This window comes from Melanostigma gelatinosum (genome assembly GCF_949748355.1).
Source record: "Melanostigma gelatinosum genome assembly, chromosome: 16".
Lineage (NCBI taxonomy): Eukaryota > Metazoa > Chordata > Actinopteri > Perciformes > Zoarcidae > Melanostigma > Melanostigma gelatinosum.
Window position 1 is genome coordinate 5,266,288 of NC_136649.1, and position 144,179 is coordinate 5,410,466.

Here is a 144,179-nt window from a genome sequence, read left to right on the forward strand (position 1 = left end):
TCTGCTGACAAATGAGGAACACACTGTTGTCTGTGACCACACAGTCTCAGGGAGATGATTGGACGTCCACACGGCGTGTAGTCACCACACTCATTTGTCCTTTCTGCATATTTCTGCCTGAACGCAGGAATAAATCCTCTCCGATGGGTCACGACCAGCTCACAGGAAATAACATGACAGCTGATTCTATAATGATTCACTGAAAAGCAAAAGAATGCTCAATATATCACACACACACACACTATAGACCAATCACCAATCACATGGGCATACGTGGACCTTCATTAGGAACATTTAATTCACTTCACTGAATGTGTGCCAAGATCAAAACATGAGGAAATAAAGTAATTGAGAAAGGAAATGAGCGGGTGAAATATAACGGAAAATAGAGGAAAGAAGAGAAGAGGAAAATAAATTGGAGTTTGAATTTATTTTACCAACTGATTGGAGTTCAAAGGAGACGTGTGAAGATTCTAATTATTTAACAAACAGTATAATTACTGATGTATTTCTGACTAGTGTGTCTCTGAAGTGTTGTGAGGCTGACGTGGCACTGCAGGAGCACGTCAGGTCAACGGAACACAAGCTGTCATTTCATAATGGATTTAGTTTGACCCGGGGCAATGTAGGGAAACCATCAAATAAGCAAAAGACGGGCCGAGGCCAACCCCTAATCGTTACAGTGTGTTACAATAAGGAAGTCATCTATCAACTTTTGTCAGCTACGCATTCCTGAACCGGTCAACGAGGAGCTGTTTGGACCAAGCCGAGTGTTGGAACAGAGAACGCAAGAACCCGGATCTGACCCAGCGCTCCTTCCTGGTTTCTTTCAAACACGTCTTCCACTCGTCTCGTTCAACCCTCCCTCCTCTCGTTCTCCCACCATCACAGCACTGAGACAGGACGGCACAAGCTGCTTCACGTCCTCCACTGTTCTCCCATCTCTTCTGACCTTTTTCCGCCGCTCTCCTTGTCCGTCTTATCTGCCCCCCCCCCCCCCCCCCCTCCATCGGTCTCCGCTCGGCTGCAGTCAGTCTGCGGCGGGCTGCGCACTCCATTTCATCATCTCAGCTTTCACTTCCCCATTAAAGGACTGACATCACACAAAACTACTATTTAAGGAAGAAAAATGAATTACACACGGAGGGGGGGGGGGGGGGGGTTGCCGGGTGCACGTAGGCACGAGGATCTCCCCGCAGCAATACAGGAAACGATCCACCCCACCCCGGGGCTGGCAGATAAGTTCACTGTGTCATGAAGCCGGTCCCTGTGTGCAAGTCATTTCCTCCGAGGCAGAAGAAACGAAACAATTTCACACATGCACGGCAGCTACAGGTGTGAGCATGTATGAATGCATCAGATACAGGATATGATGCATGCGTTTGGATAAACTATTTGTTTGCCTAAAACATCTGGACAGTCGCTGATGAGTCAGCTGGAGGCCCGTGATGTCTTCATACTTCACTGCGGTCGGTGTTAAAGATGAAGCTGCTGCAGTAGTTACCCACAACACTGCAGTGGTGTCAAGCTACAGAGGGGGGGGGGGGGGGAGTGTACAGTACCCAAGGAGCAGGAGGGCAACCAGTCCCTGTGCATCCAGCAGCAACCGTATAGCTCAGGTATCATTCCCACAATGCCTCAGGCCTCCAATATATCGAGCATTTAGTTTAAGTTTACACAGTTCCATGTCAGCCTGTGCTTTTATGATAAATGAATGCTTGTGTATTTAACAGTAATTGTTTGTCAATTACTCGCCCAGTGTTACCTGGGACTCTTGCCGAAAACATTTGGGTTTTTTGGCAAAGACACGCGTTTAGTGAGCATACGACCGGATAATTGAGCCCTTATACACGAGTTGTGTGAGAGTTTCCGTATAGTTTTGCTGTCGTTGCGCCGTTATTTAGTTTTCTTAAAGAATTCAAGACAACACATGGTGAGTAATTGATACACAAATGGTCATTTTGTGACCATTTGTATTCCTTAAACTTATTGCTTTATTGGTGTAAAAATGTAAACACATGGTTTCAGAGTGACTTCTGATCCAAACCACAGCAGGCTAATCTTTCTGACCAGGGCCTTAGGTTGGAGGCTGATGTCTGTTAGATGCCGGTGAAAATAAAGTACCTTCAGTTTGACAAATAATAAATACTTTCACAATTGTTTGCAGGGCCGAGATAAGTGAACTATTTAAACCAGGACAGGGTTCAGGCCTCTGGCCTCTGGCTCTGCTCTCAGGAGTAACAACGTGATCATAGGCAAAACGTTTGGTCGTTGGCAGAGGCGCAGCAGCCGCACACAGCTGGGACGGGTCCCGCGTGGAGCTTATGTACGTGGACGGACAACAATGCTCTTTCAAAGCAAATAGAGATCAAGTGTCACTGCATAGTTCAGAGGTCTTAAGTTATTTGAGAGGAAAAGGTCACTTGCCCATCACAGGAGAACCATTAACAATCAACCACGTACTGCTCCACTGTAAAGTGGAAGACGCTCTCATCCCAAACAGAAAGAACAGAGCAGCGTGATCGGGAGAGGACGTCTGTGCTCTGGACCAAAGCGGTCAAAGTAGGAACGCTCTTCTCCGTTCCACACATTTCCAGCTTTGGACATGAAAAAGATGACGAGCGATGTTCCACGACAGCGTGCAAAGTAAACACCGTGTTGCAATGCTTGGACTCGCCAACATCGCCAATCTGCAAACTGGACCCCTCGTGACGCACCATCCCCTTCTCTGTCGTTTCTACATCTCCCCGTTAAACAAGCTGGATCAGGTGCGGAGGAAGGAGAGATCAATAAATACGTGTTGTGACGGCAAAGCAGTGAAACAATGGGGGTTTTTGCAAATGGAAGTGAGAGCGAGAGGTGTCAGCTAGGCCATGTTTGCAGCTTACGATGACATATATTGCTTCTGAAAATGGGTCGCATTCCCCTTTTAAAATACTTTACTCAACCGCATTAGCCCCGTCGGTGACGCATAACGAGCTGCTGGAGTTCCCACAAGAAGAATGGCTGCATGCCGCTCCTCCAATCGGCTTCCATTAGCGTTACTGTAAACAACAAATGCCAACTAAACTCTGGGGGACATTTCTGGGCTACTCAGCTGAAGCTGCTATTTATAAATATGACAAGTGTCCGGGGAAGTGTAAGGCAGACTTTAATGCATGGAACCTATCTGGACCTGCTCCAGACCATCACAGATCCGCCCCCCCCTCCCCCGTCACAGCGACTGTTGAACAATGGATCCAAATCATGACATCGTGTCAGGTGCTCGACATACAGCAATGTCTGTCAGAGCTGATAGGAAGCGCTATCAGCAGGAGCTGTTATGTATCTATTAGAGAGCACTTCAGCATCGTGTCTCTGCTACGCTGTCATCCAGCCAATGGGTTATGGCTGGTTGCTTAGCAACTCCTGCAAAATACAAAGAGTTGAAAACCAGTCGAGGCTTCAGAGAAGCAGCAGCAGTTTTATAAGCACATTCTATTCTTGTCACATTTTTTATTTACCCAACCTGCTGTTGACATTACGGAGCACTCCCCCCCCCCGCCTGCTTCCACTCTTTAATCACTGTATAAAAGAGGCCACGTGGATCCACTGCTCAGGAATGTGATGATGTTAACCTGAAAGGAGGAGCTCCTCCTCCTCCTCCTCCTCCTCCTCCTCCTCCTCAAGGAGAGAGAGTTAATGTTTTGATTGAATTGCAGCGGTTTTAAAAATAGTCGTCGGGGATAAACGGTGGGCCGGGTCGGAGCAGGGGGGACCGGGCCGGGCCGGGGCCCGAAAACTCTCAGAGGAAAAACACAGCGGCAGGAATCCCGCTGGGGCCTCGCAAATAGCACGGCTAATGTCTCCACGGGGAATCACAAGGGGGCGTCTTTCTCCTGCATTTGACAGATGCCTGTCCCATGCTCCTGTGCCCCGAGCACGTTTGGCACCCATGCTTTATCACAAAGTATACGGCGGAATGCGCCTGGAAAAAAAAGAAACACACAGCAAAGGGAGGACTGCATGTTCATAAGGTCCTGCTGTGTGTGTTATCCTAAAACTGGGCTTTCTGAATGCTTATAATGTTCCAGAAACAAAAACACGATAAAAGGGGGGGGGGGGGGGGGGTTCTAACTTCAAACCAACATTATGGTTGAACACCTGTACAACCTTAGATTGGTGTGATAACAAGAAAACATTGTATCATCATTTAACCCAGTAGTGCAGATCACTCTGAGAGGTCCCAAGATGTCTAAATGGATAAGAAATATATTTATTACAATACATATAATATAATACTACATCCTCTGAAGAATCCCTCAAAGGAAACAATCTCAAAAAGGGAAAATCTTTTTTTCTCCCTTTCCTCTTGAACTTGAACATAATTCATGTCAGTACTGAGGACATGGCCTGTGATGAAGGGTCACAGATAGAGACGGGATAGATCTCATCGTATCAACAACTAGCAAAAACTGCCCATCGAGAGTTCCCGGAGCCCATGATGACGTCTAAAAAAGAAATTATGTTCAGTCATATCAGAGCGAGAAGTGAAAAGATTAACATTTGTGAAGCTGGAACTTATAATACTCCCATCCTTGCTTTTTTCTTTTGAATATTCTGTTTTATCTTTGTCACACGACAAGTTTTCCTGCCATGAAATACATGTGTATTACACATAAAAACACATGTATAAACACAAAAAAAGGACAAGTGTGTCCACGAGAAGCAAAGCCGGCTGTGCATATGTGTGTGTTGTGTGTAGGCGGTTATGTTTCACCAGCAGCTTGTGATGGAATGATAACGCTGCGGCTGCAGATGGATGGCTTATGTGTTGTGCGTGGGGGACTCCTGTTCTCTGCAAACTCACACGCTCTCATTTAAAACTAAAGTACACTGAGATTCAGGTGTCAGGGGGGAGACTACAGAATCTCCCAACAAGATTTGTGCATTCAGCCGGTGGAGACGTCCCTGTGTCCCCGTGATCAGTGAGGGAAGTAAAAGTCCATCAAAAGTCAAATCTTCCATCAGAGCGGCAGGATCTAAAATGCTGTTTTTTTCAATTTATTTTTATTCTCAAGCTGCGCTGTTTCTGCCCCCCCCCCCATCATTATCATCCCAGCCACGGTCCTTATGTCTAGACGAGAAGATCCGCCAGATTAAGACAAATGTCAGGGTGTATACGTTCCCTTTCACATGAGAAGCATATACTGTGGTAAACACCTCGAGACGCCCCTCTGCAGTCCAAAACGTCAGATTATGAGACGGGATGAGATTCACAGCAGTGACTGTAAAGGTTCATTATACAACCAGATGGGCCGCGCAGTCGCAGCGGTAATAATAATTGGAGTTTAAGCCCTTTTGTTTTTCTGGACGTCCTGCATAACCAGTCAATTCTGGAGGTTAAGTTCTTCCTCATTTTTTGCATTCCTTCTCACATCCCTGTGAGGTGGATCTTGGCCCGGCTCATGTCTTCTTCCATTTCTCCAAGGTATTATATAATGTGCCTGCCGCCCGTCAAGTATGTGTATATTTATCCGTGTGCTTTAGACTTTGGATGTTTGCTCGTTTTCTAAGTAATGTTGGGGGGGGGGGGGGGGGGGGGGGATCCTTTTGCCTTTTAAAGCAAAACAACAAGACTTCATCACAACTACATCACTACATATTGTGCCTGCCAGTGAGACGATTTTAACAGTCAATAGCTGTCGGATGTATCACAGCAGCTGGGAGATCAGCAACAAACCGTTCACTACAAATGCAGCCGGTTTGTCTTTAAAACGAGATTCTCCACCAGAGAAAAGCAGCAATACAGTACAAGAACACAACTCAGGGTCTCAAATCCAAAACCAGGAACGTCTAAACAAATAGAAATGCACCAACACTAGGGGCGTCACGGATCACAAACCTCACGGTTCGGTTCGGATCACAGTTCAGGAGTCACGGTTCGGATCATTTTTCGGATCAACAAAGAAAAGGGGAGGAGACAAATATAACTTTGCTTTCCATTTATTAATTAAAGAACCTCAAGAACACTGAAAGCAAAGAACTTTGGGCTATAGTCTTACATGAAAACAAAAACATTGAAGATGTCCAATTTGAAACTAAATCAAATAAATAAATAAAAATAATACATTCAAGAATTCTGTTAAGTTTAAGTGCAACATGAGGTATGTTGATTCCCTCGTCCTTTGATCAATACTGAAAGAAAGAAACAGCCAGTGAGCTAGCTTCCACTGTTTACACTGAACTGAACTGCTCAGCAACAACTTGGGTCTGTTTACTTCCTGTCAGGTTATGCCATTCAAATACACAACAATGTTACATTACTGTGACATTATTTTCAAAAAGATGAGAATATCTCCATTGTCTGGGGAGAGGGTCGACCTTTCTGTGGTGACTGGAATATTATTGGGCCTGACTAGCTTCACTCTGATACTTCTGTCAGCACCTGAACCAGGTGTGTGTGTGTGTGTGTGACTCTCACAGAGGGGGCGTGTCTACAGCACCTGCCCCAGGTGTGTGTGTGTGTGACTCTCACAGAGGGGGCGTGTCTACAGCACCGGACTAAGAATCACTCCGCCGTGGTGAAAGCAGTCTCTACAGTCTTTTCCTTCTCATAGAGGCCTGGAACAGCTTCACACTGAGTGGGTGCGTGAGTGGATTTCGTAGCGTAGCTCAAGCATTTTAACCAGATTTAGAAATCCTTTGTTTTCTACACCGGAGTGTCCCCATCGCTGACATGCCGATGTTTTGCCGTTGTCGTGTGTCTTTCTCTTTAAATAACGCCGACATACCGTAACGGTTTCGTCCACCACCCTCATCCGTCATTATACGTTACAGGGAAGACAAAATGTTCCCAAACTTGCGACTTAAATGACGCCGCGGCTTCTGACGTTCCTCCGCTCGCCATGACTTCACCGTTAAATGCTTCTAAGCTGCTCCGGTCACGTGAACACACTACTGCTTTATATCTGCTCACTGACACTCTGCATTGATATTCGGGGACTTGTTACTTGAAAAGGAACAGCAGCAGTAGAACTTTACACACTATGATGATTACACTGTAAAAAACTAAATTTAAAAATATACTCTTGATCCGCGGTTCACGAGTGATCCGAACCGTGAGGGCTGATCCGAACGGATCACGGATCGATCCGTGACACCACTAACCAACACCCAAATGTAACATTCTACCCCTTGGGCGAATGTCTGTGCACAAAACTTGAGAACATTTTAGAAAGTTGCGATGCGACTTTGTACGATATTGCTGATAAATTGATAAACAATGTGCCACATAGAGACAGAAAGTGCCGAAAGAACTACGGCACCACAACTGATGCAACCGAGGGCTAACGAGAAGCCTGTGGCTAGCTAAAAACAGCACAGCTCAGCATGTCAAAGGGCTGTTTGAGCACCCTATGTCTGCCAGGGGTGCAGTTCATAACTAACCTGATGATGGGAGAGTTAGCTCGCTAATGTTAGCTCAGTGTTAGCAACTACTGTAGTTAGTTATGGCACTGGCAAACCCAATACTGCAGAGCTTTCTGAGCCATGTTCCACTACTAATACTGTCAAAATGCTTCGGCTTAATTTACACAAATATAGTTCGCCGAAGAAACGAAATGCCTGCTGCACACGCGTGTCAGGATACCACCGGTCTCTCCATTCTTCCAGCTGATAGCTCACGTTTGTCTCTACAGCACCGTGTAAAACCCCAACGAGTCAATTTCAGTTCACTAATTAACATGTTATATCTCAACTGGTTCATCTGTACACAAGCATTGTTTTAATACACATGTTGTCGTTTTTCCCGGGGGGTTGTGTGCCAGACTTCAAAGCAAACTTCCTGAAGTCCTGTCTTCACAGTGAGGTTGCCAGGCAACCAGAGGAGATCCCAGCAAGTCACATGGCCAAATGATATTCACACATATGCCTACAAAAAAAACACTGTCTTGTGTACGGATTAATCTAAAACATGTGGCTTTAGATGCGCTGGTAGGTGGATTGTGTTACCTTTGAGACAGAGCTAGGCCCCGTTGCTAGTCTTTATGCTAAGCTAAGCTAAGCGCCTGCTGGCTGTAGCTTTATATTTACCGATGTGACATCAAGCTTCATCACTAAACTCTCAGCAAGAAAGCAAATAAGTGTATTTCCCAAAATGTCCCACTACCCCTTTAAGAACTTAAATGTTAGAATGACTTTGTACAGAGACACAAGTTAGTGGAATCTGAGTATTTGTAGTTCAACCTAAACCCCGGACACAAAACGGATCAGAGATATTCAGAATAAATCTCGTGGGCCATCTAGGTCTTTAGCAAACCAGGGATCAGGGAAACCCCGGATGAAGCTTCATGTTGTGACCACTAAAGAAGAAGACTGGGCGATACATAGCTGAAGTGAAGTGTGACATTTTAAGAGCTCCGAGGGCAGACGACGCCAGGGTCTTCTCCACTGGAGTGGAGCACAAACCAAAAAAAGACTAAGGAGAGGCTCTCACAAGATGTGTGGAGCAGAGAGACTGGCTTGTTTTGCAGAGAGAAAAAAAGAAAAAGAAAAAAAAGACAGAAAAAATTGGCCGGGGCCACCGTCCCCAGTGCCTTATAAGGCAGTGTTTCTCTCCAGCGAGCACATTGAAGCAGGGGACTGCTGCTGCTTGCCTCAGAGCAACTCAACTGCACTCCGGAGATGGAGAGCAGGACACTCTGGATTGACTATGGGGGGTGAAGACCGTCTGTCATGACACACGGGTGTTATCCCCACCTCCTTACAAGAGCTACACAGAAAGGAAGAAGTTCCAGTGTGGAGAGGGGAGGGGGGGGGACAATAAGATAAGAGAAGGCTGAGGAAAGGGGAGACGGGAGATGCTGGATTAGAAGACTAGCGGTAAAACATTAGGTGGGAAAGGAGCGGACAACGTAGGGAGACGGGGAAAGGGGAGTGGAAGGAATAAGCAACGTTATAAGCCAAACCAAACAAGTGCGTTGTATGAAATGTCATGGTCACCTAATGCTGTGTAAGGATCACACTGAAATGAATGGGAAAGAGACACCCAGGGACTGCCCCCCCCCCTCCAAAAGACATCATCTGGAAGACATCATCAGGCTGAACACTTTGCTATAAGCATCCCATATCGGCTCACGGCTCGAGTGCCGAGCACGAAGTAATCTGGCAGTGCCAGGTCTGCAGCTGCATCAAAAGGCTCTGGAGCTGGAGTTAAAATACCTGCAGTGTGTTTAACAAGCCCGAGGGGGGGGGGGGGGGGGGGGGGGGGGGGGGGGGGGGCTGCAGGCTGAGAGGGAGCAGCAGAGCCAGAGGAAAATAGGAGATAAGGCTGGAAAAGTGAAAGGGGAAAAGCGCAGTCACTCGACAGGGGACTTTGAGCACAATATATAGCTGCCGGACTTATTTACCCAGTGAGGTCACTTCCTTCAGGACAGCAGAAAAGGCGACTCGTGTAGTAACCCGCGATCGAGCGCCCGCGGTTTGTCTTTATCTCCAGAAATGCCCTCTCGTTTGCTTGCCCTTGACGATCGCTCCCTGGGCTCGCGGCTGCCAGCACTTCAGTCAGCGGCGGCGTGCTGCCAAATAATGATCACAACGGTTTGCACAAGGGGGAAGGTTGACTTCAGGTTACATTTGATTGAAGGCTGATAGAGGCTGTAATAGCGATGGACAGTTGATATGACCACGGTGTATGGCTCCATTAAAGCATCACGTGCGCTCTTGGAAGCAGGTGAGATGTAAGGGTTCGTCACAGACGACAACATTACGAGTACGACACAGTTTGTCCCAGCTTATTAAGGTCAGATTTCTTTACAGGAAGGTCAGCGAGTTTACTTGACAGATGCTGCAGAGTCCTCGCTGTCAGCTTTCCGTATCCTCGGGGTAGTCCGCCCACTGCTCGCTGGCCAGCCCTGAACACATCAAGTCCACTGACAAGCACAGAGCCCATATTAATTGCTGAGTTTCTTTTACAAAGCAGATTCTTCTGCTCGTTGTTCTCCTTGTTGCTGTTGCTAAGCCACAATAGCAGGGGGATGTGTGATTCATTATTTACCGAATATGAGCCTGTGAGCAATTGTTAAAATCTGCAAAAATAAAAAGGACATTTTCTCTCTCTCTGCTAAATGTTTTCAAGGGAAAGGGGGGAACGGACCAGGGGGGGGGGGGGGGGGTGGCTAGATGGGGCCCATTGAAGGGGGCGAGGTGATGCTTTTTAAGCTAGACCCCGACAGGGTGTTCGCCCTCTGTCAGGTCCAGTTAGGGGGCGCTGGCTCCGAGGCACAGTTTAGAGGTGAGGGTTTGAAAATAATGTATCTGACGACACAAATGCCGGGATCAGATCATCTCAGTAGAGGAAATATCAAATACCGATACCCTATTTTGAAGTTGTATAAAATACTGGTACTTGTCTATCTACAGTCCATCGTCTGATGGTCAAAAACAAATGTTGAATTCTCAATCATGAGTTGGATAAAATACAGGTGAATCAATCCTACGAGTGTAAACACAGTGGAGGAAATGCACCGAGTCACTTCCCAGAAATGTATGTGGGAAGCGAGACAGAAATACATTTAAGTGGACTCAGTATGATTCACAACACGCTGTATGCCAACAGTGATTAGCAATACATGGACCGCCATGGAGCATTCAGAGGTGGACCATCAGGACAGTCTACGGGCATGCAGTGACAGTTTAGTTTCACATATCTGATCGATTGATCATGCCAAAGATAGCACGTCCTGTTGTTTTTGGGAGGTTCTCTTGATGATTGAACAGTTCATATTTAGATAGGGATAAAACTGTAGCTGTGTCACGCTGGTTTCCAGAAGACCCTTCGATCAGAAAAATACAAACATTTTAAGATCCAAGAGTTTTGTCTCAGTCCAAGGTCAAAGCAAAAATAAAAACTAGGTGGACAGCATCTTTTTTTTAAATCACCCATCAGTGCGGGAAGAGAAGAATAGGTGTCTGCTGGGCCCTACTGTAACTCAGAAACATTAGTCTCCATAAACACACCAAGTGGGACAGTCTCCATTGGTTAATCCTAATCTGCAGACACGCTTCACAGAGCCCCCAAACTGCCCCGTCTGCACTCAGTCTTAACTATTAATCAGATCTATTTACAACCAGCATCAGGCTTCTATTCGTGCAGGTTCTCCTTAAAACATAAAAGCGTATTATGGCAAGGTTTAAGGTCAGAATTGAAAATGTGCAATTACATAACTGGTGGAAAGGGAGGAGAAAAGAGAATGTGCAGCATCACAGTCTGCATAATGTATGCTAACAGTAGCCGGTTACAATCTGGGAATTAAAAGAAGAAAAGACGAGCGTAGACACGTCACGTGAGCAGCACAGCGTTACTCAGGTGTGTGCATACGCGTCTAACGTGTCGGGCTACCGTTAATAATGTACGAGGCGTGCATCCCACTTGACTCACCAGCAAACTTTCCAGGTTTATGGCAGACCGGGGTTCTCTGATCATGCCCTCCAGCTTCTTCAGCCGGGCTTCCATCCTCCTCTCCGCGCCGAGCGACATGGCTGCAGCGTCGGTCGTTAACAAAAAAAAAAAAAAAGTTGAGTGAAACGTGAAGAGCTTCTTTTTTTTATTCCAAAAAACTGTGTGTGAGTTTACATGTGAAACCGCTTTGTTCCTGGCTAATGGCCGTGGGCCTAGCTGGAGCAGCCTCGGGGCTCTCAGCCCACCCAACTCGCTTCCAACAGGAGTAGCAGTGTGCACAATGAAGAGGAAAAATATTCCCAAAGAAAGCAGAGGCTCCCCGAGTCCCAAAGAAAGTCGCTGCGGAGAGCGGGTCCCCTTCGGTTAGCTAGCCGTGTTGTCGTTCGGCTAACGGAGCAGAGTTACACGTGAATTCATCACCTCCCGTTCAGTGAAAGATGCATTTTTCCAACTCGCCGATAAAGTTTGCATGTGGAGATACCAGCAACAGGCAGCAGGGCGTTTTCTTTGGCCCCCCTCTCCTCCCCTTCCCTTTAGGGTTTTTTTTTTTTTTTGGGCCGCTTGGAAATGCTTTGGGACTCGCTCTTTTTGGAGTGAATTCCGCTTCGTTTTCACCCCATTCAGCAATGCTTGGAGCCTGTTAGCGTTGTAGTTTTCTCCTCAGCGCTGCCACAAGTCATCCGAACGGGCGATAATGTCTGTTCTCCCGCGCTGAATCTTCAATAAGCACACGCTCCCTTCCTGGATTTCTTCTCGCATTTTCGGATGTGTCCCTCTCCGTCTCTGTGCTCTTCTTCTCACGCACACAAATAAGTAGTTGAACTCGTAGAGGAAAGTCCTCCAGCGGCGGAATTCTTCGCCGTGCGCTCACATCTACACACCAACACACACTGGCTGAGTCTGAAGTCTCTCTCCTCCCCCTGACGCGGGCGCACTGAGGACTCGGCTACCCATAAGCCACCTGTCCCGCTGTCCTCCTGCACCTCTGTGACTGTCCCCTGCTTGTTTTTTACATTCAAGTTATTTGAAAACGAACAGCTAGCTGGTAAATATACAAGCACGTGCTATATCATCTTAAATATAACTTAATAGCAGACAGACACACACCTCTCTGATTGGCTGTTACTCCTACAAGTTTCCGACAGCTATATTTTTCAAAATGAAGTTCATTTCAGTGTGTGAAGTGCAGCCGTAGAAGCTTTTTAAAGTTTTAGATCATCTGTCCCTGGTTATTTGTTGTTGTTACTATTAAGGCTCATCTGACAAAATAATGATTTAATAATGATTAATTCGGCGAGAATCAAAATTAACCTCATGATCTCAGTTATCTCAGAATATGAGAAATACTAGAGAGAGAGACAGACAGACATTCTTCCTTGTCTTATAATTGTAATAAATGAATGAATCATAATAAAGTGTGGGCGTTTGGGGTGGTCAGAAATTGAAAATATTCTATTTCACACAAAAGAGGGAGCAGTCTGACCGCAGATGCAGCTTCATGGTCGTAGCTCTGTTATAATAAAGTGTTTGCATCTACAGCAACAACTGTTTTGCAGCTGTTTTCTTTGACGCAGCGCACCATGCCATTCGACTTTGGAGCCATTTCCATTTGCCGTTAAATACACAACTGGAATGGGTGCTCGCTCTTTTCCTGGGGGGACAAACAAAATAAATCCCAGATCACCAAACAGGAAGCGATGCATTTGACATTTTCTATATTTGGAACAGTAAGTTAGTTTGCACGAGGAGCAACTAAGACACAGCGGTGTTACCGACCCAACACACGAGCGCCACCTAGAGAGACTGTAATAAGAGAAAGAAATCCAAGGAAGCGGTTTGTTTGACAGATGATGTCTGGGAAATGTAGTGTGAAACAACACTATTCCATATTCAACTCATATTGCCTCTTGGTGAGCATTATTTGACATTGACTCGGTTTGGCCAGCAAAACATGCTACTGAACAATTCCAATACATATTTATTTTCTTTTATTTGATTATATTTAGAGGAGAATAAAAGTAGGATGTAGACAGGCTTTTGTAAAGAGTGACCCATGGCCTATATATATATATATATATATATATATATATATATATATATATATATATATATATATATATATATATATATATATATATATATATATATATATATATATATATATATATATATATATAAATATACGCAAAAAGCCATTTTGTTGGGTATTTAGCCATCCTTTTTGTGTTAAAGTGTGTAAATAATGTGCAACAGGGACACTACTGAGAAAGTGCTTGCCATTAATACAATACCAATCACTATACCTTACCTGACTAACTTTAATGACAAACACGTTGTAATGTATGGATTTGACTCAATCCCCAATTTCTGTGCACTAGTGATGTTGCTTATACACTTGTCTAGTACACACACAAACACCTTTCACATGTTTTCTAGGCTTTTTCCACAGCAGACATTTTGACTTGTGGTGGTAGCAAAAGCACAGGCGTTGCTAACAACACTAACGGTGGCTCCGTTCTCTTCAAGTGTCCCAGTAAACTTTGAGAGTCAGCATGAACAATATACCAGGACCCTGAAAGCCATCTTTGTTTTATTATTTACATGTGCTTTTACTACCGTGACGTGTCAAAATGTCTCCTGTGGAAAAAGGCCTGTTGATGTATTATTGTTGTGAATTATTTTTGAAATGTAGGGACATTTTACTACTGAATGACAAATATGACTTTTTATAAACTTAAATTGCATTGTTTGTTCAATGAGAACACCCGGGGCAATGATTTAACTTCAGGGCTTTATTTGTTTGACCTGGTGCTGTTATTTAAATTTTTTTTAAGAATAGGTTATATTGTGATGTTGTCAATAAATCAATAAAATATAGTGTAAGATGATGTACACCTAATATAACAACCTCATGGTTCAGTGGCGAGCAGTGATGCAGTCCAATAATCTTCAAAAATGCATTGGGGTTCCTTTGTCCCTTGTACACAATTGTGAAATATTAATAGTTGAATCAACTCAATAGAGTCTAATTTTAAAAGAAAACGATCATGTGGCCTTCACACGTTTGTTTTTGTCCCCCATAGAGGTGCTGCACAGGAAGCATTTCATTGTGAACCCATTCAATTGTGTTTCCCCACAGAGGAAATCAAGCCTCGTCCCATGACTGACTGAGGAGTGGGCCAATGCTTAACAGCAGCCATGAGATGGAGCTAGAGACCCTTGAAATCCACATTTCTCATCTGTAGAGCTAAGAGTCACACAGCGCTCCAGCACTTCATAACAAATGAGATTGTGTTGTTTCTGATACCTCAGAAATAATGTCCAAACTGTCACCGTATCATCCTGAGCTGGTGAGCAGACTTTGAACAATATATATATATGTATATACATATATATATATATACGTATATATATATATATATATATACGTATATATATATATATATATATATATATATATATATATATATATATATATATATATATACGTATATATATATATATATACGTATATATATATATATATATATATATACGTATATATATATATATATATATATATATATATATATATATATATATATACGTATATATATATATATATATATACATATATATATATATATACGTATATATATATATATATATATATATATATATATATACGTATATATATATATATATACGTATATATATATATATATATTATCTCTTTCATTATCAATAACATATTAGCGTGGGTGTATTTGACTGGTAGGTGCTATGGCCTTGTTTTGTAGGAGTTGGCTCTTGTTTGCATACCATACTTTACTCTAATTAATTGTTCTCGTATGCACTGAATGACTCATATTTTGTTTTCATTTAAATATGGATTACTGTAAACTATAGTATATCTGAAGTAAAACAAGTTTTTAATGTATTTTTTTACTTTTCCTTAAAAGTATCAACACCTCTGGCTGCCACGTGAAGGGAAGTTGTGAAGGGATGTATCGAGTCAAGAGCTCCCCCCCAAAAAAAGTTAGTTTTATCTCTTTTAGTGCAAAGAAGCTGACGCATGGATCCCTCGTGTACAAAGAATAAGCAGACATGATCCATCTGACACAGAGTTGTGTGTGCCTCTTATTTATTTGTCTTCATGAGCAATTCACTGGATAAAACAAATACTGTTACAACACAAACAAACAAAAAAGAAATTCCAAAGCAAATTTGGCCACATGTTATGTACATGTTACAACGTCATAATAAAAAGACAGGAGATCATCTCCTCATGTCGCTGTTTTCTCCATTTTTAATAATTAAAAAAAGCTTTTCACTGTTCACCGGGCATCTACATCGGAATCCAATGCTCAGGTCAAACCACCTTCACTTTTGTTTTGTCTTTTTTTTTTTTATTATTATTTGCAAATGCAAAAAACTTGTCAACAATAAATAATACTATAAAATGTACACAAAAATATTGACAGTCCACCACAAGTCAAAACGTTCAACAGATCGGATGTTTGGGAACGAGGAAGTTGGGAGGAGGGTTTCCTTCTTAGCAAAAATGTGACGGTCCATACGAGTTACAGAAAAAGCAGATCATCTATACATTGACACTAGCGAGATAACGAAGTTGTTGTTTTCTGGTATATTTCATTTTGTACAAAGAAGGGAGAGTCTTCTTCACAAGCGAGCGTCACTGTCTTAGCTGTAGAGATTATACAAGCAAGAGTTAAGGCAACTTCTCTGTTGTTTCTGAAAGGTATGACATGGAGTCACGTCATGTTTCATTTCGTCTACATTGGGGTTGGAGTTAGTTGTCATTGCATAATTCAGGCTGTTGACCAGGCCTGCAGTCCTTCATGCTGGGAGATTCTTCACTGGTGCGGTCGCACAAGGCTGATTCAGTGTGGTCCAGGATTTCCACGTGAGAGTTAGGCTCTCATGTCTCCGAAATCCGTCTCAGACCTTGACGGTGTAGCCGTTTTGCAGATTAGGGTGCACGTTGTTTTGTCTGGTGTGTGTCTGAATGTGTGTGTGTCACGGTGTCAAGCAGGAGGAAAAAGCAGAAGTAACAGCAGATTTTGGGTGAGTTCCTCAGCATAATTCAAGATCATGACTCGGGGAGATCGGCCTTTTGTCTGACTAAATTTGTAAGTTCAGCCTCATGGTGGTATAAGAAGAAGAGTCAAGAAAAGGGCACCAAAACAATTAATGAAGGAATATAATATAAAGGAAGAATCAGCATTTTGGGAAAGTCACTTATGAAGCTGCAGCCAGTTAGTTTAGCTTAGCTGAGCCTAAAGACTGGAAACATTTATACAGACATTTAATGTTTCCCCTTTTCTAACCTTTTCATTTTTAACCTTTGGACAGAGCCAGGCTAGCTTCCCCCCCCCCCCCCCCTGTGTCCAGTTTTTATGCTAAGCTAAGCTGGCAGAACTATTCCTTCTATTGAAATCTGGCCATTGACTCCAGATATTTTGAGTAGAAAGTGGATATTTTGTCCTGAGGGTGGCGCTAGAGGATAGCTCATGGATAGTCCAAATGGGAAAAGTGCTCATCCTCTGATTTACATCATTGTGCTCGATACATTTTAGTGCAATGTGTCCACAAAGCCATCATCCGTCTCCACTGCTAGCGGGACCAAACAAAAAAGAAACAGTCCACATGTCTTACAGCATCATCAGCTTTCTTTTCCCTTTACAGGGTCAGTCTTCCTGTTTATTTTAAATGCTAGCAGTGCAGTGCATGCTAAGGGTTAGCTTGGAGCAGCAAACAAAGGAGCATTTTGAAAACTTTGGCCTCCTCACCCAACATGATAGTCTTCCACCTCATCCACCTTCTTTTTAACTGCATGGTTCAGGCCCGCACACTGACAAATGGCCTGCCTCAGACAAAGGACAGGGCTGTGTCAGTGGCTGCCACTGAGGAGCTCATGGCCTCTGTATGTTTTTGCATCCTGGGGGGGGGGGGACTTTACATTCTCAAAACAGTGGGTGTTTTATAAGTTTGATAACACATATCATTTACGGAAAGTATAACTCAACAGGCAACTGAATAAATAAATAAATATAAAAGCATTAGAGATTTTGGCTTCTGGTTTAAACGGTCAGGGGTGTGTTGGTGGGGGGGGGGTCTCATGACCTCTAAAACCCTGGCTGTGGCCTTGGCTTTGTATGGCTCCCATATCACAGACATTAGAGACTGCAGTGTCCAGTTTCTTTGTGACATCAGCCCTGGTTTCTGGATAAGAAAGCTGCCGTCTCAAAAAGGGAAATCTCGGGAGTAGGGGTGCATTTGGCTCAGTATTCCAAAGATGCATGTGCTTACGGTTGTCTTGCAAAAGAATTACAGAAAGAATTATCACTACTTATGGACAAATGCGTTTCAGCAGATAGTAGACAAGACAGAAGCAGAAGCCGCTTTTCAAAGGAGCATTTTTTTCACTGCCATTGCTTGCGGAGAAATACAGCGCGAAGGGGTGCAAGGAAGTGCTTAAAGTGACACCAAAGCTGGGCCTTGGCAAGCGGCAAGCTAAGCCTAAATGCCTGACTAACAGGCAACAGATAGAGTTGCACACTGCTTACTTCTGAGTCAACACTCTGTAATCTCAGCTCTCTGCCTGCACCTGCCTCACACAAACACGTACACATGGTTCGATTTACTATATGCATTGTGTGCGTGTGTGTGCTTGTGATATGGGAATTTGTGTAAGCGTTCGGCCTCAGAATGAACCACACAGTGTCACACCGCGACAAAAAAATAAATCAACGGCTACGGCAAAAAACAGTGAGATGGGACCGCAAAATAGACACACGTAATGTAACTCACGATTAAGCATCACTCAAATCCTGCATTATCATTTTTAATCCAGATTTATGTTTTGCCTTACTCGCGGTGTGACGTATCATCGGCCTTTATGGATAGAATAAACCATAAAGAGAGACAACAGGGTAAGGCTGCTTTTGACGTCCACTTGTGTTCTCCAGTATCTTCCTTTATTTTAAGTGCTTGTTATTTTGGCAACTATAAATTATCTGATCAAATCTTCAATTTGAAAGAGGCCTTTGGCATGTGACGATACCTTGTCTCGCAGTGGTACAACGTACCCTTCTCCATAGGAGTGTAAACTAAATGCTGGCTTTGTTTGACCGTCGCAGCTGGCGGGCTTAAAGCCGCGGTGTAACTGGATCAGATCAAACAGGATGGGTTGCCCAAAACATTTGGCTCTAAATTTGGCTTAAAAAAACATAATAATTGGCACAAAAAAATGTAAGCAAATGTAAGCAACTTGGCAGGACGGGCACACAAGCAAGAGGCAATGTTTCAAAAATATTTCTCAAATTATTTCCAAAAATGAATTTGTCTTTCTTGTAGAAACTAAATTTCTTCAACGGTGTTCCTCCAGGTCCCAAAATAATTATTTATGACTTTCCCTCTGCCCCCTCTAAATTCAGTGCAGTCTGTCTCAAACTAGCCCATTTGAGGAACATCACCAGTAATGTATTATAGAAAAGATGAAGCACTAGCCTGCGGTTGCAAGGGCCCGCTGCAGTTTCGGCAGAGTTTCTACATTGCCGTGCCGTCCCGGTTGTTTCGGAGGCGCAGTTAAAGCGTTGAAATGTTCTCAAACAGCAGCTATTACTGTTACTGGTACGGCTCACCGTTAAAGCACACGGACTACACAGAGGGTGTGGAAATGTCAATAGTAGGAATGATTATCATGAGAACTCTGTCTCAACATTTCAATTCAGTGATGTTTAAGAGCAAACAAATAGAAGCTACAGGGAAGAAGAAATCAAATGGCAGAGACTGTATGATTCCACCCACACACCATTACTTCCTGGTGAAGGTTAATATTTGATCCCCCAGTTCGGTGGGAATAATTCTCAACACAACTGGTGATTTTATGTCCAAGGACAGTTTTCCAGCCTCTCTTTAAAAATTTCCCTTCAGTCATATTGCATTATCTGTATTCATGCTTGTAATGCTTCTTTTTAAGCTACCACCCATCCAGAACGCTTTGTGTCAGGTTGGCAAGTACATTTTTTTTTTTTTGCTGGTTAGATAGAGCAGAATTCTTGTATCTTATTGCCAGCTCTGCTGCTCTATACATTCGGTCTATACATTAAACGACAAGTTGTGTGAGAATAAAGAATAACTTACTGGCGCAGAGATTTGTGTACCTGCGGTGCGGCGCCAGGTTGGACCGAAACACGAGCATTTCGTTGAGGGATGGAAATCTCTCTTTGGGACTCCTTCTCTAATCGCTCTGGTGTTCGTTCCATAGTGGCAAAGAATATGGAGGGCACTTGCTTTGATAGCGGAGGGTGCGTGAGGTATAAGGGGCGGTGTGGGTTGAGAGTCCCTAAACGAGGAGAGAAGCAGCGGGGCGAGGTCCTCCCATCGCAGGAATATATATATATATATATATATATATATATATATATATATATATATTCCTGTCTGCAGTTCAAAGGTCGAGCGATCCTGCTGGCCACGACATCAAGTCCGTAGAGGTTCAGTCCGTCAGAGTCTCTGTCACACGGACAAAAGCCGCTCTGCTGTGATGCACATCACCATGTCCGGTTGGACTCTCATCAGTCGTCAGAAGGCGATTTGTGGTGCTGGTAGACTGGACGATGTGTGCAGGGGGGGGGGGGGGGTGGACAAGTGAGTGTCGTTGATGGCACTGTGGTCCTCAGAGCGTCCATCTGTGAAACAGTGGGAGGAGAATTAGACTGAGTCACCCCCACCCGAAGGCTGTTTTGTTTTTGTAAAGTCGATGCATGAAACCAAAGCAGGCAGCTCCAACTTTCATTCCAAGGTAAGTGGGAGAACGGAGGGTGTTCAGTTCAGAGCAACGGGGCTCATACAACAACGGTGTTGCTGTTCAAAACGCCGAGGATCAAACTGAAGGAAGTGCACATTTACAGCAGTCCCTCCTAATTTGGGGTTTATTCTCTTTGGTACACGCATTCGGTATCAGCTCGACGACACTTTTGGGCAAATAAAGAATGAAATATTCAGCGTCTGTTTCTCTGGTGGCATTCATTACGTACTGTTTTAGATCATTCATAATGAATGGCTTGCGATATTGCACACAAGTGGGAAAAGGCATGATAGAGCATGCTGATTTTTTATTCTCCCAAAAGTCATAAATTGTGTCTCTTTAGGTATCTGAAGGTTACACTATATTTCCCCCCTCAGCTGCGTGTTGGCATTTAGCAGCACTAACGGTGAACAGGCCTTGATTTCCATCTTTTGTCGTTATTAATTACTCTCATTCAGAGCACTCGCCTCATGTTACCGCAACTTGAATTGGTCTTCAATTGCTCTTGAATACAATTTCATTAAATTAGCAACTCGAGGAGTGCATCATTACATTTGGTATTAATGTGATGAATAAATCCTTTGACGTGATAGACATTTCCATTCTGAAGCTCGTCAAACTCATGCAACAGGTAATTTTCCTGTAAAATTAGAGAAATACATGCGGAACAAATTAGAAAACTGTTGGCTAAACACATGCTCTGGCAAGAAAGTGGGCTTCCCTCCTGGTCCACTATCCCTTTTAGAGGCTTTTCAGAGTCAGTGGCATTTAAATACGCTGTCTGTCACAGTGGGGTTAGGACACTTTATACATGCACTCTGACATTCTTTTTGGATAAAAATGAACCTGCTTGTTTGACTACTGTCTGTATGAGGGCACAGGGTGTTGAATCAAGCATCACATTGTGAAATTCCGCCGAAGTGATCAGCCTTATTGTTGGCTACGCTGGACTGGACAAAACATGAAACAACCCTTTTGCCAGAATTTCCCCAATTTTAGGCTGATAAGACTAAATATGAATAATAACTTAACTTGGTAAAGAACATTTTAGAATTAAAGGAGGTCATTTCAAATAGTTCTGAAATACATGCTGGGAAGTGAGAAACATCAAAAGAGAAACATCAAAAGGGACTGATGACTACAACAACAAAATATCAATGAATAAATCTGTGAAAATTCATACTGAAACACGGAGTCTGCACAACTACATAAGCATGTTTGTAGGAGCACACTGGGGTAAACCCACCTCATTTATTTTGATTGCGGATTCGCAGACACCTCCTCTTTAGCGGCGGCTCCAGCTCAGCAGTCCCGTCTGCTGACAAAGGGGCACTGATGGAGCAGGACAGGATGGCCGTCTTGTCAGCGCCGGGCTTTGGCACAGGCTGGATGACCACACAGCCTCCGGTAGACAGCAGCGGCAGGGCATATGCATGCTCACCCTCCTCCATGTTGGAGTCAGGATCTGTCTTACCATCCACTGTGTCCGCTATATCGTCTTGCACCGAGCCCCGCTTCCCCGGCTCCCAATCTCCAACTGAGCAATTGTTCTCTTTCAGTGCCTCGTGCTCCAGCTCACCGTTGGCTGGCTGCTGCTCGGCCTCTCCTTCTCCTGCAACACTGTCTCCTCTTCGGTCAGAGTAAGACTCAAAGGCAGGAGCGAGAAGCGAATGCCACCCCGTACCATTGACTATGACTTTACACGGGGCAGCAGGGCTAGCTTGGAGGTGGGGCAGGGTTTGGGGCTGGGTCGGTGCTGTGCTGGGCAAGGGTGATGGGGTACGGTTAGAGATACAGGGAGTTAGCTGGCTCACTGGAGGATCATCATGGAAAGAAGGGCTGCTGTTGCTGGAGGGAGGGCCTGATGATTCCAGTGTGTTTGGGTGTGTTGCCCCTTCGAGCTCTGTGGTACAGAGGAGGCCCTGAGAGAGGGCCCTTTCCACCGCATCACGAGTGCTCTTCCCTTCCCAACTCAGCCCAGCAGCTGGTGGAGATCTCGATTCCGCCTCTGCCTCTACTTTGACCTGGACTCCAGGTAGCATCCTCTGAATTACCTGCTGTTGGCATGGCCTCTGGCCCACAGTTAGATCAATAACCCCCTCCGTCGGTGCAGGGCCGCTGGTTAGACATGTGTTACCCGAATTGTCCTCTGCCTTGACAGTCAAGTCCACCAGCGCCATCCTGCTTCTTTCTGAGCGTACAGGAGAGAGACGCTCTGCAACAGCGGGCTCTACTTTCTGCTCCCCTCTGTCATCTCCAGAGGACCCTGGAGAGTGGGGCCAAAAAGCTGAAGCCTCGGAGGACTCTGGAGCACTGTGGAAGTTGCCCCTGCTGTCCGGCTGGTACCTGGAAGTGTTGGGGTTGAAGGGGATTGGGATTGGGATTGGAATTGGGATTGGGACTGGGAGTGGTACAATGACAGGGTAAGGGACCAAGAGAGTTGGTGGAGGTACCAATGACGACAAGGACGGCATGCCAAAGTTCATCATTGGGGGCAGAGGAATGCGTCCATTGGGCATCATGTTGACTGGGGGGAAAGGGGGCATGCCTGGCATTGAGAGACCAGGGTGGGGGGGCATCATGCCAGGGTTGGGATTGGACATGGGGTGGACATGGGGAGACAGCAGGGGCCTGTGCATGGGGCTTGATGCTGAGCCCATGGACCTAGGGGGAGGTGGTAGACCAATACCAGGGATCATAGGGTTTGACAGGGGGCTATGGGGACCCCCTGGGTGGACAGAGGGCCGAAGGTATGGTGGACGCATCTGCTGCATCATTTGATGCTCCATGAACAGCGGCAGGGGCATGGGTCCCCGGGGCGTCATCACCATGGGAGGGCTACCGGGAGGAACCCCGACAGGTGGGTGCAAAGTGTGAATAGGCGGGGGGTGAAGTGTGGGGCTCTCGTGGGGTCTGGGTGTGGGGATCCTGGCTGAGGAGGATAAAGACGGGGAGCAGTGGGTAGCAGTGTCTGAGGGTGAGGCGGCAGAGGATGTGGAAGGGGCCAATGCAGAGGTGGTGGAAGGCCCCCCTGGTGAGGGAGCCTGATGCCGCAGGTCCGTTAACGGAGTCCCCCAGGATTCAGGAGTGAGCAGCTGCACCCCTCCACCGCACTCCAACTTACCCTCCCCACCCATCCCGTGACCTGGGTTACACAATACTCCGGGCAATGCAGCCTGGGTCTCCTTGTAGAAAATGTCCATCTTATATTGGTTCAGGCATTTGGCACTGCAGAACTGCAGCCTCCGCTCACCAGCACCAAAGTCCAGGTACTCCTTAGTGTGGCGAATATGTTTGCACCAGTCACACACCTGTGGCAAAAAACACACACAGTACACACACCGCATCAGCACCTGTCACACTGCATACAAAAGACTTCTAATTAGTTTGTGATGAAATGCAACACAATCTCCCCTGAAGTGACCTGGTAAGCAGAAGCTCAGCCTCCAAACCAACTGGACAAAAAAGATTATTTTTACTGAAGCTGTCTCTAAATACTTTTACAAATCTGTCAAGAGCAAACACGTAACTTTGCAGTTCGTTGAAATGTATTTGACTTATGTAATGTAGGTGTGTGTATGGTTGTGCATGTGCTTGAACCGATGTGTTGTTACTGAGAGGTAAATGTGCACATGATGGCATTCTGCTCTGCTGCTAAGTGGTATTGAAGTGACTTTGTCTTTAACTTTCTGTCCTAACAAGGAATGCCCATTTACACCTTCTGTCGGCAATAAAAAACACTCTCAGTCTCATTTAACCACAGATCCCTCGGAGCCTGACGCCCCAAGCACAACGAGACAAAAAAAGATGATTTCCCTCAAATGGCATTCCGCACTTGGTATTGAAGTGTGTGCCAACTGGAAGGCAGCCATTAAAGTTAAGTCACTTTAAATGCTCGGGGGATTGACTGATTGATCGATACTGAATTACACAGAAAAGAGGCACCCAAGTAGCTTGATGCAGACCTTTCTTATTTTGTCATTTAAGCCCTGAAGTTCACCAAAAAAGCGAAGTATGGCTAAAAGCTGACAAGGTATCTATTATGTTGTTGTTTGTTGTTGTCTTAGTCCTGTGGATAAATGGCTGAACATACATGATGGGACTATATTAGTGACCACTGCAGTGACGATTATTACTGAAAATGTTTCACTGATTTAAAACCTTAATGATACGTGTGATGTTTTGTATAAGAGCCTCCTTCAGAACAAAATGAGTGCATGTGTACATGACAAGTGTTTCCATTTACGCATGTCACAATGTAAAGTAACACAAATGCATATTGTCTTAAAGAGGATACTCTGCAAACGGGCTGTATTGTGTTGAAAACAGCATTGTTTTCAAACAGAACTGTAATTTCAGACCAAACGTTCAACATTGTTACAAATCTGTTATATTCAGAAGCCTCAAAATACCACAATGCAATGCAGCCATCTTTTATACAAAATACTCGTGCCTTTCCGCATACATGTAAATAGACGTTTTGTCACAATGAAGGTCTCTCTTTTTAAACGAATCCAAATTGATTATTGTTCATCCTACGTTACTGTAACTTTAAGAGTTACAGGATCACTTTCAGATACACTTTTTAGAGTCATATTAGGGTTTGTGAAATGTGGTCAACGCCAATCAATACATTTTGCCAGTTCAGTTTTCAAACCACGTTTCTCGTCACATATTGCGCTTAAAGGCAGGACCACTTCTGTATGCTGCGAGTAAAACACGAAGGGGCTCAATTTAAAAGTTGTCTTTCTTGCTCACTGCAGTGGCAAAGATCCCGAAACACCCCGCTGCACTGTTTCATCACTGTTCTACACCTTTGCAGCACAAAGAAAATGCACATTTTCCTTTGGGAAGAAAATGAATGTGACCCTGGTAGAGCAGATAGCAGTGGGCGAGCCCCGAACACGACGTTACTCGTCAGGCCACACACAGCTCACTCTGTCAGCTCCGGGAGGAGTGACAGGTCCTCGCTGGAGATAATTAAGGCATTAATCAGGTGTCAGACCCCTCAACGACATCCATCCATCACACAGACCCTTAAGCCCCCCTGCTGAATGTTAATAAGTTGAGCGATGCAACCGGAAGGCGGACAAACTCATTTTTTGCAACTCTGCATAACAACCTTGGTTTATTTGGCAGGATCCCGTCTGGCAGCAGCTGAAAGACAGTGGACTGACATGGGCCGCTCTGCAGACGCACTGTAGCATGGGCCAGGATTTCAAAAGAATACATAGCATGCTGTCCTGCAGCTGCTACACGTGTAAAACATCAGGTTCTTTGCATCCACTGTGTGCTTTACATCGGTTTCTCTGAATAAAGCAGAAACAAAAGGACAAAAGTTTCAAAATATGTACCGAAGTTCTGCATTTGTCATAATTCATCATGCAGCGCCTCTGAGGAGGGACGACGTGCACAAACGCAATTTGGGATGAATTTCTTGCACCAACACTTGAATGGAAGTCGGGACGAGCAGCTGGAGAACACGAGGAACCGCAGCAGCAGAAACAGATCAGAGACTGGACTGCATGGCGAGCGCTGTGCGTAAACAGCTCGCTGGCGGCGCTCAGATGTCGGTGCCTCGAATTCGACACGTTTCAACTGCCCAGTTAGTCCTGGCTAATTCAATGAGCCGTGACTGAGTAAAAGGCAAAAAGGTGCTCTCGCAAGTTGAGTTTGATAATGGTAGGCCCAGGATATTTTAAATAATGAATGTGCTAAAATTGTTCTCCTCGACTCAGAAAGACAGATGGAGAGCACTTAACGACGTTCTGCACTTTGAGTGAAATTTCACTGCGCATTACGCTAATGGAGCTGTGCTTTCTATCTCTCTCGCTCGCTGTCTCTTTCCCCACCACCACACAGATGTTTGCAGCTGAATATAATTATGCTCATTTATTTCCGTCGTGGCCAACGAACCGGCGGCGGCGGTGCAGTTTAACCGTTTGCATTACAACAATTAGCGCACTTCCATATACTACACAGTGCAACCACCTCGACAGTCTGCGCTTTCTTCCGCCCTCTCACCCTCTCGCCCGGCTAGTGTCCAATCATCTTCGATGAGTGTGTCAGGTATGGCCGTTGTCAGGCTTTAAGGGGATTGGATGAAGAGCGTTGAAAAGCGGAGTTGACGGATCAGGTTGTGGACCAACAGGTTATCAGAGGAGGATGAGAGAGAGTTTCAGGTGGCGGAGAAGAGGAAGAGGTTGCAGATGTCGAAGAGATCGCAGAGGATGTGGAGGATTCCGATAATGAAGAGGAAGAAGAGGAGGCGGTTGCGGATGGTTAAGAGGCTGAGCAGAGATTGTGAGTTTCACAAGAGGCTGTAGTGCCTGAAGTGGTTTTATATGTAGAACGAAGAGGTTTAAGCAGCAGGAGCTTAAGGTCGATATGTGATTCTTTTGACACTTCTCAGATTGCTGCTATAGTCGCAAAGTGCAAAACACAAGGATTAAACCCAGGACAAAACGAACCAGGTGCTCCAAGCAAGACAGTCGCTTGGTTTTTACTTGGACTGTCTCACGCACATCAATGGCGGCAAACAGAAACACCGTGCTTGTTGCATTGCGGATCCGGTCCAAAAGGTACAATATGGAGCGAGACACTGCAAACTTAAAGCACCTGGTCCGCCGGGAAAAGAAAACAGAACAAAGCTCCCACTTACGTTTACAAAAGAAAATTAAACTTAGGCAATGCTTAACAGACCATCTGCAACATGTGGACTTGTTGCTATGATTAGCCAAAAAATATAATTTCACAGTGGCCTCATTTATCGGAATATCTATGCCGATGGTTCTAATTATCTGGCTTACAAAAAAAGGGGAACCATATCTGGTTTGTGTGCTTTCCCAGTCTTTTAAATTGGCTTCACCGTGTACCTGATGCCTTCGTTAAAAACCTGAATGGCACGTGACACGTTTAAACTGCAGATGAAAGCCAAAGAAGAGCAGAGCTACACTCCCCGTGAGGCTTCTCTTATCACAGCCAGCCATCGGCCATCGGTCATTATAGACGTGACACACAAATGCCGCTCTTACTTGGTAAATCCGCTCAATTGTTTAATCCGTAAAAAAAACAAATAATAAAAGTGACACACTGTGGTTTTAATAGGAATTACCCGTATGTGCTTTTTAGCTTTTTTATGGATTAAACAAACGAGGTTAGAGTCGGTGGATTTTGTTGTGTTCAGACGGAGTTACGATTTACTGTAGTTTATGACATTTATTTGTCATGAGGGCCATGTCCAAAAAACATGAACTTCATATGTGCAAGATATGTATTGTACCAGATTTAGCTACTCGATAATTTCAGTCTCTAAGATAAGATAACCAGCTGCACGATGCTACATTGGCTGTAGCATCGTATTCAGCTTTAGCTTAATTTAGATGTGCAAGAGGCATTGATCTTCTCATCTAACTCTCAGCAGAAAGGACAAAGAAAAACAATTCCCAAAATGAACTAACTATAGATTTAAAGGAGAATTTGGGTCAGTTACCACTTGGGTCTCTTTTTGTACGTTACTTCTGGCCATCATTTCTATCGGTTGTGATAACATTGTACCCACCGAAGTCATTTATGAGATCAGGAAACTCAGCAACAATGCTAGAAGGAAGTCCGATGGGGCAAGAGGTAAACGGTCAGACAATAAACGGTCAGTGTAACAAGATTATCTAAGCCACATTGTCTAGAAGTTAAACTGAATGTCAACGAATGTGCAATCTGGGGTATAATTTGACGGTTCGAAATAGTTTTTAATCCATAAATAATATTTGGCAAATCCATCGGTGTGTTTCAAGCCTCAGCGGTTGACTGCTTGTTTTTCTTGCACCATCTGACTTCTTGTTCGTGATGCTGCCACAATCCAAGATCCCAGCCATCAACTTGATGAGTACGATGTTATTATTAGACATATAGAATACCATAGGAATGAAAAACTATCAAAACATAAGTGCAATATTGTAATACACTTCCAAAAGCATGTTATGTGCCATGTATGTGGGACATATTCCATTGTCTTTTGTTGTGATGAATACCACCGACTGTTTTCTTTCACTAAATTATGAATGATCTATGTAAAACGTATGAAGTATAATACAATACTCAATAAATATTAAACATGAATCAGTAAATCCTTAGTTTCTTTGTCTGATAACTCCAAAAACCCCAACACAAGTCACTGAATATGAATGGTACAATGAAAATGAGCAAAGCAAATAAAAACACATTGAAAATAAATTGTGAAAAGCTCAAACTGAAACATGAGCAAACTTTATGTAAAACATAGTGTGCTGTGTCTTATTTCTTGGGCTGACCTGAGTCTGATGGTTGATGTCTGCTACTTACAGTAATGCCCAAAATATGAACTGGTCTATTGAAATGTCAGGAGGAAATGAGTTGAAAATTATACACTTTGAACAAAGAAACAACATCAAAACACATTTGTGCAGTAGCAATCAAGCTTAAACTCTATCTGGTGTTAGAGGGTTATGGTCCTTACAAGCACATCGCTGTTTGTCTTGAAGACAAGCCTGGGCGTGTCCTGAGTAAAGCTGTGCTGGGGTAATTTCCCACCGAGGCCACCGTCGTCTCTCGCCTGGGGGGGAGAAATAATGGCTTCTTTTTACGAATGGACAAAATAAACAGGTGAACAGAGGCAACAAGGAAACTCAGAAATGGAAAACAACACTAAGAAAGATGAACAGAAATGGTGATTGTAAAATGGGTGAACAATAATTGGTTTGTGTTCAAACCAATCAACAGGATTGTCAAACAAAACTGTGTGTGTGTGTGCGTGCATGCATGGTTGAGGAGTCTGCAAGGCATTTAGTTTAGACATTCAAAGTGCTGCCTGCTAACACAGCAGTGTGTTCATTCAAACACCCATTTATTTCAGACAAACATGGAAAATCAAAGACATTTAAGAAGTTAGCTACACTAACTATGAATAATTTGAAATATATGGGATGTTCTGAAATTAGCTGATACGTTGAATGTCGACGGCGAAAACATTGTGTGTGATAGTCTCTCTCAAACACCTACTCTGCATCAGTATTCGTCTCTGTAATTATCTCAGTCCTCAGTTCAAAAGCCAACATTTTTTGAAAAAAAGATAGATGATCGATAGATGATTGCCAGAATTCACAACATGATTTTATCAAACAAAATAAAAAAAGAAGTCTGATTCTATAGATGTCAATGAGATAAAGACTCTACTTCTCTCTTGATCTATTACCTCAGTAAACATTGTAAACATGATTGTATGGTCTTCTTCAATACAGCATGATGTTCATTTAAAAAATGATGGTCTATTTAGAGTCAAATAGACCATAAAGCAGGGTAGGATTTAGGGCGGGCTGACTGTGATTGACGCTGCCGCTACCAGAGACGTGTTTGGCGTCACTACGTTGCTCCTCCGCAATTCAAATATGGTAACTTCCGTGCAAAAAACAACAACATGGCGACGGCTGTAATACAAGATTGTGACTGCAAACTCGAGGCTTCATAACTGCAGTCCACAAACCAATGAGTGACGTCACAATGACTACGTCCACTTCTTATATACAGTCTATGGCGTTTAGCCTTTGGAAAACAACATTTTCACTGCGGTCAACTCTCCTGCAGGCACCTAGATTAGCAGGGCCGGTTAGCAGCAATCTTTTTTGTGGAATCTTTTGCTTTTATTGGACCGACGTAGTGTCAGACTGGAAACTGGGAGAGAGAGCGGGGTACAACATGCAACAAAGATCCCACGGTTGTTTCCATGCTGCGTAGCGTGATGAGCCTCCTGAATTTGCACCCAAATGCTGTCAAGACTTTCAACTACACACTGTAACGAATTACTGTAAATTTACAGTGGATTTTCAAAGGTATCTTACAGTATTTCATAATAACTGTAACATACAGTTAAATGTTCATCCCTTGCATGTAAATTAACAGTTAATGCCGTCAATTAACAATAACAGCAGACTACCGTAATTCAACAGCATGATACAGTATTTTTTATGACGAGGTGGATACACACGCTTCTCTATACAAGTTCAGTGAATCACAATCCATCTACATCGTACTGTCTATTGTAGGTTAATGTGTCTGTAATGACGATAGAATATTTATATTATTCAAACTGCTTATTGCCTAAAAGTCATTTTTGAGTGACAAGATGTGACCGACTGCTCCTGAACATGACTTTGGAAACAACAGCATCAGTTCATCCTTCTGAGCCATGTGGAGATCAACCGAGGAGCCGAGGTAACTTACGCTTATTATCCGAAATTCAAAGTCTCCAGTATTGGTTTGTCTTCATGATTATTGAACTGTTGACATCTCAGATAATGTTTCACTTGGTCTGTTTCATAACATCAGGTTGCTTATATTAGTGGCGCTAATGTTAGCTCTGTAACGTTAGCTAGCTCGAGCACAATTCTTTTTAATCACTTTTCTTCATGGAGTTAATGGAGCGTTCGATTAAATTGACAACCCGATACTTTTTGTCCGAATTTTGAACATCATAACAAAAGTTTACAAACCCCGTTTTACTCACGTATCAAATGGTTAAAGTCAGAGGCAAGTTGCTGTGTATTAAGCTGGTATAACATCACACTGTTGGTTTAACTGACTCACTTCAATGTGAAGAAGCTTGGAGATGAATCGTAACATTGCTGTAAAACACGAAATGCCATGGTTGACTGCTAGCATAGGCGGTTTTGGTGTGAACAGGGTGAATCCCTTCGTGACCCTTGCCAAAAAAAGTGCAGAATTTTACAGTAACTTCATGTATTCTTGTAGAAATAACAATATGTTAAATTCACCAAAACGGTTGCTGTTGTGGGTTTAATTTCCAATGCTGTAATACTACAATTCAACTTATTTAAACATTTATACCATCTTCAAAGGAGCAACCCTGTCCAACACTGTGAGTCATTATGAGCAGTGTGAACTCTAAGGCACTCAAAGTTGTTCTGCCAGGTTTTTGGGAAGTTATCAGAGAAGCTTTGTCTGGCACATTTCCAAAATGTTTTTTATTGTGCTTCATTAAATGAGTTGCACTTTTAAATCAAATAGTGTGATAACTGAGGCACCGTTATCAGAAATGGAGATATTAACCCCGTGCCGGTTGCAGCCCCTAAAGTGAAATTTCACAGCGAGGCCGATGTCATTGGCAGGGGAGCCACTGGCCCGAGCGTCCCTCTTTCATATCATGTTCCCTTTCAATTGCCCGCTGCAACCTTTGATTTGTCACAGATAATTTGGCCCCCAGGCTCTGCCCATCTCTCGGTGACACCAAAGGGCAATTCTGTTGTATATTCTAAATGTTTCTCTTCTCCGAAGACTGATAGAGTTTTGCCTCTGCTTCCATCTGCTTCCCTCACCTCCAGGTACGGGTTTCCCATTCCAAGCATGACATAAATGAAATAGTGCGGTCATGTGCGCCGTCTTTTTCAGGCTACTGGAGAGGATACAGTGTAGGGATCTGAGAAAAAACATTGTAACGGGAGATCTTTTAACTTTGTCAAAAAACAAACATGATTATGAGGTCATGGCTATTTAGAAGATGCACTGAATGAACAGTGGGTGTAGTAGGCTTCTCCATTTCAGTTCTTTACCCCCCGTCACACACAAATACTCTAACACACGCGGATCTGGTCAGGCATTTGAGGGCACACACACACACAAAGATGCGACCATTGTGCTATTATTCCGTCTCCAGTTTGTGCTCTGACCCCCTGGCCCCATGCCAGCTAATTTGCATATTGCACTAATGAGGTGTTGGCACTGTGAAGGAGGCGTGAGGCGCACGCAGAGAGCCGCAGACAGATGAAGGAGATGGGATGAAGACAGACAGACAGTTGTTTTTTTCTTTATAGGTGTTTCTTTTTTTCCTCATTGCCCATCCATCACGCCAGCATACTGCAGCCAGAGTTTCCTATGCGAACGACGGTGCAGGACATCAGCTCCCCCTCTGGCGACTCCGACCGTCCTGAGGGGGGACGTCACACCAGCTGCCGCCGCGCTTGCCTCCATCTGGGCACGGATGTCCAGGTGTGTGTGTGTGTGTGCGCACCCCGTCACCTGCCAAGAGCGCCGCTGTTTCCCAAAGAAAGACGCTCGCAGGCAGGCTTTCCAAAACCCACAGACAAAGACAGCCGAGTGCAGCCGAGCTCATCCCAAATCCCTGAAACCAAGGTGCAGTCCTGGCACTGCAGCACGCGTGTGACGGGCGAGAAAAAGAAAAGCCATCCCAACACCGGTTTGGTTCAGTTTGCAGCACGCCGGGGAGATTGTTCAGGCACATTCTTAGGCCGTGATCTTTGCACTTTAATTTGCGTTGATCAAAATCAGGGTTTTTTAAAGGGTTGTCTGGTACGGGTAGTGATACTTTGATGCCCTATTATAAGTACAAGTATAATTTCTCAAAGAACTGAAAAGTCAGATCAAGGTAAACACACTGTTTAAAAAAAGTATGTAGCTCGTTCTGGAGCTTTTTTGATCTTTCTTTGCAGCAACAAATAGGTTGATGTAGAAATAGTTCAGCACATTGCTGTGAGTATTATCTCCAGGCTAATACTAAATGCCTTCATCAAAGGGTGCAGCAAAAGCTATTCTTAATACATCTGGAATATTATCTTCTTGGCATATTGATTGTGAATTTTAAATTGTCCAAGCTTGCAAAGAGTATTCCCTTGCTCAAGGCCATCATCACGACGCACCTGAAATGTGCCTGCAAATTCCCCCAACAATGAGGAACTTGCCGAAAAGAATTACCACAAGTTCATGTGCGTGGCTCCACTTTTGACAATCTCAACGTCTAGTTAGCCAGGGTTCCTTTTTAAAAAGATCTTTATTTAAGCTGAATGGCTGGCAGCTATGAGATAATCACCTTCCTCTCTGTGCCCCGAAGCTGTGTCAGGCAGGCCTCAAGGCTTCCAAGCCTGAGCTGCAATATGCAGACACATTTCATCACACGCAAACAATACATTCATACATATACAAGACACAGTCACACACACACACACACACACACGCCCAGACTCCCCTCTTTCCCTCTTATTCATTTTGCGTGCGTGCCCTCCTCGGCAGCCGATTGGAGATGCAAAGCAAATTGTGTGAGGAGGATGTGTGTGCGCGTGTGTGCGTTTGAGGTGATGTGACATTTCTGGGCTGACATGAAGCAGCACTCTGCCCCCTCGCACCTGGGGGGAGCTCCCGGGGAAAGACACTGATGGGGGTCTGAGGGTCCCCGGGGAAGAATTTCATGGTGTGAACAAAAAGCCCTGCGCTGCGGCAGAAACGACCTGTAAAACACAAGCTGGAGTCTCCTCCACTACCTGCTTTAGTGCTCGTTTGAATATTGTGGAAACGGAAGAAACGGAAGACATGTGTTTATTTGCATGAAGTATAAAGATATATAAAGATAGTTATACGCTTTAAATGAAACGACAATGTGATCCTTCCGTCCGTATTTTGGGTTGTTTCTAATTTTGCATGACGAAATGTGATAAAAGAAACACCACAGATGACACATAACAAGCCACTGTTTAGAATTTTGAACGAGTCCTCCCTCTAGCTGCTTTTCAACAACAACATATTGGTCTACAGTCAACCAGTAAGCATTATTTTCCCGGGGGAATTCAACCCTCCCCCCAAAAAAAACACTGCAGAGAAAAGCAGATCCTTACAGCTATTGCAACAGCAACGGGCAACATTTCATCACAAATCGATGTCACGGTAACAGACTTGCATGCAGCAATTTTGTAAAAATCCAACCCTAAATGATGCTCGATGGGAAAACATCGCCTCTAACCGACACCTTTTCGCCGCCATGCTTCACACTCGCAGAGGGTAATTCATCACCGCTAATTGCCTTAACTTAATCTTGACCCTACGTCCAATGAGCGAGAGTGTTTATTGGTGTGCACGTGTTTGGGTGTGAGCTGGCGGGAGAAGCAGTGACAGTTGAAAGCTCCACCCTACGTTTAACTTTAACGCCTTTAATACCGGATAACCGTCCAGCGTCGTAGCCGCTGTCTGCTGTCGATTCCTTCGGTTTGTGTCTCGCCACCACTCAAACTGGCTTTCGCGGGTTTCCCACCGCGCAAAAACAAGCAGAATGCACGCGCGTCCCTGCGCTAACAAGAAGAGGAGCCACAGCTAAAAAAGTAAGTGAAAGCGAGCAGGCAGGGAGGTGACAGACAGAATAATTGAGTGGTGCGAGCGGCAAGGAAGCAGCGGCCTCCATACAAACGAATCCAGAGGCTTAAGGCGTACAGTAAACAGGCACATAAGTGATTAGCCGCAGTTAAACCATCAATCATCTTTCGCCACACACAAACGCACGCTACATAACATATATATATATATATATATATATAGAGAGAGAGAGAGAGAGAGTGCGCGTAATGTAGGGATGTGAGAAAGTAGCAACCATAGTCACCCTAGGAGGGGATTGGGTTTCATGGACGAGGCAGCTGAAGATATTTCACGCAACATAATGCCAGAGCCGTTTGCCCGCCCCTACAGCCCCCCCCCCCCCCCCCACTACCTCCTCCCCCACGTCCCCTTATCCAACGCACACGCAGACATAAGATACTACTTCTTCAGCCATGACGATATTTTGCAGTTGGGGGGGGCAGAAAAAGAAAGCCTGCAGGCCGTGTTGTTGTGGCCAACCTTGTGGGTGCATGAGAAAAGAAACACGTGGGTATCGCTTACACAAATGGCCTCGCATGCAATGTGCGAGAGCCAGACAAAATATAGAATCCGAGTCGCCGTGGCAGAGCAGGCCCTTGCTGTGTTTGCGATGTCTGAACTGTGTGCATTTTCTGTCGACGGACGAAAGAAACATGGCTGACTGGCTCAGAACAGGAATGTTTTGTATGTGAATGATATTCATTTCATCAAGCGGTGTGTGATGTCCTCTAAATTGGTGCAAACACATTGATTGCTTGACTGCATTTGTACATTTCTGTCCTGCTGAGCAATAAAGGTGAATTAACTTGGCCAGTTCAACAGAACTGAATAAAACCTACGTTACTTTCGAAATTCCATACGAACAAACTATTTAGTACGGTAAAACAGAATGAGAGATTTTTTAGTACGTCCGACACTTCATGAAACCAATTGGCGCAAATTGCATACTATTTCATGGCATGCAAACACGCCGGCATATATATCCCAGAGTGCAATGCGGTAGTGACAACAATGTTCCTTACAGACAGTGGAAGACAGCTCTGTTACGTCAAAAACCCTGATATATGTTCACAGGAAGTGACGTGGTAATCACAGCATTAAATTGAAGGGAGAATGCCTCCCTGCTGTTTTTCTGCAGTGCTGAAGATACGGGTTAACTGACTCACCTAATTTGGGAAATCATGGAATCTTGCTGGGCCTTTGCCTTTTCTCTAGTTTAATGTGTCACAAAACAGGACAGACTAACCCTCCGCCACCAAAACAGATGAAGGTGTGACAAGAAACAGGACATAGTTCTGACACTAGAATAACACGGTGAGAAGAAAGAGTGCTTGTGTCAAAGTGGCAGCTAAATACTGCACATTTGCCCCGACTCAACAGTTTTATAACGGTACAGCTCAAAATTGCAGCCCAGTGCCGCTACTTCAAAGGAAAATTCATTATTTCATTTTTTTTTTCTCACAATCATGACTTAGTATTTAAGAGATAATATGTCAAAATGAATAGAAAAAAACACAACACTTGGGTGTTGGATTTCATTTTTTGGCAGAAATGGGCTTCCATACATATACGTCCTTAATTAGAGGGTACTAATCATACTGATCTGATTTGTTTACAGTTATAATTCTAACGTATCACATTCAATTATGATGTATCGACAGGAATTTTGGCAGGAATTCTTTTTAACTGAGTGTGAAACTTAATAAAATGAACAGAGCTTTTTTTTACACCCTGGCTAACATTCATGGAGCACATAATCAAATATAATTGCATCAAGGACAGTTACTGAAATGAACAAAGTGTGATTAAAGTGCCCGGACTGATTGCTCAGTTGAACAATACTACAATTAAAGAGTATCAATGTGTGTTATGAAGGTATTTTTCAGTTTTATAGTAAATGTTATGTTGGAACTTCAGCAAAAGCATTGGTTGACATGTTGTGTGTCCGCGCTCACAAGGAGAGAGATTTTCTCTACGGCTGATGAGATCCAGCCTGTCACTTTATACGCAAACTTTACATCAGTTTAACTGTAGACGCATGGATTCATTTTGCATTCCTTCATCAGCTTCACATTCAATGTCATGTTAACAGCCTCCCGGGTTGATCTGTGATTGACATGAAGCTGCCTTGTCAACTATGTTGCGCGTCAAATGGCATACACTCTTATCTACCTTTTTTCTGACCCCCTCTGAAGCTGAGAGAACAAAATGAAAGCAGTTCAAACGCTGCGTCTTAATCGGGTACGAAGCTCCGCAACTGTCACAAACTGTTCTCCCACGAGGTTTCAACACGTCAGACTCTCCTTGTCATCGCCAGGACGAGACAGATCATTTGTCATCATTTCAACATTTAGTACAATGAAATAAAAAAATTAAGAAACTACTAACTTTTTCTACAAACGTAAATGAGCTAAAATGTCAAGATAGAAAATGAAAAACACATAGTATGAGCAACAGTACAGTAGACGCAAGGCTCAGCTTGATTCTCATGCTTTGGGAAAAAAAGTGTCAGAAAAGAAAAGAAACTGGATATCACTGACTGAAATGAACAGACAATACTCTCAGTGCACCCCGACTTGTTCCTGCTCCAGTGCAGTGCTTGAAAAGTGATTATGTTTAGATGAATAACTGACTTTAGGACAGACAAGCAGGAGAGTAAAACACGTCATACTCACAGCGTAATTCCTTATATATCCCAGCTTTGGTACAAGAGAGAAAGGAGATTGTTTAACTACAGTCATCGGGGGGAGGGGGGGGGGATGAGAACACAATGAAAACTTTGATATTTGCTGTCTTGCGTCTTATACACCACGGTGACCAAGACATTTTGGAGTTGACTGCCTTGAAGGTGTTTTTGTAGTAAAGTCCATGATTTATTCTCGGTGTATTCCGGTTGAATTAGTGATGCATTTTGCAATGCTTAAAATGTAATGTTTAGTTTTATTTTTTTGAAAGATGTTTTCCTCAGAATTACCTTTTGATGTCTTGAGTCAGATTGAGTGCAATAATTGCAGAAGTTACAACAGATATAGCCACTACTCACAGTGTTAAGTACTGTCAACATGGAAACTTAATTTAGCTCCGTCGGAAGCAGAATATGATGTGTTTATAAAGAGCTTACCAGATGATGTAACATTTTCTGGCAGCGATATTAGAGGTTTTCTGCTGTTGACTTGAAATCCTAAACTTTATCCCAAAATAACTTAATTTGTACTCTTTTTATGATCAAAAGAATGAACAATGACAAAGTAAAATTACAATATTTTTTGTGTGTAAATATTGTTAGCATATTAGCTAGTACGCTAGCAGTTTGACGTTAGCTAACCGGCCGATTGCATAACATGTTATCCCCTTAGTAAATATCAGTGTTCGCTAAAGTTTGCATCATATGTAGCTGGCAGTTGTGTGTTAACATTATGATAGGTTTCTTCTTCTAAATATTTTCAAAAACAGCTTCTTTTGAGATGACCTCTCAAGCTACAGTTGAGTCTGCCTAACAGTGCTGAAGATAAGAGTTTACTGCGTCAGCTAAATTTGAAAATAAATGATGAGGTTGGGCCTTTGGTTTTTTCAGCCTGGTGCTGTTGGCATTTTGTTAACATGAGTGCAATGTCTCAAAAAGCCAGTGGGACAATTGTTTCCCCTCCACAAAGAGATTACAGTAAATGAAGACGTATGACTAGAAACAGGGAATAGTTCTGACAATGGTGGCACAATGCTATTTATAAACCATGCGTTAAATTCTCATGTTCAGCATAACCATGAGTTAGCTGAGACAAACTGCTTAATTTCACAGCCAAGAACTTTTAGCAACCTAACTTAACACTAATTTGCCGTAGGTTAAAGAAATAGTGCGCCGTTTGGGGAATTACGCTTATTTATCAATAAAAAGTTACATAAAGTGACATCCTGCAAAAACCACAAATTGTCAGTTTTTCATTACTGTCTGTGTTGTGGCAAACGAGACACATTGTGTTGATTATGAGCTTTAGCTCTACTACCAGTCCTTATGCTAAGCTAAGCTAATGTAAAGTGAGTAAGTGTATTTCCCAAACTCTCAATCTATTCCTTTAAATGTTAGAACCTTTGCAGCTGATGAACACTATGATAGTAGACTCATGTCCAATTCATGGTATTCTCAACATTAACCACATGGTAAAAATACATGTCCACACAAGTATATATCGCGGTATATACAATGATATCATGCTTGTCAGTCTTATATTCTCCCCCTGGGACTTACTGATGAAGATCACATGTACTTGCAAGGAGATGTGTATAATACTGTAACTGTAAAGCCTCTAAAAAGATATTATATTAAAGTGTCCAGCTGATGAGAAGGAAGGAATTTTACCTTGTTTCTCTTGAAATAGGCCCTGCGGCAGGCGGCGAAGCACTTCTCGCTGCAGAAGCTCTTCTGCTCACTGCCCATGCACAGAGAATAGCGTTTGACGCCGACCTTCTGGCACCAGGCGCACATGATCTGCATGTTGGATGCATCTTCGTCTGGAAAAGAAACAGCCAGCAGTGAAAGTGAGTTAGGATGGAGCTCAGTGTTTCCCGCTTCTTTTTGTAAAAATAATTTCCCAGGACTTTTCCAGGACATTCGCAGAGACGGTCTGGCTGTTTTATGTGTAAGTATCAAAACGCAAGCAACAACGAAATGTATTAAACACAAGGACCAAAAGGCATTAACTCCAACTGACTCAGCCCAGCAGCAGAGACGGGTAAATCCGCTCAAGATCCAAGCCACAAAACCACTGTAGGATTTGTAATGAAGGCCTGCCATGGGTAAATGTAGCAGAACCGGATGAGCCGGGGAGATGGGAAGATGCCTATTTGTGGCTGTGCTCTGTGGGTGTATTAGAGAACCTGAAGTTCACACAAGGATGCACTTTGATGGTGCTGGAGATAACAGGTGTTCAAAGGAGGCTGAGACGGTGGGCGTGGTCCCCATGCTAATGTGCATCCTGTGTGAGTGTATTTACCACACCGGGGTCACCGAGAATGTTTCAATAATTCTCATAGTTTGTGTTCTTACATAAATGTCAGATGGGTGAGGTTTGTTTCGTAAAACACAAGTGAGTAAAAAAAACTTGTATTCAATATTTGTAAGACAATTTGGACTTTTCTCTGACTGACAAAATACACAACTCTGATCTGAACTGACCTCATCTGAAGGAAACCCCATCAATCCATCTACCACACAATTTATTAAACTGATGATTCATGATCAGAGGGCAAAAAAGAAAAGAACCAGAAAGACCAAATACTGTGACAAAATAATATTCACATCATAGAAAAGACGTAAAAAAAAAGGTTTACATGGAATAACTTTTTTTTATCCCAATATAAAAGTACGTTTCAAATAATATATGTCGGAAATAATGTGAAATAAAAGTATGAACTTTGTCGAAGTGAAATCAAAATGACAAATAATAATAATAATATTGCCAATAGCGGTTCTAACAGTAATGTAATGTAATGTAACAGTAGATTGGGGTTGTTTATTTGTATGTGCCTTCGATTTCGACGTGGCTGCGGTGGCTTCTGTGTGGTCTGTGTGGGCCACAAATTGTTTCCACACAGCCTCTGTGACGGTGAAATGCCTCTTCTGTGGTAAACTGTGACTGCTGGTGATGAGCTGCGGGCTTTTAGTGCCATCGCTCTTGCAATGAGAGAGATCCTCCGAGATTCCCTCCAGTATCTCCCAATTATCACATTATGACTGCGCGGGTGTGAGGCCGACGGAACGCATCCCATTAGTCTTTCACCCCCGCTCACCTCCTTATCGCACGCTGCCCGGGCTTTTCACCTCTTGTTGAGCTTAATCAATCTGCGGGGCCATCAGAATTTAAGTAAAGACTAACTCACAATTAAGGAAATAACTCCCCAAGGCCCTAAAGAAAGCACAGTGGACCCAACATGCATATGTTATGTCTTTCCTCTCCTCTGCTGCTCTATCTCATTCCTATAGTCTCTCTGCCTTTTGCGTGTCTATCTGGATTGCTGCCCACTGCAGTGATAACCAAAAGAAAAACTAAAAAACAAGACATAGTTTCATTCTGGGCTGACTGGGTGGGTGGATCAGGGCTTTGTACATTGCTTGGAATAACGTCTGTGCCGCGGCATAATGAACAGGATCAAAGGCCAACGCGAAATCACAACATCTCTCGCAATATCTCAACATTTTCACGCAACGAGACATCTTGAGTTGGAGTTGTTTGTTTTTTTCACCTTCCCACGTACTGGCATCTCGTAACAAGTCTCAAAACACTCACATCTGCATGAGGGAGGGGGGAAGCTGCTAGTAATTATGCAGCCTCCATACTAAATGCCACCATCATCCGCCGTACCTGCACTTCAAAAGGTCCTTTGTCGGATTCTGCGGGGCACATGAATAATTCAGCATGTGTGGGGGGGGGGGGGGGGGGGCGAGTTGAAGGGGGTGTCGGCCGGGTGGCGGGTTGATGCTGGGCTTTAAGTGGGACCACACCATCTGTTTCCCTGCCTAGGCAGGGCCAGCGGGGACTCCTCTTGGGCGATGCCAAGGAGGCCTCGCTCCCTCCGCCGGGGCGTACCAACCTCCTGTGCCACAGCAGACGCAAGGGATAATGAAGCGCTCTGTCTGGCCGAGGAACGCGGACATTTCCCTCAGAGGGTTGATGGGGTTATATTGACATTCGGGCAGGTGGAGGAAAACAAGGTGTACAGCAGGTACAGCTAGCTCATTAGTCGCCTGTCCCTGCCTAGTTTAGAGGCTTTTTCGGGGCCATCGCAAAGACAGAGAGTTTTCACGATCCATAAACATTCAGTTTCCCTGCTTTATGTGTGGAGTATTCAGCAAGTAGGTTTTGTCCTTTCGGTACAATGTGTCTGTAGAACAGCTGTGGACGGGATCACTGCCAGTTCTTCTAGTTCGGTGTTTTGACTGGAGAAATGACTTGTGTGTGTGCTTTGTGGTTGGCAGTTTGGGGCGAATACATCAACAATCTTGCATGGGCTGAAAATGACCTTGTTATTTTTGGAAAGATAAAATGTAGCCAAATTCAAATCACACACATTGGTAAGCATAAAACAGTTGAACATGTATGTATCGGCTCTGGAGGTGGACTGGTTCGGCCATTTTAGTAGATTTTGTCAGTGTTTTTTGCCGGCAGTCAATGTTCCCTCTAAGCTGCGCGCTTGAGCAATCGCGCACTGCTCGCACATTCTCAGCGCACAAGAAAATCTATGCAGCGCATAAAATAAAATTCAACATAAACGTATTAATTAATATCTAATATTAGTCCTAATCTTATCTAATCAATTAAACCAATAATAATAATAATAATAATAATTTTGTTTTCTGTACTATTTTGCAACGTAACTCAGTGAGTGACAGGTGTCCAGCCAATGATACGATTCGGTTCACTTACGCTACGCAGCCAATCATAGCATTGACACTATTGCCCTGCCCATTCGCGCCGTGCAGGTTAGCTAGCTATCAACAGTGCGGCGGAGTTACGAGACGCAAATGCTAACCCCTTATCATGGCGAAACGAACGGGCAGCGACACATCCACTCACCAAGCCATTGGAAAAAAGAAATGTGGTTCTTTTAAGATGGAATGGCTGTCGGAGTATGTTCAAATAGAAGAACAAGCGGTGAAACTGGGTGAGATTTTTTCTTTTTCGAGTGAGAAGGGTCTACTCTGCAAAACATGCAGCGAAGCAGACGAAGCCATCAACCTGGACAAAGTGTACAACCATTGGAGAAGTGAGAAGGACAGACGTGAAAAATAAGGTAAAATTTAAGTCAGATTTGTGCATATTCTAGTGACATTTATTAAGATTTTTTACTTATGGATATTAATCATTAAATTATGTTACTACTAGATAATTTATGGGTAGTAGAAATGATAATAAAAAACTGAGTAATTACATATTTTACAGACAGAGTTACAGGAATTTACACTGTATCACAAGCTACAGCACACGTCATTGTGCAAAATGTGAATGTTTTAATGTGAACAAAATGTTATGTCTGAAAGGTGTATATGTATCATTTCTTCCAGAACAGGACCTCACACAGGCCAAAGCAGGACTCTTCCCATGGCCAAGCAGGACTCTCACATAAAACATACTACACATCTCATGAACAACAAGATTTTTGTCTTTTTCCTTTAAAGTTTGTCAAATCACTTATATTAAAAGTAAACTACTGAAAATTGCTGCTGTAATTTGATTATTTTAATAAGCCATGTAACTTGCTATGATCCAAGGTTTTGAACAGGTGTGATACTGGTGTGTGGCCACAGCGTGCACATCTGATGTTGCTCACAGTGGTCCTCAGTGTGCTCAGGGAGCTTGTGTGTATGCCCAGACACATGAAAAATTAGAGGGAACATTGCCGGCAGTCATCATGTTTAAGTGTTTTCCTGACAAGCAAGGATGTATATATACGCCTAAACTACTTTTAATTTATCTCCTGTATGTGTCTTTCTAAAAAATAGTGTCAGTGCTCCCTACCTGCAGGGGGCTTGATCAATGGCGGGGGGATCATGGGGACTATGATGGGCAGGTTGCCATGCTCCTTGGTGCTGTGCATGGAGGTGGATGCTGTGGTGGAGGACTCTGTGACTCCGTTCCTGGAGGCTGGCAGAGACTGGGAGTTGTTGGCTCGATCCGGAGAGCCTTCGCTGCTCTCCGTTGAAGTTGGGATTTTTGGCAACAAGTTTTCTAGACAGGGGGAATTGAGCGAAACAAAGCGTTACTGAACAACTGATGAGATGTTGTGGCAATCGCTGCAAATCCTGCCGTAATGTAAGAGCCTAGTATGCCTAAAATCTGACACCAAGGGTCACTATCTACCATACTAGAGGCACGAGTGATGAAGCATGCTTGTTTGGCTTTGGAAAAGTTTATGTTTAAAGCTTCAAAATAGTGAGGAAGTAAGCTACGATTACAGTTACAGCTGCACTTATAATTGACCGAATCTACCGTAATGTGAGAGGGGTCACTCGTAGAGATAAACCCACAGAGGATTTACCCAACACTGCAGTGTGGAGCTTATTAGCATCTTTAAGCTCATTGCTCGGGTTTTCAAGCCCACAACTTTAATTTGTTGGATCAGTCTCACGGCTCTCATCAGCCCCGTTCTTGCTTCAGCTACCAGCTGTTTTGAGCAAAAAACGCTTAACGTTACACTACCTCTCCAGCATTTCCGACATTGGAGCTTTTATTAGCTAACGAGCCAGACATTGCCCTCCGGAGTTGGTGGCGACCAAAACAAAGCTACAAGGAGAGTGGCTATGGGTCTAAGATTTGTCAGGTGGACCCAAACGTGACTGCAAATGAATGCTAATGTCGCTCTGTGTCTCCTGGATGAGTGTGTAGGCAACTGTTACAACTTTCTAAAATGAAAGCGTGTCAACATTGTGTTTGCAGCTTGTTGCATTGCTCCCAAGTTCACAGCGCATCTACGATTCACGGATTGCCTCCATACAGCTCTCAACATGGCGCAGGATAGCAGCTAGGTGCGCAAAACAGTGCAAAGAATGGTTAAAGTGCTGACAGAGCTAACGGTGTTAACTCCGTGTAGGAACAGGGTGGGCGCGATGCAAAGATACCGTCATCAGCTGACACCACCGTTATACCCGGCTCAATACGCCATTACTCCACTATAACAGCAAATATTTGTCTGCTGCAACATTAATGCTCTAAGTTTGAATTGATTACCTTTAAAGTTTAGAAGACATTCTTTGTTAAAATGTTTCAGTTTCAGTTTTAACGTTAAAAAAAGTCAGCCAATCTGCTTCATCAGAATGGATGTGGCTTCACATAAGATTGACCGTGGAAGCACAAGCGAACAGTCCATCTGTCATCACATCTTCATTCAGCAGATGCTGAAATCTGATTGGTGCATGGACATATGTGACATCACAATTTTTCCAACTGAGACCCGGAACAAAACAAAAGTGCAGGAACCTATCAAGTGTCATAATCTAAACTTGTAAAACAGTGTGTTCATGTACGACCCCATTACTTATAGTAAGAAGCTGTTTCATCATTGAAGTATGGGGCCTTTCACAACATGTTTCACATTCCATTCCATAATGCAGCACGCAATCTCACTGTGGACAATGAAGCAACTGAGAGTGTTGAATGCTGGGCCAACAAGGCACAAAATGCACATGCTTTTTAATAAAAAAAATAAAAGCATGTTACAGTTCCATACCTTTGAGGACAGAGATGTGCTGTGGCGTCTCCCCTATCTCCAGGTTGTCAGAGTCTCTCAGTTCCACCTTGTCGTAGCCGTACCAGCCCAGCAGCTCGTTCATGGTGCTCTCTGCAAAACTCTGCAACACAGACAGTTGGTTGATGAGACGCAAGACAAACCAACACAATTTAAGTTGTAAGTCTTGCAACGCAAGCTGCTACTTCTGAGAAGAAGTGATTGAGTAAATACATAGTACGAAATCAAAGGTGATTCTGATTTTTTATTTTTTTCCTGTGATATACAGTGTAAATGTTACCCAAGCAAACATCTTGATATTTGGAAAACAGGACGAGGATAAATGAGATTTAAGGTCACTTGATGTAAAAGCGAATGGAACAGTCTGCTACTTTCATTGCATTCGCTGTGCTTCTCCTGAGACCTTGACTGTAAGACTCACTCCTCAGATTGGCCCACAGCACCGCATACCACAACTAATCAGGCCGAGGTATTGCGATCCCACTCAAATCTCAAAAACCACGATGTAGGTTTTTTCCCTGATGGACTGATAATAACCTCATCACAGCACACAAACCAGCATCGAGAAAGTATCACTACAGTGACAGCAGAGATGAGGGTATAACTTGTGGGTTTTTAAAGCTCCCTCCTCTCTTACGCCTTCTCTGATATGCTGAAAATGTTGTCTCCGCTGACAAAAATGGCACAGGGGTTAAGTGGACCATGGGGACCATTGATTCATGGGACCCCGAAGCTAAGGAATCCAACAACAACACGCCAAAGACCATATACATATGTTTTGTGTCATGGCTGTTCTTCAGCTATTCTATACTCTTGCTTAGTGGGAAAAGAGATGTTACATTTATTCATAATGATTGATTTTGATTTGTATGTTTTATGGTTTGAGTTATCTTCATTCTCAGGTGGCCTTAATCCACAATAAAAGCCAACTTAAAGTGTATTATGTTAAATCCCCTTAATATGCAGTACAGTTATCACATTCTGTTTCCCCTTAAGTAGCCTTAAGGTTGTGCAGCATGACTTTGTAAAGACTGACCCACCGCAGGTGCTGCTGATTATTAAAGGAATATTGCATGATTTTGGAGAAATACATTTATTTGCTTTCTCTGGCGGGGAGTTAGAAGATCGATACCACTCATCGCTCTCATATCCGTAGTCTAAATACGAACGGCCAGAAGGCGATTAGCTTAGCTTAGCATAAAGACTGCAAGCGAGGGAAAGCGGTAGGCCTGGCTCCATCCAAAGGTGAAAAAAAACAACTAGCAGCGGTATGTCTCCTTTGTTGATACCGTACAAAAGACGAAGTGTAAAAATAACACGGTTATGTGCTGTTTCCCCTTTTTTCCAGTCTTTGTGCTAAGCTAAGCTAAAGCCGGCTTTAACTTTATACGGTTATCCTTCATATGTACAGAGTGGCATCGATGTGCTCATCTGTGTCTCAGACAGGAAAGCCAATAAGCATGTTTCCAAAAAAAATATTCCTGGAAGTGGTTCTCAACTTGTAACTGGTTAACTATAAGAGGAGCTAAGTAAGTAGATACCCTACATCACTAACAACTGTGTATTTCAGAACACAAACCCATCACGGTGAACAACCACAGTGAAAAACACTAATATAGAGTAAAATAGCACTGAGCAGTCCACAGCCATCCAATGTGCTTTGAGTAGCGCTGTAAAGTCCCAACGTTCACCAGCGGCACAGCGGAGCAGGATGCTATGCAGATATAGTGCAGGTATGCAAAAATAAACACGCCTAATCTATGCAGGTGAAACATTAAAGTATTTCCTCCACTACAGCCTCTAGCAACACAGTCAACAACCACTCAAAACTAAAAAACCATAACCCCACTAATGCATTACAGCCCATTATCACCATCCACCTCTCAGCTGGAACATTCCCAGAAGCGTCCATTCACTGAACCCTAAACTGTGGTAAATGGTTCAGCTACCGTTTGACTCGGAAACGTAGATGGAAATGTGCTTTCGGGAAACAAACTACAGCTGTAATTATAAAACATTACTCACAGGTCACTAAACTATCGGCTTAGACTGAACACTGGTCCTCGGCGCTATAAATTATGCTTCCAACATATTGGTGCGAAACACATTTCTGTACATTCGTCTTATAATAATAAACACATCCAGCTAAAATGTATTAGCCTTAGGTACGGGACGCGCCTGTCAATTTGGCGAGCGACAACAGCTTGTAGAATCGCATTACGGGCTTGCCCTGCGCAGTGCGTTGCCACAGCGATGACCCGCCTTGTCTTGCCATTAGTGCTCTTGCTCCAGATGAACTTGACAATGCTCGAGTGAGTTCATTATTTTCTAGCCAGTCCCACTTTGTGCATTATCTCTTCGGGGCAGCAGCCGACACTCATCAGTCACTGCATTAAGCAGCTAAATGTCAATCACAAACGGCTCGCGTCGACGCGTCAGAGCCAGAGCGATCGTGGCGGAGTGGTTCAGTGCCACCCAGCACATCCGACTCTTGGCTGATCTAAATATAACGGCAAAATATAGACATCCGCAGATGAAGAAGAGAGTGTCTGCATCTGTGGCCTTCAAACCGTTACTATGTCCTGAGAGGAAAAAGGGCAAAAAGCCTATTCAGATTGGGGCCTAACTGTTGCCCGTATACCCGAATAAACGTAAAAGATAATTGCCATGATGGATGTCTGATTTGACAGGAAGGAAGTTGGAAGACAAGACACACGCATAGACTTCCACATGAACTTCACAGGTGCACTTGGCAGCTAAAACGTGAAGTGCAAGTTAAAAAAGCGATAGGATAAGTTGATTTTCACGCCAAGTTCATGTCTATCAATAAGGCCTGAGGATGCGAGAGAGAGAGAGAAAAAATATTTCTCTTGAGGTTGTGCACTCACTGCTGGAGGCAGGGCTGGCGTATTGATTTGTGCTTTCCTGTGGGTGAGAAAAGTGACCGTGTCTGCAACCAGAATTTAATTTGGGCAAATAAAGTGAAACTACGAGGTCTCAGTGGCGATGGGTTAGGTGTTTTATTTTATTCACATTAACATACCTTACACATGCTGTCGGACACGCAGCATGTGTAAGCCCACAGCCTGCAGACAACCGGTTGGTCCACTGACTCAACTGCTTGATACAAATTCAATTAACGGAGCACCAACACAAAACGCAGTTTGGATATTGCTTACAGTGGTAATATCGTAAGGGAGATACAAGTGGGAATGAGCCCACACACACACACACACACCGAGACACACACTTGTTTAGACAGAGGCAGATTTCCTCCTGCTTCATCAGCAACATTCACTCTCCGTTTCTAAGCATTTCAGAGAAATTCATGATGCGCTGTATTTGTACCTCAGAGACGCAGCAGCGCTCTCGGGTCAGTTTTGCTTTGTTCATTTGGAGCGTACAGTAACAGAAGTGAACTTGCCACACACGGTCGCAGGACTTGGGCTAAATGCTGAGGAGGGATTATTGATGAGGAACGACAGGAGTTATTGATCTGCCTGTTATGAAATACCACTGTGTGGTGGTGGTTAGCAGGCAGAGGTGTTGTGACGAGAACAACGTGCTAGCTGCAGGACCGCTTTAGTACTACGCTCAAACATGTGTGTGTGTGTGTGTGTGTGTGAACATCTGGCACTCAGCATGCAACAGCTATGGCATTTGCAGCGGTTATTTAAAGTCGAATCTTTAAAAGACTTCCTTTTTTTGTCACAGATATTTAAAAAGGAAAATGCTGGTTAAAGCGGACTGAAAGACGTCTGTTAATGAGGACAGCTCGTGTTTGCTCATGTGACAGCACTTCTGCTTGAACAATGCTGAGTGACAGCATTGCTCACTCCGCCTGAAGGTTCCTGGAAGTCAGATTTAGTACCGCATCCTGAGCAGAGCTAAAGTTAGGTCCTGACAGCTATACACAGAGGTGTTTCCACCCATGGAGACGCCTTGCGTCTTCATGACATTTTGAAATGGCCAAAACATTTCTTGATTTAAACTGGGGGTCGATGCTGTGTGGCATTTGCATGTTTTTCTCCGTATTCACCAAGGTTCCCTCCAAAATTGCACAGACATGCATGTCTGTGAAATATAGCAAATAGTTCACGGCTGTGAATGCAAGTGGCCTGATTAGGGTGTTTTATAGCCTTACACACATTGAGTTTCTTTCTTACACAATTCTTAAATGAATCAATGAGGTAAATAAAATGTATGACATCTAACCTGAGAAGCCGAATATGAAACAGTGCTCTGACAGACTCAGAGTGCAAACACATGCCAAGCACAACTGCGGCGATTAAGCACTGTGAGGATAAAAACCTTGAGAGGAAAATCATCCTTTTGAACAAATGAGTCGGAGCATAACCCGACCCGAGTGTACTGCGGAGTGAAACGGATGTAGCTGTAAAATAACCACCTCGCGGAAGACAAAAAAAAAAAAAAACACAGCATCTCTCTGTGTCTCCCGTTCCTTGCTACCGTACTGTCCTCTGTGTCACCCTACTACTTTGAGAAAGTGGGAGTGATATTAAGAGTGGAATCTAATCCCGGCTGGCGGCTCCTCAAAGCGGCGGCACCGACTCTGGCTCTGGGTGAGCCGGGGAGGAAGAGGCATTGGAAGCACATGGGGCAGCTGCAGATGTCTATATGTTACACTGGATGTATAGCTTCTTTATCAGCTTTTATTTTTTTTACGTGTCAAGTTCTAAAAATTCAATTCAATTATTTGCTGAAATTCATGGCTCTGAGATAGTGACGTCATTTGGTCTGTCCATCTGTCCTAATTATGGTGTTGACCTTTTGTTAACTGCCAACATCAAGTTCAATTTCCCTCTGACCAAAGTTTTGGTCCATGCCAGCGTTATCTCCAAAATATTTGTTATTTATGGTCCTCCAAATAATGAAGATATTTCTCAATGTTTAAATCATCAATAAACGTTTTACTTTAGAAACATCGTCAGATCAATATGTTCACTTGTACACAATAAATATACAAATCTAATAGACAGACTGCCATGATTAGTGAGCTCATTCATGCTGCCAAGAGGAGAAGCCCTTTCCAGCTAACGCTCAATGTTGACTGTGTAATGCTTCCTCCAAACACAAACTGTCTGTGTGTTTAGTTCTGTTAGTGTGTCAGCCCTGTTCGCTGTTGGCTCTGTTAGCTGTATTAGCCGTTAGCTATTAGCTCGTTAGCCAAACACACCGCAGGACTCTGCAGCCCACCGGCTGCTAACAGCTAACTAGCTCTCCTGCTACGGACATGAGAGCCCTCGGTTCAGTTTGTCATTTGCTTAGCGCTTCATTAAAAGTTGACTGAAACAAATTAAAACTCACCCAAACTGTCTTTCCAGCCTTTCCACTGTTCCAACAATCTCCAGCCCTGGTTTGGTCAAAATAAACCTTTAATTCACCAAGTTAGATGACAAATATGCTGGCTCTACCCGCTGTTATTCCCCACTGTCTATCTCTCGCGTTCTTCGGAAGCAGACCATTAAATTATCAAAATTATTGAAATGACAAACATCACCCAAAATTGCTTTAAAAAATGTTTTTAAACAGCAATACAGCAACTGCTACAGCTAACTAGCTCTCCTCCCGCCAAAATGAGAGGACATGCTAAGTGAGGAGGCAGCAGTCAATGACCACGAGAGGTCCTCGAGCACACAATCAGAAAGGAGCACAAAAATGAATAGGCTGATGGGTCCAACAGTATGCAAGATCTTCCGTGGACAGACAGACACAGAGATGCACACACACTCACGACCGAATACATAATCTCCCGGCGGAGATAATAATAATGCCTGCAAGGACCAATTGCTTGCTAATCAATGCGTAAGTCATTGCAAAAAGTCAAGAAATGGCCTAAGTCATTATTGAATTGTTATATAATGATCAAAAACCATGTAACTGATCGATTTGACACCACTGGCATTTTAAACACCACTTCTAGTTGACACTGTGTCAGGTTTTGAAGCAACTTCAAAGCTGGTGATGTTGAATAGTATCTCAATATGTTGAATGGTGTTTTTAACATGTCATGTAAGTCGTGGCCAGTAGGCTTGTGGTAATGATGATGGTGGGAATTGGATACCCTGCGGGTAGAAACCAGAGCAGGTCACTGTACACCGTGATAGAATTCCCAAATCCACGCGCCAAGTTTCCCTTCGCCTCCTACTCCGACTCCTCCACTTGCCCACTTTTCCACTCCCCTGCTCCCTCTCTCCTCCTCTGCCTCTCCCTCTCCTCTGCTTTCACTTCCCTCTACTTTCCTTGATATGTGATGCAGCGGAGAGACACTCAGGTTACAGTTTTTACAGCTTAGCCAGCCCAGCGCTGTATACATTCCTTTCTCCACTGTTTCTTACCCCACTCTCTCCAGCCTCTCATATCCCCTCCAATGCCCACTCCTCCTTGTCCTTGATTACTCACCGGGGCTTATTTTACCGTGGCACACATTAAGCAGCCATGAAGAAAACACTGTCAGGCTGTTTGGTTTTGCAGAGTATGAGATCCTCACAAGGGCACAGTGTGTGTCTGTCGTGTGTGTGTGTGTTTGTGTGTGTGTGTGTGTGTGTGTTGTTGTTTTTTGGGGTCTGAAATATTGAAGATGAGCGAGGGGAACAAACTGGGTCATTTTATTCTGAACCTGAATCGAATAAGTTTTCAATACGTTAAACTTCACATACTGGTTTTACTGGCTATTATCATGCAACCATGTTAAACAGCTGCAAGGCTGCAGCTCGTAATGCTATGGGTTCGGGTTTACAGTCCGATCCATGTCCAGGTGTAATGTTCTCATAACCAACCAGTAATGTTATATCATATCAGATACAGCCATATTTGTTTAACATCATTCAACTTATCAACTCCCATAATGTCACAATAACAATGAAGGTATTGAGTGAAATAGGCTGCAGTTCCCCTACCTTTCTATCCGTGGATCAGTGTATTCCTAAATTAAATCTGCAGCCGCTTGTGTGTGAGAATGTGTGTGTGTGTGTGTGTGTGTGTGTGTGTGTGTGTGCGTGCACGCGTGCAATAGGAGATGAAATTCAAGGTTGCGTAATGAGCTACAATCGAACTTGTTTAGCCTTTGAAAGTGTTTTGACACCTTAACCACATCTGCTGCTCCATTCAGCAAAGCTTCCCCTGGTATTGACGGGAGATGGTGTTTTCCCCCAGTACGCACCAGCAACACAGCACCGTCTGCTGTGTTTTCTACTGACATCTAAAAAAAAGAATATATATATATATATTACACAAGCTATTTGTTGAGTCTGGTGCATCTTCATATTGAAAACTCAGGAGCCACGATTTGACAGATCACTGCGCTCACAAATCAAATGACAAGTCAAATGAATGTGCTTTCATCGAATGAGATGTTAAAGTGACACGTCTTCTTGTCATATTGTACTGTAAGATATGTCGATTCACTGAACCCTGACTGATGACCCCAAGTCACGGCATCCATCACCTTCTAAATAACAGCAAAACCTCTATACCTTCGAATCAAACCTCATGTCTGACCGGTGACTGACATCCTGTAATTACTCGACCAATCTGATAAATTACGAGAGGGGGCATTTCATTTTTTGCTCTCCCCGGCTGTAATGATACAAATGACCAAATAAAACCTGGATGGACAGCACTTCAGTCTGCCTAAATTATGCTCATAAAGATTTCATCCATTCTAAATGCTCCACTGAGACTACCTCAAGTGCTCCCCTGACAGGAAATAAGGAAATGTCTCAATGGAGACCATACAACTGCCCCCCCACCCCCACCCCCTCCTCCTCCTCCATTCCAGACAACAGGAGGATGGGTTAACTGTATTTATTCTCAAACTGAGGACCACCATTACTTTTACATTTTTTATATCATCAAGAAAAGAAATTCCACTTCAACAAACTGTTATTCTGCCAATGGAATAAATAAAAAAATATCTGGATGCAGTTTTAATAAACGAGCAAGGACAGCTCTGAATGCAGCTGCAAATAAGTGACAAGGAAAATACCTAAAAGACAGTGTGTTACATTACACTATCGTGCATTATCATGCATGAAATATCGCATGCCGTTCCTTCTTGCCATATGATAATCACCAACAAAGCATCTAGACTGTCATCAATAGAATGAACATGATTTTGTTTTTACAGTAAGAGAGAAGAGGCGGTGACACGTGAAGGCGGCTGGAAAAAAAAGCTTTTATTCCAGCAGGTTTTTATTTTATTTGTTCAAGACTCGCTCAAAGCCAGCACCCTCGCTTCTCCTCTGGCAGCCTTAAAATATACAATTTCCACAATCATCCCCGATGTGATCACCTGCATATCCGCCCATAACAGCAGAGCCCTGGGTGCATATGTGTCTCCAGCCAAATGTGTACACAAACAATGAAGAGATGGAGACAAAGCGGACACACAGTCTGCCTCTCTCTCTCTCCCTCTCTCTCTCTCTCTCTCTCTCTCTCTCTCTCTCTCTCCCTCTCTCTCTCTCTCTCTCTCTCTCTCTCTCTCTCTCTCTCTCACAGACATGTCAGGAACACTTTCTTTCTCCTCAAAGGAGCCGCGCGGAGCACGAGGCTCAAATATCATCGAGCAACATAAAAAAAAGATAAGGAATATAAACAACGTCGGGGGGAGATCCGCTGCAGGCCGAACACAGGAGACAATGTGCTCCTTGTCGAGTGCGTAAAAGCTCACAGACGCACATCTGGATCACACGCCTCTGGGCAGCACACACGCACACTCACACACATAAACAAAAACCCACGCAGTGGGACCCGCAAAAAGCATCGCGGATACGCGAGTGCCCCCCCCCCCCCTCGATTCGCACTCATGATGCACATCGGCTGCCCTCCGTTGCGCCGTAGTTCCACAGTATTAATAGTAATAGTAGAGGCACTGTTGACGCCTTCACTGACGCACTGGGTTTTCCATTAACTCCGGGCCACACCATGAAAAGGCAGGGCAGCGCAAACAAGGCGACGAAGCGACAGGGGAACGCGCGCTGTAGCCCTCGCCGATTCAAAACTTACTACGGGAGCAGCGAATGGGTACCGCATCCATTGTGCTGGCAGGGTGCGCTGCTCGGGCTAGCATTCAGCGTGGACAATCGTACTTGGTTAAAAAAAACAACGCACATACACACAACATAAATCAAAGTTGCAATCATGCTGCCAATTGCACTTGAGTGTATCGTCTATTTCCTCTGAGGACGCCCGGTGTGGTGCCTCCACGGACATGCATGCTCTGCTCCTCACAACCACTCTGCTTCTACGCGTAATCACATGCAAGTGGGCAACAGAACCCCGTTTTTTTGTTTTGTTTTTACCTTCATCTCTTCATTGATTTCCCTTTTCACCGGGTGAGCTGGTTTTCGGCTTCTTTTATTTTCCGGAGGTCTGCCCTCTTTTTCCATCTCTGCCATGTTTTCTCTGAGATACTTCTGTCAATATTTGCGGTGAGGAGGGGTGAGAGAGGGGGTGAGAAAGAGAAAGCGAGAGAGCGCGAGAGAGAGAGAGAGAGAGAGCGCGAGCGCGCGTGAGGCAGCGGCTGCTGTTTACAGTCACCAGACGGCGGATGTCTTGCGGCTTTTCAGCGGCCCGTGTGACGCTGGTGATGCCGCCGAAGGCTTGCGGTGCCAGGCTAAATCAGCCATCTTCTGCCCGTATTCTCCGCGGTCCGTGCACCAGTGGCGAAGCCGCCTCTGTGAGTCAAAGGAGAGGTTGAGTGAGGGGGTGAAGGGGGGGGGGGGAGACAAAACGAGACAGGAGGAGGGGCGTGCGCTGAAACATTATATGACGCGTTGATGATCAGAGGTGGGTTATTTCTTATTCGCAATCAGGTGCCCACACACCGGTCACCCAGTCCCACATTGTTCGTCAGGGGAGTCTCACAACCTGCACGGTGTTGGTTACTATACGCAATTGTGGTCTTTCTATACTGACTTCACTGCTTCAGTCTTTTAACACCACAAACTCCAGTCAAATCCGGAAGTTCCAGTGCGTATAGTTCAATGATCATAAAAAGGCCTTTTCCCTTTCAGTCTTAACCAGAGCCGCTGTGCAGGTGTATCGTGCCTTGCTCAAAGACACGTCGGTAGGTCAGTGGAGGGATTTAAAAGTCACGGCTTTATTTGTCTTGAGGTTCAAAGCTAATTTATTGTCATTGTACAAAACAGGGTTGCCAAAAGAAATGCAGTTGTATCGTGCCATTTTGCAATACATAAGAAAAACAAAAGAAATGTATGTTGGAGGATGAGTTCAGGATTCTCACCGGAAAGACGCTGCTCTGTGGTCTGGTGTATATGCAGCAGATACTTCTGTATCTCTCGCCAGTCGGCAGCACAAGCTGCGGCTGGGGTGGGTTTTGTCTTTAACATCCGTTGGGCTCTTCGCAGGCACCCCTTGTCACCGATATCACTGATGCTCTGTGTACCGATGATGTTCCGTGTGATTTTAATCTGCAATCCTGTCCTGGGCCGTGTACATCCCAAATGCCATTTTGTAATGTTTCCAGTCATGATGCTTTCTTGCCCCTTTGTAAAAGTAAAAAAAAGAACCTGACAAAGAAATTGTCCTTCTTTAATTTCCTAAAGGAATATAGACTTTTTTTAAACTATTTTCACCGTGATGTTCTACAAGTCTGGTGTGGTCAGTGCACTGTACTTCTCCGTAGTCTGCTGGGGGAGCAGCATTGGAGCCGGAGACACCAACAGACTCAACAAACTGAAGGCCGGCTCCATCATTGGCTGCAAACTGGACACTCTGGAAAAGTTGGTGGAGAGGAGGACACTGAAGAAATGATCCATATTGAATAACCCGGACCTCCCTCTCCACCATCTACTGCAGGGACAGAGGAGCACTTTCTCCAACAGACTCATCCAGCTCCGCTGTCACAAGGACAGATACAGGAGAAGATTCCTGCCCTCTGCAATAAGACTATCATAAATCACCTCTGGCCAAATCAATCACACAACTATAACACTGTTACTCTGTTGTTTGGTTAAATGTTTGCACTTGTTAGTTCATTTAATATTACTCTATTTCATTGTATTGTGCATTTTTATATTTAATATTTAATATTTTTATTGTTATTTTTATTGCTTTGCTTAAAAATGTCCCTGTACCTCAGAATCAGAACCGTTTATTGCCATGGTATATGTTGACAAGGAATTTGACATGACGGGAGGTGCATGACATTTAACAATCAACACAGTGCAAAGTAGAAAGATGTAAAATAAAGTCAAATATAAAATAAAGTCAAATATAAAATAAAGTGCACAAACGAACAGATAACAAGACTATAAACAAGTGAGACGTAAGTGTTGTGTAAAAGAGTGTAATTAAATAAGAACTTAGAAGGATGTGCAGGGGAGTGACCTGTAGGAAATTGTCCTGGGGATGACAGAGTCAGGGGGACCCGGGCTCGACGGGGGAGTCACACAGGGTGATGGGGGCAGGTGGGGATGCATTCTTCCGGAAATCCACAACCATCTCCACTGTCTTTAGAGCATTCAGCATCAAGCTGTTCAGCTGTCACCAGATGGTCAGTCTCCCACCTGTAGGCGGACTCATCCCCACCAGAGATGAGTCCAATGAGGGTGGTGTCATCCGCGAACTTCAGGAGCTTGATAGACTGGTGACTGGAGGTGCAGCTGTTGGTGTACAGGGAGAAGAGCAGAGGGGAAAGAACGCAGCCTTGGGGGGAACCGGTGCTGATCATGCAGCAAAGACAGGATGATGGTGTTAAAGGCAGAGCTGAAGTCCACAAACAGGATCCTGGTGTAGGTTCCTGCGGAGTCCAGATGCTGGAGGATGAAATGAAGGACCAAGTTGACTGCATCGTCTACAGACCTGTTGGCTCTGTAGACGGGTCCAGGAGTGGGTCGGTGAAGTTGGTGAGATACCTATCTATCTATCTAAAGATGTGTGGTGACCATTCCATTCCATTTTCCATTCCATTATCCAAACCGCTTATCGGGTCGCGGAGCCAGCTGACATTGGGCGAAGGCATGGGTACACCCTGGACAGGTCGCCAGTTTATCGCGGGGCACATATAGAGACAGACAAACATTCATGCTCACATTCACACCTACGGGCAATTTAGAGTCTCCAAATAATCTAAGCTGCATATATTTGGACTGTGGGAGAAAGCCGGAGAACCCACGCGGAGAATGTGCAAAGTCCAGAACCCAGGCCCCTCTTGCTGTGAGGTGACAGTAGCCACGACACTTCCGTGCAGCCCTCTGGTGACCATGTCAACGGAAAAACATTATAGTGGAAAGTCAGGAGTGTCCGGAGCAGGTGCATGATGTTGGCAGTCTTCTCAACTGAGGAAAAGCAATCAGAATAGAAGTGCAGCCTTAAAATAAATCCTTCATCACAGTGATGGAAAAGGTCCAACACTCTCAAGGCCAAAGACAACTTTTTAAGACTGTTGTTTTATAATGTTCGAACCATCCTGATTAAAATAAAGTTATATTTGGCCTTCTTCTACATGGGGTTGTTCCTTTAGGTAACAAAGTGCATGGTGCAAATAAGCCTCTGTTTTCATTTTGATGCTCTGCTTTCATGAAATTAAACATGTTTGCAGGAATACTTTAGTTCAGTTATTGGACTTGTAAGAGACGAGGAAGTATTTTAAAACTAATTCATACACATTATTTTATCACATTATTGAACTGATCAATTCTAGCTTTGAACATGAACTCCCGTTCAGTCTAAGGTGAAAGGACAAAAACAGGAGTTGACAGTCCACTCTTTTGTTTTCAACACTATTTCCAATAAATAATAGTATACTATAGGTCATTTAGATGCAGACAGTACACAGCCTGCACATGCCTCACATGGAAAACAACTAGATGCATATGGACGTTTTTAAAGCAGTCATTTCAGAAGCAAAGCAGTTGATAACATCAAAAACCACTGCATTCCATTTAGGTGAACTGGTTTAAGGGTCCTGGTTTTGTGCATGCTCATGGTATCCTGGCACACTTAATAGAACCTGAGCGTAGTTCACGAAATGCTGCCCTTTTTCATATCACAAGTCAAACATGTCCCTGCACGTACAGTTTACATCCACATCTACACGTTTTAAATGCACATGCATTCTGATGCTGTCATACGGCTGTTTTAACGTGCTTTTTGACATGACGTGACAATGCTGTGGCAGTGTCACAGCAGGATGTTTTACAGTGGGTTTCCTCAGCTAGAGGCCACTCAGGTACTGTAAAAAAGAACACACACAAAAACAGGGTCATTACTGGCATATGAAACAGTTGCAGATCCCCTTATAAGTGATTTTTGCTACAGGCAGGAATTTACCTGTTTCATCTGTGTGCTACATGCTGTCACAGAATTACAATGAGTTGGCAGGTGGAAAGCCACTGAGAGTGCCAGGGGGGGGGGGGGGGGGGGGGGGGGTGCTCATGGGATTGTGACACCCATTTGAGGCGGAAAAACTGGAGGTGTGAACCGTGACGCAGGGTCAGGGTGAGATGACTTGTGTGTGTTCCAGTGCTGCTCCTGCCATGCCTTTGCAAAGCAACAACTCGCCTGCATCGCACTGCTGCTCCAGCCACAGCGGCATAGCGTAATATGACGGCAATGCTCCTGGTGATACACTGTGCAGTGTTGCAGGTGGCGGCATGTGTGTGAATAGGGACATGTGAAGGAAAAATACTGTTTTTTTATTTTGATTGTTGATTAGAATTGAAACAAAGCGTGTGGATTCTGGTGAAATTTCTTTCGCTGAAACTAAATATTGTTGTGACATTTATTTCTAAAAACAAAAGTGCGACACTTGATACAGTTTTCCTTAAGCATAGGTTAATGTATATGTGTGTGTTTGATGAGTCTACTAAGCAAAGGAAACTGCAGCATGTTACCTCAGTTGTCCTTGACAGACGCTGCCTCCAGTCCAGCAGTAAGCAGATGGAGGATTCAATGAAAGCTGTTGGACCTAACGCTGTCAGTGCATTTCCCTATCATACTGTGGCACTGTCATATTGAACAAGGATTGTATTACATGAGGGGGTTTTAAACACTTTGCTTAAAATGAGGAGGCAGGACTGTCCCTTACATCTAAAAGAAGAAGAAGAATTTGTGCGCACAAGTTATAATACCTGGCCTCAATTTAATTAAATTGTCCGCACGTTTTGATGAATTCACAGGGCCAAATTAAGAAATGAAATCATTTTGGCACTGCACAAGGGCGAGTCATTCATCCCATCCGCCACCTGCTGAAGGCACCCGTCCTTGTGGGTATAGCTGCAGAGACCCTTTAATTAAGCTTTACTTCAGCTTGGGGATGAGTTATGAAGACATGTTGACAACACTTGCTTCGGAAGGGATTATTGTTAGTAAAAGGCAATCAGCGAGAATGTTAAGAGCTCGTGGATTATGTTGATTATGCTATCGAAGTGTCCGGAGCATTCGAAGTTTCCACACAACTTTATAATTGGACGTCCCTGGAGAACTTCATGGTTACGGATACATGAGCTTGAAGCAGGCGCACCGCACTTCACCTCTCTTCTGGCTCTCTGTACACTTATCTCGTGCGCACCAGTCAACCAAAACACTTACTTGACCTAGAGTTTTGTTTTCAAGGCAAAGCAACCCTAAATGTTTTGGCAATCGATGCATCGGGCTCTTTTGACTGTCACAGAATTTAGTGATTCACTATTTAATTAATGAGCACAAAAAGTGATTTAATACACAAGATCCATACATTTAAAAAGAAAAGTAAACTCTTGTTTCCTGCTTTGTACTGGGGCACGAGCTTACCTTGAAAATATAGCACAACTGGCAAGCAGCTGTTGTTGGTAGTGAGTGAATGACAACTTCACAGCTGACCAGACTTCTAAATACATAATAATTGACTTGCTTTGTATTTCCACATTCATGTTGTGCAATCGTCCCCAGTGGTGGACAGGGACGACAGGTGTCAACCAACTGTAAACGTTTCTATTTGACCAAGCGAAGGGGACACTTTCTTCATCTTACACTTGCAGAATAAAGCACTGAAAACAAAGGAATGTATTCATTGATTCATTTCACGTTCTATCAGAGTGGGACTTTGACAAAAGACAAAGCAATGTAAAAGTGTCTCACTTTCTAACGGAGTGTCGTCAGAGGTGCTCTCCTGCTTGATATAATGGGGCGTGTCCTGTCGGAATTGGGCGTAAGCCGTCATTACGTTGTCGACGACGTAACGTCTTACGTATTTAAAGATGGCAGCTCGCAGTAACCGACATGTCTTGTGTTGTGAAACAGCTCACTGTTCGCACCGTGACAGTGGGTTAGTTCCTTTATGATAGCGGATTTTACGTTTTAATGAGCGACACTAATGCGGTATTGGTTAAGAACATGTCACACCGCTAGCGGTTTGAATCTGGAGATACGACTTTAAGATGGTGGCGGGCACCTGAATGGCACTGTAATCAACCTGCAACCTGTCTACAAACTACAAAAACAACATTACAGTCAAGAGAGAACATGTTTCCGGCCACATGGTCACGACTGTCCTGCAAGGCTTTGTCCAGCCGAGGACTGAGGACGCAGAGTGTGCTGGCCAGCTCCGGACCGTCGGACTGGGGTAAAGTGGTCTCCGACGCAGAGAAGATCGTCGGATATCCGACCTCCTTCATGAGTCTCCGCTGCCTGCTCAGCGATGAACTCAGCAATGTTGCCATGTACGTCAGGAAGCTGATCGGGACGCGACACCCTTTGCTCAACACTGCAAGGTAACACTGCTGAAACTGAAACGGTGCTGGTTTATTCCCAGCTGCGGCTCGGGGCTGTTTCCCCCGTGGAGGAAACGCCACACCAAACTACAGTCACACATCTGGGGAAAAAACACGACTCTTGTCTGTTAGGAAAGTTTCAAAGATAGTTAATAATGACTTTTTTTATTTTAAAAGAGAAGATTATTGTTTGAATCAAGACATTTTGGCATGAATTTAATCCACCAACCGAGAGTCTTAATAAAATATACTTTAATCTTGAATCTCAGTGAATGCGTATTAAAGGCAGTAGCACTGAACAAGATGAGGATAACTAAAACAAACTGCACGTATGACATTGTGTCACAGGTCAGAGTGGTGTTCCATTATTACTGGAGCTCACTCTAACTTGTAATCATCTTTTTCACTTCTGAAAATGTTGCACTGATGTGTCTACTCAAATCCCTGTGTAGCCACTGTTTAATGAGAAGAATAAAAACATTCAGGTCAAACGTTTTTTCCACTGCCCTGTCATTGTGTGTTGATATTTATGTTGTGGCTTACACACAAACAAGCACACTTGACCCCACCTGAAGCTGTATTCATAGTATCCCCTTTCATAATTCTATGGAGTGATCTCGTGTGACGTCACAGTTTAGCTGTCGGCCATGTTGGAGTACACACAAAGCCACTGGCATGCACGGCTGAGTCGCATAACCTATCGGTGGTGAACTTTTGTGCTGTCTTTGGTTGTGGCAGCAGAGCTGTTAGAGACAAGAAATCATTCTTTCGTTTGCCAGCGGTCATTACACATCAAGGAAATGACACGAAGGAGCTATCCAAGCGACGTCGCGAGAAATGGCTGTCACGCATCTCTCGAGATATAAAGGAATGGAATTTGGCGTACACTCGAGTATGTGCGGTCACTTTATAAGTGGTCAGTGATTTTATTTACAAATTCGTTTGTGAACAGTATTTAATGAAGGAAATATAAATTAAACTTTTACATGAGAAGGTTACCGAAGCTTCATCGGCCCGTGACAGCAGTCGGTACCAGAGACGTGTCGAGCGTGTACAACAGGCGAAACACAGAGATGCAGCCTCAGCATTGCTTGATATGAGTTTAACGTCTCGTATATAACGTATATAACGTGTGTATGTGTATATATATATATATATATATTACATTACATTACATTACACCGATGGATGAAGTTAGGGGTTAGTTTAAAGTTAATTCCTACACACACGCACACAATGACATGCATGTACAATGTAAACAAACACACGTGTCTGTTTGCACTGAGTAAACATTGAATATTGCTAAATATCGGACCAGATCTGTATATATTTACTCTTCCAATGACGAGATGAGAATTCTCGACGACCGTTGCTTTGACGTCTCGGACCCATCCACTGACAAACTGATTATAAGCGTCGAGCCCTTTGTAGCACTCCAACTCGTCTTTTGTGTAAGGACTGGTGGTGTTCACGAGATACGTGTAGATGTTGGCGTAGTTTACCGATGGAAGATAAGTAGGATCGGCACTGAAACAATCTGCACTCATCGTATAGGGATCCAAGTTACCAATAACCTTCAATTTGGCCAGGTAGCGAACCTTTGATGCACTATCCAGTGATTCAAAGTATTGTATTTTCGCCGCACTTCCTTGTTTACTCGCCGCCATGTAGGATCTGTATGTACTCCAACATGGCCGACCGACCTCGTAACTAAGGAGATCGTGACGTAGGTGAGACCACTCTATTGACATGTAGGGAAATTGTTTGTAATCAATATTTCTTTTTCTCTGTCAAGCAACAACCGCAGTCAGAGGTTGGTGTATCCGAAGGTAGCTTTCAGAAGGCGCGTTGCGTGTATTATTGTTTGTGATAAATGGACCGTGGTGTAACCGCGGTTAAGATCAAGTTAGAAAATGCGTTGGTCTTCATCAGACACGGCGAAATGTATCCTGACACGTTTCACTCACGCATGTCACTCACACGCTGCTGTTGTTGCAAACGTCTAACAAGACTGACCAGACTTCACCGTTGGAGCCGTGCTCCTAGGAATTCATATCAAAACAGCCGTCATCATTTCATAACCGGGGCCGAGCAATACGACCAAAGTCTCCTATCACAAACTAGGTCACTTTAACACCTCGATGACAATCACGATACAGCATGTTTTCTGGTAATTCAATAAGTATACAGTCTATATGAAATAACCGCACGGTTTCATATACTCTTGTGTGAGTTACTAATTGATGAATGAGAAGTGCTGAGTGTTTACGCGTATCATTTAGAACTTTCGTGCAAAATAATCCGATTATCTGAGAAATTGAGTTAGCTTGTGCTCGTTGTTGTCAATTTAGACAACGTGATGGTGTATCACGATATCTCATCACAGGATTTCATCACGATCTGATCATTTAAAAATATAATCAATGATCATATTTAATTATTGCCCAGCCCTATTCGTCAAAGCTCTCTCACAAGCAACGATACAACAATGTCAAAACATTCCTGTTACAAGTGTATTCAAAATCCTACTTACGGTTATTCAAGCACGGAAGTATTAGCTGTACAATGTACTTAATGTATCAAAACTAAAAGTAGTGGATATATTGTAAGTGTTGTAAAGTTGCTAGTTTGAACTATTTCATATGTACAGTTAGCTACTTTAGTCCAGAGGGTCACAGGAGAAACCTGAGGGATCGTGAGACGATTAATGGGAGAGGAAAGAAGAAAAAATTATTTAATTTGCTTTTTTATGTAAAACATTGTTTTTAATGGAACATTTTATTCTGAAAAGTAGGCCTAACTAGTAAGTGCAGCAAGTAGTGATGTAAAATTAAATAAGGGCAGCAAAAGAAAAAAACACGACTTGGTCCTTTTTGTGAATGCTTCACTTTCAGAGAAAGATTTTCTTTTTTTTTAAACGTTTTTTTCCGTTATTAAGGGAAATACTCTACATTTCATATCGCCTGCATTCAAGTGAAAAATAAGACTGTTTACTGTCTCCCAGTCGCCTCTTTTTTTTCAGTATAAATCCACTAAGATTAAATGTTCCTAAACCGACTCATGGCCATGCCATCTATATGTCTTTCTGTCCAGTATGAAGCGATATTTGAGCTGATTTGTGATGCAACTGCAAAGCCACAATCGTGTGTCGATGGAGGAGCTAGAACAGGTGACAATCGTCTAAATATCATCCAATCGCTTTAGGATGGGAGTAGCCTGCAGCTCTCATGTGTTTTTATCAAAGAAATCAAGGAAGTCTGAGCACCGAGGGAAGAGAGCGAGGAGAGAGTCCTCAAACTTCATCCAGACGGGTGTGTTGGAAACAGGAGCCCAAGGGTGTAATAACCTATACACCTAAATCTGATATGACAATCCATTTGGGTGTTGTAGCAGGGGGGGGGGGGGTAGCATAGCTCTTGACAGTCTGACTCCTCACTGTCAGCTTTGGTTGGCTGGTTCGTATTTCCCACTGTGTCTCCGCCTCAGACGCGCGGCGGATACAAATATCCACAATAGCAGACAGGCAGACCCTCGTGGAGTTGGGTTTCGGTGTTCCCTTTCCTTTCATTCTCAAAAAACTGCAGCTCAGCTAACTTTGCCCCAAAGTCTGGAGTTACAGCGACGGGGACCGCGGGCCCGGGAGGAGAAACTGAACTTGCTTTAAGGACAGTCCTTGAGAGTTCGACTTCCACTAGTGTTTCCTTCCAGCGGTTTCTTTTCTCACCGTTTCCCTCTGCGATCTCGATCTTCGATACCTCGATCAATACTGTGCCCATTACGATTAGTTTTGAATGGAGCCTAACTAACCTGATTATTTCGGCCACTTTGTGGACATGAATGAATGCTGGAATCAAAGATCCCCTCCAGTCTTGAGACCTATGAATGGCTTGGGTTTTTTTCATCGATGCCAGACCAAGTTGAGGAATATTTGCCGCGGGGTCACTGAGCTCCGTCAAGATGTCACAGGTTACGAGGTAAATTGTTGCCAATCGTCAGCCTCGACACCAGGGGCGTTTCTAGGATTCAAAGAAAGGGGGGGCTTAGCCCCAAACGGAGCGGCATGTTTTTTTGGGGCCTATTTGGGGCAGCAGATATCCATTGTTTCAGACAGTTCATAGATTGGTTCAGTCAGAAAGAGTGATTTTGCTCTGTAGTTTTGCTTGCATTCAGTATATGATAACACGAGAGACAAAATTTCAGGGTCATAGTGAAATTTGACAACACAAATATGAACTTTTCTCAAATAAAGAGGGAGATCATTTTCCTGCTTGTAAAGGAAAGACGGATAAACTAGCTTTCATATCCGCGTCACTCCCAAATCCTAACTCTTAAAGGGGCCGCACACAATGGATGGAGAATGGACCTGACAGTGTCAACTTTTGACTTGTTTTATTATGAGCAGGATTGTAATTTGAAGGGGGAGAAAACATACAAACCAGAACGCACGCACATATGTAGCATGTGAGAGTTATAAATAACTTGTCCATGTGAGAAACAATAGTTTAATTTAATGACGTCACCAAAATAAAAATAAAGATTTTCTTTTTTTTTTAAAGCCAATAATGCCAAATTATTTGGGGGGGGGCTGAAGAACATTTAGGCCTAATGACGCCCCTGCTCGACACGTGTTTACAAAAACAGTGTGCCCGCTTGCTTCACCATCAACTTTTTTGATTTTACATCTCAATATTAGCTTTAAGTTGTTGCTTAATCATGCATATTAGAAGTTCTGCTGTTGTTGCTTGTGCCGTGCACATGCAGGAAGAGTTCTTTCATTGACTGATGGAAGGTCAAGAAAAGCAATGGAAAGACTGCTAGCACGCAAACGTGGTCGTAAAGCGTGTTTTTAAGATATGATAGTAAGATAATACACACAATGCATTTTGGTGAGTAAGACAGAATATAAACAAAAGTCGAATACAAGAAAACTCCACAGGGCCACTTTTCGAAAATATTAGTTTACCATTAAAAAATAAATCGCTGTATCTGCTTAACAGAAACAAACGCCCCCTTACTGCTATGACGTTACGCGTAAGTGCATAAATCTCAGAAGTGGAACAACCAACATCGTTTGAAGAAAACTATGCGGTGGATTCTTTCCTTTCGCTAAATGTGTTTTCAGAGCCTTTTAAAACCAACTCCTTGTTATCAGGGCCTTTGCGAAGTGTTTTCAAGGCAGGAGGCACATTCCCTCACCATAGAAGAAGAACCACCTGCTGGACTCCAGGCCTTTTGGAGTCGTGAGAATCAAGTCCTGGAGACTGGAATTAACGCATCATGACCGTGTATAAAGTATCTGCAATGCACAGTAGAGACGAACGCATTGCTTAAAATCTGTCCTCAAGGAAAAGTGCAGGCGTATTGGGCACATTCATTCTTCTTTCAATACCTAAGAGGCAGGCAGAGGATCAATACGCCACCACACACACACACGTTTGCATGCATGACTTCTGGCCCCTGCACTAAAGTTCCTGAAATTCCTGTGCTGCAGATCAGAAGGCGTGGTGACCTGTTCACAACCCTTTTTAAAAGACAGCAGCCCATTTTTCTCTCTCGCTCTCGCCGCTCTGAAGCCCTTTCTGTCTCTCGTTCTCCCACACCATCCTTGCCCCACCCCTTTGCGGGAGGGCGGTTGTGATTGATTGATGTGTGCTGGTGTGGATAGTGACAAATATTAATCATCTGCCACCGCCAGGCCACTGGCTAAACCGGACTCTCCACGGGGAGAGCCGCTTCTCTTCAGCGGGCGATGTTTCTGCATGCTTTCCCATTGAGCACAAATTTTGATTGACCATAAATAAATCAGTGATTTAAGACGGCCCTGCATGATGTCAGCTGTATCGTAATATAAAAAGGAACAAAGCTTCAGGGTATTTTATTTCTCCCTTTCAGCACCAGAACACTGAATCACTGGTGTGTGTGTGTTTTTTTTTATTTCCTATCATGTTTTCTGGCATTCTCATTTCTGTCTGGCCTCTCTTCCCTCCATCTTTCTCCGGTTCCCCTCCCTCTCGTCACGCTTTATCTCTCGCATCCACTCTCTGCCTTGGGTTCCTCCGCCTCCCCTATGTGGTGCAGGGGTGGGTCAGAGAGTGTGTATGGGGGGGGGGGGGGCGGTGTCTGGGCATCGAGCGGAGGTGGGGGCGTGGCTGCCTGTCTCCCTCGGAGCCCCTAACGAGAGCGTGATTCATGGCACAAGGGGCTCCCATAGGGACGGGATTAGAGGTGCTCTGTCTAACTGCTCCCCAGAGAGACGAAAAGATATTTAATCTGCCCGCCACGCAGGCAGCCACCTCCGGGCTCCGTGTGCGTTTTCATGGGTGTGTTTTTCTGTCTGTCCCCCCACACACACCAAGCCCAAGAGACTTATACAATCCTACAGCAAGACTGATCAATTATCTTCTCGTATTTGTCATCTTCCATGCACTATACATTCAGCTCAACAGTCCTTTTAACATTTAGTTTGCACTGTGCCATCAAGTCGCAACAGTGTTTCGGTTGCTTTGTTCCTTTTCATATATATATATATATATATATATATATATATATATATATATATATATATATATATATATATATATATATATATAAAAAAATTAATTAAAGCTGCTGTAATCAATATTCTTCTGTTAACATTGGCTCAAATACCTCAAAGGAATCGTTCATCGTGGCAAACCCACAGAGGATTATCGGCCGACTATGCGGCTTCTCTCGACTCCATATAGCATTTCACCGTCTCAACTCGTTGTTTTTGGTGTTGTCACTTGTTAACTTTACCGTTTTGGTTCAGCCTCACTGCTCTCAAGTAGTAATTAATTCGCATAATTATTTGTGACACACTATTAGAACCCACGTGGTGATTATCAGCCTTTACGTTGCACACACGAGTACCTGCTGTGAATTGCATTTTTTAGCACAAAGGAGAAAGAGAGCCGTACTTCAGGTGTAATATGCTAGCCGACGTTAATTCCCTTCTATTTAAACCACGTAGCTGAATGTGTCCAAGCTGTTCCCGGCTCTTAAACATTGCTCATTAAAACGGGCCAGTGGAAGCAGGTGGAACTGGAACCGGGCACTTCACAACAGATGGCAGCAGGGTGTCGGGAAAGATGTTGGAAACTTGAATGCTACGTGTTGATCCCGTTGTGTTGAAGTCCTTTGCTGCTCAGAGAGATTGGACTACACACTGCCTTGTGTTCTGCAAACGCGGTGGCGAACTTTGCATTCGGTTGTCGAGGACTACGAGGAAAACGTTTTTCCTCCAGAGCTCATGGTGGATGCTTATTTCTTAAAGTATACAGTTGAGTTAAATGACATGTCTTTGATGTTTGTACTTCAATCTACGGCTGCTACTTCTTTGCAGGGGCTACGTCTATGACAGCAGGAGCAACCTCCAGACGAGGGGACTGATCGTGCTGCTGTTATCGAAGGCGGCGGGGCCGAACCACGCGGCCTCCGACCTCCTGCTTCAGGACATGGTCAGCGGCATCTACCCTAGGTACAATAACCTGAAGTTACCGACGGCAGGAAAACAGTTTGCAATGTTTGTTTTACATTGGTTTGAGGCACAAGACGGCGAGTTAAGGACCACGGGTTCCATGTGTGCGCTGCAGCTTTGCCAATCGCTAATTAGATCAATCGACTTTCCAGTACGCTGTTCTTCTGGCTTCGGTTTTTGGTTTGTTGATGTTTCTCACACTTCCTGACATCTGCCACCCTCCCTGAACACTCCTGCATGTTTGACTTCACAGCTCTAAGCTGGTGCAAGTGTCCACATCGGCAGGATGCACTGATCAATCTTCCTCCCATGCAGGACATTCTCTAAAGCCTGGCCAATTGTAAAAAAAATGTAATCGTTCGCTATTGCATAAAAAAACAAATATCAGAATATTAAGCCCTTGAAAATGTTTCTCAAATGCTAAATGGTGTCCACCAACGTTACTCACGGCTTGGGCATTACGGCCGTACCGTACCACTGCTGGTTTTCATGCTGGTAATGCAAGTCTGCAGCTGTTTTCTATCCGTAACCACACGCGAGCATAAAAATTCCAATTCTCATTGTACTGTATGTGCTGCTTTGGAGAAAACAGTGGGCAGTAAACATGTGTTGCATTGCGTTGTAGAGCCGTAAATGTGCATGCCAAGCAGAGCGAGAAAGGCGATGCCGCTTTCGTCCCTGTTACATGGCTGCAGGAGGATAAATAGTGAAATAAAATCCCGGTGTCCACCGTGTCCTCTGTGGTCATCGTGCATATCAATTTCTGTAAATGAAGCACTGCATCATCTTGCGAATATGATGGCATGTGAGGGCGATATAACCACAGCTACAAGATGGGATGTTTGTTTAAAATGATTTGTCGTATTTAGATTGTAGCTAATTGGGGAAAAAAACGTTTCAAAAAGTTCTTTCAGTTTCTGCTTTGTATTCATATTGTCTAACAGTTACATACATTAATATATCGGCCTTAAAGTGTTATCCTTATTGGATCTGGATTCAGGAGCAACCTCCGCGTCCGGAAAGTGTCTCGAACCTGTATTCTTTCACGGCCCTCATTTTGGTTCAGATGGAAAAATCTCATCGACTATTAGACGGATTGCCGTAAAATGTGACACTCATGGTCCCCAGATGATCAATCCTACGGCCACATCATCTAGCGCCAACAACCGGTCACAATTTTCACTTATCCAATGAAATGGCTTTACGTCTACTAGAAATACATTTAATAAACAAAACCGAAATGTACAGACATTCATGTTCCTCAGAGGATGAATCCTAATGCCGACGGAAGGGATGACTTTTCTCTACGACCACCACAGGTTGACAATTTGTTTTGTTTTGTAACATTCTGAACTTTGGTGATCCCCTTACTTTGCTTCTAACACCATCATCATGTCCAAATTTCACTTTGTAACATTCTTTGAATTTTATTTTATTTTTTACAAAATGGGAATGTAGTTTGTTTTTTTACAAACCTAATGACATTCCCATCAGCCTCGACTGCGCTTTGTGTTTTGTGTTTGCATGCTTGACTAAATTGCAAATAATTTCTGTTGGCAGCAAAACATTTGCCATAATTTGCAATGAATTAGCTGTGATTGTTTTATTTTTATTTTTTTATTCTGACACCACCTTCTGGCTAATTATTATATTTACTTCACCACAACTTCGAAAAAACTATTGATGATAAACTTCTTGGTTCTGAACAGGGGGCGCTGTAGACTCTTTAGTTTTGTTTTCACATAAATGAAAGGACATTGCTTAGTGATCTGTCTGGAACCACAACATATATTGTTTTATTTATACAGAATCAAAGGTGAAGTGTTGACAGTGGTATTAATGTGCTGCTGTTAGAATGCTTCAGGTAGCACCCCGAGGGCCTACCTTGCTTTTTCACAAACATTGGCTACAACCATGCAGCTCAGACCGGGGATGTGTGCCAAGCGCTTTCCAGAAGTGACTGCTGTGTTTGGCGTGGCTGTGCGCTGGTTGCCTGAAAGGCCTCTTTCTTACTGCTAGCTGGCACAAGGCACACGTGTGCTGCGGAGCCGTGTCCGTGCAGAAACATCCTAATATTAGAACGAATTTGAATAACCCCGGGCGCCGCAGAAGCGCTTGAAGTCCGGTCGGTTTCACGGCCGTGAGGCCGAGACTGCGTCGCCAGGTCGTGTCTCTCTGCAGGAGGAGTTCTTACGAACTCGCCTCATGTCAAAACCAGGCGCTCGCATCGCTGTGACTCTGGATCACTGAATCCAACAAGCAGCATTCCCTCACTCATGTGTGATGGATAGACCACACACACAGAGCATGTCTTGATCACCTCATTTGCACTATCGTGCTCGCTCTTTCTCTCCCCCACCTCTCCCCGGGCTCATTAGCACCTCAGATGGAAGAATGGAGGGAGTTGGGCTGGGGCGGGGTGGGTGGGTGGGGGGGGGTGATTGAAACCTCCGGGGGATGGTCTCCTCCCTCCTGACAGGCAGCATTTGTGAAACATTTCCCACTCTACTGCCTGACACTAATGATTCATAAAAGCACCACCATGATGGAAGGATGAGTAGATGGATGGATGGATGGACGGATCTATAGATGGATAGATAGATAACACACTCTCACAGATAGTGCAACTATTACCCACCACACCTCTTAATTTCTTGTGACAAATGAAAGCCGTGCCAGCGAACACATCACACAGCCGGTCTGATGGACAGGCTGCCTCTTTAAATCACACAGGGGGACGCACTCACATCCGCAAGGCTGCGTTTGATGGCGAAGGCAGACTGCGGAGGGAGGAAAATGGAACAGAGCAGTTAGGACAAGGGGCGTGGTGAGGGGCGTTGCACCTCGGCAAGATGGCGTCGGTTGCTATGCAACTGGGCACCAAAGCTATTTATACACCGGCCCCCTTGTCCCCCTTTTTTCCTCCCCAAGCTCCACTGTTACCGATCAGGAGTGCTAGATTGGAAGCACAGCTTTGGGATGCGGCTACACCGGGGTTCAACTGATTTGGGTTTTTGGTGGCTGATACTTTAAGATCAAAAATTCAAAGTAATTCCAAGGGTTGTGTGTTTGCTTATATTTGCTCGTTCATGTTAGGGTGGGTTTCTCACACATGTCTTCCACATGATCATGGGAAAGTGGCCATTGAATCAAACCAATAGATTTCTGATCTCTCCATTCACCCGATGAATTAGTTTGGAGATGGGACTACCGTATGTATGCTGCAAGACTATATTAGATTGTCCCCGTGGCAGATTTTACCATACTATTTATGCCACCACAGCTATCTTTTTTTAATATCTTTGGGTGTATTAAACTCTTTTAAATTTTTCAAATTAATGATTAGGCGGACTGCTTCATGGCAATATCATTTTTAGGATTTTTGCAGCATTATGATGAAGCACCCGGATTTATCATTTGGTAAATTTGCCAAAACCATGCACCACCATCTGGTTCTTTTAACCATAAATAGTTTCTCAGTGGCTTTCTCCATAAAATGTACTATATTACAATATAGTCTATAGATATTGCAGAGGGTTGGATCCACTGCTTTTCTGAAATAAAGATGATAAATAAAAGAGAACTTTATAATCATAAATTTCAGAGGAACTTCACTATTGCATTCGTGAAAAAAAGTGTTGTATTAAGCCTCTTGCTGCTCCAGAGGGAGCTGTATGAAGTCTGATAAATTGCCTCGTGTGATGTCACTTGAGTCAGCGTTAGGGCCCGAAGACTACACGTTTGTAAATGAAAACAATCTAGTGTACTAGAACTCTGTAGCCTGCTGCTGATCTCTGCTTGAGGCTAGCGACTCACGCCGCTACTAGTGGCACACCCAAATCTCAAGCCAAACCTATGGCGGGCGCTTTGCATCGTGGGAAATGTAGGCGCCAGGTTCTGACAAGGAAGAACAGTGCGTGGAATAAAAAAGACTATATCTCTGCATTGTTTTCGACCCACTGTTACTTCTACAATCTTTTAGGAGCGTGATGCTTAATCGAGGGAGTGCTCTTTAATTGTTTAATTTCATTGTAGAATATTGATGTAGAATTGAGACCACAGTCGGCACCAGTTCCTGATTGCTTTATAGGGCTATCTGCAACAAGTGGTCTGTGCTTGTCAGTTTAGTCAAAGTCACGTAAACCGTGTTTTCCACCTTGATAGATCGTCACAATGGAGTGTTGAAGTGGAGCCAAAAGCACAAGCAGATGGCAGATTCATCAGAGTATTAATTCTTTTTAGTTTTCAAGTTAAACAACCAAGTAAACGGTCAGAAGGCTGACCTCGACTTTTGGTACATTTAAAACGTTAGTCCTGTCACCCGAAATCAGCCACCGCTCTTTATCGCCTAAACAACGAGCTCTCCTCTTTTTAAAACCCGCCGAGCGTAGTCATCACTCCGAGGCGACTCGAGAAACACGCGGCCGCCAATCCATTCATTTCCTCTTATTTCAAACCCTGAACTTTATTAACTCTCATTCGGGGTGACCGTGTTGTTGCTCTGCGTCAGCGAGCTGCGAAACCAACCAGACAATGGATGTGATTGAGAGGCGAGACGGATGACATTATTGAATTTTAATCACATCTTTTCCACGCCAACGTCGAACACGGCAATTACCTGGCTACAAGACGAGAGAGAGAGAGTGTGTGTGTGTGTGTGTGTGTGTGTATTGGAAGGGGTTGGAGTGCAAGGCAGACGACTGGCTCATCAGGTTCTCACAGCGGCTGAAAGAAGGTCGTAAGTGGCTATCAGCGCACCCAACCCTGTCTGGATGGATCCCTCCTGTCGCAGCGTGGCGAGCTCCTTCCATATGGAGAGGGGCCTAATTATCCCCCACCAATGGCTGAATCAACATTTGATTATATCCTCCCTGAGGCTGCTCTGAAAGGCTCTATTCAAAGACCACTTTTATGCCTTCTCTCTCATAATCAAGAATGGCTGTTATTTGCTAATGATGAGTTTTAATTTCTTTTTTTAACACAACCCTCTCCCTGCACGCTGTGCGGCAAGACGTCTGACATATGTGCTAGTTTATGTCCTCGAGTACGCTGATTTTGACTTGAAAGGTTTTTAAATTAAATTGTAGCTGTTGAGAAATCGCATCTTTTTTTTAAAGATGCACATTCATTTATTCTTTTAAATTGTCTACTCGGTTAATGTTTCAGATAGCAGTTGGATGAACTGTGATGATCCCTGAGGAGCTGTGTTGCATATTTAAGTCAAAAAAAAAAAAAAAAGACTGCATATTGCATTTTGTTGACGAAATAGATGTTTCCCCTTTTGCTAAAGGGATGAAATGAAACTCTCGAATCCTTTGTCTCCGATTCATCCCTTTGTGGTCAGCACACCTGTACGTGATGCTGCCAATGAGTTTTCCAACCTGCGTATTTCACCGGTATAGACAATGAAAAGGTTTCTGTCAAAAAGCTCTCTAACCGTCAAGCCTCCGGAACGCCTCCCTTAAAATAAAAAAGCTGTGATTTTAAAATGCAATTCTTTTCTTTTTTCTCTGTTCCATAGCCAGCGGAACTTGGCAGAAATCACTGAGTTGATCCACACAGCGTTCCTGGTGCATCGCGGGATCGTCGATCTGAAGGGGTGGACGGACTCAGACGGCCCGCTGAAGGACATGGAGTTTGGGAATAAGATGGCTGTCCTGAGCGGCGACTTCCTGCTGGCAAATGCTTGTACCGGACTTGCCCAACTGAATAACACTAAGGTACCCGGTCTGTCTGTAAAACTAACTGTAGCCCTGTGAGACATCTGACCTGACAAAACTCCCGGCTGTCCAATATATGGAGCTGTAAGGTGTCGACCCTGATCCATACTTTTCTCGACCACATCCAAACTCACGCCCGCAACGATTATATATTGCAGAGTTCCCACGGATCATGGTATTTATGGAATAGTCTCTGTTTTTGAGAGGCATTTTCACAAAGCAGAGTACCCGCAGTGCAAACGTCCTCATCAACCCATCTGCAATACCTCCGTGTTTTTATTTTGTCTAAATCTCTGGTGCTCAGCATACATCAGTGTGATGTTTTTACACGGCACTTTCCAGAGATCCTTTCTCACTCAAACGGCAAAGCCACGGTGATTCCCAACCTGGCGGCTGCAAGATGAATCTGAGGGGCTGCGAGATGATCAGCAGGATTAGCATGGTTCAAGACCTCTGAATAACCTCCCATCAAATTCGTTCAGCAGCTCAAATAAGTCTGTTGTTGTCCTGCTGTTTCCTTTAGTTAGAGTATTGACCAATAAGAGTTTAGTTGGCCAAATGAATAATGGGGTTGAATCTTTCCTTCAAAGAAAGTTAGCCTAGCTGCATTCATGAGAAATAACAAGAGAAAAATGGCATCTAGCGTGGGTGAGATTGACCTCCAACCGATGGCTGTTTCTGCCAGTTAGAGAAACAATTGACCAATCAGAGTTCAGTAGATGGGAGTAAGAAAGGAGACGTCATTTTCCTACATTGCTAGCTAGCTAGATGAGTGGATGAGCCCGACACAGCTGTACAAAGGGGTTCTGTTGAACCTGTTTTGTGCTCCTCACGGTCAGCTTGGTCGTCGTGGTGCGGACGACAAATTTCGCACAATCACTGCCTGGGCGACTGTGCGCGGTGGGGTTCTGAGCATCGGGCCGCGCACCTTTTCAAGACTTGGTCGCACAGACCGCGTCAAAATGATTGACTCGGAGCAGCTGTCAATCACAGGTGTCACTCAGCTTTCAAAAAGTTGACTAGTCTCCCACAACAGAGCGAGGCAACAGAGGTCTGCTGACGAGACGTTCGCATTGTGCTGATCGCAAGAAGCATGAAACGGGGCTCAAACCTTAAATAATGGACGCAATGTGTTCAATGTCAGTAACACAGAATTTAAACAGAACTAGCAACTGCAACTTCCGTGTCAACTGACGCATCAGCGGGCACTCGCTACTTATCAGTGAAAGCAAAACCCAACAAAATAGCACCGCTCCCAACAAGAAATCAGCTAATACGAACGTCATTCTCTTTAGAGCTCTGAAAACGATCAGTCAAGCTGCCTGCAACCAAACATGTGTTTCCGGGCAACAACTTCAGCAGACGTTGCTTGGCAAGTGTCAGGACTTTGGGAACCAATGGCGTAGGTGGTACCGTGAGGTCTCATCTTTGTGAAAAAACACCTTTTCAGACACCGGCCTTGACAACAGCGTATGGTGGTCGATGTGGTGGAGGAGACACCATAGACATGCACACCATGGGAATCCTGCTTATTGAGTTCTCAGTTTTGAAGGCACGTGTGTGATGGTGGTCTCGTAAGTGCACCACAGATCATATCTGCTGCGCGGCCTGGTAACCCCTCGCTGACAGATACTGTCACCACGCTGCTCTGTCAGAATGCGGTTTGCCTGAGCGGATCAAAATAACAGTCTCTCTCTCCCAATTGTGCCGTCAGCCCCGCCGGCCCTTATCGCCTTCCCTGCAGCTTCGTCTTCGGCACTCAACTGGGCTGAGTTTATGTCCTGCTCTGTGGCAGCAAAGAGACGCCCTCCCAGAATGTGATGTAAGCGACATCCACGGTGCTTCTCGTGTCGGGAACATAGCAGGAGTTACAAGCAATCAACATTTCCTTTTCGTAAATTAAAGATCATTTCAAAGGTGTGGCGTTTCCGTTACAGTGCTAATTAGCTTTCATTGGGATTTGTCGGCGCTACAGTGCTATGACCAATAATTGTCAATCTGTGGCTGTGCAGCAAATTACAGTAATAGAGTCGATACTGTTGTTTCCCTGAAAGGATGGAGAAGAAACGACGACGCTGGGAATGAAAATGATGGCAGATCTGCTGATGACTTGAGCTAACGAGGATTTAATCATGCTAAGCGGTCATTCACAGCGAGCATGTCTGCAACTGGCTGAATTGAAGTTGGGGAGCGATCCGTCCCTTTGTGGTGCCTTTCATTGTCTAGGTGAGAGCGATGCCGTTTCAAAACTCAAGTGGCACCAAAACACCACACAGACTGTGCCTGAAATGATTAGTCCGAACAAACCTGCAGTGCTGTTTGCGGGAGTGCGACTGTAATCTGAAGCAGCCACAGGAAACATCCACACCAAAGTGGGTGTTGTTATTATTATTTTTTAAGGGTAATAAGGAGACGGACATCCGATAGCCGGCAGATACTCGTGTTTGAAAAGGTCAGCAAAGCAAAATGAGCGGAGGGCAAACCCACAGTCTGCGCCGATGCTCGTATTTGGCTGGGGTTTTGTGAAAGCTGTTCTTCGCTGCTTTATGAACAAGGAGAAGGGGGATTAGATAACTGCAAACAGGAATAAAAAAAGACCATCATACCAAGCTATAGTGACAGGAATGGGAAGTTAGGTCACTAAAACCCTTCCTTTTTGAGAGTTCATGTTGCCTTTTGTCCACGATTCATCTGTAGCTTTACCTCCAAACGGAGGAAATTGGGGGTCTTAAAAAGATTCACAGGACATCATCCATATTCTGTGTCTGTCGCCATAAATTGAGAAGACTAACTCTCTATTACTGGCCCAATCAATCAAGATGAAGTATTACATGCTGTAGCTATCGTGGTAATAAAGATTACACTCTGATGGGAGCCATCACCTTATGAGTTACAGACTTTTTTTTATTTTTAGAATGGTCAAAATCAAAACGGCCGAGGTATACTGACTTCTTGTCTTTAGTATGGGTCAAGCTCCAACAAAACACTACATTTCCCATGATGCAACTGGAAATCATTCATCACAAGACCCTGTCTCCTAAAAGCCCACTCATTTCAAGCCCAGCAACCCCAGTTCGTAAAAAAATAAAAAGGTTCCATCATCAGGGTTATTTTTCTGCAAAAGAGGTTTTGTTTTTTAAAGGGCGGCAGATCGTCATAAAGGCTGACTAGTCCTCCCCGTGATGAGTAAGCTGAATTCCATGTGTGAAATTCATGGAGTGCTCTTTTAAACACTACATCCACCCTGGTTCAGCTACTCGTGAAGAAAGACACATAGGTAGTTTCTGCTAATTGTCTGATATTTATAACTGGACCAGCTTCCAAAGTGTGCAGAGTTGGAGTCTTCTCAACGGATTGTCTGGCCATCTTTCCTTGCAGCTCGTGTGTGGTCATTGCCCCACATCGTTTTCATACACAGGATGACCGATGAGTAGTTCTTGCAGCTTTCCAAGTTTTCTCATAAACCACATTTCTTTTTTTGTCAGTGAGAGCGATGGAGATCATGTGTCGTGGCCTTGAGAGGAAACCTATGCCGCTACTTGTACAAACTGTAAAGTAATCTCACCGTGGTGCTCCGGTTTCTTCCCCCGCCCCCCCCACCACCCCACCCTCGCAGACCTGTCGGCAAAACACGATCTGGCTGGATTTGGGAATGGAGTAAGGGGGAGGCAGTGGGAGAGCATATCTGATACCTTCCAAAAAAAGACCCCCGCCGGCCCCCACTTCCCAAAGCAGGCAGAGACACCACATCTGGTAATACTGTAGGCACATTGTCCTTCCAGGTCTGTGGGCGAAAGCTCGGGTTTCCTCAATATTTTCCCCCGGAGGATTGGGTTACCCAAAGGGCACTGCGAGGCTGACGGAGCGGGCCAGCGTCACCAGACTTTTCTGATGAACCGAGGATGTCTGGGACGAGCTGAAGGAGCTCTGAATGTAACTCCATTCATCTGGACCGTACGGGCATGGCCTCCGCTCCTCTTTCCACACACTGCGGCTGTGAATGGAGGACGGGAGGGATCGGCTTCACCCATTCACTAGAGCCAGACTTTGAGGAATCATTTGAAAAGATGCAGCTTTTCTCCTCTGGTGGTTGATAAGGGGCCCGTGAGCGAAAATGTAGTCATGCATGCCCCCTGTAAGAGGAAATGAGCAACTGCAGTCTTAAACTAATTGTCCAGCCCTAAATTCTTATGTCGTTTTTTAGTCATTGCCCTTTTCTAAATGTATTTTTTAAGGTAGGAAGTTATGTATTATCTCATGTCAGTTTCCCCAAAAGCAGCATGTTTTTTCTTTGTGCAGTACATGGATTGACTTGTCCTGGGAAGAGTCTGACGATGGAAGAAGTGGTTATTTTTCATTTTTTGCTTCCATCGCTCTGTGCCTCTTCTGCAGAAAACCACCAATGTCTAGATGCTCTTTAAGTGTCAACATAATTAATAACACAAATCTGCAATGAGGAGAAAAAAAAAGGAGAGCAAAGAGTCGGATCATCGCTCCAAAACCTCGTTAACCCCTCTGCTCTCTGGACAGGGTCTCATTCGGTCTCACCATCTGGCTTTTTAGCTCAGTTTCAGCCCCTCGGACCGGAGAGACATCTGATCAGTCTCCATCGACAGGACTTCTCTATAAATACAGAGTCTAATGAATGAAGTGGAGCCTGGATCAACAGGAGCTCCGCTATACAGCCCGATAATGAGCGGCGGAGTTCGTGGCAGTTCACCTGGTTTCCAACCCCTCGTCTCACCTCCGATTTCATCACCAAACCAGCTGTTCAGATGATGGCCCGCGCTTCAATCGGGGGAAATTGTGTTGGTTTTTTTAATTAGAAATATCACTGATGAACCGAGCAGTGGGTCTGTTGTGATCGACCTCATTCACATCTACATTTGAGGAGTTTAATCGAGGCTGTTAGCCAGAGTGATTTATAACGAGGGAGAAGGTTGTCGGTTCAGTGCCCGAGTCCAAGGACAATCAACTGGACTGTTGATGGACATGTTGACTGTTGAGCAGATCGATCCCATTGTTCAGCTCTGTCTTACAGATGAGAGGATGGTGTGTGAATGTACTATAGTTGGATGTTCTGATAATGCTTTAAGATTGAGATTTTAACCCAAATGTGTTGTTAATCTGTTTGACAGGTTGTTGAACTGATCTCGAGTGCCATCGGTGATGTGGTTCAAGGAATCTACAGTGAGAATAACAGTAATGCTGAGGTAAAGCACCTGTTCTGCATGGCAGACTACACCATTGGAATTTTGAAATTGTCCCTTTATAAAATGTCCTGGGGGTCAAAGACAGTGAGCCAACATGAGTGGCTTAAGACTAAAAATAAAGGCATATTCATTTGCACAGCACGTTTCGTACATAAAGGTACTTCAAAGCAGTTAACCCACAAACAGACAACGTTACAAAACGTTCCAACCACACAAATGTAGATCAAGAATAACTTGAAGAAAAAAGCTGATATTTAATGTTGTTGCTATTGTGCTCCAAAACCTCCCATGAAAAGACCAAATCCATCCCACTAACAAGTGTCCTCTGTCTATCCAAAGCCTTTGTTGCCCAAAAGCTTTCAAAAAACACAGCAGTGAGCCACACTGTTGCACATATCCCATCCTGCTGCCTGAAATACTCACTCAGAGCACCACATGTGGATTAATCCGCCACTGAAAATAGTCCCCGACAAATGTAGAATTGACCTGAGTTTTAGTAACATTTGCTAGAAACTACAGCTGTTTCATACATCCGCCCCGGAGACAGCCGTGGCCAGAGACGGACTGTTTTCTGGGTTGTTCGTTCATTCTCGTAAATGCAATATCTCGGCATTGCATTGAGCAACTTTTTTCAAATCTGGCACAAACGTCCACTTGCACTTAAGGATGAACTGATTCGAATTTGGTGGTCGAAGGTCGCCGTGAGCTCACGATACACATTTTGGGCAATGACAACTTCACACAAATGTCTAACAGGAAGTGATGACATTTTGGACGAACACGGATGTAAACATCAATTAATAAGAGTCTTTCTAAAACTGACCACAGTGCTGTCAGTTACCAGTTTCCTTTTATTTGACTGTGCTGCTTTGGTTCTGCTGTAATTGACTGCCGGTGCATTTTTCATCCGTTCACCGTGTCCCTCAAACAAAGTTTCAATTCTGACCTCTTCTGTCGTCCGTTTCTTCTAGAAAACGCTTGAGGATTTACTTTTTCTCGATTATCAAGTCTTTCATATATACACATGTGGACAAAATAGTTGGTACCCTTCCGTTAAAGACAGAAAAACTCACAATGGTCACTGAAATGACTTGAAACTGACAAAAGTAATAATAAATAAAAATGTACTGAAAATGAACTAATGAAAATCAGATATTGCTTTTGAACTGTGGTTCAACAGAATAATAAACTCATGAAAATGGCCTGGACAATAATGATGGTACCCTTAACTTAATATTTTGTTGCACAACCTTTTGAGGCGATTCCTGTAACTCTCAATGAGACTTGTGCACCTGTCGCCAGGTATATTGGCCCACTCCTCGTCAGCAAACTGCTCCCGCTGTCTCAGGTTTGAAGGGTGCCTTCTCCAGACTGCATGTTTCAGCTCCTTGCACAGATGTTCAATAGGATTTAGATCAGGCCTCATAGAAGGCCACTTCACAATAGTCCAATGTTTTGCTCTTAGCCATTCTCGGGTGTTTGTAGCTGTGTTCTGGGTCATTATCCTGTTGGAGGACTCATGACCTGCGACTGAGACCGAGCTCTCCGACACTGGGCAGCACATTTCTCTCCAGAATGCCTCGATAGTAGAGCTGATGTCACTTGCCAAGACTACCAAGGCATTCTGGACTCATTGAGAGTTACAGACATCGCTTGATTGCAGTGATCGCCTCAAAAGGTTGTGCAACAAAATATTAAGGTACAGGTACCATCATTCTTGTCCAGGATATTTTCATGAATTAGTTTTTTTTAATTATTCTGTTGAACCACAAATTCAAAAGCAATGTCTGATTTTCATTAGTTAATTTTCAGTACATTTTTATTTATTATACTTTTGTCAGTTTCAAGATATTTCAGTGACCATTGTGTTTTTTTATGTCTTCAACAGAAGGGTACCAACTATTCTGTCCGCGTGTGTACATAAGCGAAGAACCCGCATGTAAGACTGTGTTGAACCGCTGCTGGTGTGCTCTGTGCAGTGCGAGCTCAAGACGCGCGGCGTCTCTTCCTCTGTTCGCCCTGCAGGAGGACGGTCCCACTGACTGCGTCGACGTGGCGGCGTGGGAGGAGCGCGCCTTCCTGTCGCACGGGGCGCTGCTGGCCAAGAGCTGTCAAGCTGCGATGGAGCTCGCCAAACACGACAAGCGGTCACAGAGATTGGCCTTCACGTACGGCAAGCACATATCACTGGGACACAAGGTGAGTCTAACGTGATGAGCAAAGACCAGGGAAGTTTGTCTGCGGAGGACAAATGCATAAAGGTCAACTTTCACAACAGTGGGCTACTTTTTGGGGTAATCACAGCTTTGTTTAAAGACCCTAAAAGTGTAACTTCACATCGTAACTGATTTTCATACAAGAAATATGTGGGGGGGGGGGGACTGGCAGCTTTGTTGGAATGTAATTATTCTTTCGTAGATGGAGCAGTTTTTGACAGTGATTCACATTTCGGTGAGAAACATACACATGTTTAATGTGCAGCAGATAATGGAGACGCTCTGACATCGCTCAAGGTTCAGAGGCGGTATCTCATTGATGCCAGCCTAAAGGTCACTGGTAAGAGTCTCAGTGCTGTGGTTCGTACGTCCTCTCCTGCTGTGGCTCCCTGCAGCTGCCTGTCTGCAGGCCTCAGTGGCTACAAGGAATCTCAGCACGGGACGTAACCGCAGCGAGTTCTTCTAAGGACGGCCGTCCTCACCAGGCTAGCTGTTCAACACGCTGCTCATTGACAGAGAGTCGGAGAGTGCACGCTCACCTGTTCACGCTCTCACCGCTGAGGCTGCTTTAATTGGCGCCCGGGAAGTCACAAAGTATGAGCTCGGCCCGACTGTCGTCTGATTGGCCAACGCGTCTCTGTCTCCTCCGCAGCTGAACTCTGACCTGCAGCCGTTCGTGAAGGGCGACGCGGGAGAGCCGGCGTCGTTCCGGTTCAGCGCCGCCCCGGTGGTTTTCCACCGCCAGCTCGTCGGCCAGGAGAGATGGCGTCAGCAGCTGCAGCAGGTACGAATGGTCCCGACTGAAGCGTCTCAACAACTGTTTGGTGGTTGTCCGTGTTCACCTGCCTACTTTAACAATCTCCTGGCTTTTCCTCTTCAGATTGTCTGACACTTTTTCTGCTGATATAACCTGTGAGAATTGAAAATGAATTATGAGCGTGCCGCCACCAACATGCTGCACCGAGTTTACTCAATGCCAGCAACCTGGATTATCAACACACTTTCGCCTTTAAATGTAGAAAATAGTGATATTAAGGCTTTAGAGGGTTTGGAGCAAATGAATGGTCGACTTAATTCCTGTGTTTATTTGTTTGATCCGACTCACACTTTTCTCCGTTCATTAAAACACTTCATCTCGAGGAGAATGACTAATTGGGCTTTTGAGACACACTGTAGCAACAGATTTAAATTAAGGTTGTTTTTTTTTTGTCCGAAATTCTTGACTTAAAGTTTGAAGTTCTTCAGTTTCATCAAATTGTAACTCTTTAAAAAAATGATCACAATGTTAAGGCAACCTTACTCTCTCTTTTCTCTGCAAGGCAACAACACTGAGGAACCAGCTGGATTACTCAAAGGTAAGCCCCCTGGTTCATGTATTCCTCTGTTCACAATGCAGCGTTACCCTTCGTGTTGCATTTTCCAGTAAGATAGCGCCGTTTTTCATTGTTTTGTTCACCCGTCTGCTCACTGGCACGGCATCTGACCGAGAGAAACAGGACGTCTCCTCACTGTAACCCATATCAAAGTTGAGACATGAGCCTCCCAAAGTCAATGTGTGAGGGACGAGGGAGGGCCGACAGGGGTGCAAGAAGAGACCGAAGCTACAGGGGAGGGGTCCGGTGGTGTCGCGGGGGTTATCTGGTCCCGACTGAAACCGGAGCGGCGAGGATCGGTTACCGAGGCCTATTTGCGGAGGAGACACTCAGGCTCTGGGACAGTGGCATTGTGAGAGAATCTCCTTCAGCAGACCTGTCGCGAAAGGAGACATGGGGAGAAGTTTGAGGGGAAGGAGAGATGAGGGGACAGCGAGGAGGAAAGCAGAGAGCAGGACAGAGGGGAGGGATGTGCTTCTTTTTTTTTTTGCTTTTTTTTTTTTTTTTGAGAGAGGAAAAGGAAAGACCTTGAACCCAACTTTGCTTTGATTCAGCGCAAAGATGGGAATGCGTAATTAGCGGAACTTTGTGAACTTTTCTGGCATTCACATTGATTTAGCATGTGCTTTCATCCAATTAACTCTGATAAATAACCATAAATCTTCACAGATACTTCTATTTTATACCGTTTCTCAGTCGTTCTCTTTCATTCCCAATTAGAGAACAACCCCAAAAACAGACTTTTCTTGAGTCCACATTGGTTCGACATGAATAATCTTTTAAAACATCAATATTTTTTGTACTTGTAATACAAGAAAATGTGACTAAATGAAAGAAGTGAGGAGGACACACCTGAAGTCTTCCAGCGTCTTCAACCCATTCACTGACTCATAATGACAAGTCTGTGTGTAAAAGAAATGACTCAAGATACAAAAAAGGAAAAAGACTTGTTCTAAATATTGATTAGAGCTTATGGAACAGAGGAGAATGTGGAACACTAAAAGATAACATCAAGTTAGTGATGCAGAACAAAACAGAGTTGAGAAATAAGATGGTGGAAAATGTGGGTGAAAAATCATCTATTCTAAATTGAATAAGCAGCCAGTGTGATGCAGAGTTTGACATTTCTTTTTTTTTTTAAAGAAGGAATGCCTACGGGGACTTTCACCTCCAAAATGTATGAGTTATTACGCCCCCAGCAAAAAGATGTCCCAACACACCAGCAGTAAGACTCGAGGAGACTCCCAAATCACTCCGTCTGAATACTGAAGCTGCTGGTTGGGGCGGCTCTGACTTGATGTTTTCCACTTCCTCGTGTATGTTGTGTGTCCCAAGCCTTGTGTACACACACACACACACACACAGACTTTCTCCAAATGATCAAGTTCTCTTTTTGAGATTTTATTTTAAACTAGATACAACATTTAGAAGTAGCATATTGGTATTCAAATCACTCACAAATGTAGGCAGTCACACCGGGGGGGAAAAGGAAAAAGTCATCACAATCTCTTGACATCGTTGGGTGAGCAGGGCATTTTAATTTCCCTGCTTTGCACTTCAGTGCAATTTATTACCTGGATTGTAGCAAAACCTGTGATCTGGTGCCATGATTAGGAGACTAAAAGAAGGACCGGAGAGGCTGCGAGGTGCCCGGGTAGAACCTACAGAAGTAACATGAAATCCAGCACTTCTCCCTTCTCACCGTCAGAAATGGCCTTCCAATTGTTCTTATCGTATAACTCTCAGCGATGAGTCTGAAATGTTTCCCTTGTCGTTAAATGTAGTAAGCTGCCTCCAGTGGTGCCGGGGGCAGTTTATATGAGTGTGTTATACAATGTGATTTCTGTTTTGTTTTTCTCTTCTTTGCCTCCGAACGATCCAGTCACTTTCAGTGTGCGCCAACTTCACCGCGGCTCCCGCCGGTTTGTCGTGGTTGACGGGAGCGACACCGACGTGACAGGCTAACGTGTTGTTTTTTTTCCATCCCCCTAACAGCTCTTGGTGTCAGTGAAGTCTGAGAAAGGCGTGAGCTCAGCGGTGGACTTATGCTGTTACCATGGCAACAGGGCTCTGGAGGCCATCCAGGCTTTCCCCTCCTCCGAGGCTCGAGCCGCCTTGGAGAACATCGCCTTCGCCATCACCAAATTTTAAACCTGGACACACACACACACACACACACACACACAGTGTATTTGTCTGCAGAGGCAACAGGTCAAGAACCACCGAACAGTTCAAAAAATCAACTTCTCACGTCTGGAGAAACTGCTCTCCTCTGCTGTGGATGACTGTGTGCAATGCAACGGCTATACCCATAAATGGCCATCATTAAAAAGAATAAAAGCACATTACTTCAGCGTCGTGCATTGTGTTGCCCTCCGACACATACCCTACCTCTCTTTCCCTGCGGAGAAAAAAATATCACACCAAGCTGCATTTAAAAACCTGCCAGTTTTATTACCACCTCGCTTATCAGCCGAGGCACATTCCAGGCAGAACGCAATTCAACATGTTTCGCAGAATTGTCATTCATCTGGAAAATGGGTCACGAACGACAAATGATGCACCAAGCAGCGCGTCTGTATTTTTTAGAATCGCCCAGGTTCACCCCGCTCATTACTGCACACCTCAGATGGTAGCTGCTGGATGTAGCGGCTCCAATCCGGTTGTAAAAATGTCCCAGAGTCATGTTCTACCAGGTATGTGCTGCTGCTGATAAGCACAGCTGCAAAAAAAAGAAAAGAAAAAAGGTATTTTTCTAATGGGGGTTTGGCGTGGTATTCGCGCCACGGCGGGGGGGTGGCATGAATCAGGAGTAATGTCATCTATGTTGCCTTATTATGTCCGTCCCCCATTCCTGTATATGTGATCCAAGTCGACCCAGGGGCGGGGAAAGGTCACACAGTCTCTCCCCTTGGCCCAGCCAGTGAGCGCGTTGAAGCTCCGCCAAGCAGTAATTATTAATGAAGAGACCTGAGCAAATGGACAGGAAATGCAGAGGTATTGATTGGGCCGGCTGCCCTGCTCCAAGCCGTACAGGCTGGCGCCAGCCTGGTGGCCTGTGGTTTCCCAGGCTGCTGTCTGCAGAGGAGGGGGTGGGGGGGTGTAAGGGGGCAGCAGCCACGGTGTGAAACCAGGCCACCGCTGGCTGCTGTCTGTCACATCCAGGCCACACCTGAAGGACGGAGCACTGAGCTAACAGAGGATTCTGGGTCGCTCTAGAGAACAGCAGCGCATGTCGGTACCACATCAGAGCACGCTAGCTATCTAGAAACTGCCCATCCGTCAGTAACATCGCAATTAGTTGCAGGTTCCAGATGAAACTGTTCCTCTAAATGACAGGAAACGCCTCCTGATGATACATTTATGGTTTTTAGCCATGCTAGCGATGTGGCTCTAGGGTCCACCACTTTGGTCCAGGCTGAAAGATATCAACTGCATGACATGGATTCATTTCTATGTGACGTTCACAGTCCCCAGAGGATGAATCCGACTAACTTTGATGTAGCTGTGCCTTGTGGCCGGCATGGTAAAACAATATAGCTGCTTAACATGAGCATGTTTTGCTGTGTCAGTTTGAGCCCGTTAGCATGCAACTCAACCAAGGCTCTTAGTCTTGTTCATTTGATGGTTCCCCAAATACAACTTTAATAAACTTTGCAGTTGCAGTCAAGTTGTACTGCAGAAAGCAAATTTTAGTCCTGTCCCTCAAAACTTGTTTACATGTAGTCATAATGATCTGATCAAATACCTCAACAGAAAAAAGAAAAAAGACGAGGCAAAGCAGCAGCAGTGGTGGAGGAACTGACACGGAGGGTGACGAGTGGATGTGGAAGATTCAGAGGGTTGGAATAGGGGGGAAGGGGGAGATGATGGGCTGAAGACGTGGAGTGAACTATAATAAACAAACTTGTGTCTGTTGCTGGGTTGTCCGTCCACTTCCTCTGCTGTTTTGGTTTTCCGCTTGCTGGGTACAAGCGAGGTACAGCATGTGCCAAGGAAAGCCTCCGGCTCTTCATGAAATATGTATCCTCGCCGTGAGGAGACATGAGGAAAGTTAAAAGGACCAAACAAGGAAGGAGGCTGGGGCACTGCCAGAATGACAAGTATAGTTACGAAACAGAACTTTTACTTTTTTAAATGGTGAGGTCTGGCCTAAGCGATGAAAGGTGCGTAGACACTCCCAGAAATCAACCAGGCGCTGCAGAAGCAGATTTGATGGGACAGTTTTTTGGGGGTTTTTTTCAACTTCAAGTGGAAAACAGTTCTTCAAGCTAAATGTTCAATGTAGAACAGAAATTGAAGCCTTTTTCTTTTCTCTGACATTGCTACTGCCAGCATTAATCGTTTTGATATCTCCTACGAAGCCCAAATGAAGAGCAGGTGGAGGGAGGAGAGGGGTTGGTCCGCTCCGTGTGCTGCACAGCAGAAACCTGACACTGTGTTTGCTTACAGTTTCCAGTTTGAGAGTCTTGGGTATCATGAAAGCAAGAGTTGGCAAGAGTATAAGTTTACATGCAAAACATGAAGCGGGCAACAGTGGCCCAGTGTGCCCCGGCCCAGACGATGAGTGGTGTAATTACAGCAGGGTCCAGTGGAGAGTCGGTCAGCACGGATTCCATTACACACACACGCACACGCACACGCACACACAGCTGTGGATGCTGGAGACAGAACGACAGTCAGCCTTTGACATAAGGATGCAGTGTTGTTGAAAATCTCCAAGATTTTCATTTAAATAAACATTTGTTGCGTCTCCGTCGCCGAAGGAGGTAACACAATGATGATTGAGAGTGATGGCCCACTGATGAAAGGACTGCAATATTTATATATTTGTCGTTTTACAAACTGAGTGTCTGACATTCCCGAGTGGGAAAAAATAAGCCGTATTCCAGTTTTTCTTCATTGTATACACACACACACACAAAATGGACATATGCACACAATTTGGGAAATTTGAACCTCTGAATTGTTTGGGGGGGGTGATATTCTGTAACTATCACCAATTTGGACAAATTCCAGTTTTCCTTTTCTACTGGGGAGTCAGGCTTACAAAGGCCGTGGATTTTATACTATCAGGAATGCTACAAAGCGGAAACACAGACCATTGTAATCTTGCCATTGAAATTTTATCCTTTCAAATATTTTTTTCTTTTCATCAAACTCTGAAAATGGTACCACTTTCTAATAAAGCACGCTTTTCAAAGGTGGGCTGCATGTCCCTCGCCTCATAGAATCTGTTGCTTTTCATTGTCGTCTAGCGCTGTGAAGTTTGGGATTAACATTACATTTTTAATATTACTTTTCCCCTCTTGATATTATTAATATATTAGTCATCTCTGTATCTACCTCGCCTGTCTGTGACCACAGGCTCTCTCCTCAGTTTATAAACTAAACTTCAGGTTTTGAAGCGTAGCTGCAATCGCTTGAAGCATTAGGCTGTAAACAAACTACACCACGGTCGCCTCTAAGCCTCCAGCTTATCATTCGATGATCTAACAATCGAGCAAAATGAGAAAACTCTTTAATCTGATCAATCTACAAGTTGGAAGGTTTGCAAGAGGGTTGGGGTAAACACAACGAGCCTGTGAAGGCCGACTAGTGATGAACCCAAGAGTGGAGTATTTACTGACGTATTTTATGTTGTAGAACCAAACATGAAGATCTGTCAAGCTTGTGTTGCTTGTGCTTATTTCAGGCATCTAACCACAAACCCATTAAAAAAACAAAACATTGACTTCAAGACGAGTGAACCTGTTCATTTAATAATTTGGTTGACATGGATGAGTGGTTGGAAAGCCGTGCTGGTCTGAGGATGATCAGCAAATCAAATGTTCTTATAATTTCATCAAATTCTTTGCTTTGTTTCACTGCCAAGTTACCCGAGGCACTGAGATACGGGCTTCTTTTGGAAGATTCTTATTTTTGATATGTTTAAGTTGCCTGTCAACAATGCTCCAGGAAGTCCAGGTGCTGCTGTCGTCCGTGCTGAGTGGGTGCCAGCCACACCAGTTCATCAGCACAGAGCAGGAACTCAACTCCCTAAATGTTAAGGCTGAGGTCCTGATCGCTCCAACTGCACTGCAATAGGTCACTGCAGTCCAAGACAAGCTGTCGCCTGGAAGACGCCTCTCTCGAGTGAACGGATGTGTAGTTTTGTTGCTGATTTTATGATATAATCTTAGCGTTGAAAGCGTTGATGAATCACTAAAGCATGCAAAAAATATACACCTGTTTATTTTTTGTTGGTGGTGTAGCCTACTTTAGTCAGAAAGGGAATCTTCATCGGGCCTACAGCGGATGACATGACTGGCTACAGAGATGCCAAGTTTGCCTGATAATCTCAGCACTGCTATGCTTCTTATTTATTTTTTTCGAAATAGGTTCACCCCGCTTATTACTGCACATTTGCTGTTGGATATCGTGGGTGTTTGCCAAATTGAAGAGCAGCTCCAAACCAGTTGTGAAAAAATGTATTTCCTACCAAGTATGCACCTTTGCTGATAAGAAAACAGCTGTCAAAATCAAATAAAAATATCAAATCAAGCAGTTTTTTAAAATGTCGTTTGGCGTGACGTTCGCTCTAGATATGGCATGAATTAGGAATGATGTCATTTACTTTGCCAAGAAACTTGATTTAAAAAATCCACTACGATGTATTGCTTACATGATCAAAACAAATGGTAAAATGTTCCAAGTAATCACATTTGTTTGTAGGTTTTGCAGATTGCATTGCTGCTTTGATGGACATTCAACTCCAATAGAGACGTAAAGGTCACAGACCCGTGCAGCGCGTGTGTGCCTGCTTTTTATCTGTCACTGTTTAAACCCTGCGATGTACTGGCGCCATGGTCAGTGGTGTTTCCCTGCCTCCATCCCGAGTGCATGCTGGGATAGATTCCCCCGCGGCCCCCTGTGGCCCTATAAGGAATAAACCCGTGTGTAAAATGGACTGCGAGAGTCTGAGAGCGGAGTGATATCAGAGGCACCATCCGTCTTCTTGTGAATGGCCTCTCAGTAAACACCTGCTAATGCCATCATACAGCTGACGGTGATGGATGGAAGTCGTTCTCCTGCGATGGGAACAGTACGGCTGATCGGCCGCCTGAACGCAGACGAGCATATTGGCAAAAGAAAATGACACTTTAACGAGCTCTTTCCTCGCGTTAATTGCCGCGCGCCGGTCCCCTCGTCGCAAGCCCGTCGCGCGGCTGACCCGGGGAACCGCACCACCCCCTTTCCTGCACGTGCCCCCCCCTGCTCGCCCCATTGGCTGACAGACTGTCATGGAGACGGCTCGTTAGTCGCATAATGAGAACCACACGTCGTCTTGTTATATAATCTTTCAGTGTGTCTCGACGCGGCTGGGGGACAGAACACCGGGTGCTAGTGTGCGCGTGAAATGCCCGATGATTCAGATTGAATTAAGGCACCGTGAGGTCACCCGTTCACGTCTCACCAACTGATAACCTCCCGTTCACCGGAGGAAACCAGTTAACTGGCTCAAGTAACGTTTCAGGACATCTCCAAACGTATATGTCTTTCTTGCTTTTTTTGCATAAAGGCAATTAAGTTTTGTGCAATGTTTTTGGCAGAAAGAAGAGTATTTTGACTGTATATAACCCTCAAAATCACGTCACAAGATGCAGTACAACCGAATGGGATATCATGTGTCTTTCAAGCATTTACAGATCATTACCTCAATTAATGAATAGTTGCGTGGAGCATGATAGCGACATCTGTAAAAATCAGTCCCCAGGTATATTTGTCGAAGACAATAAAAATAAAATGTGTCAACACAATGTAAAAATGTTAAGGGCATAAACATTACCTTGATGCGGTGAAATAAAACATTAATTAGCATTCATTAAACATTTTGAATTATGTAGGAAAGGTCAGTGGCTTGAGAATCACTGCCAAGTCGGTATCAACAAAATAGTCTTCCTAATTCATTCTCTTTTGTCTCATAAGTGTATTTAAAGTCTGTGCCATTTAATCTGTCGCTATCCTTCTGGTTTACATTGTACTGCATTTACCAGTACTGGTGTGATCGGAGCTTATTCTACTGTTGTTGCAGTCTCCTTCCACTTGAGGGCGATGTTTGCCCACCCAATGTGGGCTCTGTAGTTCAAGGTGTACAGAGATAATGAATGCACCAAGAGGTGTCACTCCTACCTACTTCTGTTTTTGCTTTACTAAACTACTTTCATGCCCAGAGACTGGAGTAATTGCACTCCAGTATTAACATTTACATGAAGTATGAACAGAAAAGTACCCTTGTTATTATAGCATATGTTATGGATGTACAGAATGCGTTATTAGATCATTATTACAGGTGCACGAATATGTAAACAACATTTCAATGGTTTAGTTGGCCAACGAGCTGATTCTAGCTCTTTTGTATCCTGTGGGAGGTTTAATTTACTGTACAGCAATAAAAAAAAACTGCATGTATGCAGCGAAGCTAAAATGTGTCAACACTAGTTAGTTGGGTCCAGCTTCTTCAGTTCTCGCGTGAGCCTTAACATATTGACAGCTGTAATCAAACACTTTTTTTAAAGCGCAGCACTATTGTTTAAATACAACAATACGATTTTAACCCCAAAGTTATTTCATTAAGGCGGTATAATAACTTTTGGTTTATTTTATTATTTTCTCCCACCTCTCCACAGCTGTGCGGAAGTGACACAGCAGGCGCGCGCCCCGGCACGTCACGCGAGAAAGCACAGAAGCCGAGCGAGGAAAAAAACAACAACAACAAGAACAGTTACCTGCCAACACACCACCGTGATAGTCCGCAGACATGCCGTTAACAGTCCTAAAGGACTGCATGGACTCGTAAAGGTGAGCTCAAATCGCCGGTCACGCGCCTTTACCGTTAATTTAACAAGAGTCAGAGCAGGAGGAGGATTGGGGGGGGGGGGGGGACTCGTCCACGCAAACATTGCCGCGTCATTAAAATTCACATCTAAAATGTGCGCTGCTTAGTCAACGCGTGCATTCATGTCCCCAATGAATTGTCGTTCAAATGACAAGTTTGTGATGGAGTTGCGTCCTCACAGCGGACATGCCCTGTGTTTTGGTTCAAGGGTTCAGGGGGCGGAAGAATGAGGAAGTAGCTGCTTAATAACGGCCGGAGGAGAGCTAGGAGGCAACTCGGTGTGCGGCGGCATGCGCACAGTAGTCTCTGGCAGTAATGTACCGAGTCTGTCTCCCTCTGTCAAAGAAAACGAGTTGGCGTCGTCGGTCTCACGTGCTCGGCAGCAGACCCGTTTACGTGTTTGGCTGCAGCTGGTCACACATGCTGTCCTCTCGTGACAGTGGCAGACCAGCTCCCACATGGTTATAGCGTAACTATAATGAGTGGTTTGGAATCTATAACTGTGTTTACAAACCTTTTTCATCAAGGTGGTATGATCCCAACTTCTCCTTGCTTGGTGGACTGAAGTCCGGTTCTGGAAATGTCTGTCACCTCGGGCTGCAATTATTATATTCAATATCACTTCATGCACCAGCTCTTTTCTCAATGAAGCATTTGGTGAATTAAATGTAAGCAAATAGAGGAAAATCATAAGATCGCAGAGGCCATTGTGATGTCTTCAAATGTCTTGTTTTGTCACACCAACAGTCGACATCCTGAAGGTTATTAAGCATTAAAGACTAAGAAAGGCCGAAGATATGAATTCACTTCAGTTTGAAGAAATAGTTAAGAAATAAATTCATCATATTCTAAATTGTCAGTTTCTTTTCTGTCAAAGGACTAATCAGTAAATCTAGTAATTGTTTCGGCTCAAGTGTAACGTGTATGTTGATGTGCTAATGATGAATATTAGACATTTATTTGTGACTTCATACGTTTGTGATTCACTCTTCTAGGCTATGAATTCCTGTGAGTATGGAGAAGTTTCAGAAGAAGCGATGCTTGCGAAAGGTAAGTACTGCTATCTGTGTACCCACAACAGTAGAAATTATGGCAAAGCTAGACCCATTTCTTCCAATAATCACCAAGCTTAAAAAACACAGTAAAAACTCAGACACCAGTATTTTCAGATAATGTACAGTATGTGGGTCAACTGCATCGAGGTGGAAAAGAAACCAAAAGTCTGATGCTATTCTCAAGAGATATTACATTTGTTTTTGAAATATCATCACTAATAACTTTCCAGTGTATTTATAAATGAGAACCAGACAACAAGTGCTTTAAAGTGCAAAACGGGAATCTCTCATTATTTGCAGAACACAAGCATGTCCAGGACGTTAAGGAGGAATCGGAGGACTTCACTATTGGCGAGCCACCTGAAGGACTCGGAGGAGGGCCTCCTGGAGCCACCGAGGCTGGTAAGCGGCCATCTGCAGGGATGGGCCCTTACACAAACCAGTCCACCAGCAGCAAGAGAGCCAGACTCTCTGGCGAGGTGAGCTGATCTCAGAGTATACAACACGGACAACGTGCATGTCTCACTTGTTGTACAGATCAAGGTGTCTCTTACAGCGTATGTGTTTTGAATGTTATCTGCTCTGTCTAGATGAGGCGGCACCTGCTGGATGAGAGTGGCAGACATGAGCCTCTTTGCCTCGCCACAACTGGTGAGAGGAGGAATTACGTCCAGCAGAAACCCAGAGTCTCCTACAGAAAGCCTCTCTTCAGCATCTCCCACAGGATCTCGGAGAAGAGGAACACGCCGAGTCTGGAGCAGCAGGCCGGTCACGGCGCCGCAAATCCGCTCAACTACGCCAGCATCCTCTCGTCCAAGCTCCAGGGTTCAGAGGGAAATGGCCCGTCGGAGACCCTCCCCGCCATAGACGCTTTAGGCCAAGCGTCGTCAACGGACACTAGCCTTTATCCGCTGATTGAGAAAATGTTTCTCATCCTCAACACCCTCAATTCAAGCATGACACAATTGCATAGCAAAGTGGACTTGTTAACCCTTGAAGTCATGCGGATAAAGAAGCAGATCAAGCCTGCCGAGATGGTGACGGAGTTCCAGCCTCCTCCTGAATATCTGCTAACAAGTGACGAATTGAATCAGCTGATGGAGCAGACATCCAGCGCTGGGGAGCTCGGGTGCCGGCTGCTGGTGCATCTCTTCCCGGAGCTGTTCAAGGCCAGAGAGTGCTCCCATGAATGCATGGCAAGCAAGAGAACACTGGAGTCTCTCCATCTGCAGCTGATCCGTAACTATGTTGAGGTGTGCCACCCCTCGGTCAAAAACAACAGCGTCTGGCAGGAAGAATGCCTCGTCCAGATCAATGACTTGTTCAATCGCTTCTGGGCACAGAGGGATATGGAGAGCGCTTGGCTGCTCAGGAAGCAGACGATCACAGGTGCCGCGATAAAGGCTGAGCATCCTCAAACCTACCGTTTCATCAACGAGCAGGGCCAGGAGGAGCACGTCCCTTTAGATAACCAGCAAAGCAGCGGGGCTGCGTCAGACCTTGCGTTCAATACACAAGCCACGGAGGAGCTGGACGAGTTCTCCTCACCCGAGGACTTTGTTGTTTTTCTCATGCACCGTCTCTTTCCCGAGGTTTTCGAAGAAGGGAAAATGCCAGAAGGCTCCGGCCACTTCAGTTGCGTGGGGCAGCTAATTCTGGACTCGGACAAGATGGAAATAATAAGGAAGTATATGGAAGCAAATTTTCCCGATGTGCCTGAAGACAGCTGGCTTCAGGTGTGTATTCACCACATGGAGGATGCTCTGGAGGGTCCTCACAGCAATGGCAATGGGAGTGACCCTGACAATATCAACGACGAGGGCTATGACCTGGCCAGCCTTCCCGAGGATGTTTCTATTATTAAGGTTCCAGAGGCGGGCGATTACGAAAGGCCCGGTCGCAAGGCCAAAAAGTCGCTGCTTCCGCCGGTGGATTTTAACGATCTCGAGGTTCCTCTTCCTGATTACACTGTTCCCCCGGAGTACCTCTTGTCCAGGGAGCAGCTGAAGAACAACTATGAATGTAGCCTGTCCATCGGGAACTTTGCCTCTCGGCTGCTGGTGCTCATGTTCCCCGAGCTCTTCACCCACGAGAACACACGGAAGCAGTACAACTGCAGCGGCTCTCTTGGTAAAAAGCAGCTCGACCCCGTTCGCGTGAACCTCATCCGTCACTACGTGCAGATGGTCTACTCTCGGGCCAAGAACGACCGAGTGTGGATGTTGGAATTTGTGGGCAAGCTCGACGAGAGGTGCAGGAGACGCGACACGGAGCAGAGGAGGTCCTATCTGCAGCAACGCAAAGTGTACGGTCAAGAGTCAGAGCAGGACTTTCTTTGCCACCTGAACCAGCTCCATCCAGATAGCATGAGGGAGGATCCGGATGCTCCCTCTTTACCTCCTGAGAAAAGTAGCAAAGACTTCTGTAAAATCCCCCTGGACGAGCTGACTGTATCCACGCCGGACTTCCCTGTACCTCCCATCTACCTGCTCTCAGACGCTGAGGTACGGGAGATCGTCCAGCAGAGTCTCTCTGTTGGGAACTTTGCCGCCCGCTTGTTGGTGCGCCTCTTCCCTGAGCTCTTCACTCAGGAGAACCTGCGGCTGCAGTACAACCATTCGGGGGCCTGCAACAAGAAGCAGCTCGACCCTGCCCGCCTGAGACTGATCCGCCACTACGTGGAAGCGGTGTATCCTGTGGATAAGATGGAGGAGGTGTGGCACTATGAATGTGTGCCGAGCATCGACGAACGCTGCCGGCGCCCCAATCGCAAGAAATGCGACATCCTTAAGAAGGCCAAGAGGTCAAGCACTGTGCCCTAGTTACAGTAGTATTTCAGTTAGGCAACACTTGTTGAAATACAAAAAAATGATAATAATTGCACAGTATATAAGCTGAAACCGCTTTGTTGAACTTTTTCAAACTGTCCTATGTAGGATGAAGCCAAGCTGTTATGTTTCTTCAGTACTATTCTTAGTCATCTTTTACCTTGTGACTACAGCAGATGTTGTAGTTTATGTAGTCTTATTATTGTTGGACAAAACTGCTTCTATTTATAAGGCCAAACAGTCATAGCTCATCTAACAAACTTTGTTGATAAATGTTGTAGCCTTAAAAACGATAACGATGATAGTAGCTAATAGCGTCGGCCACGTATTGGCCCTATGGATAGAAATGAATCACGATGACGTGATCCGTTTCCTTTAGTTACTGATGTAGCATTGTGCCACCACTGTTGTAATAACAATGTGCTTATGTTAAGCCTTCTTATAGAAGTTTATATTATACAGACAATTTTACATGACAGTGGATCATGATAACCTATTTCTAATAAAACCACAATTATAAATATGACATATGGTTGGACTGTTTTACGTACTGGCACTAACCTGTTGAGGTCTCTAAACTGAACTTGATGGATACGGACTGCAGCTTTACACCCAGAGGATCTAGAGGTGACCCTAATCTTAACCCTGAACCCTCCCCAACAATCTCTGGACAACGCAACATCCACAATGCTTCTACTCGTGCTTGCCATTTTACATTTCAGCCTCGATAAAAATATGGATTCACGGAAAAGATAATGGCAGTAGCTGAACGTACTACATAACTAATGATTCTGATGAAAACTCATGAACTTGCAAGAAAATCTCAAAGTGCACCTTTATTGGAGGAGTCACACAGTATATTGGGGAAAGGTAAACACTCAATCTTTCTCCCAACCAACTGTAATGTTTACAACCACTGAGAACTGTTAACCTTTACAAACTTCAAACAATCCATTAAGGGTCCAACTTTTTGGAGACCATTCGAACGCCACTCATTTGGTCGCATTCATTTCTGCGGCTGCCGTCGCCTTCACTGGCAAATTGCATCGCAGTCAACACTGTCCTATTCAAAGTTCATGTCTTAATGGCCTCATCTTTGGTAAGCTCTATACTTTTCCAGCGCCTTATGGCAACCTTGTACTTTTCTGCGTTACTGGATTCGCCCAAAACCCTCCGGAGGATGACTCTCATCAGAGTGACAGTGTTTGTTTCCCGGTTCTCAGACAGCACCAGGTCCAAGGTGTCCCCGACTTTCACCTGAATACAGAACGGAATAGAAGTAATGGGAAAAGGAGGTACAAAACACCCGTGGATAGAGTGAGAATTTGTGGTGGGAATGTGTAATCCAACACGACTCACCGTTTTACTTTTCTTGATGAGTTTCTGTCCGTTTAGCCTGAGCTTGTTGTTGTAGAAGGAGTCCTCAATTTTACTGTTAGGAAAGAGGAAAGGGGTTTAAAGGCCCTGCTGACTGAAACACCACTGGTAGAACTGGTAACTAAAACCATAAAAAGACTAATATGTTGTATAATTACTGCCTGATATGTTTGTTTGGAAAAACTCTTCACATTAAGATAGCTATAAAGAAAGTAAAAGGCATTCAAAGCTGTGAAGGCAGCCGATGGGCAGTGACTCACTTGCGTGCCATGTCCAGGCCAGCTTTCATTATGACATCATAGCGAAAGGACTGCACATATTTCTCCATGTCTTTATAGTCCTTTGGTAGGTTTGGGTTCTCACCCACCTCATCTTCATAATCACTGTCATCAGGGTCTTTTTTATCCTCCTCCTCCTCATCCTCCTGTGCTGTCCTCGCAGCGTCTCCTTTCTTCTTGTTGCTTTTAAACCTCAGATGGTGGACGGACCAACCCCTGGGGGCGTCTCTGCCACGAAGAGCGGGCCGGTGACAGCCGAGCGCGGGGAGTGCAGAGCAGCCCCACAGCTGGCGCGTGTGGATGGTCCTGGGACACCATTCAGTCTGCCTCAGTCCATATCCAGCAGCCAGCAGGTGGCGGGGGTTCAACCGTCCCAGCTGCCTCATGGCAAGTGCCTGCACCACCAAATTCTGCATGTTGGCACTCCACCCAGTCACTAGAAAAAACATGAACGATCAGGAAGCATTGTGCTGAAATACTGATCTAGTTGTGACAAATTGTAAGTATAAAAGTCATTATGTAAACATTATGGTATAAACAACATCCATGAACTAAAATAAAAAATATATGCATCCAGCATCAAGAGTCAAGACTTCAAAATAACCTACTACGCTATTGCCATCGGGAGTCTATTAACACACCTCTTAAAAGCATTTAACTGCCGTTATCAGGTCAAGAACAAACTGATCGAGACCAATATTTTAGACTTACTTTTCCATAACTATTCATAGTAACAATCGTGTTATTCAATTAGATACGTAGTTTCTTGTTGGATTGCTAAAGCACCTTTGTAAAGAGTCAGGTACGTAGGTAAGAAAATGTACCTTCAAAATAAAAGCCTTATATTATTTCTAGCCACGGTGTGCGATGCTCATATGACAATAGATTTTAAATTCAAGACTGTTCTAAGACTCTTCTGTAAAACAACAATAGCAGGCAGGATACAACATTTGAGCTCAACTGTGGATTTTAAATTGCGTTTGTTTATTTTCCCGGAAGTGGTGTGCTTTCTTTTTTTTGCCTAAACATTACTTGACACGAGCAAACAACAAACATTTATAGAAGAGTCATTTTTCAGTTCAGGCTTATTGTATTTCGTCCTTCAACATGAGTCGCTGTCTGTGTGCCGTTACTTAAAGGAGGTCTCTCTGCTCCATTACGCTTGACATGTTTCAGGCTTCAGCCGAAGCAGACAGGGCTAGCTAGCTTAAACGTTACTTTTCGTCATTAAGCTCGTGGACTCATTATTTCATGTCACGTGCAACATACCACGGGCTTGCCAGGCAATAAACGGGCTTGCCAGGCAATAAACGGGCTTGCCTGTTTTAATTTGTTGCCAAATGTTAAATATGAAGTTGCTAACACTCAATAAGTATTTGGTAGTCCACTCACCTATGGAGTAACCTCTCATAGCAGTTCGTCGGCACTTCAGACTGGGTTACTTGGCTACCAGCACAGTTATGTGCTGCCACCTACCGCACTGGCGGTTAACGACATTACGTATCCGAGCTGTTTTATGAAGCACCAAACCACATTGGGATTGTTCATGTTTTTATGCAAAACACCCAAAAAGCACCCGGATATTCCGCAGCACACATTTTGACATGTCATAATAGTTAAAGCATTGGTGTTACTAATAACATTACCACAATGGCTCAGCTGTATTTAGGTGTTTCAGTAAGTCATGGCAGTGTGACAGTGAGCCAGCATGTACAATCCCATAACCCTGAAACTGAAGAATGGAATTCAGCATTCATTCATTTTATTATTTACACTTGTGGTTATCCTACTATGACATGTCAAAATATCTTCTGTGAAAACATGTTTGAGGATCCAAGCCAGCAACAATATTTTAAATAAACATGGGTTCGCCCCAAACATTTATTGCAACTTTTATTTTTCCAGCATAAGATAAAATTGAATACATATTTCAAAAGGTAATCAAGTTATGTATACAGCCCATTTGATTGTAATGACAAGAACATTTTTTACATTTTACAAGAAACCGTACGTGGTCATGTATTGTTTTACGTCTGAGCAGTTATGCATTTGTAAATATATCAGCATGAATACTTTAATACTTTAATGGAATTTACATAAACATTCAGCTTCAGTACAATTCAAAATGTCTAGTGTCACTTCAAGTGCATAATACTGGTGTCACCACATTATTGAAAACAATGTAAGAACAAGATGTAATTCTCGAGGATGCATACAATATGTTTCCGTTAAAAAAGTCAGTATCATAAAGTTGATTTGATGTCTGTGTAAACATGAGCGCATCATCCTTGCATATCTGCCTGTAAGCTCTAATCACAAGAGCCAGTGAGCCCAGATAAATCAAATGTCTTTATGCAACATGGTGCTCTTTCACTGACTGTATCTCATTCAATATACACTGGACAGTGAAATCACCCTTTTACATATAAAAATTGTGATTAGTGTGACTATGCTACAGACACATAATGGAGATATACTACAGTGTATCATATATGCTGGTGGTTTACATTCAGGTATCTTTTAAGGTTATCAACAAATTGTCTGAGCACAAGGAAATCATGCAAATGTGAGCATGGATTTATGATCTTTAGGCAGTTAAATCCGCACTGTGGTTTGTTGTTTTGAAAGATGATAATGTTAGTGACTGATGTGTATGAAAGCCCATTTCCGCCACTGTGGAAAAAAAAGATTCTGCAACTCGTAAAAATTAGAGACTATCTCAAAATACTGAGCTGGTATCGCAAAATAATGACTTAGTATCTCAGAATAATACATTTATTTATTTATTTTGCGATAAGTCCATATTTTGGGATACTTATTAATTCTTTTGAGATACTGAGTTCATATTTTGAGATACTAGGTCATTATTTTGAGATAGCTTCTCATTGTAATGACCTACAGGATCTTTTTATTTCATCACAGTGTCAGAGAAGGGCTTCCATAGATGTGACATCCACCTGTTCAAATGTATTGTAGATTCAATGTAAACATGTCCTTGTCTTTTCTGACCACAAGATGAATGTCACTATGTATATGTTTTGGTGGGTTTGGTTGTGGCAGTAGGTATTAAAAATTGTCTAATTTAAGACAAAATGTACCTTCTTAATTAAACACGGATGATTCATTTTTCATCACATGTTTTCGTTTGTTAAGGTGAGGGCTCATGTGACGACACTGCATTGATGCTCCAACCAGTTTCCAGTTTCTGGGTTAGTCAACGCCAATCAACTGTCAAATGTCAGAGCGAAAATCCAACCTGAAACAAAACAAATACATTTCTGACTCTGTTTTCTTGATATCCAATGCCTCATCACATTTACATAATTCCAGCATCTTCAGTGGAGGTTCGTTGGACAATATGTTTCACAAACAGCAACTGTAAACATCAACATCCAACAGAAAGGTGCATTCCTCTCTGGAGCTGCCAGGTAGTACCAACAGTCAACAGTCAAAAAAGGGAGAAATCCATAGTAAAAAAAAAAGCATATCAGTTACACCAAATTCTCCCTTCCACAGCAGCCTCAATAGACCAGAATGCAATGCAACCACAATACAGGTTTGCTCTGAATAAGGGGAAACTTTCTAAGAGTACTTTTTCTCATTTAGAACAGCTGTCACTCTGTTTTTACTATCTTTTTGTCACGGTCCACCATCACATAAAACCCACAGCTGACAATAAGTTTAAACCTGTTTTCTGCAGTTGCCAAAAGGCATTCTGGGGAATACAGAAAGTCACTAACTGAAGGAGAAACACAATAGATGAGGCAAGTTGATCAAAAAAGTAAAGTTACAACCAAGAGAGCCTTTGTCTCTTTTGAATCGGAGGTTTCCATGTTGACCAATGTGTCTTTGTGACGTGGATTAGCTCAACATATTTCATCGACATTCCTCCTTTTTACGTTTCAGACAGTATTTATTTTCACAGTTATTGCTGTAATTATCTGGAGTGTTTGTGTGACTGCGATTTTACTGAAGGAAGGACATGTTTAAACCTGCCCATCTCGTCCGTGGCCTCAAAAAAAAAGGTCTTGTGAGGTAACTGCAGCTTCAGTTTCATATGTACGCCGCATGTGAGACCTTAAAAGCTATGGTGTAACAGTCTTTGTCTGCTTGCTTGTCATTGGAAGCCAGGCAGATGTCATTTTTCAACAAGTGTGTATCCTTGGTTCACATACCACCATTGCTTTGTTCTCATTTATGTTATTGCTTTGGTGATCCGCACATTCAGGATTCAGGCATTTGTTTCGGATAGGATGACAATACAGCATGAATCGGTGTATCTCACATGAAGACTTGTTTGCACGCTCTGGTGTCCAAAGTGTTTGAATGCTACAGAAATGCCACTGTGTTTTGTTTGCATATTCATAAGGAAGTCTCCACGCAGGAGCCATTTCTGTGGAAAGACCTGTGGTTGTGGCAGTTCTCACTGCAGTGGACAATGAGCACTGGGTAGCAGAGTGCGTCGTCATAGTCCGGGGGTCCCTCATCGTCTGTGGTGAGGCGCTCTGATAGACAGCGGGTGTTCTCGCTGGGACTCTCCTGGTCATCCAAGCTGCCACTCCGCCAGAAGCAGCTGCGCTGGGAACCGTAGCGCCGCGCCAAGGAGAAGTGGCTGCCGCTGAAGGGGATACGGGAGCTGGCGCCGGTGCAGACGCTGAGGGCGCTCCTGGAGAACACAGAGGAGCAGCTGACGGCTCTGTGGCAGTGCTCGCAGTTCTGACGGATCCCACTGAAGCTGGACGGGCACTGGGCCAGGTCCATCAGACCAGCTTCTGAGTAACTGGGCACCAGTTGCTGGTTGGACCGAATGTGCCATTCCAGTTCCGTGCTGTCAATGGTGTTAACGCGAGGGATGTGGCGCCAATATGGCCGATCATCGCACGGGGTGACGGGGAGGTAATCGTGCCCAAAGAGCTTCTCAACGCGGTAGTGGACGTATGCAGTGTGATACTCGGCGAAGACTCTAAGAGGCCAAGAGAAGGTGAAGAATGAGGTAAACCAGAAGACATAGTGGGACAGATACCAGGGGTGGCGCTCTGGGTCAGACAGCACCATGACGTACTCCTTCAGGTCAATGTTCTTCAGGTGCATGCCCTCCCTGGCCTCCATGTAGTCATCAAGGCCCTCATTGTCAGTGAAAAACCTCGCTCGTTGCGTAAGGTATGAATTCTCGGACTCTACGTTGGCAAAACTGAAGCACTTGGTGAACCGCATCTTAGTGAGAGCAGACTTCTCCAGGCGCAGCAGCTGCTTTGACACATCTTTGACGCCACAGTGACCGTAGTCAAATTCAGCCTCTGCCACGTGGGTGTTGACACGTTCGTGGTACACCTGGGTGCTCGTGTAAGCATCTCCATTGCGGTAGCGCGTCACCTGTCGCGTTCGGCGAACGTAGTGGTAGCTGATGGCCTTCCACCAGATGCAGGGTTTGGCCTGCTGCATCCTTTCGATGCGCTCGTAGATGCCCTCAACGTCCACTTTGTGCTGCAGCTCGTTCTTCACGTGACAGTGCCAGCACTCCACGAGGTAGACCAAGTAGAGCATGCCCAGCAGGGCCAAGGGGATGTAGATGTAGCCGTCAGAGCAGGGACTGTCATGGTACATCATGGATTTCCCTTTGAAGGCACTGTCAAAGGTGAGGCGGGTCACCTTGGTGACATGACACCAGACCATCGCTCCAATGCAGCCATACATGAGAACGGACAGGAGCAGGCATTTCCAAAAACTCTCCCGGCATAGCGACTTGCTCAGAGATTGCTTCAGGGGTCTTTGCTGTTGAGTCAAAGCACAGACAAAACAAAAGAGGAAGTGATAAATACATTTTAAAAATGTTATCATACCATGTGTCATCAACCCTAATTTTGCTTGTTGCAGAGTACATCACTGCAGATTGCGCGCTGCAACATAAGCACAGATATGGATTTTTGAAAGACTTGGGCTAACATTTCATAAGCGAGGAATGAAGCCACACTAACACCCTTACATTAGAAATTCCCTTTGTGAACACAGTGGATAACAAGAAAGTTCTTTCAGCTCTCCGGACATGTCATGCCATTTTAAGTGCCGGAGGTGCTGGCCCAATATACAGCAGATAGTAGTTGAAGGAGATGAAAGACTAGACCAAACGCGTGCCCAATCATAATTACTGTAGGCTACTATTACAGAAATATCTCCTGCCAAACTATTAAGTGTGGGACCAAATCCCAGCTGGCAATTAATTCACCTGCAGTGTGTTGCGTTCTGCGCCCCCGTTCACATGGATCCATTCATTAAAGCCCTGCGCCAAGATCGAACAAGCAGAACAAAACACAAGAAGGCGTTCGCTCACATGATGGAAATAAAAAGCCCATACCTCCTCCCTGGTGTCCTCCTCGAAAACGGTGGTCGCACTGCTTTCACTCGCTGTCGCAGCCGATGCAGGAGGGGACATGGTGCCGGGCGGCTCTCGATAATAGCAAATGATACAGGGCGTGGAGGAAAGAGATTTCACCACCTTATTCTGTAGCGAGACCCCCCCCCCCCCCCCCCCCCCCTATCCAAGACGAGCTACTTGTCGGGCGCGATTTACATCTGTTTCCATTTAGAGCCGCTCCACCCTGAGAAAAAGCAGCACGAGACGAGTCGACGGAGGCATGTTGATCGGTTGAAGCCCCCAAAATAAATGGATCTTTCCGGTGAAAAAGTACAAAACGGGGGGGGGGGGGTTATAGTAAAGCCCGCATCCTGTATACTGTTTAGCTGTCAGTGCCGCAGTAACATGATCGTGGATGAAGCTGTATTCGCTGGTAGTCGTTACAAAATGAAACAAACGATGCCCTGCCCCTGGGGGCCCGCTGCGTCGCCTCTGTCAGGGGGGCTGTGTTAGCGAGCTGCGGGGAGCTGTCCGTGGTGCTGACTGAGGCAGGCAGGTGCACGGGGAGATGTTGCACCGATCTGCCCGCTTAAAGGGAAAGTGTGCAGTTCCAGTTATGACGAGAAAGCGAAGGTGTCCGTGCAGATATAAAGGAGACGATGTTTTCTTTTGCTAAGATGGAGATCAGAGTATCGAGACGTGTTGAAGTGTTGATCACGTGATCAATTTTGGAGACGGCATTGTCAGTGATTTATCGAGGCTTGCTCTTTGACTTTTTCCTTTATGATAATGCGTGCAAATTGATTTTGTTTTGAATGTGAAGCTTATGGGATGTTACTCAGAAAATTCCAACATATAAATCCCAATGAAAACAAGGTCCATGGAGTGGCTTGAATATTACAGAAAATAATAATTAGCTGGATGATATTTTTGGGGTGGATTGTCCCTGTTAAACCTGACAAAATAAAGTAACCACGAGTAATGCTATTAGAAATCGACGAGGCTGTAATACAAAAATCACATTATACAATCATATAGGGACATTATAATACTCTGATGTGGTGGGAACTTAAATACATCTGAATCAAGTCATGCATTAATCATTGATCATCTTTGTACTGTTAAGATGTCTGTATGATTTTAGATGCAAGGACAGGAATATATTGTAGTTTAGTGATGTGCAGTGGTGGAAGAGGTACTCAGATCCTTTACTTGAATACAAGTAATAATATCACAATGTAAAAATACTCAAATACAGGTAATGGTCCTGCATTCAAAGTCACTGAAGTCAGAAGTACATCAGCAAAAGTAAGTAGAGCTGAAACTCAGAGTTGATCAACAGTAAATTAAACGACAGCTGTTTTGATTATCTATGATGTATTTATTTCTAGCAAAAATGATCATACATTAGTACCAGCTTCAAAATTAGAATTTGCTTTCCATTCTCTTGTATGATGGTAAATGGAATATCTTTGGGGTTTGGACCGTTGGTTGGACAAAAGACATTTAAAGATATTACCTTGACCTTTAAGGAGTTGTGATCAATATGTTTCACTATTCTCTGACCTGTCATAGGCCAAACCATGAATCAATTGGCCGAGGAAAGAATTGGCAGAAAAATTGATTATGATAAAAAGATAAATTGTTGATCAACTTGCTGAAACCAATCTGAAAACAGAGCAATGAGAAAGACGAACATATCAACCTCTTAAAACAAATGCAGGTTTATACAATCCATTGGAATTATAGATAAGAAATAATCTGAAGCACATCAAATTTACCAACATTACAAAATACTGAGAAAAACATGCATGTTCATGTTCAGCAATATGCCATGAAAGACACTCCACCATGTATCAAAATCATATGAAATTCTGGGTCATAACTATACGCACAACATCTTAAAAAAATACAAAAATCTTTTTCAGAAACCCATTCAAAGGGGTTCACAGCATCAGAGGGTCAAATGCACATATTATTTAGCTAGTTTGTTTAGTTTAAGTGACAGGCTACTTGCCTTTCGTGTGTACTTTATGTATACATTTGGAAATATGTCATGGGCGGTTTCAAATTATTATAATTGTATGACTGCAAAACAAAATACAAATAAATTAAAGTGAAAGACTGCACTATTATTATTATTTTATCCTTATCAGGCAGATGAATCTGAATCAAAGAACTGGACCGTAAAGTTGTATGTGGCCATAAAAGAAGACACTGAAGTTTTTTTTACATATACTTGAATTAAGCAAAGAGTCATGGTGGAGACCAAACTGAAAGACAATCTTCAGCCACATGAGCTCTTTCCTCCTGTTGACCACATGGCGTTAACTTCCAAACTGTTTTACTGCTTTTCCCAGGGTCTCCTTTTCTGATGACGGAGGGAACCCTTAAAGGGAAAGAGAACACCGGTTATGACTGAACAAGAACCTCACCAAGGTTACACTCTTGATAGAGATAGCGTTTTTGACTATCTTCAATCCGTAGATAACCACGTGCAATAAAGAACTGCTTTGAACTGCTTTAAAACAATCTGATCACAGCAGAATCCATCTGCAATGACAACAAAAAACCTGCAGCAGGTGTTCCACCTGTTGGCCAGAGCTACTTACAGAGTACATGCTGGAGAGGTTGTTAAAAAGCTCTTGGCCTGCGCTCACTTTGTTCCTCACTCCTCGTATGGTCCCGTTCTTGCTGCGGATATTGATCCGTTTGTTGCTGAAGAGCATCTCTCTCTTGGCACTGGCGTACAGGAGCAGGTCATCGGGTTCGCAGCCGTTCGCGTCTAGGGTAGTTTCCACCGCCAGGCCGTTCAGGTGGCTGTTGGCCTCGCTGTCGGCGGGAGGCGAGCTCCCCTGCTCCGCTTCTGGGCTGCTAGCGCAGTCCGAGTCCACCGAGTCCGACGCTGAGCCGCACCAGGCCGCTTCATCCTTGAACACCTCCGCCAAGACCCGGCCGCTGTTGGCAGATGCGACTCTAAACCTAACTGTTTTCACAGCATTTTCTTTTTCCCGTTTCAATTCTGGCCCCTCCATGGAAATACAAAAGTGTCTTACATTGTTTCAGGTCCCAATCAGAAAAGCCAGACTCGCTCTTTTAGCATATAAGCCATATGGTCTGCAATTATCAAACAATAATATCCCCGTTGACGTGTCAGAATGAGCTGAAAATACCCCGGTACGAAAACTAGACACCCAAATCCAGATGGTTAATAATACATGAGCGTCTGTCATGGTAACAGCTAAAACAGGCAAACAGTAAATTGATATTACCATATGTTCAATAATTGATCAAGGTTAGTTTTCAGACAGCAGACAGGCCTGTCTTTTACTTTCAACACGTACCCTTAAAGCACTATATAGATAACCTTTACAGCTATGTATTTATTTATTATAACGGAATACAAATGTTGCCAGAAAGCTATTTTTTGCTTGTCATCGGACAGTAAATAGGTCTCTATTAGATGAGTCAGTGTTTTGATTGTTTATCATTGTTATTGGTTTAATTACCTTGTTAGTTAGCTGTCTCTGACTATTTGTAATTCATATTGTAACGACCCTTGGTCAGGAAAGCTACGAGACGTTATTTTACTTGTGGTCTTTTATTTGCGGACAGTACACAGGCTACTGTGGGCCGTAGCCTACGCCAAACAAACAGTCAACACTGTTAACGTTCTCTCACATCTGCTCCCGGTCATAGACTAACTCTCCCAGTTACCAGCACAAAACAACAACATCCCACAAGGCATGAGGCCTTCACTGACCTCCGTAAATGCAAGAACCAATCTTAGATAACATCTTAGAACACTTTCTGTAAACACAATAACACCTAACATAACAGGTTAACATTATAACATTATACTCCGTTACACTATATATATATATATATATATATATATATATATATATATATATATATATATATATATATATATATATATATATATATATATATATATATATATATATATATATATATATATATATATGTCACTAGCTGCATATGCTAATTTCAGGGCTCTGTGGCTTTTCTATCTTTTTACAACAACCAAATAAACCGAACCAAATATAAGAGTGCTCCTGTGGACAGAAACTCAAATCCTCCCTGTGGACTTTTGCAGCTCTTTAACGGTCATCTTTGGACTCTTTATTGCCTCTCTAATTGGCTGGTCCTCTGGCTTTAGTCCTCTCTTTAAGGTTTGTTTTGGTGTCATATTCTTTCCATTTTGTAATAATGGATACTGATGTTGAGCAGCTATGAATTTGACCACCATTTCGTTTCAATTAAAATGTTGCACGGTGTTTAATTTAATTCCTGAACTCCAGAGTAGTAGAAGTTGGGGTCATTTTATTCTCCATACAGGTGATGAACCGTCTGATCTGATAACTGTACTGGAGTCAGTTTATTGGTTTATTTTGTATGGCGTTTAGTACCCCCTAGTGGCGATTGTGAATAGCTGCACTGAAGAGGAAGTGAGCAAATAGTATCTCCTTCCCCATGTGGGACATTTTGGACTTTTAGTTGTAGTATTCAACATAATTTAATTCAACGTGTTAGGTGACGTTTTAGATAACATTTCCAAACAATTTCTCTTCGTCATTACCAGAAAAAAATATATAGATATATATAGATATATACACATATATATAAATATATTTGTTCACAATTTGACAACAATGTTGTGTAGTTCGCTTCCTTTCCTGCCCGGAAGTGATACAAAATCCAGCTGTCATGGCTGAAAAGAGGAATGTTTTAAGGCTGCAACTGCCTCTTTTATTAATAACTGTGGCTATTTTGCATTTTAAATTTGTCCGTTCACTAAAGTTGAGGAAAGCTTTAATTTACAAGCGGAACACGACATTCTGTATCAGAGAATTAGCTTGACCAAAATGTATTTTCCCTCGAATCATAAGTTACTTAACGTTACATAAAACTGAACTTTTCAACTGTGTTGTGTGTGAAGTGCTACATTAATAAAATATAGTTGAGTTGCCACTCATGTTGCACATACCTGGTTGTCCCAGTTGCTCGCTGGAACAAACATTACTTTCTTTTGGGCAACAAGTACCAATTGAAGTTAGCCCGCAATTAGCTTGTTGACAAAAACGAGTGGCCATACCATTACAATTCTGCCTTTTTTTAATAAACTAATTACAACTACCAACAGTCATGCCTTTGTAGCAGTTGCGTACTCTCCGTTGCGTTGTGTTTAATTCAGGACACGATATCTTTTGATGGCTCCAACCAGACGTTTATTCATCGGACAGAATATTGCTGGTAAAAGACAGAACAGCTTCAGTGACTCTCATAGACAACGTTGTGGTCACAAGCTCCGGAATACATGAAAACAGCTTGCTTCAGACTAGTTATACATGTAAATAAAATGACATTTCAGTGCAATATACCTGGTAAAAGACAGAACAGCTTCAGTGACTCTCATAGACAACGTTGTGGTCACAAGCTCCGGAACACTGTTAAATCAAAAGGGACAAATACTTAAGCTAACTGTGGTTAGCATGTTACTCATGCTAAATGCTAAATGCTAAATCAGTTAAAACCATTTGCTCTAGAAATTATACGAACAAAAAGGGACTTCTAGACATCTCTCTCTCTCTATATATATATATATATATATATATATATATATATATATATATATATATATACATACACACACATCAGACATCGAATGAGATGTTTCACAACGGAGCTTGTGTTCAACCTACCATGAAAACAGCTTGCTTCAGACTAGTTCATGAAAGCTGGGCGCACCACTAGAGTCTGCAAGCAGCCAGCAGAGGGCGCTGTTACACACAACCCACTTGTCTCCATGGGGAACGAATGATACGTTGTAAATGATATTTAAACAAGGAAATAATATGAAAATGATAAGGATTAGCAATAACTTAAATAATATAGTAATACTAGCAACCAATGGCAAGTGGAATCATAAACTCTGTTACACCTTCAATGACCTTAATGTATTGTCACATAATGTCAAATAACGACAAATAAAGGCTAACCTATGGCGGAATCCGCTCCGAAAGAGTGGCAGCTGCCACAAGATGCTCGTGGCAGCTGCCGGAAACAGTGAAAACGGTCGCGAAAAGTAGTGGCAGGTACCACAAAACGGTGGTAACTGTTGCAACAACTTGTGGCATACTGTATATATATAACTTATATCCATATACTGCGTATATATATCCAAGTCAATAGGTTATATGGATTGATATCACTTTAAACAGTACAATGCATATCCATCCATATTTACAATTTGCATTCCTTTAGTCTGCATCGTGAAAGTGTTTATCGTTGCCATGGGCAACAGGTATCAACTGAAGTTAGCCCGCAATTAGCTTGTTAACAAAAACGAGTGGCCATACCGTTATAATTCGGCCTTTTTTTAATAAACTAATTACAACCACCAACAGTCATGCCTTCAATGACCTTAATGTTTTGTTACATAATGTTAAATAACGACAAATAAAGGCTAAACTACCGCGGAATCCGCTCCGAAATGCTGGCAGCTGCCACATACAGTGGCAGTCACTTCCTGTTGCAGCTCAGCTGCCACGGAAAAATTCACTCCGTACCTATAGGTGGCAGTAATGCACCTACTGACTCACCACCACCGAAGAAGCTGAAGAATCGCACGTGCAACCCACTGTCAACATGGGGAAAAGGAGGCAGACTAAGCAGCTTCTCACTAATTTAACCAAAAAACAGAAGAAACACTTGAAGGAATTTGGGGAGGAGCATCCATTCCATGATGTGTAAGCAGTGCAGCGAACTTCGGGCAGTTTTAAATGTATAATGAAGCTACTTTTATGTTAGCCAACTAGCTACGTTGCCTTTAGACGACGGTGGTCACAGTCGAGACTCAGTGGGCTAACGTTATGTGTTAGCTAACTTATATGTATGCGTTACTAGTAAAAACTTAAAACTATGCTGTTCGAAGGAGCTAAACCGTAACGTCATAGACACGCCCGAAATGTTTTCCCTAAAATGCAATATTTAGGAATGTAAGTTAGCTGTTTGTTATTCCCAATGTAGTTCTCAATGTCCACTTGTTAAAATGCATACAACAACGTTACGGCACAACTTAGAAGGTCTTTGGAGATGACTCGAGAAAATCAAGTTGTCACACAACGTTGGTTAATGGATGTTCAACGTGATCCTCTACTGTAGGTAATAACCTATTAACTAGCAAAATGGCCCAGAGCAGAAAGAGGACAAGGACATCAGTTGCATGGGGTTTACTTACACTCGTGCACTAGCCATAGCATATCCTTGACATTGACTGTAAGCGGGCTTACGCAAAGTGCTTTACAAAATTTAAATGGCAGACAAAGAATGATACAATTATTTATACCACATTGAGCAAAGGAGCATGGATGCTATCGGTACATCCTAACTCATTGCCTAGTTCTCAGAGTTATGTGTCAATTCGAAAAAGTCACAGAGCTTTAGGTTTTCTCTGTATAGTATAACAGTAAACTGTCAACAAGCAGCCCGAGGACCAAGACCTTTGTTTTTTAGGCAACGTTTTGGTCTAGTTGTCTAAGTGACTACATTGCCCCTTTGTTTGTTTGTTTGACAGAGTCTGTGCAAGACCTGAAAGAACTGAGATATTGGAACTGGTGAGTAGTGCTGTACAATTCCTCATGATAGAAATCATAAAGTATAATTCATGCACTAGGAGATCCGTAACTGTCACTGCACAAGAGGTGTTTGTAGTGGTAGTAAGAAGGACCTCCTGTCTTATCAAATATATTTAAACTACATGTTTGGCCACCCAGTCGCTGATAAACTCCCGTTTTGTAATATTTTACCTGTACTAATATTATAATATTACAAATTGAAAGGTGTTTTGTTCTCACATTTTTCAGCAAGCAAGCCCAGAACAGTCTGATGTTGAGCCTGATGAACTGGAGGATGAGGAGGAGGAACCAGAGCAGAAAACAGCCTATCAGAAGCTTCTTTCTACTCTCAGCCAACCAACCAGTAATGACAAGAGTGAAGAGGAGAGCACTGATGATGAAGAGGAAGAAGAGGAGCTTCTTGATGAAGGTGAGTTGTTTATTTCCATCACATCTGAGGACAGTGTGGGCCAACACACTGCAGTCGACTGAATATTGTTGTGCTTTTTTTTGTAGGGGAAAGTGATGGAGTCGGTGATGACAGTGAGCATGGTGATGAAGGGGGAGAAGACGAGCCCGAGGATGAGGCTGTAACTGAAGCCGTAGACGGGGAGGAGAAGGCGGCAGGAGATGAGTTCGTAGACGAGGAGCATGAGACCCAGTTCTGTCTGGAGACCACCTTCACGGACGAAGGAGGACAGGGGGCCGCTGAAAGCCCCGCAGAGCAGGAAGACAGCAAAGGTACTGCTACTACTGCGCAGAAAATTCAGTCATTAGTTTTGTTCGATGTATCACCCTATGTTCCCTGTAACCTTTAAGAGATGTATTTTATATTCATTCTTTTTCAAAATAGTTGTCTTGCTTGCTCAATTATAAAAGTTGAGGAATACGATTTGACGGAGGAATGTCTGACAGTTTTTTCCTGTATCGGCAGACATGTTTCTACAGCATTTAGACACAGAGCTTGGGGAAGAGGATGTGCAGAAGATAACATCTGGCAGCAAAGCCAAGGCTCAGATCACGGTATTAAATTCACAGTTTTGCAAAATTTACCAACTTTTACATTTGAATGAATTCTAACTACATTTGATGTGCGTAACTATCTTTGCCTTTCCTCACATTTAGTGGCCAAAATTGGGCACTCTCCTCTGTACCTTTCCCCTGGAGACGTTTGGAGGCATCGGCCCACAGAAAGGCACAAAGCTGCCAGTTTTCCACAAAGTTTTGAAGACCAGCTGGAAGGATCTGAACCAGACCTACAACCCTATGGGGCTGGCTGGGGAGATCAGCCCGCTGCAGCTTGAGCTGCTCGCGCTTATGGGCTCCTACAAGGACCTCTACCACCCAGAAACCTGTCCTGTGACCCAGGGCCCTCAGGTCTGCGGTGCATACTGCCTCCACGTGCTCAACCACGTACTGAAGGCCAACTCCCAGGTCCTGGCTCACAACGCACTGCTAAGGGAGCCGAAAACCCGAGCTAAAACTGGAGCTGAGCCGCAGGACGAACCCAGAGACCAAGGACTGACCCGGCCAAAGGTAAAGTACTTTTTAACTCTTTCACTTGCAAATTGTGCCTGTTTTAGTCTCAAATATCAGTAGTACTGCAGTAGGAAATAAAGTGCACAATTGTCCCATCATGCCTCAGATGCATTGCTGATTTTGTAGTCACACATTGTACAACTTACAAAATCATTGAAACTTTGTTTTGGTGTTAAAATGCATTTGTCACAAAATAGTTCAAACATTGGGAAACCATATGCTTTACTTGCTGCTCACAAGTCTCTCTGCATGTGTGTGAGTAGAATCCAATATATTTCACCCTGAACATAATCTAGTCCAGCAGTTATGTCGTATGCATGAGTGATCCCTAATTGCATTACTTGATGCTCCACCTTCAACAGAAGCGGCAGTATTGCTCACTCGGGGTTATTTAGGTCGTCCAGTACATTCATGTGATCTGCTATCATCACGTTTCGTAATGCGTCCACTTATCCACAAGTGTTCAAAAGTGCAATATAAATTCTCTCTGCTGTAATGATTGTTATAAATATGTCAGGTCCTGATCCTCGTTCCGTTCCGAGGCGGAGCTCTGCGGGTCGTCCAGACGCTCATCAGCCTGCTGGAGACCAAAGGCAAGAAGATAGTGGTCAACAACAAGAAGAGGTTCAAGGAAGAGTTCGGCGAAGAGGCAGATGACAAGCCGCCCAATCAGCAGAGGCCAGACGATTACAGCGCCATCTTCTCGGGCAACGTGGACGATCACTTTAAGATAGGTACGGTTTAACAAACAGAAGTCAGACAATCTTTAGACAAACCACCAAGTCTTCCCGTCTGAGGCCTTGTCGCTGTCTTCTCTCCTCCCCAGGCATCTCCATTGTGAGGAGCAGCATGCGCCTGTACTCCCCCTTTTATTCATCGGACATCATCATCGCGTCACCGCTGGGCCTCCGAACGGTGCTGGGAGCAGAAGGAGAAAGTAAGCGAGACTTTGACTTCCTCGCCTCCATCGATCTGCTGGTGGTGGACCAGGCAGGCGTCTTACTCATGCAGAACTGGGAACACGTCTTGGTAAGAACACACGTCTGTTCAACATCACACATTGCAGGATGGCATCTCTTCAGCGGTGTTGTGTTCTTACTGTTGGGAAGGATGTGAGCGCCATCTGCTGTTTAACAATAATTGTAGAATTTGATGAATCACAATATGTTATAATTTAGGAAATAGAAGCACTGCTGGAGAGCATTGATCATTTCAGATTTAAGTCTGACTATTTTTGGAATCCGATTGGTTAAAATAGTCACATTTTAAAACTCAGTTGTAATAAATACTCTATTCATAACAAATTTGTCGAAGGTTTATATCAGGGGTGTCAAACATACGGCCCGCGGGCCGGACCCGGCCCACCACGTCATTTTATGTGGCCCACGAATCCGCCAGCAAAAAAAAAATAATAATAATTTTTTTTTTTTTTTTTTTTACAAAAATTTAAAGTTAGATGTGAAAATAAAAATATCCCCATGGTCGAAATTATGAGATAGAAAGTCGAAGTGATGAGATGGCATGTTGTCTGTGTGCCGACATTAAAACTATCACAACAGGTGGACAGGAGATGCAACAGCCCATAAAGAGGATTTCCAACAAGTTTCTCAACATGCGTACTTCTCTGTACTGAAACGTCATCAGTCTCAGCCAAAGTACTGTTCCAATTCAAAGTTCACATCGAGCCAAGCACGGCCCTAATGCCCGGATGTGGCTCGCTCTGCCCATTTTACCCGGGATGCATCGGAGGTGACTTGTCTGTACTTGGGACAGCCAAATATCCCAGAATGCATTTTGCACCAGCAACAGGAAACAATGGCGGAGGAGAAATCACACAACTGGAAGTACGTGTTGTGGAAGTCACAGATATCCCGGGAAACTAAACTAACTATGTTAGGAGTACCGTAGTTACATTTACACCGTCTTACATTTACAACCGGCCCTTTGAGGGCGACCGTGATGCTGATGTGGCCCCAGAGTGAAAATGAGTTTGACACCCCTGGTTTATATGGTTAATGTGTCTGTATAAGTTGATGTTTTATAAAAATTGACATTGTCCACCCCTCTACAGCATGTGATGAAGCACATAAACCTGCAGCCGCTGGACTCCCATGGAGTGGACTTCTCCAGGGTGAGGATGTGGAACCTGAACAACTGGGCCAGACACTACCGGCAGACGCTGGTGTTCAGCTCCATCCAGGACCCACAGATCACCAACATCCTTACCAAGCACTGCGCCAACTACCGTGGACAGGTACTCATTACAGTAGCATTAAACCTGCTCCTGGGACTGAGCGTTCAGCACGAACTGTAATTTAGTTAACGCATGACTAAGAGGTAGAAATGATCTCATGGATTGAGTTAGTACTCAGCGGTTGGATCAGCACCCACACTAAGTTGTTTACTGTAGCCAGCTGGATATCTGAGGAAAGTTTTCTTCATTGCTTTTTGATTGTGTAGTTTTTTTAAAAGTATATTCCCTGTGTGGTTTCTGTCCCAGATTGCCACTAAGAACATGCCGAAAACGGGTTCCATCTGCCAGGTGCTGGTTCAGCTCCCTCATGTGTTTCAGATGTTCTCCTCTGACAGCTTCATGGACCACGATGCCCGGTAAGGTCTTCCCACATGTGAACCACATGTGAGCTTCGGGGAGAATATCACGTTGCCTTTGATTCAGGGAGCTACACTGTAGGCTACAACTTTCAGCCTGTGTTTGTTTACAAATCAGCAAGTTGACACCAGTAAAAGTTCGGCCATTAGCCGTTCCTGTTTGCAGTCTATCCATGGACGTACAGACAGCTATCGCGTCGACCTCACCTGTCCCCCTAGGGAGGCGAGAGATAGACACAGGGTTCGTATGGTCATGGAAAACCTGGAAAAGTCATGGAATCTTAAAATGGTTATTTCCAGGCCTGGAAAAGTCATGGAAAAAAATAAAATCCCAAAAGTTTTGGAAACGTCATGGAAATTTGTTATATTCATATTTTCATGTCGTTCATTTGCGCTGAGTTGCCAGCCAGCGTTTCTCAGATTGGAGTGAGAGGAGGAGAAAATGTGATGTGGTGATCTTCGCAATAGAACATCTTTGATGTGACGTGTCGCATCTTGGCCAATCAGCGTTCAGATGTGTACAGCGTCTTCATTTCCCTCTGTTAAAGTTTAAGTTACGTTATGTCCGTTACCGGTCATACTTGCTGGGTTAAGTTAACTTTGTCGACTGTTAACGTTCGTCATTATCGCGATTTAGAAGGAAAAAACGTAACGTGTTGAAACGTGCAGCCCCCCCGTGTTCCGGTTCAGTTCACGCGGTCGCTCGTTGACGTTAAACCGGAACACCGGCACATCTGGTTGCAGGTTGTTTGTTTTAACTCAAAGTAGAATGAGGATGATTTCGAATAACTTTCTGCTGCTAACGGTTGCTAATGCAGAGGTGTGTATAGATCACAGCTATTATTTTACTCTTGATAAACTACCTCAGCCAGAGTAGATTATCATTTTCATAAAAATAATTGAACTGGATTGAAGGCATATTAATTGCAAATAGAAGATAGACCACAATTCCAACAGCTTTGCAGTAACAGTGGAAGTTAAAATGAAGCCGTACAGTAACAGGGTTCAATGAAAACTTTGCACTACAAAAGGGAAAGCAACATGTGCACGAGCTGGATGCTACCACCTACTAAAGCTCTGATTGATGTGTCAGTGTTATGAATGCCTGTCAACCAGAGTATATTTATAAATGTTTATTCTTTTAATCAAACTACTGTCTCTCATTCGTTTGTGTCATTTAAGGTACACTGTATGCTTTGGAATTCTCATTGTTAGTTTAAATACTACATTTTCTCACTTTTTCATGTATACACCGAGATTTCACAAAATGTTTGGTCATGGAAATTTGGTTTAAAGTCATGGAAAAGTCATGGAAATCCATTGGTCAAAATGTGTATGAACCCTGTAGACATCCAGTTAACTGTCCCAGTGAAACTGGAGTCAGAGGTTCTTTAGCGAGGGAAATATTTGAGCAGTGTACAGTTCCAAGAGGGATTTAAATCAAATCCTTTGCATTTGATTGGACCACTAAAAGTGGGCGGGCTTATAGTGTAGCTCGATGCTGAGCTACAGAGGACTGCTCCACACACACCTGTCTTGTTGCTGAGAGTTGCAGATTGATTGATGGGTCGATGTCATGATAATATTGGTTGGTACTAGCTTACATAAGCACACTATCCACACATTTATTCAGTATATATTTTTTGTATATATTGTTAATAAATGGGTGCACAATATGACCTGGGATGTTATCTAAAAGGGGTAAAAATGTATTTTTCATTTGAGTGTTTTTTGTAAAACCCTTGTTTTAATGTTATTAGCATATTGCTTTTTTATGCGAGTTTCAATATTTAAATTAAGGTCCAAATAAAAAAACGGATAATAATATATGCAACAGATCATTAGATCTTGAGGAATGCTTGGTTGATCCAAACGAAATTTAAAGTTTTGTATTTTTATCTTCCCATCCTGTCGGTAGGTTTCAGTTCTTTGTAGATAAAGTGCTGCCTCAGTACAGGGACTCGGTTATGTCCCACACTCTGATCTACATCCCGTCTTACTTCGACTACATCCGGTTGCGCAACTACATGAAGAAAGAGGAGATCAACTGCACCAGCATCTGCGAGTATTCCAGCAAGTCGGAGGTGTCCCGAGCCAGACACTTCCTCCAGAAAGGGGATAAACAGTTCCTGCTCTTCACTGAACGCTTCCACTTCTACAAGAGGTCAGTACTTTTTAATCCTCCATTGGGTATCCTCACTTGTTTGATGAGCATTCTGGTGATATTTACCGGTATTCTTGGAATCACTCCCAGGCCAGCCACAGTAAAGCCCTAAAGGCTGTCTTTATTACCTTTTTAAGAGTTAACATATCACCAATTGCGATAACGCGAAGGACACAGATATCCCTTTAACAGAGTTCAAAAGTTGGACCTCTCACTTCAGATTTTTTCAAAGTCAGCACTCAAGCCCTTTTTCTCTGGTTTATTAGTGTCACGTGACGGGGTAGTCGTACACTGTAGCTTCTTTATTGTAGTCTGCTGATGAGTCAAATAATCTCAACTCCTAAAAGATACTGAAAAAGTGTTCCAGATCATATCATGTCTGCTGGTTCACTCTAGCTGGTATGTCTGTGTAACTGGTGATAAATGACATATGTGGTATTAGAATGGTCTTAAAAAGTCTTGAATATAAAGTGGTGAGCCCGGCAGAAACTCTGACCTTTCACTTCCTCTTTTTAAAAAAATTGTTTTTTAGGTACACCATCAAAGGGATCCAGAACCTGATATTTTATGGATTGCCCTCCTTCCCCCACTTCTACAGCGAGGTGTGTAACATGCTGGCAGTGGGGGGTCGGGGGTCGGAGGCCAGCTGGACCTGCACTGCCCTGTACTCCCGCTACGATGCTCAGAAGTTAGCTTCCATCACAGGAGCCCAGCGAGCGGGACAGATGCTGCACTCCAACAAGACTGTTCACCTCTTTGTCACAGGAGGGGAAGATGAGGCTTCCTGATGGAGGTGGGCAGATAAGTGGGACCACTTTATAAAACCTCGCAGGGTAACTGGAAAAACACGTTTGTGGGCTTTGTTTGATGTGTTGTAGGTGGAAGCTGCCCAGAAACATCAAGCCTCAGAGTGAAGAGATCATAAAACTTTGGAGGTGATCACTGTGATAAGCTGGAAGAGCATCACTCACCAGATTCATCATAAAGGATAAATATTTCATTATTTTTGTTATCTTCCCTATTATTTGATAAGCAATCATATTTGTAGCAATATCTGTCCTGACGGTGCCGAAGTGCTAAAATGATCAATATCAGTTTTTATGATCGTTAGTATGGTGGCATACCCAAAATACAGGTGTTTAAAATGAATCATGGGTGTGTTTCCTTTGTATTTTAGGAATTTGAAACCAGAGGAACTTAGAGTTTATAGGGCTAATGCTCTGCCACACAATCCCACAAAAATGTTTTGATTAAACATGAAATGCATAAATACAATTGAAGTGTCTGTGATCAGGTCAGTGATGTATGTATGACTGTGTGATACTAGTGAGCTATTTCAGTTGGCAGTAAAGAGTGAGAGGATGTCACAGGTTGGATTTGTTCACTTCTGGGTCCAGCTTACTCAGGTGTTCTGCATATCCAACCTGAAACAAAAACAGATATATGGCCAACGGCATAAGTTCTTCCCTTTGAAAGAAGATAAGGTACAAAGCTGTACACAGCCAATCTGGCTCAGTTTAATACACCCAACCACGTAATTATTAACTCCCTGAGTTGCTGCAAGAGTGACTTTGGCCACATAATTATGGTGGGTCCTCCATTGCTAAAGGTGCCTGACAACAGCTATGGACGACAAGACACAGAAGCTGAACCTGAAGCGGGAAGTAGGGCTGGTGGGAGCCGTGTCCCTCATTGCCGGGACAATGATTGGATCTGGGATCTTCATGTCCCCTCAGACGGTGCTCTCCACCATCGGCAGCCCTGGAGCCAGTTTGGTTGTGTGGGCGTGCTGTGGTTTACTGGTGATACTGGCGTCTTTCTGCTACGCTGAGCTGGGCACTGTCATAAGAGAATCCGGCGGGGAGTACATCTACATCCTCAGGACTTCAGGTCCAGTCGTCGCCTTCATGTTAATCTTCAGCTCTGTGTTATTTGTGAGACCTGCCGGCGTTGCTGGCATCTCGCTGAGTTTTGCTCAGTATGTCGTGGTTCCTTTCTACCCAGACTGCCCCCCTCCGGTGCTGCTGGTGAAGTGCGTGGCAGCAGTTGCAATCATAGCGCTCGCCACGGTGAACTGCCTCAATGTTCGCTTGGCAATGTCAGTCCAAGTGTTTTTTATGGTGGTCAAGGTTCTGGCCTTGGTAGTCATTATAATAGGAGGTTTGGTGATGCTTTTCAGAGGGCACACTGAAAACTTTGAAGACTCCTTTGAAAACACAAATCTGGCCATCAATCCAATTGGTATTGCTTTCTACCAGGGACTGTGGTCCTATGATGGCTGGAACAATCTGAATTATGTTACTGAAGAGTTAAAACGTCCAGAGGTGAGTCAAATATATGGGGTTTCATTGGAATTATCTCAGTGGTATTGTGTTAGTGTTATTGCATTGCAGTTATTGTGTAGGACCAATGAGTAATCTATCGAGACATTTTGGCACGGGCTTGCATTCCCCTAAAGAAATAAAGTGATAAATGTTTTCTCAGAGATAAAAAAAGGTGAATGATTATGAGAAAAGCATGTATGTTATATAAACCATGAACTGCTCAAGTATGGATGAAACATTTGAATGTTTAAACTTTTATATCGGCCACATGACTTTACATAGTAATCAATACAAGTATCTCAGGATGTGAGTGGCAGAGACAAGCACCCAGTTGTTCGTAGCCAACAATGCTATTTGTACCCAACCCCGTAAACCCATTAGACACTCTATGTGGACATGTAGCCTACTGTAGGCTATTTGTATTCTACTTAAACATAACCAACTGAGACGGAAAACTGAAAATAATAACGACAAAGAAAAACACAGAAACTAATGAGTCTGGTTTAAAAATAGGGGTTTTTTTTGGGGGGGTTTTTTTACATGTTTTTATTGGCTTTTCCACAATACACAAACAAGACAAAACAAGGCACAACAAAAGGCACTTGGAGAAATTTCAAATAAAGATAAAAATGGCATGTGTTGTTGGACGTTACTGACTGTTTCTAAGCAGAAACAAAAATTAAAAATAACAGTAGAGGGTGACAGATATGTACATGCACAGGTAGATACATATTATACACCACAAATAGAATGCTCCCACAAATAGACTTCTCACAGGACTTGCACCTGTGGGTGAAAGTTCTGAATTTGACGCATTCATCCACCACAAACTACTCCCTAAACATACTTTGCCGCTCTTTATACTTCAACTGCTGTAACTTTTACCACTGCTACTAAATCTTTCGGCTAGCTAACAATTGCTAAATTAAGCAGCATATTTAACCTGACCTTGTGTAAATAGCCGAAAAGCTACCATGTGATTATTCTCACCCAGGTGCAAATAGACACTAAATTAAAGAACACTTGCAAAAAAAAGATGAGTCAGCTTCAAGTGTTGTAGGTAAATTGTAGCTACGGGGTTGTTTGAGGCCTACGCTAAGGAGCAGTTACCAACGATTGGAGAACGTTTTGTTGACTTGCCTGAGCATTGGCACAAAACAGTAATTTGTCTTTGTGGCAAGAATGTCTGGTTGAGCTGGACAAGTAGCAAGAATGACTGCCAAAGATTGGTTACAGGGAAAGAGGACTGTACTGATATCAGTGAACAAATTCCATCAGGGTGACTATCTTTGTGAGGCATTTGCCTGAACTGATCTTGGAGTCTTTGTTGCCATTTTCCTCTGATACTGACACTGGAGGTTGTGCTCTAGTTCAGCTGACCCTTCCTGACCCTCTGCAAACCTTTTTGTCACTAAAACATTTGGTGCAAGAATATGTTGCTATTGTAGCACATCCCTCCCTGTGGGTTGAGGGAGTAGAATTAACGAGTGAGGATTTTGTTGGTGATTTGCTTCATACTCTTGTGATGCTACTTTACAGGTTCCCCTCTGGCATCATTGCAAGTCTGTTGTGAAAGCTCCTACAGATAATTTCTGTCTTCTGCTTCAAGGAGTTTCACTGTGATCAAGGAACACATTTCACTAAAGTCATGTTTCCAGAAGAAAAACTGATTTATATCTGACAATCTTTGCCATACCATTCAATAAATCAAGGAGCTACTGAGCTTCTATCAAACCCTAAACTCAAATTCTGATTGCACCGTGATTGAGAAGAAGGGCAGCCCTGTCTTAAGATGGCCACACAAGATTTTACATAAAATATAACTGGTTTCAGCCCAAACAATCTTTTGGACACATTGTACCTAGCTGCGTTATATAATGAATGCAGAAAACCTTTAACACCACCAAACCCAGGTGATCAAACGAATGGCTTCAGGAGATTTAAGAAAATATAGTTTGACTGCAGTCAGCAGACTATTTATTTTTAGTTACATCTTGGCACTGCCTCCTGTAATGGAAACTCTGTTTCAAGCCAGATCATAGCAGAAAAACGGATATGCCTTGCTCCAGGGTGAAGAGTAGTTTCAGGTCCCTAACAGTTAACTGTAAATCTACAGCTAGTTCTGTATTCCATAGTACATGTCTAGTGTCCATTGTGTCTTTGAGGAGACAGCAGCTCTTAAAAAATGGAGACGCACAGACTCAATCTGAAGAGGGAAGTGGGGATTATAGGAGCTGTGTCATTCATTGCTGGAACCGTGATAGGATCTGGGATTTTCATATCCCCCCAGTTTGTGCTGTCTGCCATCGGCAGCCCCGGGGCCAGCTTTGTTGTATGGACTTTCTGTGGGTTGATAGCCATGCTGGCGGGGCTCTGCTATGCTGAACTGGGCACAGTCATACCAGAGTCTGGAGCGGAATATATCTACATGCTGCGGACAGCAGGGAAAGTCGTCGCCTTTATGTTTGTCTTCAGCTTCGTTATTGTCATGAGGCCTGCCAGTGCCACAGGAATTGCCCTGGGTTTGGCTGACTATGTCGTGGCCCCCTTTTACAGCGGATGCACCCCTCCACAACTCGTGGTAAAGTGCGTGGCTGCAGGAGTTATCATGGTGCTGGCCATAGTCAACTGTCTGAGCGTCCGCTTGGCCACCGCCATCCAAGTGGTTTCCATGGTAGTCAAACTGCTGGCACTGGCCGTGATCATATTGGGAGGTGTTGTGATGCTTTTCCAGGGACACACTGAGAACTTCGAGAACTCCTTCGAGGGAACAAATGTTGATGTCAGCTCCATTGGCATTGCTTTCTATCAGGGCTTGTGGTCTTTTGAAGGTTGGAACACTTTGAATTATCTCACTGAGGAGCTGAAACATCCAGAAGTAAGAGTTTTACTGTTTTTACAATGAACTTTCATGCTCAAAAGCCTAAAAATAGTGTCATTGTCGCTAAATGTTTTCAACCTGTATGTGTAGTTTAGCTCCCGATGTTAACAGCATTTTATGTCTGGGATTGTGTTTAGAGTTTGTCATCATTTCATTTTATTTTGGTGCATTGGCGGAGGAAGTAATCAAATATTTTACTTCAGTAAAAATACTAATAGCACACTGGGAAAAAAACTCTACTACAAGTAAAAGTCTCCATTCAAAACCATACTTAAGTTGAAGTATCTAAGTATTATTAGCAAAATGTAAAAGTATACTCATGATGCAGTAAAATGTCCCGTGTCCGTGTTTTATTATTCTTTTTTGATGACCTGAAATAATTTTCACGGCACAACAGTACCAACATACAATGACGGACAACAGTCTACACCCAGATCTACTCAGCAGGGTTTTTGGTTTAAGGCAGCTATGGCTGCAGGGATCAGGATTTTCCCAAAGTATACTTTTAACATTAGCACCTTAGACCCTCACCTACAGTATGGGTTAGTTTATGTAACAGAAGCTATACCATGACATAAAGATAGCTGTGTCATTGTATTGTAAAGTCGTAACAGTCTTGCGCCAAGAGCTGTATGCAGTCATTTACGAGCTTGACAAATCCTTGTTAACACACATTTGTGGATTGAAAAAGATTACCACTGCCTTTTAATCAGTTGCTGCCAAAACTCACCTGATGTTAGAAGTCTCTGGGAGCCCTCTGTAGGGTGGAACCTGCTGTCTCACCATAGAACTGGGCATATTATTGTTTTTATTAGTTTATTAAATTACTTTGTATTTCCTCTGTAAATTTCTCCCTTATTCTGGTGTAGGGGTTCATGGGACCCTGTGATTCTGGGAGCCATGATACTGTGGACAATAGCCCCTGGTAATGTCTCCCAAGGTAAAATGCGAAGGGCTGGATTGAAAGTGATTCCAAGCTCTCTATGAATCGGCATTTTGGGCATAAATCAACCGATCCACAAACATTCTGTCTTGTCCTTGTATAGCTGGAGTGGATCTCTTTCCAAATTATGAGCAAGAAGCTGATGTATTCGCTGTGGATGCTGAACTAAGCCAATGTTGTGCTTTATCACTAGTTCTGTTTGTTATTTACGTGGACAGAATCTCTTGGCACAGCAGAGGGGCAGATAGTGCCTGGTACAGTAATCTCAGCATTGCATCTCTTCTTTTTGCAGATAATTCACTTTTCCTGGCTCCATCAGACCGTAATTTGCAGTGCATCCTAGGATGATTGAAGGTAGTGTGAAGTGGCTGGAAAGAGAACCAGCACCTCCAAGTAGGAGCCCGTGGTATTCTGCTGGAAAAGAGCAGGTTGGGACGAGTTGCTGCTTGAACAAAGGAGTTCAAATATCTTTGGGTCCTCTTGCTCTCAAGTGAGGGAAAGATTGAAAACTGACGGAACATTGTTGGAGCTTTGGCAATGATGCAGGTGTTATACTGAATAGTGTTAGTGACGCAGGAGCTGATCCTCAAAGCAAAGCCCTCAATTTACCAGTCAATTTATATTCCAATAATCACCTTCGGGTTCTGACTAAAAGAGTGAATCACTGATACAAGAGGCCACAATGATCTTTCCCTCACAGAGTGATTGGGCTCACTCTAGTGGTAGCGTGAGGAACTTGTCCTCCAGATGGAGCTTGAAGCAGAACCATTGCTATTTCCCATTAAGGGGAGCTAGTTGAGGTGAAAAGCACTTTTTATAAAAGTGTCCCAAACTTATGACGGTATGGCTACATTAACAATCCATGTAGCAGTGGTTAACACCGTTAACCACTGAATATGCGCGGAGCAGCGCAGACGTTCCAGCGGCTAATGGACACGGTGCTGAGGGACCTGCCTTTCCTGTTCGTCTACCTGGATGACATCCTGGTGGCCAGTTCGTCAAGAGCGGAGCACAGGTCTCACCTCCGGACTCTATTCGAGCGACTCAGCCAGCACGGGTTGATCATCAACCCGGCTAAGTGCCAGTTTGGGTTGACCACCATTGACTTTCTGGGTCACCGCATCACAAAGGACGGGGCGCTCCCCCTCCCGGCAAAGGTGGAGGCAGTGACTAACTTTACACGCCCACTCACGGTGAGGGCCCTGCAGGAGTTTTTAGGCATGGTGAACTTTTACCATCGCTTTATTCCCCGAGCAGCGCAAGTGATGCGGCCCCTGTACGAAGCCCTGAAAGGCAAGGCCATCAAACAGCTGGTGGACTGGACTGAAGAGAGGGAACTTGCGTTTGTTGATGCGAAAACAGCTCTGGCAAACGCAACAATGCTGGCACACCCGTCACCTAAGGCTCCGATTGCCATCACCACGGACGCTTCGGACTACGCGGTGGGCGCGGTGCACGAGCAGTGGGTGAAAGGGGCGTGGCAACCACTGGCCTTCTTCAGTCGACAGTTGCGGCCTAATGAGCGGAAATACAGCACGTTCGATCGGGAGCTCCTCGGCCTCTTTCTGGCCATTCGGCATTTCCGGTTCCTGCTGGAGGCTCGGCCGTTCACTGCATTTGTGGATCACAAACCACTGACGTTTGCCATGAGTAAGAGCACCGAACCATGGTCTGCACGCCAGCAGCGCCAGCTCTCCTTCATATCAGAGTTTACCACGGATCTGCAGCATGTGGCGGGCAAGGAAAACCTGGTCGCAGACTGTCTCTCCAGGGCTGTCACCGGGGCTGTCCAGTTAGGCTTGGACTATAACAAGATGGCAGAGGATCAAGTTACAGACCCGGGCGTCCAGGAGTTGAGGACGGCAGTCACCGGACTGCGGTTGGAGGAGGTCCCGTTTGGCGAAACTGGCGTTACGCTCCTGTGCGACGTCTCCACAGGCCAGCTGCGGCCAGTTGTTCCCGACGAATGGAGACAGCAGGTTTTCAATGCTATTCATGGACTGTCCCACCCGGGCAAGAGGGCGTCTCAGAAGTTGATCTCAGCAAAATTTGTCTGGCACGGGCTGAAAAAGGATATACGGAAGTGGGCCGGGACTTGTGTGGTGTGCCAGCGCTCCAAGGTGCACCGTCACATAAAGGCCCCGTTAGCACAGTTCTCGGTGCCAGAAAGGAGGTTTGATCATGTGAATGTGGACTTGGTAGGACCTTTGCCCCCATCCCGTGGGTTCACACATCTCCTCACGATGGTAGACCGAACCACTCGTTGGCCAGAAGCTGTCCCGTTGTCATCAACAACAGCGGATGAGGTGGCTCGGGCATTTATTCAGGCTTGGGTCGCCAGGTTTGGAGCCTCAGCTGACGTTTCCTCGGACCGAGGCCCACAGTTTACATCAGAGCTGTGGAATGCAGTTGCAGGAAGCCTAGGGGTGAAGCTCCATCGCACTACCGCCTACCACCCGCAGGCTAATGGCTTATGTGAGCGGTTCCACCGGTCGATGAATGCTGCTCTCCGTGCCAGCCTCAAAGACAGCAGTTGGGTGGACAGGCTCCCGTGGGTCATGTTGGGGCTCAGGACAGCCCCCAAAGATGATCTGCAAGCTTCATCGGCTGAGCTGGTTTATGGAGAGCCACTGCGGGTCCCGGGGGAGTTTATCCCCAAAGTCACAGACCCTTGGTCTGCAACCCAGCAGCGGGAAACGCTGCTGGAAAAAGCCAGGCTGTTTAAACCAGTGCCCACGTCGCAGCACGGCCTTCCGCAGTCATATGTCCCGTCCAGCCTCAGGTCAGCGGAGTATGTGTTTGTTCGCCAGGACGGCCACCGTGGACCCTTTCAACCCCCCTACGTCGAGCCGTTTCGGGTGCTGGAGACCGGAGACAAAACCTGCAAGGTCGACATGGGCGGCAAGCTGGAGTACGTGGCGGTTGACCGCCTTAAACCAGCACATCTGGACCTGGACCAACCTGTACGGTTGGCTGAACCCCCACGGCGGGGGCGGCCTCGTGCCCTCCCACCTCAGCACGACAGGACCCGGAGGGGGCCTTCAACGGTGGTTCTGCCTCCGGCGCCAGAGACACTGAGTCGGGCTGGTCGGTTGATCCGGGCCCCCAAACATTAATGGTTGGGACTAATCTCGGGAGTTGGTGAATTCTGGGGGAGGCATGTAGGGGACGACCGAATTCACAGGGCCCCTTTAAGGAAAGGGGCGTAACCCTGGTGACAGAGGGGGTTAAAGGGTGACAGGAAGTGAATGTGTTTTATGTTTTGTATGGATGGAAATAAACAGCCACAAGGTGCAGCCAAAGGGAATACTCGACTCCTTGTTTATTTCCACACACCTACATTATCACATAAATACCAGATGTGCCAGCTTGTGTCAATTAAGCTGATGACATCTCAGGCTTCCACAGCTTGTAAGATAGAACGACACACATCAACAAACTGTGGGTTCATTTTTGGCATTTTTTGGAGTAACCTCAGCAGAGGGTGTACTAAAATGTGGTGTAAGTGATATGTTAGTCATTATTGATCTATTATTAATTTGTTAGTATTTGCTATGTGTATATATTCATGTATTTCTCTGTAAGATGGGAGCCCTAACACAAACCACTCACATTAAGGTGGGAAAAGGAGCATTAAAATTCCTGAATGAAAAAAATGCAGTTGGAGAACATGTCTGTTCAGTGGACTAGGACTGTCATAATTGGCCAAATTGATGCTGAAATATGTGTTCTCTAAAAACACACAGGTTATCTAATTTATCTATTCTACAATCTAGTCTTGCACATTATCTGTTTTGTTTTTACCATTCAAATGAACTAAATAAACATTTAAAATATTTGTTGACAGCCCTACAATTGACATCCCATTACAAATAACAGGACTGAAGCACTCAAATCAGCTAAAATATATTCAATATCATAATTCAATTTGTTCTTGCCCTGTTAGTGCTTTAAAGACAAGCAGAATAATCTAAATATTAGTCTTACTCTGCCAGAGCAATAACCTCGGAACAAGCAGTATTTTAGACATTTTGTTAATTGTTTTGTATACAAACTCATGAAAAATGTACCTACCACTGATTTAGACACAAAATCATTAATATCAACGAGGCTTTGCTGTAAAAAGGGAAAGCATGATTGTCTGTGAAGACAGCGTGACGTTATGAGCAAAGTCGAAGGCTATGCCTTGGTTTAGTGGCTATTTAAGGAGGGATTTACTTCCTGTTGAACATGGCTTTAACGTGACCCAACATTTAGCAGTTAATTTACAGCCAGGTCTCTGTGTGACCAGTGTCCTCCGCGAATGCCTTTCAAGATGGAGCAGCTTTCAAACGATGATGAGTGACATACAGAGACTCAATCTGAAGAGGGAAGTGGGGATTATAGGAGCTGTGTCATTCATTGCTGGAACCGTGATAGGATCTGGGATTTTCATATCCCCCCAGTTTGTGCTGTCCGCCATCGGCAGCCCCGGGGCCAGCTTTGTTGTATGGACTTTCTGTGGGTTGATAGCCATGCTGGCGGGGCTCTGCTATGCTGAACTGGGCACAGTCATACCAGAGTCTGGAGCGGAATATATCTACATGCTGCGGACAGCAGGGAAAGTCGTCGCCTTTATGTTTGTCTTCAGCTTCGTTATTGTCATGAGGCCTGCCAGTGCCACAGGAATTGCCCTGGGTTTGGCTGAATATGTCGTGGCCCCCTTTTACAGCGGATGCACCCCTCCACAACTCGTGGTAAAGTGCGTGGCTGCAGGAGTTATCATGGTGCTGGCCATAGTCAACTGTCTGAGCGTCCGCTTGGCCACCGCCATCCAGGTGGTTTCCATGGTAGTCAAACTGCTGGCACTGGCCGTGATCATATTGGGAGGTGTTGTGATGCTTTTCCAGGGACACACTGAGAACTTCGAGAACTCCTTCGAGGGAACAAATGTTGATGTCAGCTCCATTGGCATTGCTTTCTATCAGGGCTTGTGGTCTTTTGAAGGTTGGAACACTTTGAATTATCTCACTGAGGAGCTGAAACATCCAGAAGTAAGAGTTTTACTGTTCACTTATCAGTTTAAGAAATATTTATGCTGTTGGCAAATAGAGAGATGATATACTTACGCAATCAATGTAGAGTGTAAATCGATAATCAAGATCTTACATCTTTCTTATCACTTTGTTTATTTTATTGGGAAATGAATGGAGTTGCCTCTGCAGTTTCGATACAAGAATAATCATATCTAAGGAATTGCATTAGATAAGATGTGAGTTTGGAATCGAGAACTGGACGAACTGTTCAAAGATTTACAACTATGGATTTAACATGTAATCTAAGTAACACATTAAGCTGTTTGTATTATCTCTCAACCAGTTGTGTGTGGGATGTGTCTTTATCAGTGTGTCTCCTCTGTCAGGGTGAATAACAACTATTTCATCATCTCTCTCATCAACGGAACAACATGGTGGTCAAGGAACCTGAAGCTCTGAAAATGAAGCGGGAAATTGGTCTTATTGGAGGTGTTGCACTAGTTTCTGGAACTATGATCGGATCCGGAATATTCATGTCCCCACAGTTTGTATTGACTTATGTGGGAAGCCCTGGGGCCAGTCTGGTGATCTGGGCTCTCTCAGGACTTGTAGCAATATTTGCAGCGCTGTCCTATGCTGAGCTTGGGACAGTCATCTCTGAATCTGGTGGGGACTTCATCTACATACTGAGGATATATGGTTCATGCCCTGCTTTCTTTGCAGCAGTCACTTTTATCCTGGTTGTGAAGCCGTTCGGCATTGCAGCAACGGCAATTAGTATTGCAGAGTATGCTCTAGCACCCTTTTACACGGGCTGCCATCCTCCTCAGCTAGCGGTGAAGAGTGCTGCAGCTGTTGCTATACTGGTTGTTGCCACGGTCAACATCTTGAATTCTCGGATTGCCATCAGAATCCAAGTGGTCTTCTTGGTGGCCAAGGTGCTGGCATTGACATTCATCGTGATTGGAGGAATAGTGGAGCTCATACAGAGCAGCAGTGTCATTGTGGAAAATTTGAAAGTTGAGAATGCATTTAAGGGCACTCGGTACTCTTTAAGCACTCTAGGAATGGCTATTTATCAAGGACTCTGGGCTTACGCTGGCTGGTACAACTTGAACTATGTCACGGAGGAGCTGAAACGACCGGAGGTGAGGCTGTAAAGAGCTGGCTTGTGCATGTGTGCTTAAGTGAGGTAATAATAGCATCATTGCAAGTTGTTTTCAGATGACACCATGATAAAGATTATGCTGGGCCGATGTGTCCAAACAGGTGTCAGTGCTAAGTCCCATGAAGACACTCAGGGTGTGATTGTTTTCCTGCAATTGTTCTCTTATCTAACTGTGATAAAGGTGTGTGCCAGCCAGTGTTGTCATCATGTGAATGTTTGCAGCGAACACAAAATGTAGCAACACAGCAACCAGAGGCAGTTGAAAGGTCACGGAATAGTTTTAGGGAGAACATGCAGTACACAGATTACACCATTTATGCTGATCTGGGCTGTATTTTTTTGTGGTGTAAAGTTAAAATGGAGGATTTAATACAAACAATGATTGCAGAGAGTCACAAGCCAGTACATTTTCTGTTCTTTTCCAAGAACATATTTACCATAACAGCGGCAATTTAAATCACTTTTTTGTGACATCTCTCATACTGTTGCATTATTTGGGAAATGTTTGGGGCCATAAATTTAGAAAATGTTTGTGGAGAAAGCATGAAAATAGTGTTAATGTCAATAAATGTTTTCAACCTGAAGTCAATCCCTTATTTCAGTGCAAATAGTATCCATTGTAATACCTTGTACACATTAACCAGACCATAAAACTGATTTTGTTTTCCTCCAGGTGAATCTTCCGAGGGCTGTTGTGATAGCCATTTCTCTGGTGACTGGCTTATATCTGCTGGTGAATGTGAGCTACCTGACTGTAATGACGCCGAGAGAGCTCATGTCCTCCAACGCAGTAGCAGTAACCTGGGGGTAAGACAGCACCCGATGTCACGTATTCTTGCTGTTAAAAGTACAATGTTTTAAAGGAGCATCAAAGGAGTACTCTACCAGTTTAGCGTTGAACTCCTATGACATACTCAGAGGTTTTTTTTCAAGTATCAAATCGATTCAGCAGAACTTGAGATGTTGTATTTTTTTGTTCCGTACGCATCTTTCTTAATTGTCAAAGCCTGGTGCCTACTTTTCCCACAATGCAACATGGCCACAGACAGTTCGGTCAGAGATCCCGGTGTGCTATGCTATTAGTGGCCAATGTAGCCTCGAGCCGCAACCCTAAAGCCGAGATGAGGAGCGCTACGGAAGTATAAACTCATATATTTTTATATCCATGTCACCCATGGCAGGAATCTATCAGATTCCGCACAGCCCCCTCTGGAGCTACAAACATCTTCATACAACGTCTTTCACATGTGCAGTGGTGCTCCCTAAAACCTGTACTTTGATGTGTAAAAATCGGTTCCCCTTCAATCGGAAAATAACTTTTTAATGTCCCCCCGTCATCAACCTGGAGCAGAAGCACATCAGGAGAGATTATGCATTTATTAGAAGAATTAATTATACACTTCACATGAACACAGTTAAATGTCAGCGAATCTGAGAGAGTTTATGAATCAACAATAACCTTTTGAACCGTGAAAAGTAATCTGAATAATGTATCCAAGCCCTGTGATGAACTTTCTTCGTGTAACAGGCGGCTTTTAAAACAATTGGAAAGGGTGCTCTTGCAGCTTTTGTTGAGAACCTCCACCTTGTTCCACAGGAATAAGGTGTTAGGAAGCTGGGGCTGGATCATGTCTGTGGCCGCAGCGTTGTCTGCGTTCGGTTCACTGAATGGGACGTTCTTCAGTGGTGGCCGCGTGTGCTTCGTTGCGGCCAGGGAGGGGCACATGGTGAGAGGCTCTTCTTGTGATTATATTGTCCAGCACGAGACTGTTGACCCGAGAGTTTTCACTCACCCCCGTGTTCTCTTTGTAGCCAGATATTCTGGCCATGGCTCACATCCACAGACTGACTCCGTCTCCGGCCCTGATCTTCACCACCGTCGTCTCTCTTCTGGTGCTGATCCCCGGAGACTTCCAGAGCATTGTCAACTACTTCAGGTGAGTAGGATTTTGCTTGTATCGAGTGTTGACATTTCTTCTGCATTACTTGTATCAAGAACTGTTTGTATTTGTCTTCATTGCCGTTCTCAGTTTCACTGCCTGGTTTTTCTATGGCATCACCCTGTCTGGACTGCTCTATCTCAAGATTAAGAAGCCGGAGCTCCCCAGGCCGTACAAGGTCAGTGTCACACACGTTCAATCTCATCATACATTTTTTATTGTCTTTTCGTTAACACTGGAGGAGAATTACCTTGTGCCTGTCCCTTCCTCTCTCCACAGGTTCCCATCATACTCCCCATACTGGTCATCATTGTGGCAGTATTCCTTGTGCTGGCACCCATCGTAGACGATCCTCAGATTGAATACCTCTATGTGACTTTATTTATCTTCAGTGGCGCTATAGTCTACATACCCTTCATCCATTACAAGCTCTGCCCGGGGCTGTTGACCAAGTTAACAGTGTTCCTGCAGCTGTTCTTGGAGGTTGCGCCAGCAGAGAAGAACCTGTGATTTGGGCAGAACGAATGAAACATTGCAGTTTATAGTCAATACAAACCTAGTGTTGCCTTCCGTTTCTCATTGATAAATTGGGTTGTGCGTTTGAATTTTAGTAATCTGATATGTATATTTGCATATTTGCACATTCCTTGTCAATTTAAAGAGCACATGTGAAAAGAAATATCATTCTGAAATAAATCAGTTTTCAAAATGTCAATCTTGTACCAAAAGGTGAAATATGCCATATTTTTTTTCTGAAATCTTAAACATTTTTTGCCTGTAAAACAGCAGGTGGCTAGACAGAGCACGCACTCTAACATCTGAAACCTGTTATTGTGAATTTGTGTTTGACAAAACAGCAATTGGTTATGTGCACACCGCACAGAGAAGCTCAGGTTACAACACACACTTCCTTGTCTGTAGACATTACTCCAAAATTATCTTTACATAACAAATAGTTTTTCGCTGCACTATTAATGTCAGGATCCAGGATCCCTGTCTGACCCGACACCTCCCATGGCCGCACCCTTAATCGTGCACAGCTGAGGACACTCAAGCCGATCACCTCCTGCAGCCTGACACACCAGACTCAGGGCCCCTTAATGAGTATCCTGTCACTACATAAGCTCTGGCCCTGCAGTCTGGGGTTGTCAGGTCGTACCGTCTTTAACCCGCTGAAACCCCGTGGCATCCTCTGCCCTCCTTGTGTTTGTGGATACACTCCGCCGCTCTGCCCTCCTTGTGTTTGTGGATACACTCCGCCGCTCTGCCCTCCTTGTGGTCTACGGATTACACTCTGTCGACTCCAGTATCGAGCCACGGGACTTCACGCCGCCAACTCACCAGCCCTCCAGTGTCGAGCCACGGGACTCACACCGTCGATCTGTCTACTCCGGTATCGAGCCACGGGACTTCACGCCGTCAACTCACCAGCCCTCCAGTGTCGAGCCACGGGACTCACACCGTCGACCTGTCTACTCCGGTATCGAGCCACGGGACTTCACGCCGTCAACTCACCAGCCCTCCAGTGTCGAGCCACGGGACTCACACCGTCGATCTGTCTACTCCAGTATCGAGCCACGGGACCTCACGCCGTCAACTCACCAGCCCTCCAGTGTCGAGCCACGGGACTCACACCGTCGATCGGCCGCTCGGGTGTCGGACCACGGGCTCCACACCTGCACGCACAGCCTAAATAAAACCTGATTACTATTCACCTCTGTCTCCTGTGGTCTTGCGTTTGGGTCCTATCTGTGAACTCTGTTGATAAAACTAGCTTATATGCAGCTTTAATTAGCAGCTAGCTTATATACAGTTTAATTAGCAGCTAGCTTATATACAGCTTAATCAGCACTAGCTTATATACAGTTTAATTAATCACTAGTTTATCTGTAGTTTTAATAACCATTAGCTTATGCAGCTCTATTAACCACTCATACAATACACACAGTACACGCTAGGGCCAGGGAGAAGCAGGAGGGAGATTACTGATTTAACTGCGCCACAAGGAATAGGCCGCCATCTTTAGACAGATAAGGGAGGAACAATAGACAGTGAGATACAGGGACAACGCCCTAGCAGTCTCCCCTCTTCACATCTTTTCCCAGGTCCTCTCTCCTCAACATCTCACACACACTGACAGAAGAAACGCCTTCTGGGAGGGGCCAATGTGAACGGACGTTCAGGCCTCCACCCAGGTGTCATACACGTACAAACGTGCCACGCCTGCATCTTTGAATTTAACCAATGGGCTTCCACAAGGAGTAACTATATGAATTATCACGCTGCTGTGTTGAAGCGTTCTTATGGCAGATCTCAAATGCGAGTGAAGCCTTATTAACCCATGCATGTTTGATTGCTGGGCTGAATAACTCTGTTGATAAATAAACTATTGCTTTTGATATAACTATACGCCTCTTGAGAGCTTCTGTTTCATTCTTAAATCCGCTCTAAGTGTGAAAGATAGCTTTATTTTCACAACAAATTGGTGGAGGATGCGTGGGCAACTTGATACAGAGCATATCGGATTGGAATGTTAACCGACCTCTCTATCTGTGATTTCAGAAATAAAATGCGAGTCTCCCCTGAGGCTGGGAGCCCTGGTATTTGCCACCAGGTCGTGCCTGCAGTTCGGGGACAGTCTGATAGTGCCGGCACAACAAACAAGGTGAGCAGAAGCCTATTTAACTGAATTCTGCATTTTGTATTTATAGACATGATCCAAATTTTATCAGACTGACCGAACTGTGAGTATGGCATAGTCATAGAGTACTTGTAAAGAATAATCACACTGCGGCGGAGTTATTCAGCCCAGCCATTTGGGGGGTCTGTACACATGCGTGAATGAGTCCAGCAGAAAACGTAAGATAAAAGACGAAAGATTGCGCTCCTGTGACAGCGTAGATGTGAAGTAATGTGAGCCGTGTCGCGCGCCTCTTCTGTCGCGGTCACGCGCTTCGCACGAAGCACTCAAATTCATGTCACAAATGGCGTAATTTTTAACGAAATTTATAAGACGTTTTGGGCTACGAAGAAATTGTATAACATGACGGGGATATATGTATATGTCATTGATGTCATTGATAAACTGTATTGAGAAAATTGACTGTGGAATTCCCGTATTGAGACCATCGAGTCCCCGGATTTTAAATCGTGTGTAGCGTTCAATGTAAAATAGTATTATCTCTGCTTAGAGTAAGCTTGACGAAGTTTTTGGACGAGAGCACAGACTTTAAGTTTATCGGTGTGTCATTGATAACGGACGAAATTAAAGAAAGTAGCCATAAGCGAACAGGGCCAGCAGAGTCCTAAGCTACTTAAAGTGTGTTAAATTGTGTTGTTGATGTACTGAGCTGATGGTGTAGTGGTTAATATAATGGTCTTCCACACGGTAGGCCCGGGTTTGATCCCTGGCTGTAACTTGTATATTACAATACGCAGCGGCCGTTGTGATGCATTAAAAAGTAGCGCTGTTTCTTTTGTGTGTAGGATAGGGAAAGAATTGATTATAATTTGACTGTATTTGTTTGCTGAAAAAGCAGTTTGTCATTTGTGTCGAGGTCAAGAGGTCAAGAGATCAGCGATACGGCAGTCTGTTTGCTGAGTTTGAGAAAGTGGATTAACTGTCGCGTGTTCAGAGCCGGCAAGTGTGTTGCAATTTTGTTTGAATGAAAGTGAATGTTTGAAGCGTACATATGAGAGAGAGACAGCTGAGAGCTAGAGTCGAGTTGTTTCACAGGTTCGTGTGCTTTCCAAAGCTGAGTTGATACACACATGTTCGTGTGCCTTTTGAAATTGACGGTCAGTTAAGCAGAAAACACGCATTAGACACACAAGCGTTGCACTTACACACAAACATAAAACACTAGAATAGACTGAGAGACAGCTGAGAGTTAATATAAGTGTCTGTTTCACTGGTATAGTTACAAAGACTACAGACTTGTTGGAAATTGTGTTCCATAAGGACCGTCAGCAAAGTTTAAAGCGGAAACAGAGCAGGCATTCATTCAGCCAGACAGACGGTGAGAAAATTAGGGAGTGTGAGCTTTCCTCATAAGAAAGAACAGGTGCGGCCTTGGATTGTGTCCACTGCGAGGTGGATTGTGTCCACTGCAAGGACAGAGGGCTGAAGAAAATTATAATGGGGGGGGTATGGGCATATTAGTTGCCTTACTGATCTGAGAAATTCGAAAACACACCAGCTCCTATCTAATTCAACTGCCCCTCTTCCCTCTCCATCCCCGAATCAGACACACACCCGAACTAGACAAAGCACTCCACCAACTTCTGATCCAGACGATTCAGATGATAGAGACCTAAACATCGAGTTACAGCCATTGAATGAGTAATTCCAAAAACATAGAAGTTCACACCTAGCAGGGGTGAAAAGGGGGATTTGTAAATAAAATATATTCATTCACTGTTAAATAATATGCGCAATACTTGTAAAGCTTATATTGCGGAGTTGTGAGGTCACTGTAAGTAGGTCAAAAATGCCGAATGGGGCATTCCGTCACCCGTTCGTACGATAGGAACAGATACAGTGGCCCTGAAAGTAACGCTTGCTTAAACAACCAGATAAGGGCAGAAAACTGCCATCTTAAAGTAGGGAGAAGAGCTCTTTTCTATTCACACAGAGACTTCGAAATAAGTTTAGAACTGTATTCAATTCATTTTCTTCATCTTAAGTGTTAATAATAAAGTGAATCAACATTTCACACACACTGACGTTCCAGAGAAGGCAGGGTTCGGACGTGAGACAGTGTGGAGGAAGCTGTCCAGAGCTCCATCAGGCCATTTGAATTGAACTGAACAAGACAATTTGGGAGAAGCTTTGGCTCCCTCTGTTGGTACTTCACGAACTGGGAAAAAAAAAGAAAGAAAAAAAAAGAACATTTGACAGGAGTTTTGGCTCTTTCTGTGGCCACTTCAGGAACTGCAACAGGAACAGTGGACATGAGCTTTGGCTCCATCTGGTGGACATTTGGGAATACTGCATTCAAACTTTTTATATTGCATATTAGTGCAGAAAGTGCAGACATGGCAAGCAAAGAACACACTTATGATAAACACAGAGCAGCAGTAGGAGGATCAGATGTGGAGCTCAAAGCATGGCAAGTGTCACTAATGAAGAGACAGCTGGCAGAGCTTGACGCGGCTCAAAAGACTGCAAAAGACAAAAAGAAGCAGGAAGGAGGAACTTTCTACTGCTACAACTGTGGAAAACCAGGTCACTACTCACGGGACTGCCGCTCGCGTGGCCAGCAACAACAACAAGGCCCACCACGTGGAAGAAGAGGAAATTACCAGAGAGGGAGAGGCAATCAGGATCCAAGAAGCCAGAATCAAGCTGAACAGCGATATCAGCAGCCACCTGCCTGGCAACAACAGAGACACTGCTGCAACTATTAGCCTCAAAAGAAAACCAAGGTCCAAACATGTAGGAGACAAGTCACTTTCCTGGGTCGCACTCTCTCATCAAGCGGCCTAGCTGTAACCACAGACCCACAGCCCACAACCCACAGACCCACAGCCCACAGCCCACAGACCCATAGCCCACAGCCCACAGCCCACAGCCCACAGAGAAAGCATTCTCCATCATGACAGACCTAGCATCGTGGGACACATGCTGTCATTCCTGGGTCTAACAGGCTACTCTCGCAGTCACATTCCTGACTACGCGGACCTCACCACCTGTCTCAGAAGCCTGCTTAAGGAACCAGGAACTAGAAACACCTCAGCCCCACTAGTTTGGACACAAGAAGCAGAAGAAGCGTTCACCACTCTCAAGCAGACTCTGTCACATGCATCGGCACTTCAAGCTCCAGACTATTCACTCCCTTTCCACCTAGATGTTTCTGAACAAAAAGGAGGGATGGTAAATGCAGTTTTGTATCAGAAAAAAGGGGGAGAAAGAGAGGTACTCATGTATCACTCATCAAAGCTGGACCCAGTTGAAATTGGCCAATCCACCTGTACAAGACACATGGCGGCAATTGCAAAGCCGATTGAGAAAACATCCCACATTGTCATGTGCCACCCTCTGAAAATCCACACACATCATGGGGTGGCTGCATTCCTCCTAAGCAAAGAATTCACGTTCGGAGCTGCAAGAAAATCGAAAATTCAAAAAGAATGCACAAGAGCACACATTGTCTATGAAACAGGAGGAATCAATATGGCATCATCACTACAACAGGGAGATCAACCACACAGCTGCGAAGCAAGGGCAATCATTGAAAACAAACTAAGGCCAGACTAGGAAACACACCAATCCTAGGAGCAGAAATGTGGTTATACACGGACGGATGTTGCTACAAAGGAGATGAAGGAAACACAGCATCCTATGCTGTGGTGAGACAATTCGAAGATATGGAACACTCAATAGTAGCATCAGGTATCCTACCTCAACCAGCATCAGCGCAACTGGCAGAAGTCGAAGCGCTCATACAAGCCTTAATATCAGCAGAAGGAAAATCAGTAAACATCTTCACAGATTCGGCTTACGCACATGGAGCAGCTCACGTTGATGGGCCCATGTGGCGAAGAAGAGGATACACGACATCAATGGACGCACCCATCAAACACAAGCAAGAAATCATGGCACTGGTGGAAGCTATGAGCCTACCAAGCAGAGTGGCAATCATGAAATGCAAAGGACATGATGGTAAAGCAAGGACCAGGATAGCTGCGGGAAACGACATGGCAGATGAAGCTGCTAAAGAAGTAGGAGGATACAGACCAAAACAGATGGTTCTGAAAACAGCCATACAAGAGCCAGAAATCACTGAAGAAACACTGATTGACATTCAGAAGAAGGCTGGACCATACGAATGGTCCGAATGGCAAAGAAGAGGAGCAACAAGAGGAGAAAGTGGACTTTGGAGATCCCATGATGGCAGAGTGGTAGCACCAGCAGAATTGTGTGTCTCACTGATACCAGAGGCACATGGACCAACGCATGAAGGAAAGAAAGGAACATTACAAAGGATGCAAGCACTGTGGTGGCACCCACACATGGAAAGTATGGTGTCCCTCTTCTGCGACGAATGCACCACCTGTGGGGATCACAATGTGAAGAAACCGTACAAAACACCTATGGGCTCTTATCCTGTACCATCAGCCTGCTTCCAGGACATCAGCATAGACTTCACTGACATGGGACATGAAAACAGAGTACAAGGAAAAAGGTACATCTTGGTAATGGTGGACAGATTCTCAAAGCGGGTGGAGGCAATCCCAACTAAAAGAGAAGACGCACAGACAGTAATAAAGTGGCTGCAAACACAACTGATACCTCGCTATGGTGTTCCTAGATGCATAAGGTCCGATAATGGTTCACATTTCAGTAATAAGCATTTGCAGGAAGTGGAAGCCAGACTAGGAATCAGACATAGGTATGGATCAGTGTATCATCCACAGTCACAAGGTTTGGTAGAAAGGGCAAATCAGACGCTAAAATCAAAAATAGCGAAGATATGTGCAGCATCAAAGCTGACATGGGTTGAAGCTTTACCACTAGCTCTAATGGCAATGAGGAGCGCACAAGGAAATGAGACGCATCTTTCACCACATGAGTTAATGACAGGGAGGCAAATGCCTGGTCCTCCAAGAGACGGTAGTCATATTCCTGCCTTAGATGTGCAGCAAGTAGAAATGAAGGCATATATGACTGCATTAATCATTCTCACGGAGGCTCTCTCCAAACAGGTCCAGCGAACCAGTGCAGCTGACCAGGAAGAGGTAAAAAATCTCATCCGAGTGGGTGACTGGGTCAGGGTCAAAGTTCATAAGAGAAAGTGGACTGACCCCAGGTGGACAGGGCCGTACGAAGTGAAGGAGGTTACTTCACACTCTGTCCAAGTCATAGGTAAAGCAGGAGCACCTTGGCACCACCTGTCACACTGTGCCCCAGCACCTGAGCCGTCCAGACCTCTAGCAGAGGTCCGAGGTGATCTGACGCAAAATGCAGGGTAATTTGTTTTGTAATTTGTAATTTGACTTTTCAGCAACCACCAACAGGTGATCCAATTAGCTACAGGACATGGAAACGACAATGTTTGGTTAAATTGGATTGTTGATAATGCTATAAAAAACAAAATGAGTGGCTGTGTAGCTTGTGCTGCAGCTAGACCAGCTATGTTCACCGAACCAGCACCACTATATCCTGAATCTGACCCAACAGGATACGCGTGCATGACAAATATGACTAAAATGGCTACTCCACCAAATTGCACGACTCTGGCATCCATATTTCCACCAATTGACAACCAAACTGCAGTAGGTTATTTCAAAGCTTACAAAGGACTAGGATCCAGATATGTCTGTTACCATTTCACCAACGATAGAGCTCAAACCAACCTAGGCAGAGTGCCAGAAGACTGGTGCAATATGACACGACCAGGCTCAGAGATAGGTTCTTGGGCTAGGGGAGGACTTTTCTACTACTGTCGGGGTCTGCGCTTATTCTCTAACATACCAGCATCTACAATGGGAGTGTGTGCTATGGTGAGACGAGCAATGCCACTTACCTTAGTGGGAGACAAAATACTACAGGAGCAAAACAAAGTACAAAGCCTGACCCAACGCAGACGCAGACATATGTTAGCAAAAAGAGCAGCTGGAACTGAGTTCAGTCTGGACAAAGGTCCAACCTACATAGATGCAATCGGAGTGCCCAGAGGAGTGCCTAATGAATACAAATTGGTAGACCAAATTGCAGCAGGTTTTGAGAGTATCGTGAGTATAATTCCATGGATAACAGTGAATAAAAATGTTGATCGTATCAATTATGTGCATTACAATGTTCTTCGTTTGGCTAATCATACTAGGGATGCAATAGAGGGTCTGACTGAGCAGCTGGCCCCAACTTCTTTGATTTCTATGCAAAACAGAATGGCTTTGGACATGTTGCTTGCTGAAAAAGGGGGTGTTTGCTCAATGTTTGGAGACCTGTGTTGCACTATCATCCCCAACAACACTGCGCCGGACGGTTCAGTCACAAAAGCACTGAATAGTCTGAAGGCACTGTCAAAAGAAATGCAGGAAGCATCAGGTGTAAACAATCCATTTGGAGATTGGATGGAAAACATGTTTGGAAAATGGAAGCTCCTGATCTTGTCAATAGCAGTGTCAGCGGGAGTGTTCGTTGCAATACTGGTCTCATGTGGATGTTGTATAATACCCTGTATTCGTTCTTTGGTTGGCCGTCTTATCACCACTGCCCTCTCCAAGGAACCACCACCACCCCCTCCTTATGGAGCTTATCCAGTATGGGAAGAGCAGACCAGCCTGGTAGGGTCAGGTGAGGCAGAGCCAGACACAAGCGTGTGAACAGGGTAGGAAGGTTAAGAAAGTGACGTCCTTCAGACGTCAAGAGAGGGATTTGTTGATAAAACTAGCTTATATGCAGCTTTAATTAGCAGCTAGCTTATATACAGTTTAATTAGCAGCTAGCTTATATACAGCTTAATCAGCACTAGCTTATATACAGTTTAATTAATCACTAGTTTATCTGTAGTTTTAATAACCATTAGCTTATGCAGCTCTATTAACCACTCATACAATACACACAGTACACGCTAGGGCCAGGGAGAAGCAGGAGGGAGATTACTGATTTAACTGCGCCACAAGGAATAGGCCGCCATCTTTAGACAGATAAGGGAGGAACAATAGACAGTGAGATACAGGGACAACGCCCTAGCAGTCTCCCCTCTTCACATCTTTTCCCAGGTCCTCTCTCCTCAACATCTCACACACACTGACAGAAGAAACGCCTTCTGGGAGGGGCCAATGTGAACGGATGTTCAGGCCTCCACCCAGGTGTCATACACGTACAAACGTGCCACGCCTGCATCTTTGAATTTAACCAATGGGCTTCCACAAGGAGTAACTATATGAATTATCACGCTGCTGTGTTGAAGCGTTCTTATGGCAGATCTCAAATGCGAGTGAAGCCTTATTAACCCATGCATGTTTGATTGCTGGGCTGAATAACTCTGTTGATAAATAAACTATTGCTTTTGATATAACTATACGCCTCTTGAGAGCTTCTGTTTCATTCTTAAATCCGCTCTAAGTGTGAAAGATAGCTTTATTTTCACAACAACTCCCGTGACAATTAATGCTCTGAATGTTGTACAGAGAACCTTTAATTTCCATTCCAGTTTATTATAAATGCTCATTTGCAAAAGGTTCCGAATCAAAGATACATAAATGTATTTTAAATAAATGTTTGCAACAAGAAAGAAACAGGATTGTATAACAATTTTCCACTTTATTTTGTTTTCTTGAATGATGACATATTTGATTTGGGGTAGCAGGAGTCCTCAGTGACTGTCCTGCCCAATATAAAGACTGGAGAATGATTGTTCTGTTCTCCACAAACACCGATACCAGCGTGTAAACAGTGTGCGAAACAAAAATAAGGCATCTCTAAACAACTATTGGACCATTTACTTTTCATCTAGCACCATCATCAGGTCAAAATTGGAATTTGTCTAGTATTTGGGTTTCGAACCAAATACCTGCAAAACTACTGACATTCCCACCAACCCCCGTTGTTTGTTGTGTTTAGTGCTAATTAGCAAATGTTAGCAAGCCAACACAAAAGTAAGATGTCACCTGGAGCATGTCAGCGTGATGACATTAGCATTTAGCTCAGTCTCACCGCTGTGACTGTGGTCTTCTGGTTTTCTTAATATAGCAATCTCCTGCAGCCTGTAGGTTAGGAGTTGTGCTGGGCTACAAGATTAGTAATAAGACATCTCAGCACAAATTTGCTTTTTGAGTCTTACATTCGAAATAAACACAAACAGAAAAAGTGAATTAAAAAAAAAAAAGTTTATTAAATAATTGTTATCCACCAAAAGGATCAAACAAGACATGGCCAATTTATAGTGCAACTTTCACATGATGAAGGATTGTTCAACACAGAGCAGGGAAGGGAGAGAGGTGTGTTAGTGTGTGTACAGACCAAATTTCTGTATGAAACACAGTCAATCCAGTCCATCTGCGGACATCTTGATGTTTCTTTGTTCGGCTTCACCATTCTGTTACCTGACAAATTTAGCATTTACATTTTTTTCTACGTTTGGGGGTCTCAGAAAATAATGAGCTGTGTGACCACTAAAATAATGTTGCAATGTTCAGATATCATGCCCTTAATTAAGTTCCCATTTAACCAACACAGTTTGAAAAACAAAAAGGTATTTGTTAAGGGTGAGTGTGTAATTTGTGTGTGTTCAAGAGTCCTTTTTTTGTTTTCCAAACTCCAGTTGAGGAATCACTCAGCTCCAGCTTTCTTCTCTGTGCCGTTAGAAGCGCTTGACTTGCTTTCAGGTGCATCTTCGCAGCTCCGCCCCCCCATCCCACTCCCGCTGCCTCCCTGTGAGGACCGGTGGTACAGCATGCGGAGCCGCTCTGCGTTCACGTGTGCGTCTTCTGCCCCCTCGCAGCACCTAATCCACGACTGGGGAATGGCCTCAATGCCATAGTGGGCCCCGGCGATGGCCCCCGCCATGCAGGCTATGGTGTCTGTGTCCCCTCCCAGGGCCAGGCTGTACGCTATTGTCCTCTCCAGGCCGCCGTAGTTCGCCGGGAGGCACTCTCTGGGCTGCAGGCAGTGGAGGACGCAGAAGATGGCAGTGGGGACCGAGTGGAGCGCCGCAATGCCGTTACCTGGAAGGGCAGACGGGAAGATGTTGAGTGACACGAAGTTGGGGAAATTGAATTTGAGCATGAGCTGTTCACAAGGCAAACATGTTAAGTAAATATAGCTGGGTTCAGTGGGGCTGCAACACAGAAGACAGTTCCATCACCCCAATTGAAACAATTCAATCGCTCTGTCCAAAGACAATCAAATCTTTAACTCAAGAGCAGAAAAATGTAGATCATTTCTCAACTACAGAATGGTTTTCAAGATCCCTACGGAGGAAATGGAATTCCATCCTACGGTTATGTGTCATCATGAAAACGGTTGGATGGAGGTGAAACGAATAGTCGGTTAATTAAATAGTTGAGCACTAATTTACCACTTATGGGTTTCTTCATCTTTCTAATAGTATACTGAATATCTTGTGATTTTGGATTGTTGCTTGAACAAAACAAGCAAAGTGAATGAGTCAACTTGGTCTTCAGGAAACTGTGAAAGGTGACATTTCCCATATTTTAAGACGAATGATTAATTGAGAAAACATGCGTCACAGTAATCAATACAAACTGTCATTGGTTGGGACCCTATATAATAACAATACAAATAGAATACTGTCTGTATAAAAATATAGGTGTTGGGAACTGTCAATGGAGAGACAGCAAAGGATGGATGGGTACTAAAAACCTTTAAGATTAAATCGAAGATGAACAGCTACTGACCCAGCTCAGAAATGACCTCCTCTATGCTGACCGTGCTCCTGTCCATCAGGTCTCTAACTCTGTGGAGTCGCTCGCAGAACGGCTTCTCTGCTTCTTTTAGGCTGGACGGAAACACGGTGTTAAAAGATTTGATGCTAAATATGCCAATGCACAGCAGGTTACATCTCGGACCTCTTCATGTACCACTCACATTCTGGCATCGTTGCGTGTCTCATCGTTGCTCTCCACTTCCTCCATCTCTGTGATCAGCCTGCTGATGAACTGCTGGGGCTTGTCTATCGCCCCCTGCAGGGAGAGGTGCACAGCTAACGCCTGTAGCACCGCACCGTTATAACCCAGAGAGCAGGAGTGGGTTCTACTTAAATAGCTTGCGTGTTAAATGCCAT

The 144,179-nt window shown here is 44.1% G+C and overlaps 9 protein-coding genes across 11 annotated transcripts in view; 4 read left to right on the forward strand and 5 right to left on the reverse strand.

Annotated features, from left to right (window-relative positions):
* rock2a (rho-associated, coiled-coil containing protein kinase 2a) overlaps positions 1-12,305 on the reverse strand; it is a 30,159-nt gene extending 17,854 nt beyond the window's left edge. For all 3 annotated transcript variants that reach the window (XR_013772712.1, XR_013772713.1, XM_079287044.1), the window contains exon 1: positions 11,420-12,305. Coding sequence is in view for 1 of the 3 variants with exons in the window: in XM_079287044.1 (XP_079143170.1) it covers positions 11,420-11,518 (99 nt within the window). In the remaining 2 variants the exon portion in view is untranslated. The remainder of the gene's footprint in view (positions 1-11,419) is intronic.
* Positions 12,306-20,035: 7,730 nt separating this feature from the next.
* Positions 20,036-54,279, reverse strand: sobpa (sine oculis binding protein homolog a). The gene is made up of 7 exons (XM_079286296.1): positions 53,999-54,279; positions 44,658-44,778; positions 42,950-43,159; positions 38,794-38,945; positions 28,750-28,845; positions 21,502-23,566; positions 20,036-20,136 (listed from the first exon to the last, which is right to left on the reverse strand). Exons 1-6 carry the CDS (start codon positions 54,092-54,094, stop codon positions 21,503-21,505), a joined length of 2,739 nt encoding a protein of 912 aa, XP_079142422.1. The 5' UTR covers positions 54,095-54,279; the 3' UTR covers positions 20,036-20,136; position 21,502.
* A 5,630-nt stretch (positions 54,280-59,909) lies between these two features.
* pdss2 (prenyl (decaprenyl) diphosphate synthase, subunit 2) lies at positions 59,910-84,730 on the forward strand. The gene is made up of 8 exons (XM_079287334.1): positions 59,910-60,412; positions 67,776-67,910; positions 73,432-73,630; positions 78,769-78,843; positions 80,869-81,042; positions 81,712-81,843; positions 82,379-82,414; positions 84,428-84,730. Exons 1-8 carry the CDS (start codon positions 60,165-60,167, stop codon positions 84,581-84,583), a joined length of 1,155 nt encoding a protein of 384 aa, XP_079143460.1. The 5' UTR covers positions 59,910-60,164; the 3' UTR covers positions 84,584-84,730.
* Positions 84,731-91,161: 6,431 nt separating this feature from the next.
* bend3 (BEN domain containing 3) lies at positions 91,162-95,706 on the forward strand. Its single transcript, XM_079285961.1, has 4 exons — positions 91,162-91,273; positions 92,306-92,360; positions 92,666-92,844; positions 92,956-95,706. The coding sequence occupies exons 2-4, from the start codon at positions 92,309-92,311 to the stop codon at positions 95,185-95,187; spliced, it is 2,463 nt and encodes an 820-aa protein (XP_079142087.1). The 5' UTR covers positions 91,162-91,273; positions 92,306-92,308; the 3' UTR covers positions 95,188-95,706.
* Positions 95,707-96,003: 297 nt separating this feature from the next.
* Positions 96,004-98,269, reverse strand: mtres1 (mitochondrial transcription rescue factor 1). Its single transcript, XM_079286441.1, has 4 exons — positions 98,241-98,269; positions 96,831-97,284; positions 96,553-96,625; positions 96,004-96,450 (listed from the first exon to the last, which is right to left on the reverse strand). Exons 1-4 carry the CDS (start codon positions 98,257-98,259, stop codon positions 96,268-96,270), a joined length of 729 nt encoding a protein of 242 aa, XP_079142567.1. The 5' UTR covers positions 98,260-98,269; the 3' UTR covers positions 96,004-96,267.
* A 2,941-nt stretch (positions 98,270-101,210) lies between these two features.
* Positions 101,211-103,278, reverse strand: LOC306790147 (transmembrane protein 151B-like; the record flags this gene model as incomplete). The annotated part of the gene is made up of 2 exons (XM_079286269.1): positions 101,211-102,620; positions 103,201-103,278. 2 exons carry the CDS (start codon positions 103,276-103,278, stop codon positions 101,211-101,213), a joined length of 1,488 nt encoding a protein of 495 aa, XP_079142395.1.
* A 6,567-nt stretch (positions 103,279-109,845) lies between these two features.
* utp25 (UTP25 small subunit processor component) lies at positions 109,846-118,384 on the forward strand. The gene is made up of 12 exons (XM_079286270.1): positions 109,846-109,973; positions 110,801-110,840; positions 111,090-111,270; positions 111,357-111,581; positions 111,775-111,863; positions 111,966-112,376; positions 112,897-113,113; positions 113,206-113,408; positions 114,451-114,633; positions 114,880-114,989; positions 116,908-117,153; positions 117,686-118,384. The coding sequence occupies exons 1-12, from the start codon at positions 109,873-109,875 to the stop codon at positions 117,939-117,941; spliced, it is 2,262 nt and encodes a 753-aa protein (XP_079142396.1). The 5' UTR covers positions 109,846-109,872; the 3' UTR covers positions 117,942-118,384.
* Positions 118,385-118,778: 394 nt separating this feature from the next.
* On the forward strand, positions 118,779-131,934 carry LOC306790177 (b(0,+)-type amino acid transporter 1-like; the record flags this gene model as incomplete). Its single annotated transcript, XM_079286313.1, has 6 exons — positions 118,779-119,477; positions 130,158-130,291; positions 131,082-131,211; positions 131,297-131,421; positions 131,515-131,602; positions 131,704-131,934. 6 exons carry the CDS (start codon positions 118,779-118,781, stop codon positions 131,932-131,934), a joined length of 1,407 nt encoding a protein of 468 aa, XP_079142439.1.
* A 10,316-nt stretch (positions 131,935-142,250) lies between these two features.
* Positions 142,251-144,179, reverse strand: part of LOC306789991 (ADP-ribosylhydrolase ARH3-like) — a gene marked incomplete at its 5' end in the record, with an annotated part of 2,143 nt that continues 214 nt past the window's right edge. The window contains 3 exons of the mRNA XM_079286098.1: positions 142,251-143,100; positions 143,794-143,894; positions 143,984-144,148. Of these exons, the coding sequence (XP_079142224.1) occupies positions 142,706-143,100; positions 143,794-143,894; positions 143,984-144,148 (661 nt within the window). The 3' untranslated portion in view covers positions 142,251-142,705. The remainder of the gene's footprint in view (positions 143,101-143,793; positions 143,895-143,983; positions 144,149-144,179) is intronic.

Bases quoted from the DNA above. Each gene is read 5' to 3' on its own strand.
- sobpa (XM_079286296.1), bottom strand. From the start codon at position 54,094: ATGGCAGAGATGGAAAAAGAGGGCAGACCTCCGGAAAATAAAAGAAGC. The intron at 38,946-42,949 runs GTAGGGAGCACT...TTTCTTTTCCAG, and splicing joins ATTGATCAAGCCCCCTGCAG to ACGAAGATGCATCCAACATG. The intron at 28,846-38,793 runs GTAAAATTCCTT...TCTCCCCCCCAG, and splicing joins CCTATTTCAAGAGAAACAAG to GCGAGAGACGACGGTGGCCT.
- utp25 (XM_079286270.1), top strand. From the start codon at position 109,873: ATGGGGAAAAGGAGGCAGACTAAGCAGCTTCTCACTAATTTAACCAAA. The intron at 112,377-112,896 runs GTAAAGTACTTT...TAAATATGTCAG, and splicing joins AAGGACTGACCCGGCCAAAG to GTCCTGATCCTCGTTCCGTT. The intron at 114,634-114,879 runs GTACTCATTACA...TTTCTGTCCCAG, and splicing joins GCGCCAACTACCGTGGACAG to ATTGCCACTAAGAACATGCC.
- pdss2 (XM_079287334.1), top strand. From the start codon at position 60,165: ATGTTTCCGGCCACATGGTCACGACTGTCCTGCAAGGCTTTGTCCAGC. The intron at 81,043-81,711 runs GTGAGTCTAACG...TCTCCTCCGCAG, and splicing joins ACATATCACTGGGACACAAG to CTGAACTCTGACCTGCAGCC. The intron at 82,415-84,427 runs GTAAGCCCCCTG...TCCCCCTAACAG, and splicing joins ACCAGCTGGATTACTCAAAG to CTCTTGGTGTCAGTGAAGTC.
- bend3 (XM_079285961.1), top strand. From the start codon at position 92,309: ATGAATTCCTGTGAGTATGGAGAAGTTTCAGAAGAAGCGATGCTTGCG. The intron at 92,361-92,665 runs GTAAGTACTGCT...CATTATTTGCAG, and splicing joins AGAAGCGATGCTTGCGAAAG to AACACAAGCATGTCCAGGAC. The intron at 92,845-92,955 runs GTGAGCTGATCT...TGCTCTGTCTAG, and splicing joins GAGCCAGACTCTCTGGCGAG to ATGAGGCGGCACCTGCTGGA.
- mtres1 (XM_079286441.1), bottom strand. The intron at 96,626-96,830 runs GTGAGTCACTGC...CTTTCCTAACAG, and splicing joins GGCCTGGACATGGCACGCAA to TAAAATTGAGGACTCCTTCT. The intron at 96,451-96,552 runs GTGAGTCGTGTT...TTCTGTATTCAG, and splicing joins TCATCAAGAAAAGTAAAACG to GTGAAAGTCGGGGACACCTT.